Source organism: Eleutherodactylus coqui, chromosome 1, assembly GCF_035609145.1.
Source record: "Eleutherodactylus coqui strain aEleCoq1 chromosome 1, aEleCoq1.hap1, whole genome shotgun sequence".
NCBI classification, from domain to species: Eukaryota; Metazoa; Chordata; class Amphibia; order Anura; family Eleutherodactylidae; genus Eleutherodactylus; species Eleutherodactylus coqui.
Window position 1 is genome coordinate 525,657,737 of NC_089837.1, and position 122,752 is coordinate 525,780,488.

Consider the following 122,752-nt stretch of genomic DNA (forward strand, 5'->3'; position numbering starts at 1 on the left):
TCGGCATTTTGTGCGCCAAAACCAGCGGCGAAATACAAACCCTTCCGCTATACTTTCTCTCCACTCACAAAATACTGCTGATAAATCCGCTCGTCTGAATAAGCCGGACTCTATTCACCGCGTATTATGTGCGCAATATATGTGTGCGGAGAAAATACCGCGGTGTGAATGAGCCCAAATGACAGGATACATTTGTTCTGCAGGTTGGAAGGATTACGACAAAAAACAAATTATATATATATTTTTTTAGGTTTTTACACTTTTGCAAAATAGAAACCCTTTTTTGGAGAATATTTAGTTTTTTGCATTATTGCGTAACTTTTCTTCTTTTTCCCCGGACGGCGCTCTGTGAGGGCTGTATGTGTTTTTGTGATGAGCCGTAGTTTTTTTAGGGTACATACGGCTTTTTTGATCACTTTTAGGGCGAGCACCCACTGGCGTTTTTTTACCTGCGTTTTGCGTTTTGCGTTTTTCCTGCACAGGCATAGAGATAACATGTGTTCCTGTCCACTGGCGGTTTTTTTGCGTTGCGTTTGCGTTTTTAACATAGGAACTGTCAGTTGCATATGTGTCCCTATTTTTCTCCTAATGCACCCATGAATGTCAATGGAAATTAACGGAAAACGCCGCGAAAAACGCGCGGAAAAACGCTGCGTTTTTCCCCCGCGGAGAACGCAAACGCCAGTGGGTGCTCGCCCTAAGGCTAATTTCACACGGCGATCACGATTTTCCCGTGAGAAAATCACGTCTTTGTTTCCGCGATTTTTGGGCGTCAGCAATGCTTTTTTTCAGAATGATGTCACACGGCATCGCGGCCGCCTGCGAGGCTCATCGCAAACGTTAATGGAACTGTCTAATGTTAAAATCGCAGCGCACGTTTATTACATTGCGATGTGATAAAAAGGAGACTCCTTAGGGAAACATGGGAGATCAAAAAAATCGCACATCGCAGTAAGATAGAGCAGCCGCGACATTTTGTTCTCTCAGCATAGCATGAGTGAAAACATCGCAGATGGGAAGGAAACCATTATTGGGCTGGGGTCACACGGGGTGGGATTGCCGCAGTATGTCCGTGCGGACTTTCTGCATGGAAATTCCAGCCGCGTTTTTAATCCCGGGATTAGCCAGCAAAGCGGACGAGATTTGCTAAAATCTTGTCCACACGTTGCGGCCGATCCGTTGCGGCCAAACCGCACGAAAAAAAGACATGCGGCGCGGAACTCAAATCTGCAGCATGTCAATTCTTTCCCCATCTCCGCGGCGGCCTCTCTATGGGGAGAGAGAGCCACAGCGGAATGCCGATGGCGAAGCCGCTCTAAAACCCGCGGCGAACGGCTATGGGTTCTGAAGCTGCATTGCTCCAGTGGAAATCTTGCGGAGTTTCCGCGCGGTCATTCTGCGGGATTTCGGTCCGTGTGACCCCGGCCTTAATCATTGGCTTCATAATGTGATTTTTTTTAATTTATTTTTTTTACTGACCGCGGCCTTATTGTTTTTTGGCTTCGCTTTTTATCCTTTTTTTTTTTTACAGTTTTTGGAACTAAAACTCCCAGCTACAGACAGCTGAGAACCCGAGCGATCTTCCCAAGACTACATTCACGCAGGCGAGCGCAATATGGCGCTTACCAACGTGCGTTTTTTCACACCGATGCAAGGCACTTTTGAAATTGCGCTCCTCAGGTGCGTTTCATGCGCGTCCGAGGATCACAAGCCCTAAGGGTGAGGTTACACGCAAACCACGCTGACATTTGGCTTCTCTACAGGTCGCCCTGATTCTCGCACTGATGGTTAACGGACGCACAAACTGCTGCTCACCTGCAAAACCGCGCAGGCATTAAAAGACATTTTAAAGACGGCTGATTTACGATAAAACTGCTCATCGGCGCAGTTCACAGCCACGCTGCGGTGGTTACACGTGGTTTTTTAATAAGATATGCCACCTCTGGAATCCCCCTCGTCGGGTGAATGGGGGTCCTCCAAAGTTCACCTGCCGTGTCCCCTATGTACGTTCGTGGGAACTGCGCCGCTCACACGTAGACGCCTTTCCATTGATGTGTACGGAGAATGTGGTGGTCGGGAATTTGCGAACGGGGATCAGGTAATATTTACATGTAGCTGTACAGGGGCCCCGGAGTGAGTTTTACTGGAGGGCCCTAGTACCTCAGATCAACACTGACAATAATTCTGCATTACTTTGTATGACCAGTAGGGGGCAGCAGAGAATTTCTTCTATAGAGTTTTGTCAGTAACTCATAAGAGCAGATAACATGTCCTCACTATAATGCTGGTTTATGGGACTGACTGCACAGTGACATCCTGGTGGGCTGGAGATTGGGGGAAGGGGCTCATTACCTGCATAAAAAACAATTCTGTCTATCTGGGTTTTTTTGCATTTTAGTCACTGATGTATTTAGTTGCAGCGCCCAAATGTTGCAATATACTGAATGGGAAGTTTTTATCTTTATTTTTTTTCTGCTACTTTTTTTAAATAATGGACACATAAAAGTGAGGAATAAAAAGAAGAAGCAGCCGGACGGAATTCAATAATCTGTATTTGTATAGCGCCAACATATTCCGCAGCGCTTCCATAGACAGGGGGATACAGAAAGACAAAAGGACAAACATTACAGAACCACGGCTACATAGTAATCAGCTGATGGAAACAATAGGGGTGCGGGTCCTGCTCCAACGAGCTTACATACTACGGCTGGGTTCCCAGGGGGCGGATTCCCGATGGAAATCCCGTGGTTTGGTCGCAGCGAAAAACCGCAAGATTTCCGCCGGGAGAACCGCCGCTGCAAAACCCGCAGCAGCTTTGAAGCGGCCCGGCCGCTTGCTGCTCTGCTGCGGCCGCGCTCTCCTCTATGAAAAAAAAAAAAAAAAAAGAACATGCTGCGCCCAGCAAATCGGCGCCGCAGTAGGATTTCTGAGAAATCTTGTCCACATGGCTGGCTAATCCCGGGATTAGCGGCCGCAGCGAAATTCCGCACAGAATTTCTGCGGCAAATCCGCCTCGTGTGAACCCAGCCTACATGTAATGGGGTGATACAGAATGTAAAAGGGCTGGAGATGTGCACGGTATGGCGGGGGAGAGATGTGCGCGGTATGGCGAGGTGGAGAGCGAGGGATTCTATACACACAGACAATGGTCAGGACATATAGTGGCTAATCTGTATAACTGCAGGGGTGGTTGGTGGCTAGCAGGGATTGCAGTCAGTAGGTCAGGGAGCATGTTATCAGGCGGAGTACAGAGGGGTTTGTTTAGGGAATGCGGTATGCCTCCCTGAAGAGGTGCGTTTTTAGAGCACGCCTGAAGTTCTGCGAGTCCTGGATTGCCCGGGCAGCCTTTGGTAGTGCGTTCCAGAGGACTGGTGCTACTCTGGAGAAGTCTTGGAGGCGGGAATGAGAAGTTCGAATTAGAGGGGTGCACAGTCTAGTTTTATTAGCAGAGCGGAGAGCCCGGGCTGGGTGATGGATTGAGATGAGAGAGGCGATATAGGGGGGCGCTGCGCTGTGGAGGGCTTTGTGGGTGAAGGTAGCGAGTTTAAATTGTATTCTGTATTTAACGGGCAGCCAGTGCAGTGACCGGCACAGGACAGAGGACCCTAGTACCCTGTTGTACTGCCTCTAGCTTGGATACAAGATGTGATACAGGTGGGCATGGAGGGTCTAGTACCCTGTTGTACAGCCTGTAGTTTGGATACAAGATGTGATACGGATGGGCATGGAGGCTCTAGTACCCTGTTGTACCGCCTCTAGCTTGGATACAAGATGTGATACGTGCAGACATGGAGGCATACAGGTATGTATTGTATCCTGCGGTATATCGCTCCATGTTTACTGTAACTGATCCTCTTGTGTAAACCTGTAGGCTGTGAAGTTGGCCCCCCAGATGGTCCCATACATGTTCTACTGGTGATATATCTGGTGACCAGCAGCCACGGACGTGTGACAATGTTGTGGGGGCTTCCTGTGACCCCCTTGTGTGTGGCCGAGCATTATCCTGCTGTAGGCCGCCATGAGAGGAACACATGTGGCTGCAGGACGTCCTGAACATATCGCTGAGCTGTCATTGTCCCTCCTACCACTACTAGGGGGGGGGCGAGTGTTGTATGTGATGTCCCCCAGACCATCACACCAGCAGGGGGCAGTGTGCAACTCCACAGCAAAGGCAGGATTGAGGCGCTCACCCTGAGGTCTCCGGACATGAACACGGCTTTCGTCAGCGCCCAAACTAAACCTGGGTTTATCCTTGAAGACAACTAGGTTCCTCCGTAGCGTCCAGTTTCATTGTTCACGACATCACAGAAAGCGGAGGAGACGGTGGGTGCCAGAGGCCGTACATGTAATGGGGGGACCAGTGGATGGGGGCACACAAGGCAAATGGGCTCATGACGCCCCCTACAGACCACCAGTAGAGAGAAGCGTCTGACCAGACTGTTAGGGGATGTTGGGACCAGTGGATGGGGGCACACAAGGTGACCGGGCTCATGACGCCCCCTACAGACCACCAGTAGAGAGGAGTGTCTGACCAGACTGTTAGAGGGTGTTGGGACCCCAGTGTTACATTTGTATCCAGTCTACACAATCCTCTGTGGACTCCAGACAGCTACACTGATACATTGTAACAAACTGTCAGCACAGCACAGAGGACTGTCTAGGAGGGATACATTGTAGCAAAACCTCAGCGGGGAGAAGTATTTGGCCTCTAAACATTACTAGATGTGAATTGTGCTGATTGAAGGAGAACGTCAGCGACCTTCTTTAATATAATAATTGATAGACTAGTCCTGCAGTTAACCCTTACTAGACCAGATAGGCCCCCAGAGCATGATGGGAAACAATGAGCATTACATCATCCTGCTGTAGTCCTTAATGAACGCTGACATCATCTCAGTAATCACTCATTGCTAACGCTCATCATTACTTCAGTGACCTTGTGAAGGCGCTCAGCGTCCGTCCGCAGAGGGGGATTCCAACGTGTGCGTGATACAACATCTCCACTGGCTGGCATGCTGGGATTTGTAGTTTAGCAATGGCAGGCGTCCCCGAGGCTGGAGCCCACCCGACTCCAATGTATCTTCTATCAGCCTTGTCTACTGCCCTGCATTGCCTGGGAGCCTCCCTGTTTCCGTGCGATCTGTCCGACTGCGATATAGACAGAACTCTCATGGCAAAAGAACGCGTTGATGTCATTGGGCTAATTTACATCATTCAGTCGTACTGATATTGCGAGATCAAAGAATTGCAGCGATTGACCGATCCCACCGCAAGAATCACCTATTAACTCCTATGGGAGTAAAAAAAAAAGGCCCCAAATCGCACTTGTACGGAAATGCAATTTTCCTGCGAGCGCAATGAGTTTTTTTCCTTCTTAGGCCTGTTTTACGCGGGTGACAGCGTTATCACTTCTGTGTTCTGTGCGATATCGCTGCGTTTTCTTGTGGCGATATAACAATTGTGTGACGCTACAAATTTGCGCGACTTTGTAGCACTCTTTTGCACAGATTTTCAGGGGGGGGGGGGGTCTTGAAATATAAGCCATACCCTGAAAATAAGTCCCGACTGCATAAAAAAACAAACAAAAAGCAATGCATTATCCAATAGGCGCTCTCTAATTCTTCTCCGGCAGTTCCGCGACATTTGTTTGTAGTCTTCAGCCAGTTCTTCCAGGTCAGGGGATTCAAAAACCACACCTCCAGGAAGAGCTGGCTCTGATTGGTTCTCGAGCGCCATAGCTCAGCCAATCACTGCAGTGCTTGATGAACCAATCACAGCCATCGCATTGATGAATTCTGTTGAAGAATTGGCCATTATTCCCTACAGAGCAAAAATCACCCGCATCGCGCTCACCTGTAAAGGTGTCACCTGAGTGCGACACGGTTTTCTATTTCTCCATATTTGAACAACATGCATTTACACGTGTGTGGGGAAAAAAATCACATGTGCAGCAAAGCGATACGTTCTTCTTGCAGCAAATATCCCAGGTTTGCCAGTGCGATATCGGGCCGCGTAAATACGCCTCAACTAATGGAATCGCTTGCGATTTTTTCCTCTGATGCATATTGCAAAATTCCTCACACATGCTTTGGAATCAGAGGTAAGCAATTGTGAGATCATTTTCTCGCACCAATATCACACTTGCCTGTGTTAATTCAGCTTGTATTTAGGTCTCCCGCAGCGCCTACCTGCAGCAGCCACTAGGGGGCGCTCACTGCATATTTTTATGGATTATCGTTTATTACAATCGTTTTTTCTGTCCATTTTCTATTGTGACATATTGGACTACCATTTAATGTACGGGCGGCCGCTAGAGCTCACCTCAGGGGTGTAATAGCAAGGACTAGCTCAGGACAGCCCTGGGTTGTCTCTTATAACTGCCAGACTCTAGTAGCCCTCACAACAGTCCCAGATCCAGAGGGACAGTCCAAGATTTCAAGTACTGTCCCTAAGATGACCAGATGTCCCGATTTAAGTGGGACAGTCTTCCTTTGGGACTGTGTCCCGCTGTCCCCAGGGTCACTAAGCGGGACAGCCTTTTGTCCCAATTTTTAGACGCTGGTACCATGAAGGTGATTACCAACCGGGGTACTGCGGCTCCCTGGTTGGTAATTAATCTGCAGTGCTGCTGCGGGATACACACACTGACGGCAGTATGTGCACCCGGGATGATCCGCCCCTGGCCTCTCCTTGTTGGTTCCGCAGGAGGAGAGGAGAAGGCCGGGCACGCACACATCCATCCTCAGCAGCGGTGCTCTGAAAACAAGAAGGGTAAGTAGTGTATATCGGTTTCAGGGGGGGCACTGTGCGGGTCACTATTACTACTGGGGCCGATATAGGGGACCCTATTAATTCAGAGGATTCTATGCATGTGGCGGCGTACCTCGCGTGGCAGCGTACCTGCACATGGCAGTGTACCTGAAGCTGACTTAGGGTATGTTTACACGTGGCAGAAATGCTGCGGAATGTCCACAGCGGAAAATTACGTGGCAAATTCCGCATCCAAAAAAAACATTCCCAATCTGTACCATGACTGGCGATGCCCTGTGTACCCGCAGCTGATTTCATACTATTCGGCACTCCCCTCACCTCCTCCGAAGGCTTCTCGCTGTCAGCGTTCCCCAGCAACCTGATCAGGTGCGGGCACTACAGGCCACTGGGAACTGTAAGTCGGGGAGCGCTGACAGCGGGAAGTCTTCGGAGGGGCGAGGGGGAGCGTCGAATAATATGAGATCAGCTGCGGATACGAGGATTTCAAGAGCACTAAAGGGCATCAATGCTGTGAGAGGGCACAATTATTAAGTGCCACACAGAGAGCGCCATAAAAGTGTGGGGGGCACTAATGGGCTTTATCAATGCAGGGGAGGACACGACAGACTGGGCAGGATTGGGCGGGGGTGGAGACGGGTAGTGGTATACCTTCAGGCCACGCAGAGGTAGTAGTTGCACCCAGGCCCTGGGGGCTGAGAGGGCCTAATGGTCCCATTGCTATGTCAGTAGATAGCTGTACAGATAACGCAGGCATATGGCGGTCCAAAGAGTTATGCGTCTGGAGGCGGGGCTTAACTTGCAGCGCAAGAGTTTTTCCTTTATCCATGCTTTGAATAGGATCTGCCAGGATTAGTCAGTCGCCCCCTGTAGGTGATCAGGCCACCACAAAGAGCAGCGATGGCGTAGGGAGGGATGTGTGCACATCTGTCATACTTCACATTTCCCAAATCTTGGGGTATTTTAGACAACCAATTACAATCCAGCTTTTATTTTTCCAGCAAAAGAACGGCTCTCATTGGTTGTTCGGAGCAACTGCGCCATTTTCTCAATTTTTGGATTGGAAATCTGACATCAGCTGATTCATTGTCCAGAATATTCCGATGATGGCGGCCGTCCTCGCAGCGCAGTCAGCAACCCTTCAGTTTTCAGAGCCCTCTGTTCTCACCCTCTGAGGCCGGCAGCAATCACCACTCTCTGCGTTGTCAGCTCAAGAGGTGCGAACATTAATACCTTCCCTCTTCGTGCCATATAATTCACTTATCGCCTGCGGCAGATGAGCTAACATGACCCAGGAAGTAGGGTGGAATTGTAGCAAAAAAAAATAAAAAAATTCAGGTTTTAAATATTTTTTTTAACCCAGTTTCTGCAGATCTGTTGTTACCGACGGATATTGTGGCTAAGTGATAAACATACCAGAGCGATATATAGATTCCAGACCACAATGACACCTGCTCCCTCACTACAGATTTCAATAAGGTTACATTCACACTAGTGTTAATCTAAACTCCCTTCTGCTCAATGGAGTCCTACAGATGAGCGATGCTGCAAGGTTTAAGAAAAGAAAAAATAAATAACTCGCTACATGTCCTATTTTTTTTCATGTTCTCAATACTGGGAGCAATCACTGCTGCTTCACGAGAGATCAAGACTGGAAGAACCCCGCTCTTCTCCAGGCACAGTAGCAGACGGACAGACTGAGCAGTGCTGATGAGACTTAGGTGTCATTCTACAATAGGAGAGTTCGTCTGTATAGAGGTCGCCTCCGACTCAGTCTCTCTACTCAGGTTCTTATGTACCCTACGTGAGAAGCTCCGCCCCTCATAATGATCATGGTTTTTCAATGACTGCAGACAGTTGGAGACAGTAAGATAAAACCACATGAGGCCGGGAGGATGTATATAATCTGCTGCAGGAACCACAACGCCCAACCTTGGAAGCTTTAATTAAATTCATACTTGCCTAATTTAGAGAAATGTGTAGGACCCAGAACACTCCACCCCTTGGTGATGGGCTATTGTGTGACTGGGATTATCCAGGCAGCGGCTGCCGGATACATTGGGGGTCGGCCGGAATCATTGCTCCAACCTCTGTGTAGAGGCCGACACTCGTAATTGTGAGCGCAGCTGTCTGGACAACCCCTTTAAGGGCCAAGCAATTTTCACAATCACATTCCAAGAGCCCTAACCCACAGACCCAGCCGGGGGTGAGCTGTACTCCCAGTGGCACCACAGATAACGGGTTATATAACTTATTACATGTTTGGGAAGTCGGAGAGGGAAATACTCTAACCTACAATTATTTGGGGGTTTTGTTTTACAATGTTCACCTTTCGGTAAAAGTAACCCGATAACGTTATTATCTGATTGGCGCGATACTAAGATTATAGAGCATTATTATTGTTGGTGTTTTTTTTTTTTAAACTACTTTCACACAATAAACACCTATTTAACAATAACTGACTGCATCACCTCATGCTGAAGGCCCTTTTACACGAGGCGATCATCATTCTGGTTGCTGCGGCTCCTGCCGGCTTTTGGTCGGTAATCATCCCATGTAAAAGCATGCAGAAACTGATTGCCTGGACCGGAATCATCCAATGGTTCAGATTTAAGAAGCATTAACTCCCAAATGACCATCGTTCATCTGCTTACAATGAATGGAGCGGGTCGGGGGGGTAGGGGGGGGGCGAGAACTCCCCTGCAGCCGTCCGACCAGCGATCCTCGCTCCCACGTCACAGCACTGCGGCGAGTATACACGGGGACGAGTGTCTGCCATGGTTTGCCCCTTACTGACCCGTGTAAAAGGGCCCAAATACCCAGAACATCGCTATATTCCGGCTGCGGCGCTCGTGTTTGGTTATTTGCAGGGACAGTTGTAGTTTCATCAGTACTGGCGGCGGGGTGATGGGATTTTTTTTTTTTTGCCCTCTTGAAAATTGCAAAAAAGGAATAATAGCAATTCTGGCCTTAGATTTTACAATTGGTTACGGTGTTCACCGTGCGCAATAATAAGACCGCGTCTGTTCAGTGTCATTAGGAAGGTGCTAATAGTTATTATGGGTTACTTCAAGAAAAAAAATATTGGGATTTTGTGTATTTAAAAGTTTTTGTAGAGAAAAATATATTTCTTTAATTAAACTTGAGACTATTTTTTAGTCCACCAAGACGACTTGAAGATGTGATCATTCGATCGGCAGTAGAACGCACCACAACAGTAATGCAGTGTACTATCCTGAGCCAAGGACTTCAGCCTACAAAGACTGAGCTGGAGCCGACATTAGAGGCGGAGTTACCCGCAGACATGGAGGCTTTTGTAAGGTTTCCAGCTGCCATGGGAACCCATTGGTGCCTTGTAGAGATGAGCAAGTATACTCGCTAAAGGCAATTGCTCGAGCAAGCATTGCCCTTAGCAAGTACCTGCCCGCTCGAGACGAAAGGTTCGGGTGCCAGGGGGGGCAGGGAGCTGCGGGGGAGAGGGGGGGATCTCCCCCTCTCTCCCCCTGCTGACAGCCACTACTCACCGCTCCCCCGCGCCGGCACCCAAACCTTTCATCTCGAGCAGGCAAGTACTCGATAAAGGCAATACTCACTCATTTCTAGTGCCTTGCGATTACATTGTGGGGTACTGATGGGTGACAGAAGGATCCTCCACCCCACCTTCTAGTTACATGCTACAGCTGCTATTGGTTGTGGCATGTAAGGGGTTAAACTAGCAGGATCTAAAGTTTCTCCTCTCCTAGCAGTTAGAGCAGGAGCCTGGCTGTCAGTCAAGCCCCCGCCTTAACAAGATGTAGGTGCAGGTTAAAAGCCCACCAGAGATGACAGTAAAGAGGCCGTATTGTGGTTACTAAGGTGTTAAAAGGAAAACTCAATAAAACTCCCAACTGAAGGGTTATTAATAAAAGTCAAGCATTGTGCAAAATAAGACATGTGGGGGGGAGGAGAACTCCCAGTCACCACCCTCAGGTAAGGAGGATGGACTTCATTCATTACTGCTTCTACATAGCTGAACCAGAGCAGATGATCCCAAGCCTTGATGATGTTCCTCTGTGGTCCAAGCCATTTACCCATCACCATGACTAGAGGGCAGTCTGCACACACCTCTTCAGGACAAAGCTGTTTACAAAAATCAGCAGCCTAAATGGCACCACTAGAGGGCGATGTGCAACGACAAAAAGATAATTGTGAACTACAACATTCTGCAGAGAATCTCATCTATTTAATCAGTGTGCTGTGGCTTGATAATATCGAAGGCACCTCCTCCCCTCCCCTAGCAGGAAAGCCCAGCACCAAATTAAGCACCAATCCAAAAACAGGGAGAAAAGATAGAAAAAAAAAATCTTCAACTTTCTCTCAATCTAAGCAAGTGCATGAGCCGGTCACGTCAGCACTAGCTGCTCGCGCACAAGGCAAATCATCATGAATCACTCGCATCTCATTAACTTCTCGCTCAGCACTTCACATTCTATGATCAATTGATCCCCATACAAGCTTTCCATGCCCATCTCTGTAATATGTGACCCTAAGGCTCCAAACAAACAGAAGTGGGCAATTTGTTCCTGATCCAACTATTTTTAAGAGTAAATGAGTAGCAGCAGTAGTTACCAAAAAGTGTCAATTTCACAAAAGTTAAACTTTGTTACCAATTTGTCACAATTGCCTGCAGTATAAAGCATGGTGGTTTTTAAGTGTGTTTCTTTGGTTTGTGCTGTTATTAAATGTCACTTATGTAATATTATTACATCCATTTGAATGTACACAACTGCTTTAGAAAAAAAAACACCCTGGAACTTCAGTGAAAACCACCATTCTTTACACTGCTGTATGCCTTCAAAGAACTAGAAATAATGAGACTTCTTGCATTAACAACCCTGATAAAGGAAAGTGTAGTTTTCTCTTTGGACTGCTGCCCCTTAGGCTGGGTTCACACAGGGCGGATTTGCCGCTGAAATTCTGTGTGGAATTTCGGCGCGGCAAATACGCATGCGACCGCTAATCCCGGGATTAGCCAGCCATGTGGACGAGATTTCTCAGAAATCTCGACCACACGGGACGGCAAATCCGCTGCGGCTAAGCCGGCAGAAGACGCCACTGCGGCGTGAATTTGCCGACCGCAGCATGTCCATTTTTTTCCCCCGCTGCGGCCGCGCTCTCCTCTATGGGAGCGCTGGCTGCAGCAGAAGAGCGAGCGGCCGGGCCGCTTCAAAGCCGCCGCGGATTTTGCAACAGCGGTTCTCCCGGCGGAAATCTCGGTTTTTCGCTGCGGCCAAACCGCGAGATTTCCGCCGAGAATCCGTGTGAGAACCAAGCCTTAAGGTGCCAATATACTTTCACTGCCTGCCGTTCAGCTATCGCTCCTCAACAGTCACTGAACCAGCAGATGGTGAGATGGGAGGAGAAAGCAGCATAGTAGCTGAAGCTTTAGAGGTGACTAGAGGATAAGACCTGATGTAACTCAAAGCCAATTCAAGAGCAAGATAAAACCTCTGCAGAAGGTGTAAAACTAAAAACCTGCACACAATTTCGACGTGCATGTTCCTTTAAGAGGAGCCACCGTATAACCTGTACATGACATGCACATCTTGCTATCCCCACAGGAAGAGATCGGCACGGACAGGAGTAGATTCCCATGAAAAAAAAACAAACAGACTTTTATTAATACCAAGAGAAATAACAGTAAGTGTCCCACATGACAGACAGAAGACATTGTACTGCGCTAATGTGCGGCCCGCGGCGGCTGGATACTGCTGACCTCACAGCAGCGCCCATAACAGGGGTGTAAACTTCTCCATAAAGCCGTTTACTCAAAGACCAAGACAAATGGAAAGAAGGTGAAACAAGGTTTCTAATACAAATTTTCTTCTATGCTCTGAATGCAGCCTGCAGTGTAAAGAATGGAGGTTTTCACTTTGGTTGCCATAGCTACGCCCATCCACATGTTTACACATGTAATATATAAAGTATATTTACTAGTATATACACACACACACACCATGATGAAAACCTCCATTCTTTACACTGCACCAAAATTAAAAAAAAAAAAAGTTTTCTAATTCCTAACCTCCATTCTTTACACTGCAGGCTGCACTCTGATAAAGCTGTAAAACAAACCCATTTTAGATCCTTATCTTATAATGAAACGGCTTCACTTACGGAATATTTTAGAAAGTTTTAAGACATGTTTACACGCAGGCAATACGGACGAGTGTCCCGGCCCGAGCGCAAGTCGACTGACCCAAACTCAGAGCATCGTAGACTTCTATGGTTACCTAAGCTCGGGTCAGTGGATGCACGGTCAGGCTGGGACAGTCCTCCGTATTACAAGCGCATAGCTGCTCGTGCGAGACTGACCTCCTATAGCTGCAATGCAGGATGGGAAAATACCGCCCACCCAAGGCAGCAAAATCTAGGCAACTTCCTCCCTCCATACAGTAGAAAGTCCCGATAAGACCGCAGTTCATGCGTTTCACCGCCAGGCCCGCACTGTCCGGACGCTTCTGGAACGCGACTCTTTATTGATTCCGCTCGGCGACATTACAAAGTGCATTATTTATACTTTATTTAAAAAAAAACTAAAAAAAAAAGTTAATAAAACGATAATTATTCAAAGCAGCAAGTCACACCTCAGAAGCGGGAACATGCTGCAATATAAAAGAGTGGCGAGTATGACCACACCCCGGTACGCCCCCAACACCCGCGCACAGAGCGTGCGACCCCTTTGTGGGACGGACCACTAGCTCATTAGTGTGCAGTCACCTCACCGAGGCACGGGGGCTGGCGCCGCCTCCTGCCCCGGGGAGAGTCACAGAATTAAATACGCTGGTCAGCCCAGAAAACGGAAGCACCCGCTGTGTGCGGGCCGCGTACACAAGCCGTATCCCACCAACGCGAGTCTTCGTGGCCGGCGTTAATGCCGGGTAAAATATATGGTGTCCCAAAAATACCGCCATTCACCGGAAGGGACGATGTGAAGAAGAACAGGCAGATTGTTTTCTTGATACCATTAGGTTTCATTTAAATAATGAAGACACCGTATAGATTTATATATATCATTAATGATCCTGTGGAGCCGGCGATGGGCAGGTGAGAAGGGTGAGCCCGGAGCCACGCTGCGGTTAATGAAGAGTTAATGTGGGGAGGAGAGGGAAGAGGAAGGAGCGGGATGAGGAGAAGTAGTGAAGGTTCTGATGAAGGAGACATGGAGGAACCGTGAGATTAACAGGAGCAGCCGCCCTCGCTGACCGGAGCTTCTTGAGGCTTTTCCAGTTTGATGTCTATCACTGGAGAGGAAAGGGTTAAAGAAAAAGACGAGTAATACCGGCCTGCGGTGCTTCGTGCGGGCCTTTCACATACGGAACTATACAACATGCGTCCCTAAACGGCTTCTGTCTGCTCTCATATACACTGCTGTCAGCGGCAGATAGGATTATAATCTACAGCGAGAAGACAAACATCACAGACAGCGAAGGATCAACGACCTCCAGATAGCGGCGCCGCACACAACCCGCAGCTCACCCCAATTACTGCCAAATAACGAGCTGCTCTCATCTACAAGACCGCTATCATCAGAGCGGAGAGATCAGTGCCGTCCCCATATCAACCGTCCGCACATGTGACCACCAATATATAAAAGGTCCTTATCTTATGAGCAGTATTATAGTAGTTATATTCTTGTACATAGGGGGCACTATTATAGTAGTTATATTCTTGTACACAGGGGGCAGTATTATAGTAGTTATATTCTTGTACATAGGGGGCACTATTATAGTAGTTATATTCTTGTACACAGGGGGCAGTATTATAGTAGTTATATTCTTGTACATAGGGGACAGTATTATAGTAGTTATAGTCTTGTACATGGGGAGCAGTATTATAGTAGTTCTATTCTTGTACATAGGGGGCAGTATTATAGTAGTTATATTCTTGTACATAGGGGGCAGTATTATAGTAGTTCTATTCTTGTACATAGGAGCAGTATTATAGTAGTTATATTCTTGTATATAGGGGGCAGTATTATAGTAGTTATATTCTTGTACATGGGGGGCAGTATTATAGTAGTTCTATTCTTGTACATAGGGGACAGTATTATAGTAGTTATATTCTTGTACATAGGGGGCAGTATAACTCCATTCAGGCTAATATAAATACCAGGCACATCTCAAAATAGGAATGGAGTGTAATGTGTATGGGGCCGGTTCCTTATCTCCAGCTTCATATCATAAAACTAGGGGTGGCGATTGTAAAATCTAACCTGCTAAAGAGGAAGCAGAACGGAGATGCAGTTTGAGCTCCACTCGTTATTTTAGTATTTCCCTACTGAGCCTAGTATCACGGAGCCCATTAAGCACAGTAACTACTTCGTGCACAATGATCTGTGGTCTCTGCAGGTACATAAAAGGATACTGTCTTCTCTAGTCTTGTCTTGTGAGCTTTCCATACCGGGTAGAGCGGCTGCTACACGTCTGAAGAGCTGGAAGAGACCAGAACAATCACAGGTGAGAACTGCAGAGTTGCTTGTATACTGGATAGAGAAGGGTCGGGTAACGTGAACATAGAACCAGTCAAATCATAAGCATCCCAAAATGAAGTGACACATAAACCGCGGACACACACTCAGTAAGGCCACATCTGTATAGGTAATTGGTGGTCATTATCTCCCGGTACCAACAATAAGACATCAGTTGGACGCATCGCCTCACCTGTTTTACATTGTATCCGGCTTTTGCACTGGTCTCTATAAACATTACATTCAGCTCCTTGGCTTTCCTCTCTCCTTCCTCGATGGACACTTGCCTGACGGGCGAGAACAAGACATTACTGATTACTAGAGACCACCTGCAACCAGACGATCCAGCAGAAGCTGAACTCTACAGCCGATCATTACTGGCGACATCTTCAGAAATGGCCGATGACATCACGGAATCTGAGCATCTTTATAGAACCAGCATACAATTATTGATCACTGAGCCGATTACCTTTTATCAGCAAGGTCCGTTTTATTCCCCACTAGCATGATGATGACGTCACTCCCCCTCTCCGTCCTGACATCATCAATCCATTTTGTTGTTTGTTGGAAAGAGTTCACATCTGATGGGAAATAGCAGGGTTAAATATTAAACGCACAGAATCCGGAGAGATCATGTGACTGTCAGGCGAATCGGCTGTGCCACGGAGTGCTAAGATCAACTGAGGAATCCCAAAAATGCTAAGTAAGATGATCCAGAGTTGCATCCTGTATTATACCCCAGAGCTGCACTCACTATTCTGCTGGTGGAGTCACTGTGTACATACATTACTTATCCTGTACTGCTCCTGAGTTCCATCCTGTATTATACTCCAGAGCTGCACTCACTATTCTGCTGGTGGAGTCACTGTGTACATACATTACTTATCCTGTACTGGTCCGGAGTTACATCCTGTATTATACTCCAGAGCTGCACTCACTATTCTGCTGGTGGAGTCACTGTGTACATACATTAATTATCCTGTACTGATCCTGAGTTACATCCTGTATTATACTCCAGAGCTGCACTCACTATTCTGCTGGTGGGGTCACTGTGTAGATACATTACTTATCCTGTACTGATCCTGAGTTACATCCAGTATTATACTCCAGAGCTGCACTCACTATTCTGCTGGTGGGGTCACTGTGTAGATACATTACTTATCCTGTACTGATCCTGAGTTACGTGCTGTATTATACTCCAGAGCTGCACTCACTATTCTGCTGGTAGAGTCACTGTGTACACACATTGCTTATCCTGTACTAATCCTGAGTTCCATCCTGTATTATACCCCAGAGCTGCACACGCTATTCTGCTGGTGGAGTCACTGTGTACATACATTACTTATCCTGTACTGACCCAGAGTTCCATCCTGTATTATACTCCAGAGCTGCACTCACTATTCTGCTGGTGGAGTCATTGTGTACATACATTACTTATCCTATACTGCTCCTGAGTTACATCCTGTATTATACTGCAGAGCTGCACTCACTATTCTGCTGGTGGAGTCATTGTATACATACATTACTTATCCTATACTGCTCCTGAGTTACATCCTGTATTATACCCCAGAGCTGCACTCACTATTCTGCTGGTGGAGTCACTGTGTACATACATTACTTATCCTGTACTGACCCCGAGTTAGGTCCTGTATTATACCCCAGAGCTGCACTCACTATTCTGCTGGTGGAGTCATTGTGTACATACATTACTTATCCTGTACTGATCCTGAGTTCCATCATGTATTATACTCCAGAGCTGCACTCACTATTCTGCTGGTGGAGTCACTGTGTACATACATTACTTATCCTGTACTGCTCCTGAGTTACATCCTGTATTATACTCCAGAGCTGCACTCACTATTCTGCTGGTGGAGTCATTGTGTACATACATTACTTATCCTGTACTGATCCCGAGTTCCATCATGTATCATCCTCTTTATATAGTATAATACAGGATGGAATAGGGAGTGCAGCTCTGGAGTCCATTCTAAGAATGGAAGTCACCAGGGGAAGATCTATGCAGACACTGAACAAGCAGGAATGCTGGGGGATTGTTTTTTGTTCAGGAAGCCTTTTCACGAACTTCCACCATCTTCTGCTGTCTCCACAACCTACCGCAGCGCGGCTACAACTAGAGGCCTGGATTACATGGATATTTTTCCTACACCGACCTGAGGGAGGCGTCTCCCGCGAGCGTATTTTAATTGCAAAATCCGCGATTGCCATCTGCACGGAAGGGCCGCGGTAAAACGCAAGCACTGAAAGGCCTGTATTTTCGATCACACTCACGGGTACAAATTGCGTATTCCGCGAGTAGAAGAAAAATCGCAGCATGGTCTATTTTAACGCGGATTCCACATGGACGGCCCGCATTGAAGTGAATGGATGCCAGTGTTCCATCACCCATATGACATTAACATTGCATAGGAGCGGTGTAAATGCTCGCAACTTCAAGGAAAAAAGATGGAATGCCAGATGGAGGGGAGAGAGCGATCATTATTCTTCACGGACGATACATTGAGCATAGTGTACATCCGTGTGGGAAAACGCTCACATCCGCCAACTGTCGCAAACACTTTCCATGAATGATTACAGGCCTTCTGACCCGTTCGTGTGAGCCCGGCCCGGCCCTCATGTTGTGGCCCTTTAAATCTAACCATCTGTATGCGCTGCTGATCCCGATCGGGGATCAATGAGCAACGGCAGGACCCGCCACACCTACCGAACGGGACGCTCTACCCGTCTTCCCCAAGGAGTATAATGGCGTCACAGGTTATAGACACATGAGATACAGGACGACACATCGGTTACGGTACACTGAAGGGCGACGCGCTGTGAGCAGAACATGCACAACAGTGGAACGTGCAAGACACAAAAACAAGACATCGCGGCACAGAAAGCAAGCACACGACATGCACGCACCGCACCGCGCGCTCCGCTTATAACGGACCATGGAGGCGGAAGACTAAGGGGGTACTCCAGTAGATGGAGGGGTGGGGCCACAAGTTGAGGGGCGGAGACTACTGCCACATTGGAGATTTGCGGGCAATTAGCCTGCCTGAGAAGACCAGTGTGGTGTTAGGCTCCATCCCGTTCTAGGACTCATCCCTAGCCCCAATCCCATTCTAGGACCCTTTTTTCTCTTTAGAGGCTGAATGGATGGCAGCCAATTTTTTTTTTCCATTCTTTGGAAAACCCATTTTAAGAGTACCAGACGTGGACCATCATCACCATGACACGCCCCTTTAAGGATGTGTCTCACCAGGCAAGGATGACTTTAAATTAGGACACCATGTTCCAACGAAGGTACTAGTTGGCTCGAACCCAGTAAATGACCCAATCAGTGGGGCAGGAGACCTGAGCGCCACTGCATGGACGGCAGCAGTTTTTTTTTTCAATTCCTGGAAACCCCTTTAAAGTGCACCAGACATTACCTACCGTCACTATCAGACGCCCCTTTTAGGGAATCTGTCACCAGATAAGGTTGACTTTAAATAACATCTTTACAATGTCCTATCCTGCGCAGGATGAAGAACTATAGGAGGGCAACTGAGTCCAGTAAATGAGCCAGTAAGTAGAAGAGAATATGTGAGTCCCGCCCTTCAGACTCCTGGGGAGCCATGAGCCCCGCCCTTCAGACTATCGGGGAGCCGCGAGTCCCGCCCTTCAGACACCCATCTGTCTGAGACTGAGCTGTAATACCAGGAGGGGGAATGTGGGTTATCGGAAAACGTCTGCAGAATTGGTGCAAATCCTGATCTCCCTTCTTTGAGGATCTGGTTTTTGGAAGGTGCTTGTTCTGCTCGCAGAGACACAGCTGGTGTAAACATATTACAGGCAATGCTCCCTGGGAAAAGTATGCAAATCAGTTCTCCTTAATGAGGAGGAAAACTGTCTCTCTAGTGTCACCTATAGGCAAGTTTGGAACTGTTTTTTAGAAGTTCGGCACTACGAATCCTAGTGGATCTGGGGGGACTCTAATGGTCTCCCAGGGGTTGGCATTTGACACTGCCAGGCACTAAGAGAGGGCAGAGTCCAACAACCACCCAAAACCCAAGAAGGGACAATTCGACCCCCCTCACAGAGCTTTATGGTGAAGACTGGGTATCCATTACTAGAATCTTCAATCACAGAGGTTGTGGGTTCTGGGTGAAGATCCCAGGATCAGGGATGGTCCGTTATAAACAGATTTGCGCTGCAGCAATGGCCACCAGACGACATAATAGGAAAGGCGAAGACGTTCTCGTCCACACTCACTTGTGATATCATAAACAACAACAGCCACAGTGGAGTCGCGGATGTAGCTAGGGATCAAACTCCTGAAGCGCTCCTGACCTGCTGTGTCCCAGAGCTGCAGCCGGACCTAACAAGTGTGGAGGGGGCGAGCCGCCGGCGCAGCAAAGAGAGGGGAGGGGGGAGAGAAAAAACAAACACCGTCAAACAGGCTGCCAGTTGGTATACCTACTTGTTATATCGTAAACTACTACGGCGGCTGCGGAGTCGCGGATGTAACTGGGGATCAGGCTGCGGAATCGTTCCTGTCCCGCCGTATCCCAGAGCTGCAATCTGATCTGTGGGATGGAAGACAGTCAGCAAGAAGGGCAATCATCAACAAAGAGGCTGGGAGAGGGACGCCATGTACTTAAAGTAAAAAAGTCAGGTTTTAACCCCTTAGTGACGAAGCCTGTTTGCGCCTTAGTGACGGAGCCAAATTTTGGAAATCTGACATGCGTCGTTCAACGTAGCATAACTCCGTAAAGGTTTTGCATATCCAAGTGATTCTGACATTGTTTTTTCGCCACTTGTTGTACTTCATTTTGGTTGTAAAAAGACCAATATAATTTGTGTATATTTATTAAAAGTACCAATATTGGGAAAATTTTGAAAAAAATTGTCATTTTTTTTCACATTTTCAATCGTAATATCTCAAATATGTCCAAACATACTGTACAAATTTTTGATAAGATATATATTTCCATCTGTTTACTTTGTTCTGAATGCAGATTAGAAAAACTTGTGTTTTTTTTTTAACCGTTTAGATGACATACAAATTTAACATTATTTTTCAGCATTTTGAGGAACACTTTGCTTTCCTGCCCCACGCCAAGATTGCAAAGGCTCATGAGTGTCAGAATAATAGATACCCCCCCAAATGACCCCATTTTAAAAACTACACCCCTTAATGTATTCACTGAGGGGGTCAGGAGGATTTTGACCCCACAGTTTTTTTGCAGCAATTAATTCAATTTAGAGAAAAGATAACATTTTATATGTTTGCAAATATGTCATTTTAAAGACATATTTTTTTCTATAGTGAACATGAAAATGAGGATATAAACCCCAAAATGGATTCCCTTGTTTCTCCCGTGTTCAGAAATATACCCATTGTGGCCCTAATCTTCTGTCTGGATGCACAACGGGGCCCAAAATGAAAGGAGTAGTCGGTGGTTTTCAGAACAGAAATTTAGCATGAAGGTGATTTTGGCCCCATTTCCCACTTGTAGAGCTGTTAAGCGGCCAAAACGACAGAGAACCCCAACAAATGACCACATTTTGAAAACTAGACCCTTTAACAAATTCATCTAGGGGTGTACTGCATATTTTTACCCTACAGTTTTTGAGAAAATCTAAGCAAAGCAGAAGGAAAAAATTACAATTTTTATTTTCTTGGCAGTTGTATCAATTTAAAAACTGTTTTTTTTGTACAGCACACATAGGAATGAAGACTTTCACCCCAAAATGGATACCCGTGTTCAGAGCCATACCCCTTGTGGCCCTAATCTACTTACAGGACACATGGCTAGGCCCATAATGGAAGGAGCACCCGTTGGATTTCAGGGTACAACTGAATAAATTCCAGGCCCCTTTGCTCACTTGTACGGAATTAAAAAAAAATTGACCTCAGCGGCAGCGATGGGGTGTAATACGTGGCCCTCTGTGAGGCTTCATAAGCTTGGTGAGGTGCGGCGGTCTTACACAAAAGGCGCTCAACAAGCTGTTCCTGGAACTGCATGAAGGCGAGCGTTCCTGGGGCTTCTTGTAAATTACGTATTACAGGTAGCGGTCTGAATAACGCCGGGCTCACACGGCCGTAGGTGGAATCCGCTTGCGGAGGCCTACAGACGATCCCAGCTGTGAGCCCGGCTGTGACCCTGCGTACGGCCGCGTAATGTACTGCACATAACTGCCTACTCACACAGGCGGTCTTGCGCAGTACGCGTTTTTTTTGTTTGTATTTCCCCCGCCGTCGCTTAGCGATGACACGGGTACCCGCAGCCCGTACACAATGTAGTTGCGTATGGGCTGCGGGTATATCCGCGACCATGGAGCACAATGGGCTCTATGCTGCTGATAGCCGCGGTAAAATAGAACCTGCTGCGTTCTCTTTTCTGCGAGTGGATTACACAATTCCAACCCACTAATGTGAGCGGAATTGTGTAATCCAATGCGCTTCATCTGCGTATTACCGCGGATCAGACGCATGCGGAATCCGTAATTCCTATCCAGTCATGCGAGACCGACCTAAGGTAGATCGCTACCTTTTTATCACGTGACCTGTGACCGCTCAACGAGGCCACCCGTCACTGCTTCATGCTCTCGGCGACCGTGCAGGATCTGGGAGCAAGGAGATTTTAAGTTTGCTGGGCTCCCCGACTCCTGCGCATGTGTCTGGTGTTTTTCTGGTGGTCACATGTGCAGAATCCGGGTAAGTTCACGGAGGAAGATCGCGCCGAGGTGCAAATATGGAGGCCTCCGGTAAAAAGTTTCATCTCCTCTCACCGAGCGCATCGGTGAGGGGAGATGAACGTTCACCTTTTTTTTTTTAACTTTTACGTGATCGACATTATCCATTGGATAACGGCGAACACGTGATCAGGAACCGCTCACCGCGGCTCTCCGTGAAATCTCCAGGCTCTCGGCTAAGTTTTGTAGCCTGGAGCAGGGAGATTTTTAAATCACCCTGGCAACCCACGGCTTTTGCGCATGCGCCTGCCATTTTGGCGACGGGCGTGTGTGCAGAAGCTGGGGTAAGGTACGCGGATAAATCCGTGGGCCTTAGGTACGTTATTTCATCCTCCCTCACGGATATGATCCGTGGGGGGGGGGGGGGGGGGGGGGAGGGAGATGAAACGTACGCTTTAACTTTTACTTTTTAAAACTTTTTTCTTCCCCTACGTTTTATACTTTTTTTTTTTACATTAAATGATCATGAACTGCTGGCAGCCCGGGATGGCAGCTCCATGCTGTGGGCTACCTGCGGGCACCAACAGCATAGAGCTGTCATGTCCTCACTTAAAAGGGCATTAATCCCAAGAGGACACATATTTCTACGTCCTCTAGGATTAAAGCCCACTTAGTGAGGACGTAGAATCCCGCTGTGACCGTCACTAAGGGGTCCAATGACTGCGCATACAAGCGTTACTGCAGATCACTGTACACTGAGCGGCCCCTTTATCAGCCCCATCTAGTAGCGTTGGCCTCCTTTAGGCCTTTTATTTATAAAACCCGTGTGCCGCCCGCACGGGAGATCCGTGTGTCTTGCTGCCCATAGGGATGCATTAACATCCGTAGGGCAGCTTAACGCATGCGGATGGGATTTCTTCCTGGCATACGGGTCACAGGCACGGGAATAAATTGCACTATGCTCCATTTTCCTGTGGGTCTCCCATACGGACGGCTCCCATTCAAGCCTATGGAAGCCGTCCTTATCCGCTGCACAGCCGCATCTGTTTTTGTGCTGTGCCAGGGATATGCGGGAGAGCAGGATAAAAAGCTGTGCACGGCCTATGCACGCGGCACGCGCACATCCGCCGGCCGAAAGAATAAGATCCGGCCTGCACAGAGGAGAGCCCTGCAGTGTCCGGAAAGGCAAGAATAATGTGTTTTCCCTCTCTACGGCCACGCACGGATACCACTGCGGGATTCAGCAGTGGACATGAGGTTGAGTCTCCAGAACTGCAGCCGTTCATCGTGGTGTAGATTCCACTCAGTGATGAAATAATTCTGCAGGAATCTCGGCCCCTGCGGACAGGAAGCTTCTTGTAGATTAGATGGAGGCGCTGACATGTTCTGACCGGCTGACAGGAAGGGGTCAGCGATTCATGCTGCTTGTGCCAAATTCTGACCTCCCGTCAGCAACAGAAATGTGCATCCATCCAACCAGATGTTTTCCTGCTGCTCAGTGATACAAGTTTTGCGCTCTTTTACCCGCTGGAGTCATCCGTTTCCCCTAAGACACAATGGCGCTGGAACTGGTCGTCTGCTGTTATAGCCCATCTGTGCAGAGGAACAGCGAGTTGTGCGTTCGGATACGTTAGTTGGAGCTCCAGCGTTGTATTCAGCTGACTGTGCAGCCTGTTGGTCAGAACGATTCCTGACATCCTCCTCCGACCCCTTTCAGTGATGAGTTGTTTCCGTCCACAGGATCCTCTTTCACTGATGTTTTCCTCGATCGCGCCATTCTCTGTATACTCCCCACAGCGTTACACGAGAAATCCCCCGCGGTTGGCAGTGAGGCCCTGGCTAGTCCAGCACAGATGACCGGCCTCGTTGGAAGTCGCTCCGATCGCTGGATATACCCATCTAATATGGATTTATACTGAAATTAATCCACGGAAAACTTGTCACGTGATTTTATGCTCCTGATTCAGGGAAGCGACAATCATGAGAGGGCCAGGGCTCTAATAAAGGAACTGCTCAATGTATATACACTCCAACATGGGGCTATACGAAGAGAAGTAAAGGGGTCATTGGAGCTCTAATAAGCCCATTAAAAATACAATCTCCGTTAGAGGCGGTATGTGCCACCATCACAGATTCCTTTAAATTAGGGTGCCTGGTATTAAACGGCCCCATGAAGCTTTGCTGCCCAACGCTGTCATATACCAGTAGAGCTCAGCGGCTCTCCAGCACAAGTCATGAGGACCTTACAAGACTCCTTCGTGTTGGTCATTGGCGTCTGAGCAGCCGAGACCTCAACAACGGGCAGGAGCGACTGAGCTGCAGATACTATATAGCAGATGGTGGTCCCCGGGGGCGGAGTCCTGCTGGGTCCTAGTCACACCTACATGGGTCTCTGGCTGTGGGGGTACTTACTGTTCGGTCCTCCAGATACATTGTCTTTGATAAGAAGTCAATACCAATAGTTGCCTATAAAGAGATAAAACACAGGAGGGGCGGTCATGGCGGGACACAACATACAACACGCACATATATGCTACAAGCGCAGCAGGGCCAAACATTTATTGTTTCAGCCCACCCAACACCGTCCTATGGTGACAAAATACAACTGCGGACCGCATCCCACCAGCGGATAACATGTATACTCCTATAAAGGGAATGGTCAAGAGCGATGTATCTAATGCCCCGCTCCCCGCGCCCGGAAACACTAGAACACCCCAGACTCGCCGGCTCCCTACAGCCGCAGCTCTGCAACGAGGTGCGTGCCGACAGGCTGCAGCAGGACACTTCATGGGGATGTGGCAGCTGCTGCAGCCAATCACAGGTCCCGGCATTGGAACAATGTGGTCAGTGATTGGCTGCAGCAGCCTGCGGCGTCTCCATATACAAGCTGACTGCAGCCTGTCATACAGCATCATGGGGGAGACTGCAGCAGCGCTGGAACCGCAGGGAGAGGATAGGAGCCATTGTTTTTAGGCACGGGGAGTGAAAATTAACTCTGAGAACCCCTTAAGAGCAAACAACGTACAACCATACAACCATACTGTACCCACATAATACTCCTGTACCATACAAACATAATACCATACCCACATTATACCGCCATACCATACCCACATTATACCGCCATACCATACCCACATTATACCACCATACCATACCCACACACTACTGCAACTCATTTCCCAAACGCTAGTGTAATTGACAGTCGGTTTGCTCCCTGGGTTCCGTCTATCTATGATCCACCTGGTGTCTCTCCCCCAGTCAGGACAGGCTACTTATACTGTTCCAATGGTGCCAAACAAAGGGGAGCAAGTCATCCGCAAAGAACCAGCCGAGTAGCCCATCATGGCACCGTACGGGGGGCTCGTACTATTGTCCTCACTGGGTCAGGGTCATTGGCCAGCTATATAATGCAGGGTGGTCACCAAGGACCCAGTGAGTGCCGCCATACTCTGTGTATACTGAAAGCTCCCCATCAGGTGTATTTCCTCGCAGTATTACCTGGTAAGTGTTGTCGAAGCTGTCGTACATGAACCTTGTGATTAACGAAGTCTTTCCAACTGAAAAAAAAAACACCAAAACAGACGTTATATAATTATAGGAGTTATATACAGCAAAGAACCGCCATACAGTGTACATATATACCAGGTGCTACCAGTCACCGGCATTACAGACATCGCATTAGAACCATCACAAGTTCACGGAGGAGACGCAGAACACAGAAGACGCTTCACGAGAGCTGAAGAACTTACAATCTGGGTGGCACCCTGGCCTGCAACAGAGCGGAGAGACCCCGGGCACTGCCACGGAGAGCGGCGCAGAGATGTCAGACTAGTCCAAGGAGTATATTTACTGCCACGTGTGAAGGGAGGATGAAAGGAACCACAATACAGCAGCACTAAGTCATACGAGGAGAAGTCCAGGAGCTCAACTAAGTCAGCAGAGCTGTAGTACTATCCTCGTACATAGGGGGCAGTATTATAGTAGTTATATCCTTGTCTATAGGAGGCAGTATTGTAGTAGTTATATTCTTGTACATAGGAGGCAGTATTATAGTAGTTATATTCTTGTACATAGGGGGCAGTATTATAGTAGTTATATTCTTGTACATAGGGGGCAGTATTATAGTAGTTATATTCTTGTACATAGGGGGCAGTATTATAGTAGTTATATTCTTGTACATAGTGGGCAGTATTATAGTAGTTATATTCTTGTACATAGGGAGCAGTATTATAGTAGTTATATTCTTGTACATAGGGGGCAGTATTATAGTAGTTATATTCTTGTACATAGCAGGCAGTATTATAGTAGTTATAGTCTTATACATAGGGAGCAGTATTATAGTAGTTATATTCTTGTACATAGGGGGCAGTATTATAGTAGTTATATTCTTGTACATAGGGGGCACTATTATTGTAGTTATATTCTTGTACATAGGGACCAGTATTATAGTAGTTCTATTCTTGTACATAGGGACCAGTATTATAGTAGTTCTATTCTTGTACATAGGAGGCAGTATCATAGTAGTTATATTGTACATAGAGGGCAGTATTATAGTAGTTTTATTCCTGCACATAGGGAGCAGTATTATAGTAGTTTTATTCCTGCACATAGGGAGCAGTATTATAGCAGTTATATTCTTGTACATAGGAGGCAGTATTATAGTAGTTATATTCCTGCACATAGGGGGCAGTATTATAGTAGTTATATTCTTGTACATAGGAGGCAGTATTATAGTAGTTATATTCTTGTACATAGGAGGCAGTATTATAGTAGTTATATTCTTGTACATAGGAGGCAGTATTATAGTAGTTATATTCTTGTACATAGGAGGCAGTATTATAGTAGTTATATTCTTGTACATAGGAGGCAGTATTATAGTAGTTATATTCTTGTACATAGGAGGCAGTATTATAGTAGTTATATTCTTGTACATAGGAGGCAGTATTATAGTAGTTATATTCTTGTACATAGGAGGCAGTATTATAGTAGTTATATTCTTGTACATAGGGGGCAGTATTATAGTAGTTATATTCTTGTACATAGGGGGCAGTATTATAGTAGTTATATTCTTGTACATAGGAGGCAGTATTATAGTAGTTATATTCTTGTACATAGGGGGCAGTATTATAGTAGTTATATTCTTGTACATAGGAGGCAGTATTATAGTAGTTATATTCTTGTACATAGGAGGCAGTATTATAGTAGTTATATTCTTGTACATAGGAGGCAGTATTATAGTAGTTATATTCTTGTACATAGGAGGCAGTATTATAGTAGTTATATTCTTGTACATAGGAGGCAGTATTATAGTAGTTATATTCTTGTACATAGGGGGCAGTATTATAGTAGTTATATTCTTGTACATAGGGGGCAGTATTATAGCAGTTATATTCTTGTACATAGGGGGCAGTATTATAGCAGTTATATTCTTGTACATAGGAGGCAGTATTATAGTAGTTATATTCTTGTACATAGGGGGCACTATTATTGTAGTTATATTCTTGTACATAGGGACCAGTATTATAGTAGTTCTATTCTTGTACATAGGAGGCAGTATTATAGTAGGTATATTCTTGTACATAAGGGGCAGTATTATAGTAGTTCTATTCTTGTACATAGGAGGCAGTATCATCGTAGTTATATTGTACATAGAGGGCAGTATTATAGTATTTATATTCTTGTACATAGCGTTCAGTATTATAGTAGTTATATTCTTGTACATAGGAGGCAGTATTACAGTAGTTATATTCTTGTACATAGGAGCAGTATTATAGTAGTTATATTCCTGCACATAGGGGGCAGTATTATAGTAGTTATATTCTTGTACATAGGAGCAGTATTATAGTAGTTATATTCTTGTACATAGGGGGCAGTATTATAGTATTATATTCTTGTACATAGGGGAGCAGTATTATAGCAGTTATATTCTTGTACATAGGAGGCAGTATTATAGTAGTTATATTCTTGTACATAGGGGGCAGTATTATAGTAGTTCTATTCTTGTACATAGGGGGCAGTATTATAGTAGTTATATTCTTGTACATAGGGGGCAGTATTGTAGTAGTTATATTCTTGTACATTGGAGCAGTATTATAGTAGTTATATTCTTGTACATAGGGGAGCAGTATTATAATAGTTATATTCTTGTACATAGGGGGCAGTATTATAGTAGTTATATTCTCGTACATACTTGCGGTATTACAGCGATTACATTCTTGTACAGTGAACAGTATTACACAGCTAAGTATTTGACTAATAATAAACCCGCTCAGTATATTGTGGTGTTCGGCTTTAGTACATAACCGTAGGTTCCATATAACAGCTGACTTTATATTGGGAACAATATATAATTACTCTGGGCGGTCGCCGGCGGGCTGCTGCGGCAGCTCATTGTGCATTAGCTTTCAGTTCAGTCGTGGGGGATAGAGGTTTCCTCTGCATATAATCCTGTACAATCAGCGGCCGCTGCAGTTACGGTCTATAAAAATAAGAGAAGACCAATAATGTCTTCAGCCTCTGCATATAATATGTAGGGGGACGAGAGGTTTATTTATCTGTCAAGCCTTGCCGGACCCCAAACACCCAACAGCCCCCTGAAGGTCACTACATGACTAATGCACTATGTGGCTTTTATGAGATTCATGGAAACTTCATAAACCTGATAATGGACCCGTGTGCAGAAGTCTTTACCCCCTCTGGGTTCAGTATGTGACCCGTCATCACACAGCCCTGAACTTGCCCAATGCAGCCGACCCCCATAAAACCAATCCGGGTCGCAGGAAAAGCCAATTAAATTGCAGGCAAAGCAAATAAATTGTGTTTTGCAGCGGAGGCCGTGTATACAGGGTGTATACAGGAGGCATCCGTATCTGCTTACTGAGCGCCCAGGTCCAGAAGTGAATGCATGAAAACATGGCTAACTGCGCCGGTCTAGACACAAGCCTATCACTGGGCTCATCGGCATTACTCCTAATAGCCATCAACGGATTATCCGGATGTCCGTGCCGCCGGGAGGGAGTAGTACCAGGACCGGTATATGCTCACCAGCATGTTGAAGTGAATAAATAGGAAGAGTAAGCAAAGGCGGTCCTGTGGACAGAAACAGCTAGTCACTGAAAGGGGTCGGTGGAGGATGTCAGGAATCGACTCCATGTAGAATCTGGAGAAGGAGCCAGAGGAGCCACAGAGAAGGAGCCAGAGGAGCCACAGAGAAGGAGCCAGAGGAGCCACAGAGAAGGAGCCAGAGGAGCCACAGAGAAGGAGCCAGAGGAGCCACAGAGAAGGAGCCAGAGGAGCCACAGAGAAGGAGCCAGAGGAGCCACAGAGAAGGAGCCAGAGGAAGAGGAGTCAGAGAGGGGAGGAAATAAACGGGAAGAGCCACATAGGGGAAACAAGAGGAGGGACCACAGAGATAAAAAGAAGGACTGTGCATTCTGAGAAGCCTGGGTCAGAACCGCTTAAAATGCCCAATTTCATCAAAATTACACACTGAGTATGAAAGCTATTGTCCCAGTTATCAGCCTTCTATAAATACCGTACAACCTACTACAATCATGTCCCATCAGCCGGGGAGACGGGGGCGTCCGTATCACCCATTTACACGCAACGATTATTGCTCAAAAGTCAAACGAATTTTAGCGATAATAATCATTTAGTGTGAATGCAGGAAAAAAAACAAAACAAAACCTTTCACCTTTCCTTTCAGGTCGGCCTAAAAACCATCGCTGATCGCAGGTGTGAACATCCCCGCAGGAGGTGAAGCGCTGAGTGAGAAGCCTGCGATCCGGTCTGCACGAGCGCCAACGACCTTAGCGGTGACCTCAGCGCTCTTGCGGTCGTCTACCTGACTGTCGGCCGTGCAAAAGGGACATTATCAGAAAGCATCAGTTAAGGCCAACAATGGGGGGATCACAGTAGATCATAATGAGCAAAGAGATCCAAAGGGAGATCTACTCCTTGACACAAGAAACATGGCTGCAAAACGGAGGGGTGAGCAGGCACTGATCCTTCAGCCGATGTGCTAGAAAACCAGAGGCTCCAGCTGTGGCCACAGAGCAACCGGCTGCACGTTCCCCATCATCTATCCCTGCTAATGGGGCTGCAGTTTAGTGCAATGTCCTAGTTTCTGCTTCGTGGCAGACCTCATTCATCCGAGCGCTGCAGACCTACAGCTGTACAACAGTAACAGGTTGGTTTAGATGCGGCCGCGCTCCTCTGGATTGATGGGAGAAGCGGCTTATAGTTTTGCAGACAACCCCATGTAAACGACAGCTGCAGCACACATGCAGACCGAACGCTCCGGCACACTGTAACAAACCCAGCTGCGGCCAGCAAACATTACTGGATTGTAAATGGCTACTAAAACGAATTTCAGAATGCACCAACCAGCGCACCATCTTATGGGGCACGAGTATGAGATTTGGGTGCAGTACCGCTAACGGCCTGAGTGTGGCAGTGTTATACTTGCTCCATGCGTTTACTGGGCCAAAACAAGTTCTAAGACAGACAGTAAGACGTGGCATGGATTTATGGAGTAAACAGGATCTGGGTAAGGCCATATAGGATATGTCGGACTGGTTGGGGCCGACGGATAACACGGAAGCTTCAGCCGATTCTTATGACACCCGGTCTGAACTTGTTCCCAAGCTCCAGGTTTTAGAAGTCACTGCGCCCAGTATAGAACTGCGGTACGCTGGTCGTTACAAGGCGATGGGATCTTCCGCCTGTGCCCGTAGATGGCAGCGGGGCTCGTCCCCATGAAGTTGCCGCATTCGTACAAACCGATTTACTGTCCCATTGACCGTGTATTGCACGTGGAGCTAATACACCCGTGAATGAGCGCTTTGGCGATGGGCGAAGTTTATACCCTCCGCAGCGGATGATCTGCATCACAGCGTGCGGATTACGGCACAGACTCCGACCCCACACGCTGGTGCAGGGAATGAAAGTCCGTTGGCTTTCACCGACTCCATGCATGCGTCATCCACGGTCGCGGACATGAGCCCTTATTAGATCTGCTGCATTACCAGTAACGTGGGCTGCGGACGTGGGCTGCGGACGGTCGCTGCGACAAAGCCGCTTCTTCCATCTATCATCCTTGGAGGTAAAAGCTGCAGATTTTCCGTAGACAATTCTGCTTCAGAAAGGCCATAACATTCGTGAACCGGCCCCGAGGGTGCGGACGCACAGGGCGGATCTGACGCGGATTTTCAGTGTGGACTGTCCGTAGGGAAAATCTGCCCAACGTCCACGAGGATTCCTGATTTGCGGAATCCGTGCAGAAGATGCGCAAATCAAGCCGCTCACAGGGAAGTGATGGCGTCCGCACGTGGATTAAAGCACGTGGATTTATTTTGCTGTCTGGAACACAAATCGCAGGATGCTCATCTCAGTGCGGACGGCATCCACTGAAATCAATGTAAGCAGTCCGATCCACGGGGAAAAAATAACAATAAAATAACTGAAGACGCGGGCAGGTACGCGGCGGGCAGGTACGCGGCGGGCAGGTACGCGGCGGGCAGGTACGCGGCGGGCAGGTACGCGGCGGGCAGGTACGCGGCGGGCAGGTACGCGGCGGGCAGGTACGCGGCGGGCAGGTACGCGGCGGGCAGGTACGCGGCGGGCAGGTACGCGGCGGGCAGGTACGCGGCGGGCAGGTACGCGGCGGGCAGGTACGCGGCGGGCAGGTACGCGGCGGGCAGGTACGCGGCGGGCAGGTACGCGGCGGGCAGGTACGCGGCGGGCAGGTACGCGGCGGGCAGGTACGGATTCCGCTGCGGGCTCATCCTTTCACCCGTAGACATGAGGCAGGCTGCACATGAACGATCCGGATTCCGCATGCGGGTCCCTGCAGCTGTGACCCCGGCCGGCGACCTGTAAACCTGCAGGCTCCATGTCATTTGCTGCGGATCCTCCGTGCGGACGCCGACTGCGGATTCTGCAGTAGGAATCAGTTTGTGTAAAGCCGGCCTCACAGTAGCAGCAAAGTCAATATTTTTTTTTTTTTTAACGCCGTTTACACGCTACGGAAAAAAACCTGTGCAGCGTGAATCGACCTGCGGAGTGCATTTCGGCGCCGACTCCACCTCTTCATAACAGGGTGAATTCTGCACCACGATCCACATCAGGGGTGTGGATTTTGTCTGCAGCACGTTCCACCCCGCCTGGGCGTAGACTAAAGGCGAGAACGCACGGAGGAGCAGAATGTCGCAATACCTTTCATTTGAAGCGCAATTATACTCCTTTAACTAAGAGTTTGAAGTTGCGCCAATTGTTACCACGACTTTGAACTAAAGCTTCTCGCCAAAGTTAGCCGACATTTAATGCACCTCCACAGAAGGGTAGCTTTCTTCACGTCGTTCCGATCGTCGCACGCTCTCATACCGGCTGACGGCGAGCTGGTTGGTGGGTGGGGGCAGGAAAGCATTCCGATCCGTCACATCGCGCCCCGGAGCCGCCGACTTCTGCTTTCCAGGATCTGAGCGTTAATATAAAATGAGATAATCGCAGAGAAGCTTCTAAAATAAGAATCATTTGGAAGTAATTAGTCTTCACAGATGAACGTTCAGCTAATTAGCTCTCAGGACCCCGCGAGCCGCCGGAAGCAACGGCCGGGGTGCAGGAGGATGACTTCATTTACAGCAGAATTAATGAGAACCTTAAAGAGATCTACAAATCATATAGTAGGGAGGCGGCGCCCCTGGTGGCGGGCCGAGAGAACCAGGAGCGGGTCCGCTAGTGGGGTCTCCCACCCAACAAAGGAGGAAGCAGGGAAAGGACCCACTGCTTTACATTTTGGGGTGAGTGAACACTTGATAATCCGGCTTGTTAGGAAGTACTATGGAGGGGGGTGAATGCGGAAGAGGAGGGGGGTGGGGGCAACAAGGTGGATGGAGACCCTCAGAAATATTATGGAGAGACCTGAAGACCCAAAGACAAGACGCTCTGGAGAAGCGGACAAGAAACCAGATGCTGATAGTCCGTCCTGTACATATATCTACTGAGGATATTGGGTTATACTGGAAGAAAGTACGCAGACTACTTTTTCAGGCAGTGCTCCATGGGAAAAAAGTATGCAAATTAGCTCTCCCCCAGAAGGAAGAAAAACACAAGAAAAGAATGAGTGTGCTGGTTGAGCGATGAACATCCAGATTCCCACTAGACGCCCCGTGTAAAAGGGCCCTTAGTGTCCCCCGACGCTCCAATCACTGCTGGAGGTCTCCGATTGGTTTATACATAAAGGCTCTACGGCCAGCTTATCTCCGATGCCGGACCCTGAAGTGTCGTCATTGTGAGAGTCCAGCCCGAGCGGCAATCTAATCCCTATAATAACCCCCATCACGGCTGACCCCATCTATAATGCAGCAGATCCCGTCGCGGAGGCGCAGACCGGCTAATGTTGCTGCTGTTAATTATTCATCAAGCCCTGCTCTATTTGCTTACATGTAAACAAGGGATCCTGACAGCGCCGGCAGCCGCCTCCGAGCGTCACATTGGCCGTAACATTCATTTACTAACAGTGTCTGGCCCTTTAAGACAACCCGCTCATGCAGTGGTTGATATCCGGCTGGCTCCATCGCCTAAAGCTGCGGCATTAATTGGTTTGAACTCTCTGGTTCAGCGTGCCCGAGGGGGGTCAGTACACAGAGGAAGCGAAACGCGCTGCGCTCCTAACACAACCCCCCGTCCATCACTGGCCGGCAGCCCGCACTTAGGAGCGGACAATGCAAACACCTATTGGGGTTTAGCGGGAGCAGATCCTTACTGCACGCCTCATGGGGGTCCGACTATTGGGACCCCGGCGATGACTGCAATAAGCCGCAGCAGAGGGATGAGCGCTCGTCTGGTAGCGGTATTGCTTTTTCTGGATGTCCATGATAGCCCAAAGCCATTCAGAGCCGACGCAGATGAAGCCGCTCAGCGCCATCGCAGCGACTGGCAGGGGCCACAGCTGGCAAATCCTGTTGGGAATGTACCTTTATAGGAATCCCAATCTCGGACCATCATGGCCAAAGTGACGTTACTCCCCTGTATGCCGAGCCATGCCGTTACCGTATTCCCCAGCACCGCCGGTCAGAGAAGATCACTTAGGATAGATTCGGGACTGCATCCAGCAGACTTCTATGGCATAAAGTCCGAGTCAGGAGTGCCCCTTTAAGGCTTCATTCACATTGGGGTCCGTGTCCCATTGGTTCGAATGGGAAGCCACGCCATTGTGTCCATGGTGCAAATGTTTGTGTGCGGCTCGTCCGCGAGAGGCGACCGCGGGAACGCCAGTTTACATTACCTGCAGATAGACCCACGGATGTAGCCGCGTGAACAAGGCTCAAGGCGCTTTTACACAGGACGACCTGTTGGGGGCAGATGACTGGCAGCGGGGAGCTGCGGATCATTCCAGCCGCCTCCATCCACAGTAACCAGGCAGCCGCTCGTTTACTGCCTGTTCACACGGCCGATCCGTCATTCAGTTTTCATGCATGCGAAAAGTGAATGATGAGTGGGAAGTGAATGACTTCTCGTTGGTGGCTGAGCGGCGGCGCTTACACTGAGCGCTAATCATCCAGATCCCCGCTGAACGATTTATCGCCTTCATCTACTCACAGCTGAGGTTTTGTTACAACTGAATCCAATCTGGTGAGTCCAGACGGATACATTGTACCAAACCCCCAGAAGAGAGGTGTGCCGTTATACGCGGGTCTCCAAGTCTGGACACAATTGTAACAAACCCTCCACTGTGAGAAGTACTATGTTACCAGATATCGGGGACCGCCGACATATACAGGGGGTCTCAAAAGTGACGACAGCTTCATGCGACCTCTAAGGCCCCAGGTCCGTACCCCCAGACTGTTCTCTTTCGTATATGGGTCTTTCCACACGGGACGAAATCGGCCGCACAACGCACCGTAAGCCGCGGTAACCTCCGCACCGCCACCCACAGCGACCCACGGATGTAGATGCCGATACTGAAGAGAACGCCAAGGTCTCCCAGGACGGGAGCCCCGGCGTCACCAACATACAAGTCATGTGATGAGTCTGCCCGCACACATCCCGGCTGTCAGAACACGTATGACCCGGCTCGCTGCACTCGCAGCCAAACACGTCTTTCCAGTATAAGAAGTCGCTCGAGGACACTCCCGCACCCGGCGCTCCGCGGCAGACCCCGGAGCCAGGCGTAGTACAAGGCGGCCATCGTGTCACAAGATATATAACCCCCTTGTGTACATCCCAGCCTACAGCACAGGGGACAGATGGGGGGTGGGGGGGGCGTCTATAGACCTGTACTGGGGAGGGGGCGTCTATACACCTGTACTATTTACTGCCCTCAAGTCACTCTGCCTGTGTCAGTCCTTACTGCACTTCTGGCATTCCATTCATTAACCCCTTAGTGACAGGCCCAATTTTGTACAAAACATTGTTGAATAAACAAAACAAAAAAAAACCCCAAACATCTGTCTGCATCGCTGCGTCCGAAGCCCAAGAACGTTATTTCCGGCGGCGGGGCGCTGGGGGTGTGAGTGCGGAGGGTGTTCTTATTGGCACAGGTTGTGACGCTGCGTACCTCCATTAACTGTATTGCGGATGACCGCAGAGGCTCGCCGGTCAGGAACAGTACCCTTTTTTCCGTTTGTATGTCCCGCACCGTCGCTCAGCGATAACGAGGATACCTGCCGCCGTACATAGTGTTAATTGCAGTGATCATTCAATCACTAGGATAATGCACTGCATTACTAATGTACTGCGCTCTACTATGCCCATGACAGCAGCCGGGTGTCCACACTTGTCTTCTGCATCCAGCTGTTCTCTGCTCGGAGCGCCCGGCTATTATACAGCTGGACCGCTCTGTTCTTCACACCCCGCCTGTGATCAGGGAGCGGGATGATACAATAGTATCAGCTGTATCCCGCTGGGAATCCCTGATAAGGCTCATGGTCAGCGACGGGGTAACGAAAACTGCAGGATGTCAGCGCAGCTACACAACGATTAGCGCTCAAAAGACGGCTTATGAGCAAAAAGTGTTGTGTCTAAATGGGCCTTAATTGTAGTAAATAATGGATGAAGCTCCCTAAAAAGAAGAAAAAGAAGAAAAAAAGAAAAACTACAGATCTTTGCTGTGGAATCCAGAGCGGGGGTCCGCCTCCGGGGGCCGCAGCAATATCCCTCCATTGTACACTGGGTTTTTTCCGCTTGCGGCTGCAGAAAAAAAACCAACCCCCTCAGCCCGCTCCATCTTACTGCCGATTCCGCGGGAAGAGCAGATATATATAATAAATCAGTACTGCACCGGCCGGCGCCTCCGCAGTACAGAACCTCAGGACACGGACAGGTACGCAGGGTCGCCGGCGGACATGAGGCCTAACACATCCGTGCGGGTTATATCTGTGGGCCATGACGTTACCTGACCGGTGGGATCCAAGGAGGGGGTCCGGGCTGTCCAGGAACGAGCGGAGTGTCAGCACAAATATGTACAACTCCTCCATTCACTCCCCCGGGACCACCAAATAGAGCCGCTGAAATGAATGGAGCCGCAGCGCACCCATGTGACCACCACTCCGGCCATTCCTGGGATCCGGACAGTTGGACCCCACTGATCAGGATAGGGGATGGCCATCTTCATGGGACAACCCCCTTTAGACGGGATGACAGTCGCCCCATCGATCATGGCTCAGTGAATGGCGGCGCAGCGCCGGAGGTCTCTTCTGGCCGCCTCCATTCACAGTAGACAGGCAGCTCCTGGATTAACGACTGCCTGTTCACACTGGCCGAATTTCGTTTGATTGCAGCTCTGGAGTAAACTTGTCCCGCAGAACACACTGCCACCCGAGGCATTTCGAGCATATCACAGGAAATGTGCGCTGCTGTCCGCGAAGCGCGGGGGGGGGGGGGGGGGGGGGGGAGGGTTCATTAACTTTTCAGGAGCAGCTTGTCTGAACAAATGTTTAATCCGCCACCGATGAATGACTGAAGGGTCCGCGGCAGCGGGATGATGGTAACGCAGCGCTCGCCGCTGTCTGCAGGGGGGGCAGTTACTGGAGCACTACATTAAGGAGGGGGGGTGTAATGAACCCGCCCGGCCCCTGAACACGGATATATCGGAGCGCCGGACAGAAGAATTATCGATCGCTTCGCAAGCTCCTGCCAAGAAATTCAATTTCCTGCCCGGAGAGCCCTGTTGGGCCGCGAGTCACAGAGTAATGGCTATAGAGAGCAGCTAATGCACCCCTCACATAGCAGGGCCGCCGCTGCCAGGAGGGGAGGAGACATCCTCTTCCTCTGGGGTTCCTGGAAGTCTCCGTCCACGAGTCGGCCTCTGGTGTCATGTTTAGATTTGCTTCTAGGAATGCTGGGCGACAACCAAAACCGCCACGGTTCCCGCACCAGGCGGGGTTGTCACGCAGTTCGTGGAAGAGGAAGGCTGGGAAAGCTGGGTGATGGCCTCTGCGAGAGCGGAGCTGTGGCTGTAGATACAGGATGACAAGGGGCAGATTCCCTAAACCAGACATCCCCAATCTGTTACAAAACTACAATTCCCAGCATGCCCTGCAGTCAGGATCGGCCCCTCTGAAAGAGGCTGTAGAACGTGTTCCCGTAAAAGGAGTTCTAGAATTTCTAATATACTCGGCTGGCAGCGAAAAGCAGCAAGTTCTCACGTATGCCATGTTTACGCAAAACGTGACCCCTAAAGATGGCGGGTGAGGAGCCCTGCGCAGCAACAGACTAACAGATAACAGTAGTTATGGTGCAAATCTACTCCTTGTGTTCTGTGTGCGGAAGGGCCACACAGCATCATAACCTCGCCAGTGAGCGGAGACGGAGCCGCCGGGGATCAGAGCCACCCAGGATCATAACTTCACCAGTGAGCGGAGACGGAGCCGCCGGGGATCAGAGCCACACAGGATCATAACTTCACCAGTGAGCGGAGACGGAGCCGCCGGGGATCAGAGCCACACAGGATCACAACCTCGCTAGTGAGCGGAGACGGAGCCGCTGGGGATCAGGGCCACACAGGATCACAACCTCGCTAGTGAGCGGAGACGGAGCCGCCGGGGATCAGAGCCACACAGGATCATAACTTCACCAGTGAGCGGAGACGGAGCCGCCGGGGATCAGAGCCACACAGGATCATAACCTCGCTAGTGAGCGGAGACGGAGCCGCCGGGGATCAGAGCCACACAGGATCACAACCTCACTAGTGAGCGGAGACGGAGCCGCCGGGGATCAGGGCCACCCAGGATCACAACCTCGCTAGTGAGCGGAGACGGAGCCGCCGGGGATCAGAGCCACCCAGGATCACAACCTCGCTAGTGAGCGGAGACGGAGCCGCCGGGGATCAGAGCCACCCAGGATCACAACCTCGCTAGTGAGCGGAGACGGAGCCGCCGGGGATCAGGGCCACACAGGATCATAACTTCACCAGTGAGCGGAGACGGAGCCGCCAGGGATCAGAGCCACACAGGATCACAACCTCACTAGTGAGCGGAGACGGAGCCGCCGGGGATCAGGGCCACCCAGGATCACAACCTCGCTAGTGAGCGGAGACGGAGCCGCCGGGGATCAGAGCCACGAAGGATCACAACCTCGCTAGTGAGTGGAGACGGAGCCGCCGGGGATCAGAGCCACACAGGATCATAACTTCACCAGTGAGCGGAGACGGAGCCGCCGGGGATCAGAGCCACCCAGGATCATAACTTCACCAGTGAGCGGAGACGGAGACGCCGGGGATCAGAGCCACCCAGGATCACAACCTCGCTAGTGAGCGGAGACGGAGCCGCCGGGGAGCAGAGCCACACAGGATCATAACCTCGCTAGTGAGCGGAGACGGAGCCGCCGGGGATCAGAGCCACACAGGATCATAACCTCGCTAGTGAGCGGAGACGGAGCCGCTGGGGATCAGGGCCACACAGGATCACAACCTCGCTAGTAAGCGGAGACGGAGCCGCCGGGGATCAGAGCCACACAGGATCATAACTTCACCAGTGAGCGGAGACGGAGCCGCCGGGGATCAGAGCCACACAGGATCATAACCTCGCTAGTGAGCGGAGACGGAGCCGCCGGGGATCAGAGCCACACAGGATCACAACCTCACTAGTGAGCGGAGACGGAGCCGCCGGGGATCAGGGCCACCCAGGATCACAACCTCGCTAGTGAGCGGAGACAGAGCCGCCGGGGATCAGAGCCACGAAGGATCACAACCTCGCTAGTGAGTGGAGACGGAGCCGCCGGGGATCAGAGCCACACAGGATCATAACCTCGCTAGTGAGCGGAGACGGAGCCGCCGGGGATCAGGGCCACACAGGATCATAACTTCACCAGTGAGCGGAGACGGAGCCGCCGGGGAGCAGAGCCACACAGGATCATAACCTCGCTAGTGAGCGGAGACGGAGCCGCCAGGGAGCAGAGCCACACAGGATCATAACCTCGCTAGTGAGCGGAGACGGAGCCGCCAGGGAGCAGAGCCACACAGGATCATAACCTCGCTAGTGAGCGGAGACGGAGCCGCCGGGGATCAGGGCCACACAGGATCACAACCTTGCTAGTGAGCGGAGACGGAGCCGCCGGGGATCAGAGCCACACAGGATCATAACCCCACCAGTGAGCGGAGACAGAGCCGCCGGGGATCAGAGCCACCCAGGATCACAACCTCGCTAGTGAGCGGAGACGGAGCCGCCGGGGATCAGAGCCACCCAGGATCATAACCTCACTAGTGAGCGGAGACAGAGCCGCCAGGGATCAGAGCCACACAGGATCACAACCTCGCTAGTGAGCGGAGACGGAGCCGCCGGGGATCAGAGCCACCCAGGATCATAACCTCGCTAGTGAGTGGAGACAAAGCCGCCAGAGATCAGAGCCACCCAGGATCATAACCCCGCCAGTGAGCGGAGACAGAGCCGCCGGGGATCAGAGCCACACAGGATCATAACCTCGCTAGTGAGCGGAGACGGAGCCGCCGGGGATCAGAGCGGCCACCCATCTCCAACCCCAGTGAGCAGGCCGACGCTCACAGATGCACAATTGCCCGGTTACACAATTCTCCTTCGTCGTTGAGTCGGACGGCATTTACACAGAGGGATCGCCGTTCAGATTTCCTCGGCTCGTGTAAAAGGACCCTTAGACCGCGAGAAACTCGTAGATTTTAGACAGCGCCAATGTCTAACGTTTCTCAGAGAGAAATCACCCCGCGGCACAAGCAGATCTGTATGTAAAAATGATTGCATGTTTCAATAGGAATAGGCGAGCGATGTGATTTGTAACTCGCTATAGCAAGGAACGGGCGATCACTGAAAACCAGGTTTTCTGCGAGAGGTAAAAAAACACCTTTGTGTAAATTCACCTGTGGGGAAACAAAGGGTTAATATATTGCAGGAGTTCAGTGCGTTACACAAATACGCGGAGCTCTTGCGATGTCTTCGCCCCTGTGAACACGCCCTCGGGCCGTCCTCACATGCGATCAAATAAACGCCGCTCAAAACTGCGGCGTTTTACTGCGATTCTGAGCTGCGCATTTGATTGGAAGTCACAGCGCTTTGTAACGCACCCCATCGTGCACCAAAAATCAGACTCTTGTGTGAATGAGACCTCATTGAACACCCCCTCCCTTCGTGGTTACATTCTTCATCCTTTTCAAGATCTCTACTTGCTGTCAGTGAATGGGAACTTGTCTGAACATCCATCCTGGTAGAGGGTCTCCTAGACTGATACATTGTAACAAGAGACTGGTGCAGACTTGATACAATGTACTAAACCCTCGGCTGGGAGCAATACACGGTGAGGCAAAAGTCTGGACACACCAATGTAACTGGTGTATTTAGGAGAAGATTGCCATCCAATATCAGAAAGGTAAGCTGCATTGTTTTGGCGGCCATTTTTAAATCCACCGTATTGCATTCAGCCCAGATTTATCTCATGTGACGCATCCGTCTTGGCGAGAACCGACTCACGAACACGCTGGAAGTGGTAGTTTTGCGCGCTTTTTACTTGTTTAGGAGGTAAGTGTAACGAAGTGTCACAAAGACGAAGCGCAAAGTATGAGAAACGGCAGGAACGTTTACAGTACGAAATCCAAACCGCTTGAACAGCGATGGGGCGATGGCGTGCGAGCGGCTGCGCATCCGGGGTGGAGATACAAGGTCCAGCACTGTATTCTGCTGCAGACTTTCTGAAAAGACGTACAGCGTATTTATCTGCAGCAAGTCCGGGCCACGCGAACACAGCGCGCAGGCCTGAACCAGGTCATTAGAGTGGGCAGAATGCTCGCTGACCGCACGGCTGCCCGTGTGCCCAGGTAGATGTGCAGCCGACCGATGGCGAGGACAGTTCGTCCCCGTCTGCTGCGTGCTAACGGCAGTAACAAAAACTGACATAGGTTGTTGATTGGCGCCCATTTAAAGCCCCCCCCCCCCCACATCATGTGACCAGTACAGAATTCATGCCTAGGCGCCACATCCATATCAGCCACTAGGGGGCACTCCCAACAGCGATTACAGCAACAGGTCACCAAGGGTTAAAGCATGGAATGAACAGCAATGAGCTCTAAGTGATAGTAACCAGCGAATAACACAAGTGCGGCATCTGAGCGGTCAGCGGGCGAGTGGTGGGGCGGCTCTGGTGCCCGCTGTCAGATCCCCGAGGCTCACATTCCTGCAGAAGAACAGCAGCTGCATTCACAGGAAGGAACGCTATCTGCGGCTCGGCTACCAGGAATGCCAAGTGTCATCTCACAGCGCCAGGCTGCAGGTGGCATCACCCCACATACCAGTGCCAGACGACCAGTAATAACTCCTCACTGCCGGGAATGTATAGGACTCCACCAGCAGAATAGTGAGTGCAGCTCTGCAGTATAATACAGGATGTAACTCGGGGTCAGTACAGGATAAGTAATGTATGTACACAGTGACTCCACCAGCAGAATAGTGAGTGCAGCTCTGGGGTATAATACATGATGTAACTCAGGATCAGTACAGGATAAGTAATGTATGTACACAGTGACTCCACCAGCAGAATAGTGAGTGCAGCTCTGGAGTATAATACAGGATGTAACTCAGGATCAGTACAGGATAAGTAATGTATGTACACAGTGACTCCACCAGCAGAATAGTGAGTGCAGCTCTGGAGTATAATACAGGATGTAACTCAGGGTCAGTATAGGATAAGTAATGTATGTATACAGTGACCCCAGCAGCAGCAGAATGAGTGCAGCTCTGGGGTATAATACTGGATGTAACTCAGGAGCAGTACAGGATAAGTAATGTATGTACACAGTGACTCCACAAGCAGAATAGTGAGTGCAGCTCTGAAGTAGAATACAGGATGTAACTCAGGATCAGTACAAGATAAGTAATGTATGTACACAGTGACTCCACCAGCAGAATAGTGAGTGCAGCTCTGGAGTATAATACAGGATGTAACTCAGGAGCAGTACAGGATAAGTAATGTATATACACAGTGACTCCACCAGCAGAATAGTGAGTGCAGCTCTGGAGTATAATACAGGATGTAACTCAGGATCAGTACAGGATAAGTAATGTATGTACACAGTGACTCCACCAGCAGAATAGTGAGTGCAGCTCTGGAGTATAATACAGGATGTAACTCAGGAGCAGTACAGGATAAGTAATGTATGTACACAGTGACTCCACCAGCAGAATAGTGAGTACAGCTCTGGAGTATAATACAGGATGTAACTCAGGATCAGTACAGGATAAGTAATGTATGTACACAGTGACTCCACCAGCAGAATAGTGAGTACAGCTCTGGGGTATAATACTGGATGTAACTCAGGGTCAGTATAGGATAAGTAATGTATGTACACAGTGACTCCACCAGCAGAATAGTGAGTGCAGCTCTGGGGTATAATACAGATGTAACTCTGGATCAGTACAGGATAAGTAATGTATGTACACAGTGACTCCACCAGCAGAGTAGTGAGTGCAGCTCTGGGGTATAATACAGGATGTAACTCAGGATCAGTACAGGATAAGTAATGTATGTACACAGTGACTCCACCAGCAGAATAGTGAGTGCAGCTCTGGAGTATAATACAGGATGTAACTCAGGATCAGTACAGGATAAGTAATGTATGTACACAGTGACTCCACCAGCAGAATAGTGAGTGCAGCTCTGGGGTATAATACAGATGTAACTCTGGATCAGTACAGGATAAGTAATGTATGTACACAGTGACTCCACCAGCAGAGTAGTGAGTGCAGCTCTGGGGTATAATACAGGATGTAACTCAGGATCAGTACAGGATAAGTAATGTATGTACACAGTGACTCCACCAGCAGAATAGTGAGTGCAGCTCTGGAGTATAATACAGGATGTAACTCAGGAGCAGTACAGGATAAGTAATGTATTTCCGAAGTTCTGGGTCAGAGACTGCAGATGTCAGTAACTTTATATAGTATCAACTGAATGCCACCACCTCCACCAGAGGGCGCCACACTACACCCCAGACAGACCCAACCATAAAAACTCCCAAATCCAAAAAGCTCCCTCAGACCTCACCCCTAAATATCAGACAATCTTCGTCTTCTATGTGGTAACAATCAGACTGCCTCCTGGCACACAATGCCCACCGCTGGTATATGACGGCAGCGGGCGCAGCTGGCAGTGACGGATCACTATTTACACGCAGCTGATTGTAGCAGTAAATGGGTATTGATCAGAGAGATGTAACCAACGGCAGGAATGATGAATCCTGGAAGTGGCGCCGGCGCTGCAGACTCATTGCATCTGGAGCTGCAGCGCCCCCCTCACTGGTGGCAGGACCAGGTCATCACAGGACGGGTCCTACAGGTATGATGCCCAGCTGGTCACGGCCTGCAGGGATGGCAGCGAGCGCAGACCGACCCACACCATGTACATCACAAGCAAGGCGCGAGGCATAATACTGGACACAGTGGTGACAGCACCCGACAACATGAGCACAAAACAAGGGGTCAGTATGACATGGGGAGGAGTCAATAACACCTGAGGGGGGAGGGGCTGGAGGTGGGCAGAACACGGAGAAGGTGGTCAGCAGATAACTGCGGGGGAGGGGTGAAATGGGGCAAGAGGGCCACCAAATAGGATTATGGGACTCTGGAGGGCTAACACTAATGGGGGGAGGGATCTGAGAAACTGGGGTAACAGCAAAAGAATAGGCGTGGGGGTGACAGGAGGAGCGTCAGGGAGGGGAAGTCGTGGGGGTGACAGGAGGAGCGTCAGGGAGGGGAAGTCGTGGGGGTGACAGGAGGAGCGTCAGGGGGATCAAACATTGAAATTGAAGTGGAGATGATATGAGGAGCGCCGGGGGCATTACAGGGGGGACGGTAGGGGCGACAGCAGAAGGATCGCCGGTGAGGGTAACAGGTGGAGGATGGGGTAATTCTGCTTCTGATGATCTTCCTGTCACCCCCAGATGGGGCAGTGACAGGAAGACTGTTAGGGGAAAATGTGTCAGGTGACAGGAAGAGCATCAGCAGTAGATTAGGGGCAAGACTGGGGGCACCATGAGGACTGGTGGGCAATAAAAGAAGGGCTGGGGGGCTGGCAGGAGGAGCGGGCATTGGACTAGAGGTGAGGAGATCGTCAGGGGTATTTCTGGGGGCGACAGGAGGAGCGTCAGAAGGGGATTATGGGTAGTAATGGGGAGGACTGGATGGAGGACGGAGGGGTGACAGATGGAGGATGGGGGTAGTTCCAGGATGATGGCTGGAGGATTATGTGGTGACAGGAGGAGCATCAGGGGGATTAGGGACAGGACTGGGGGCTCTATGAGGGGGATCAGGTGGAGGATGGGGGTAGTTGTGGGGTGACAGGAGGAGGTGAAGAGGTTTAGGCGTGCGGGTATTATGTGGGGTGACAGGAGGAGGGTGCGGGGGACTACAGTGCACCACTGGGGTGTTTGGGGTGACAAGGAGAAGACGGGGCAGGGGGGGGGGGCGACCTGCAGACGGGAATACAGCGCAGTACTGGGGTGTTCGGGGCGGGTGAGGTGACCCGCGGCCCCCGGTAACTCACCACTCTGCTCTCCCAGGAAGACCAGCTTGAATTTCCTCAGCGGGTTCCCGAAGTCTCCTCCGGAGGACATGATGGCGGCGGCTGCCGGTGAGCGCGGAGGAGCGGACGGTGCGGGGGAGGGGGGAGCTGAGAGAAGAGCCGCTGCTTCCCGTGACCTCTCACACACACCTGACACACAGGCCCCGCCCCTACAGATAGCGCACAGCCCAACCCTGCAGCGCTCTAGCTACCAGCCCCTGTCTCCACGGCAACCAAAGTCATCAGCCAATAGGAAAGGCTGTAGGTCTGCCAATCCCGTGGGAGGAGGAGGTGCTGTGCGTCCAGTGCGGGCCGCCATTGAAGGTGTGGCATGTCCTATCCCACCTCACACATCTGGGAGATGTTACAAAGGAGCCAATGAAGAAAATACAAGAATGTGTCAAATAATAAGCAATAAACATTATCTTGTAAAGTATGAGGCGACTCGCTGCGCCGTTCTCACCGCACAGCCGCCATGAGCCAACATTTGATACAAATCTTGTTGCGCCACTTTTGGTAGCCCGATTAGTACCTGAACATGTGACACTGAACGATCCGCGGACCTCGGGGCCGGACAAAAGTCACCTCGAAAAAATGCTGGGTCGGCGCAGAAAATTTTCAGTATATGGCGATTTACGATGAAAGCGCAGCGGCGGTTTATGATGTCGCAGCGCTTACCGCCATTGAAACTGTGCTAGAATTTAAAGGCACGTTCCACTTTATACATCCGCTTTTGTTAGGAGCGCCCCCAACAGTAAGCCAATTGCAGGTGTCCCATCTATGGGGGAACCCAAATCCCCAGCAGCGCCTCCGCAGGCCAGTGCGATAATTGTATATGTGTCTTCCCAAAGGCGAACTATGAGCATCAGCACAGGTGGCCATATTAGTTTGGGGTGCAGTGGTTGACATTATTATGGGGGCTGTCTGGTCGTCACTGTTATGGGGCACCACAGCTGGTGCTCTTAAAGAGCGTCTAGCTGGCACTGGGCACTGTGTGGCTATACGGTTGGAAATGCTCCGGAGCCATGTGACTGCCTTGTTATGGCGGTGGGCTGGATGCTACTATTAAAGGGGTTGCCCAGGGTTAGAAAAACATGGCTGCTTTCTTCCAGCGCCACTCTAGTCCATAAGGCTCTGTGTGGTACTGCAGCTCAGCTCCATTGAAGTGAATGGGAGATGAGCTACAATACCACACACAGCCCTGAGGACAAGAGTGGCGCAGTGTCTGGAAGAAAGCAGCCATGTTTTTCTAACCCTGGACAACCCCTTAACCCATTAAGGACCAAGCGCCGTAAATAGTGCCTGGTGATTGGCGGCATGCAGCAAGTACGCAATGTCATTGTGTACTTACAGCGCGCTGCGCGACTGTCTCATGCGGGCGGCACTCAGCGAATTACGCTCGTGTAACGCCTCCCTCAGGCCGTCTTCAGATTCTGGCGTAAGATTTGTGTAGCGGGACGCACAAATCGCGGCACGAATATAAACCCCATTCTTTTGAATGAGGTCAAACACGTGATGCGGGAAACAAATGGCGGCACGTTCTATCTTTGGGCGTTCCCTGACATCGCCTACTGTCTCCAATGTGGCCGGCGGCAGCATCACCCCACCTGCCAGGTACACGATGTGATGTGAGGTCTCCCCACTGAAAACAATGGCAGACACTCGCGATCCTCTGTAGCGGCGGTCAGACGCGGCGGACGATCGCTAATTCCCCTAAGTGATGCCAGGCGGTTTTGAATCGCATGTTGACCGTCCAATCCACCTGTTCTGAGTCCCGTTTCCAGTTTCCAAGATGGCTGCCGCAACCATCTGACTGTCTGATCCCCCTCAGTGTATTGGTAATGTTAAACCGGATTCTCACGGACGTATTTTCGCACAGGAAATTTTTGCGCAGAATACGCAGAGAATAGATTTTAATAAGTGCAGGCGCGGGGTTTTTTTGCACATTCCGGTCATGCAAAAAAACCGACCCACAGCGCACTTTGTACACTAAAAGTCCCCATAGGTGTCAATGGGTTCGGGCGGAATAGACTAGGAGATGCGTGAAACACTGCGGAATTGCGCAGGAAAAAGAAAACATCTAGAACTCATGAGACTTCCTAAATATTTCAGTCGCTGGGTATTTTTCTGCGGCGCACAAACGCACATGCGCAGAAAAAGCACAGAAAAACATGCTGATCTCGTGCAAAAAAAAAAACATAGATCATGACCTAAATACGCCGCACTCATGCGTGAGCAAATAGTCATACGCCCATTTGAAGCCGGACTTAGACGTAAGACTACATATGCACTACATTTACTCTATGATTGGGCAGTGTAGATCATGTGATCAGTGCCGGCCAATCAGAGAGCAGAGCACAGTTATCCTGGACGAATGAAAACGGGGCCTGATGGATCGGGGGATAACGGCACGGGGGACCAGCGGCAGGCAATATCATCTGGTCCCAGGGCAAAACAGAACCACTGATTTCGATGGTTCGGTTTTCTCTATCGGGATTCGCACTCGTGAATAGTACCACGAGAAAATTCCGGCAGGACCCGTATTCCTGCAGTTCTTTTCCTTTGCTCAGGCACAAAGTTTGAACGGCGGGAAAAGGGAAAAAAATGTCTTCATTTGCAACTATGCTCCGTGGCGGCGAATGTAGTTGCGCATACGGTCGGGTGAAGCCGCCATCAGGGTCCGTTTACGCCAAAGATTTATCATTTGAACGAAAAAACAATGTCAGCGTTCGCTCGGCGGCCGGTTTATAACGGCAGATAGATTGTTGCCTCGATCGACGTTCAGTCGTTCACATTCGCTGGGATCTTTCACAAGGGCGTTGCAATTTTCGGACGGCTGAAAATCGCATGACCAAGAAAAAAACTCGACCAAGTCGAGGCTAAACCTCCCGTTTTCCCACCCAGGTGCCCAAAATTTTGTGGACCGTGGGGAGAGACCTTAGCGCTGCTAAAGTCACTCCCCCTCCCCTTGCTGACGGATCGTGGCAATAGAAGCTCCCATATGGGAGCCTATGGGAGCTGCTGGTAAAGGGAGGGGGAGGGACTTCAGCAACGCGAGCCGCTGCTAAACTCCCTTACCTTTTCTGACGGCTCTCATAGGAGTCTATGGGAACCGCCTGCGTATTCTGGCTAAAAGATGGGACAAGACCTATCTTTCCTGGCTGCGCATAAAAACGACCGACCGGAATCCGCAGCGCGTGCTAGCTTTTCAGCGGGATGATTTTGCACGCCAGAAAATCTGAATGAATGCATTGGAAACCAATAAATAATTGCGCGAAAACGCTTGTGTGAATACGACCTATAGTGAGAACGGCCGAACGGACCAAGCGATTAGTGAACGAGCCGACGAGGATTTGGCCTGCGTGTAATGAACAACGAACAAAAAAAAAAAACGGTTTATTTTCAGTCATTCCATCTTTGGGGATTAAAGGGGTCTTCCGTGGAGAATACTACTGGTGAGCCGTCCTCAGGATAGGTCCTCAATAGTTGATCGTCTGGGGTCTGTCACTCGGGACCCCGACCGATCAGCTGAGCGGGCGCATGTTGTCAGCGCCGAAAATACACAGAGGTCGGAGCGGCGCAGCGGAAGTTGGAGCAGCGTAGTGGAAGTCTCTGTGCCGACCTCCGTGTAGTGGCCGGCGCTTGTAACTGCAGGCATGGCTCGCGTTGACTTCAATGGGAGCCGTGCCTACAGTTACAAGCACCGGCCATAACATTGGAGGTTGGCGGGGAAACGTCCGCTCCAACGTCTGTGTATTTGTGGCGCTGACAGCATGCGCCTGCATAGCTGATCGGCGGCGGTTTTTTCATCATCGCTATTTATTCTTTGGATGTTATTTTGCCGCCATTCTGTCGCTGCATGCGTTCGCACGGGAGCGCGGGAATTTAAACGATTCTGAATGGTAATCGCCCCGTGTAAATGGGCCCTATGTGATGACGATGGAGAGTCCTGTCTGGCTGCATGCAAAATGTTCCTTGTTTAGAAGCTTCCTTGGAGGGTCTGGGAGTCCCACAGATAGGAGGGGGAACAATGGCTTGGAAGGAGGCCATAAAGACTACAACCAGCTGATAAGGAGGCCGCCATGTCATTCCTCCTTTGTATGGAGGGGGAAAGTCCAGTCTAATCATGAAGGTGAGACGGAGCGTCTCCAGGGAGGAGGGGGGATGGGTGGGGGACGCAGACAGGAATGCCGAAGGAGACTATCAGGCTTTGATGTAGTTCCTATGGCGTCTGTCATAACCTTCGATGATTCAACCGCCAATGGTAGAGCGTTTCGTAGGCGTCTTAAAAACTCGCTTTTGTGTTCCAGACAGCTGATCGCGGAGCTTTTTGTGTGCATCACACTGCGCCCGACAAACAACCCCCCCCCCCCCACCACCACCTCGAGTCGTTTGAACGACTTGTCTAAACCAAATGATAGTTTTTAGTCCTGCCTGAATGGCGAGTGAGAAGCGAACCCTTCTCGTTAGTCGCGGCTCGCGTTTAGGTGGACCAATTATCGTTCACTTTTGTTTGTTTGAACAAGTTTTCGTTGGCGATAATCGTTCCGTGTGAACAGCCCACCTCGGGCCCTTTAACGGGGGGCAATAAACTGGATGGATCGGCCGGACAGGCAGTATCACTGATGAACGACGGCCTGTTTACTGTGGATGGAGGCGGTGGGCCAGAAGGATCCCGCTGCGTCTCTGTTCACTGAGTAACGATGGCTCCTGTGTAAAAGATGGGTACGGTTATCGCTGGGACGACCAAACAGGTCCTCAAGGTATCGAGCGATTATGGGCGACTGAAGACCCCCGTACACACGGACGCTGACGGCACCGCGCAAGAAGTCACTCGGAGGTTGGGAGTCGTTCGTTTCCACACCCCCCCCCCCGCGCTTTAAAAAGCTATTTAGCCTGATGATGTCCAGATGTTTTGGTTTTTTTTTCACAGAATTGCGCAGCGCATTGTGCAGGCCTTTGTGCACCTTCTAAAGACTTCTATCGGATCCACTGGGGCGCAAATGCACACAAAAATAGGGCAAGAACAGTAAATGCGAATGAACCCATGAAATGAGTGTGTTCTGTTCTCTACATATTGTGTCCTCCCTAAGGCTGGCGTCACACGGGCGGAAATCTCACGGAATGTCTGCAGCGGGTCTGTACGGAAACTCTGTGAGATTTCCGCAGGGGAAAGGCTGCTTCAAAACCCACGCCATTTGACGCAGGCATTGAAGTGGCTTTTCGGCTTGTATTCCGCTGCGGTAATCTCTCCCCATAGAGAGAAGAGGGTCCGCAGCGGAAACGGCATGAATATCGACATGGCGCGGATTTGAATTTCACGCTGCACGTCAGCTTCCGCGCGGTTTGTCCGCAGAGGACTGTTGGCAGCGTGTGAAGGAGATTTTTGCAAATGTCATCCACTTTGCTGCTTAGTCTAAGTTTTAAAAATCCAGCAGAATGTCCGTGTAGAGGGTCCGCATGGAAAATCCGCCCCATGTGAACCCCGCCTAATGGTACCTTAAAGCCAAGTTCAAAAGGGTCCCTTTAAAATGAACTATTTACAAAGTGCCCCCCCCCCCCCCCCCCCTGCTGGGTCCACCAGCAATCTGCTTAATCCACAGAGAAATCTGGTAGCAAGTGTTCCATCTCCCCACAGCGTCCCCACAGGAGAAATTAAGTATTACACAGTACCCATTCGTGTCAACGGGTTCTCTATGTTAGACCGGCTGCACACGACCAGGTCAGATTCCGCAGCAGGGTCAGACCCAGTGCCCAGCCTGCGTCCACGCGTACTTCTCATTTAGCGGATGGACATCGTCTAGCGATGATGCGGAATCCGCAACCTTTCTGCAATGTCAATTTCGGAAGGGCCGCGGGTCGGACGACGGTCTTTTAAACGATAATCGCTGTGACTAGCTGCGCTGACATCGGGTAGTTTTCGTTAAGCCGTCGCTCATCGTTGTCTTTCAGCGTGCTGACGATGAGCCCTATCAGGAGTTCACAGCGGAATACAGCTGATACTATTGTTTCAGCTGCATCCCGCTCCCTGAAGACAGGCGGGGTATGAAGAATGCAGCTGTCCAGCAGTGTTCTGCTTTCCCGCTCGGAGCGCTCAGCTGTATAACAGCCGGGCGCTCCGAGCAGAAAACTGCTGGATGCAGAAGGCAAGCGCTCCGATAATCGTGTGTAAACCCGGCTTCATACAGGACACATCCCCCGAGATGCTCTTTGTAACCTTACACTGTAGAAAACATGATTACAGTAAAAATAGCGCAGTACCGTGTTCGCAAGAAAAATCAACGTGATGTTAAAAAGATTCTCCGGAAGCCACAGAATAGGTCATCAGTAGGTGATTGGTTGCGGTCGGCCACTCAGGATCCCCGCTTATCAGCTAATCCTTGCGCTGGCTGGCAGCAGATAGCGCTGTCTGTACTGCAGTGGCCCCAATTGGTACTGCAGGCACATCTGTCATTGAAATGTAGTGTCGGCTTCATTTCCCCAATGTAAGTTCTATCAGGGCACCTTGTACTTTGTATCATGTACACCACAATGGAGGTGTACATGCTCTGGAGGTTTTATGGGACCACTAGGGGCGCCCTACTGTTCTCATCTCATCAGCGGGTTGTATGTGACCACTGGGGGCGCCCTGCTGTTCTCATCTCGTCAGGGGGTTGTATGTGACCACTGGGGCGCGCTGCTGTTCTCATCTCATCAGGGGATTGTATGACACCACTGGGGACGCCCTGCTGTTCTCATCTCATCAGGGGATTGTATGGGACCACTAGGGGCACCCTGCTGTTCTCATCTCATCAGGGGGTTGTATGTGACCACTGGGGGGTGCTCTGCTGTTCTCATCTCATCACGGGATTGTATGTGACCACTGGGGGCGCCCTGCTGTTCTCATCTCATCAGGGGATTGTATGGGACCGCTAGGGGTGTTCTGGATTATGGTTTCTCCAGGCTTCAGGGTATTTTGTCGCTTCCGAATTGTATCGTGTGCACACATCGTCGCGCAGAATCAGACACAAATGCTGGTCTAAAACTGGGAGAGTCTCTACAATGTATAGAGGCTCAAGCCTTTTATTATAACACATGACAACCGCCCTTCAATGGGCGTGCAACAGATTACATCAGTAACATATAAGATTCTCATTTGCCGGATCATATAGAATCTCCCACCCTCCCTCACGTCCGCCATAGTATGGACTTTGTCTTCTTTAGCATGCAGACAACCTTAAGCAGTTTCTGTGTATGTGGCAACCCATTGTTTAACTAGCTTGTGTGAGGAGTGGAAGGGGGCTAGGTAAACACTCAGTGTTTAACACAGATATACACAACACTATGGCCCTTTAACTCTTAGAGGCTGGTTGTGCAACTTGTGTAATTCTTATGTACTTAGCTAACATTAACATTATACATCCATTGTCTAGCAAATACCATGATTAGATTGTGTGTGTCCTTTCAACTCCTCAGAGCTAAAAGTCATTACAACAGCAAAATACATTTACGTTATACAAATCGAAAGACATTTTATACCAAATAATCATCATGTCTATCACAGGGGTGCCCTGCTGTTCTCTTCTGAGGGTTATATGCAACCACTAGGGGCGCCCAGCTGTTCTCATCTCATCAGGGGGTTGTATGTGACCACTGGGGGCGCCCTGCTGTTCTCATCTCATCATGGGGTTGTATGTGACTGTAGTAGACATCATGATTAATATAAAATGTCTATCGATTTGTATAACGTAAATGTATTTTGCTGTTGTAATGACTTTTAGCTCTGGAGTTTGATCGACACACAATCTAATCATAGTATTTAGTAGACAATGGGATGGTGAAGGATGTCTGATCTAATGTTAAGCTAAGTACATAGAAATTGCACAAGAGACCTCTAAGAGTTAAGGGCTATAGTGTTATGTGTATATCCTGTGTTCAATACTGTGTGTTTACCTAGGCCCCCTTCCACTCGTCAAACACAAGCTAGTTAAACAATGATTTGTCAACTACACAGAATTCCTTAAGGCTGTCTGCATGCTAAAGAAGGCAAAGTCCATACTATGGCAGACGTGAGGAAGGGTGGGTAGGGAGGCGGGAGACTCTGTATAATCTAGCGAATAAGAATATATATATGTTAGTGATGTAATCTGTTAAACGCCCATAAAGGGCAGGTGTTATCCTTTTCAATAAAAAGGCCTGTCTGGACGTCTCTGCCAGAAGAGCCATTTTTAACATGAGATTCATACCTTGTGTTTGACTTGGTCAGTGTGCGCATACTGCTTCCACACAATTAGGAAAGCTGCAGAATACCCTGAAGCCTGCTGGAGAAAACCCTATTCCAGCTCATGACCACTGCAGGCGCCCTGCTGTTCTCATCTCATCAGGGGGCTGTATGGGACCACAAGGGGTGCCCTGCTGTTATCTTCTGAGGGTTATATGTAACCACTAGGGGCGCCCAGCTGTTCCTATCTCATCAGGGGGTTGTATGTGACCACTAGGGGCGCCCTGCTGTTCTCCTCTCGTCAGGGGGTTGTATGTGACCACTGGGGCGCGCTGCTGTTCTCATCTCATTAGGGGATTGTATGAGACCACTGGGGGCGCCCTGCTGTTCTCATCTCATCAGGGGGTTGTATGTGACCACTAGGGGCGCCCTGCTGTTCTCATTTCATCAGGGGATTGTATGTGACCACTGGGGGCGCCCTGCTGTTCTCATCTCATCAGGGGGTTGTATGTGACCACTGGGGGCGCGCTGCTGTTCTCTTCTGAGGGTTATATGTAACTACTAGGGGTGCCCTGCTGTTGTCATTTCATCAGGGGATTGTATGTGACCACTAGGGGTGCCCTGCTGTTCTCTTCTGAGGGTTATATGTAACTACTAGGGGTGCCCTGCTGTTCTCTTCTTATCAGGGGGTCCATTGTGTACTGTTGCAACAATTCTGTGATTTTCCATTCTGCTCCATCAATGAAAACGGAAGATGCTCGCCAATCATACTGTGCGTCCCCTTGCTTCCGAAACTGCCTGCTACTTATGGGGTTCAACCATTTACTCAAGTACCACCCGAATCAGCGGGCACTCTTGGAGGCATGGTATAATTATTTCAGGGGGGCGCCACTTTGTAATCGGTAATTTGGGGCGCTATACAAATAAAGATTATTATTATTAATTTTAGCCGCACATATATCCCCTACATATCACCACCTTACATATATCACCTACATATCACCAGCTTACATACATCACCTACATATCACCACCTTACATATATCACCTACATATCACCACCTTATATATATCACCTACATATCACCACCTTACATATATCACCTACATATCACCACCTTACATATATCACCTACATATCACCAGCTTACATACATCACCTACATATCACCACCTTACATATATCACCTACATATCACCACCTTATATATATCACCTACATATCACCACCTTACATATATCACCTACATATCACCACCTTACATATATCCCCTACATTTCACCACCTTACATATATCACCTACATATTACCACCTTACATATATCACCTACATATCACCACCTTACATATATCACCTACATATCACCACCTTACATATATCACCTACATATTACCACCTTACATATATCACCTACATATCACCACCTTACATATATCACCTACATATCACCACCTTACATATATCACCTACATTTCACCACCTTACATATATCACCTACATATCACCACCTTACATATATCACCTACATTTCACCACCTTACATATATCCCCTACATATCACCACCTTACATATATCACCTACATTTCACCACCTTACATATATCACCTACATTTCACCAGCTTACATATATCACCTACATATCACCACCTTATATATATCACCTACATATCACCACCTTTACACTTCTGTACGGACTTTATCTGCTAGAATATCTAATAATAAACTCCTCTGGATGTAAATTATAAATTGACTAGAAGGGTGGGAAGATAAAAAGATGCTGAGAAACGCAAAATGCCTCAACCAACATGGCGTCGGGGCACGGCTAATCCTGGCTTAGTGACGTCATGCCTAGCAGTGATAGGTGAAACTACAGGACGCCTGTGATTGGTTAGTCGGCACTCCTTTTCGGTAGCAGGGTAGGGCGTGGTCCATTGTGTAAGAGGGCGGGGTATGGGAGACGGTTAGGTTGCAGCGCACAGTTCAGACGCCACGTTACTGGCTGTCACTTCCGGATGATATCATCGGAGATCTTTGCTCCTTGGAGTGCCTTCATCAGCAGTGGGAGGGACTGGAATAAGGGCGGGGTCAGGTCACGTGATATATGTGTTGTTGTGGAAGGTTCGGTTGTGCAATTACACGGGTGCGCACTGCATGCTGGGACTTGTAGTTCCACGGTGCGGGGATTTTTATGTCGTATATTGTTACAACTGTCTGCTGTTTAATGAATAAATGTACTCATTGTTCTAAAGTGGTTGGTGCTAAAATCTGTTCATAATGACCCAAAATGCCTGATGACGCACTGTTAGGGGTTGGTGGCGGGGGATCAGAGGGAGCCATGCTGTTGCGGAGAAAATGTGCGGCGGACGCTCTGTCGTGGGGGAAATGTGCAGTGGACGCTCCGTGGCGGAGCAAATGTGCGGCGGACGCTCCGTCACGGGGGGGAATGTGCGGCGGACGCTCTGTCGTGAGGGAAATGTGCGGCGGACGCTCTGTTGCGGAGGAAATGTGCGGCGGACGCTCAGTCGCGGGGGGAAATGTACGGCGGACGCTCTGTCGCAGGGAAAATGTGCAGCGGACGCTCCGTCGCGGGGGGAAACGTGCAGCGGACGCTCCGTCACGGGGAACGGGGAGTGTGCAGCGGACGCTCTGTCACGGGGGAATGTGCGGCGGACGCTCCGTTGTGGGGGAAATGTGCGGCGGTCGCTCTGTTGCGGAGGAAATGTGAGGCGAACGCTCCGTGACGGGGGAATGTGCGACGGACGCTCCGTCGTGGGGGGATGCGCCGCGGACGCTCCGTCACGGGTGGGAGAATAAGCGGTGGACGCTCCGTCGTAGGGGGGGGATGTGCGGTGGACGCTCCGTCACGGGTGGGAGAATGAGCGGTGGATGCTCTGTCGTGGGGGGGGGGGGGAGGTGCGGCGGACGCTCCATCACGGGTGAGAGAATGAGCGGTGGACGCTCTGTCGTAGGGGGGGGGGGGATGTGCGGTGGATGCTCCGTCACGGGTGGGAGAATGAGCGGTGGACGCTCCGTAGTGGGGGGATGTGTGGCGGACGCTCGCCACCGCTCCATCCAGACGACGGACACAGGACACCCTAACCATGCGATCGTGGGGGTCCCGCTGTTTGGATCACAGCGTGGCTTTCGAGGGGTTAATGGCAGGCTTTATGAGTAGGATGACCATTATTAGGCGTATTTGCGGAAGCTTGTTGCGTTTTTGCGTGCGTCAGTGTTGTTTACTGTACTTTTTGCGCGCACAGAAGCCGCCGCCCCCGTAAGTCACTGCTGGATTTGATTACATTTGGAAATTCAAATAAATAAACATTTTTAACCCCCCCCCCCCCCCCGACGCCCGCTGAAAGGAGCGATTACTTTAATGAGTTCCAGACACGTTCTCTCCCAGCGCAAAGGTTTTTTATTGGGGGGCGAGACAATTGCGCACACAAAATACATGCTCGTGCACCGTCCCATTAGAATCAGTGGGTCCTATTTGCGTATGGAGCGTAAATACGTTGCTGTGACGCAGACCCGCACAACTCCAACTCCTACTGTGCCGCAGTCAGGGCATGCTGGGAGTTGTAGTTGTGCAGCAGTGACTGAAGCTTCGGTGGGGACCAGCCGCTGCTCGGACATGGCAGCGAAGAGTTAACTGACCCCCGCAGGAGGACTTCTTGACGCCTTCCTTACAGTGGAACCTTTTTTTGCCTTCTGCGGGGAAGGTTTTCAGTGCTGCACACATCCTGTGTTCTGCCAGTACTGCCCCCCATGTGGTGAGAAGGTGACTGTGAGTATAGCAGGGGAGGATTGGGGTGTCTGCTGATGTTGGGGGGCTGCAAGGTCTGATCTCTCTTTGTCTCCCCCTCCAGATGCTGCCGGTCAGAGGGGCGCCGCTGCTCCGAGGTGCTGCAGCTCTCTGCAGGTAAGAGCCCCTCCATCATGTCTCCTCTGTTGTGGGACTACAAGTTGCAGCATGCCCCGCAGCAGGTGACACCTCCTCCCCTTTTCCCCGGTTCACCCGTCGCAGCTCGTTGCTGTTTTCCACCGCAGTTCCTCGCGTTTCATGCCACATTTTGCAGTTTCCGTTGTCTGAGGGACCAATGGCCACGAGTCGGCGGCGGCGGATCTCGTGAGGTCATAGTCTAGTGCGCACGATGTAATTATCCCAAGGAAACTGCGTCTTGGTTTGCTGGGACTTGTAGTGCCACGGGCATAGAGCACCACAGTTAGGGCTCATTCACACAGGCGTGTTTTCAGTCCGTATTACGAGCGCGATACAAACAGCATGAAACGCGCCCGCTTGCATCGGGGTTTATAAATGTGCATTTTACTTGCGCGTAAAAAAATGGCAGGATGTCCTAAGCCCATTCAAGACTATGGTGTGCGCAAAATGCGCAGTGAATACGTGTTACATGTGAATGCACTGCGTGTTTTGTGCGTGTCGCTAAGAAACAGCGTGGAAAAAAATAAGAATTTGGCCTTGTATCATTTTACGGATGCGACGTGCGCGCCAAAAACGCATGCAGTGAAAACATGCTGAAAGTGCGCTTAGACCAGGGGCGGCAAACTCATGTTTACATCAGCATTATGCCTGCCTTGAAAGGGTCGTTTATAAGGGCTCATTTACACGGGCGTATTTGTGCGCCATATTATGTGCGTCATACAGACAGCCGCCATTGATTTGCATTGGAGGATTCTGTCATCATAAGTAGTTTGTCTGTTTTGCTGCATTTTCCGCACAATTAAAGCCAACAGGATTGCATAAATACGCACGATTCCGGTCGGTGAAAATGCTTCGTATTTCACAGACTGAAACTACATCTGCCGTTGTGAGGGAGCCCTAAATGTAACTACCCCATAACATGGCTATGGGGCTCTCTGCACTATGATGGGGTTCCTCCCTTCTACCCCTTTGGCACCGAGTGTCCTACTGGAGGAGGGCTGTGGTGCCCAGGGGGGGGGGGGGGGGTCAGAGCTGTGCCCTGTAGCTGGGAATGGGGAATCAATTTGGGTAATATCAAAGGGGCCTTTGTACTCTGACTCCCACCTGGTTACACTACCAATAAAGTAATGGTGGTTGTAGTGGTTCTTGTTCGTGACGCCAGTTTTCTGCAGCACCCTGGCAGGTGTCATTAGGTGACTGAGGCGTTGAGCGCAGGACAGACCGGTTCGAGGCCGTGAACTTGTGGAAACAGAAACTAGAAATCAACATTTACTTTCACTTGTTTGAACAATAATTGTTTTGTCTGATAGCATCCAAGATGGCATCCACCCCCCCGCTGGTGCTGCCCCCTCTGCCAAGGGTTGACTGCGTCCTCCAGTAGAGAGTCAGTTCTTCTGCATCTGGACCTCGTTTAGGGCCAGATTCGGCCTGTGGGCCTTGAGTCTGACATGTGGGCCTTGGGCCGCCGTCACACGGGTGTATTTGCGCAGCAATATGCGGAGAATAGAATGAATTGATTTCCAGGGCTTCGCTCACATGTGCGATTTTTGCACACGCATTTTGGTCGCACACAAAAAGCACATTGTATTTTTCTACGTTTTTCTGCATCAAAGATCCACATAGAAGTCAATGGGGGGGGGGGGGGGCAACTGCGTGAAACGCTGCGTAATTGAACGATTCTGGAACTCCTTAGGCTAATTAGCCCGTTCAGTCGGTGGGATTTTGTTGCCACACACTAATGCTCCGCCCCTGCGTATAAAAAGTACAGTAAAATACGCTGATGCCCACACAAAAAGCATTATTAACCTCGCAAATACGCTGTGCTGATACAATGCCAGCCTTAAGGGCTCCTTCGCACGGGCGCTGCGAATTTCAGCTGCATCTCCCATTTTAATGCCCATTGAGATGGCCAGGTGTAGCATATATATACACGCTCTGCTAAACTCCCTTCCCCTTCCCTCCCCCTTTCCGCCTCTTAACGGCTGCGGGCAAAGGGAGGAGGCGGGAGCTTAGCAGAGCTAGTGCGCTAATCTCTTGCCCCGTCCCGTGCCCTCTCTTTGCCAGCAAGGGGCGGAGAGGGAATTTAGCAGAGCAGCTTCTAAACTCCCTCCCCTTTCCGGCAGCTCACATAGGCTCCCGTAGGAGTCTATGGACCGGCCGCTGTATTCTGGCAAAAGATAGCCCTATCTTTTCCAGCTGGCCGATTTTTACACGCCAGAAAATCGCTCAGCTGAACAAATGCGCTGGAATCCAATGCATCCGATGGGCGCGATTTTCGGCCAGCGTTTGAACGCCCGTGTAAATAAAGCCGTAGACTAAGGTCAGGTGACGACTCGGACTGCATGTAGAGCAGTACAGAGCTGTGCACGGATTTCATGGTCTGCATCGCTTCTGCCATCTTCAGACTAGAGCTACACGGCAACGTTGGCCACAACGCATGTCGCCTCGCCAAAGATGGCAGTGTTGATGGGTGACATCGCCTCCTAATGTATGTCGCTGCAACTACAACCCAGAAACGCAAGAAATCTAAACTTGACGCCGTCGGCGGATCGCTGCAATGAATTTTGGATGTCTTGTGGTTTTGGGTTGTAGCCGCAACTTGTGGCTCCCAACACAACCCCATGTACTTACATTATACGCGAGGAAGTCAGCGTGACGCTGTGATCGTTGGCCACATGACGTGTATCATGGCCAGAGTCGCCATGTAGCCCCAGCCTGTAGGGGTTGAGCAGCATTGGAAAAACATGGCTCCTTTAAAGAAAAAAAAAAAAAAGCACAAAAAAACAGCCCCACCTCTGCCCTCAGGCTGTATGCGGTATTGCAGCTCAGTTATATAGGCTTCAATGAAGCTGAGCCGTAATATCGGACACGACAAGTGGACAGGACTGACAGCGGTCGTGTGCTGCTCATTGTTCATGTCCTACGTGTGCGGCATGAGACCACCGCGGCCAGTGATTGGCTGCAGCAGTCACAACCGCCAGGAAATAGTAGAATGACATGGCGTCCATTGAACTACCAGTTAACCCCTTGTTTTCTATGACTCTCTCCGCAGCAGAATTACAGGACACAACGGGCTCCTGAGCGGCGAGAACGGTGAGTAGAGGTTATCCGTAAATTTGCCCTAAGAAAGGGACCGGAGGGGTTATGTTACCCGCTGTCGTCTTTTTTCCTCGGTCCGCATACTTTTGGGTCCCCACTTTCTCTGCCAACATGGCTGCACCTCAATTTCCGCTCCCGGGTTTTGTGCAAATTTTTTCCGCAGCTTGTGGACAAGATTTTCACAGTCTCCTGCACTTCGCTGCTGCTGTAAATGCTGCGGGTCCAGACAGAAAATCTGCGGCAAATCCGCACCCTGTGAACATGGTCATAGGTCGGGCTCACACGGGATTTGAATTGCGGATTCCGCGGACAATACGCGAGCATTGCAAGGCATGAACTTTCACAGATTTGCTCAAACGTGTCGGTAGGAATTGCGGATTGCGTGAGCGGAAGAAAAATCCCAGCATGCTCCATTTTAGCATCGATTCTGCGCAGACGGTCTCCATTGGAGTCAATGGATGCGAGTGTTCTGGCGCCCATACGGAATGTTAGTTGCGTATGAGCGTCGGAAACGCTCGTAACTTCATAGCAAAATGGATAGAAAAGCCGGCTGGATATGAGAGAGAGAGATCTTCCGCGCGGACGATTGTCTGTGCATGTGCGGACATCCGCGTGGAAAAGCACTTGCATCCGCGATCTTCCACGACCATTCGCGATTACTTTCTGCAAATGGTTGCAGGTCTTCCTGCGGAAATCTGCACGCGGAATCTGACCCGTTCGTGTGAGCCGGCCTTAGACTACCTGGTGCACGCTAAGTCCGTGTGTACTGCGAGTTGCGGCACATTTCGTGTCCCGTTGTCATGCGATACTTGCACGAAAATAGGTCATTGGTAAAAGGCAATCGTACAAACGCCCCCGAGTCGCTCTGTGCTTGCTTGTTACTCGCTGTCTTTTACTTTATCTTTACACGTAAACCCAGCGTAAGACATCACATGCTGCTCTGATTGGCCAGCTCTGATCACATGCACAGTACTGGCCAATCTGAACGCGGCATTGAGTTGTCTGACTACGGCTGCACAGTTCGCATCGAGTAGTGACCGCAGTGCTGATGAAGAGGCGCCCCGTAATAAGTGGAATGGCGACAGGACAGCAGCGACTACTATAACCCCTCCCTCAGGTCGGACCGGAGGGTTGCTTTAATTCATTGAATTTGGTGTTAATTCTAGCAATCCAGGATGTATTGGAGGAGGCCGGCTGCTGTTAGATGCACACGGCGCCTCGCTGGCTTTGTTGCAGCCTTTCGCATGGTCGGATTACCGCGCCGTTGGTTGCGTTGGGTTTGTCTCCCGGCAGCCGGAAGATGTTTCTACCACTCACCGTCTATGGAGGACATCAGGTTCACAGTGCTGATCTGGATTATGATTTCTCCAGCAGGCTTTGGGGTATTTTGCCGCTTCCGAATTATATCGTGTGCACACATCGTCGACCAGAATCAGACACAAATGCTGGTCTAAAACCAGGAGAGTCTCTACAATGTGTAGAGGCTCAAGCCTTTTATTATAACACATGACAACCGCCCTTCAATGGGCGTGCAACAGATTACATCAGTAACATATAAGATTCTCATTTGTCGGATCATATAGAATCCCCCACCTCTCTGCCCACCCTCTTCCAAGTGCTCAGGTAGTATGGACTTTTGTCCTAGCTGAAGTCAGCTCCGTGTAGTGATGAATCATTGTTTAACTAGCTTCAGGATGGGAGTGGAAGGGGGCCTAGGTAAACACTCAGTATTGAACACAGGATATACACATAACACTATAGCCCTTAACTCTTAGAGGTCTCTTGTGCAATCCCTATGTACTTAGCTAACATTAGATCAGACATCCATTGTCTAGCAAATACCATGATTAGATTGTGTGTGTGTCCTTTAAACTCCTGAGCTAAAAGTCATTACAACAGCAAAATACATTTGGGTTATATTAATCGATAGACATTTTATAATAGCAATCATCATGTCTATCACAATCCCCCCTTAAAATGTCTATCCTCTAATTCTCTATCTAATTTTCACAGTTTTCTGCGCATGAGCCTATAACTGGAGCTCGTTGAAGGTTCGTTTTAGGGTCTTCAAGGGGGTGTAGGATTTGTCCACTCCTTCTGGGGATGCATCCAGCAAACTCATGGTGGGAGCGGCTTTTCCAGCATCAGTTTCACAGGTCTCTCTGACACAGGGAATAACACAGCAGACTAGAACAGAAAAGGTAACCATCAGTTCACATACAACAGCGACGCCCGTCTGTGCCAGGATCCTTTACCACCCGCTCATCCATGGCGAGTGCTGATCCCAAAAGTTAGCTCTTTTTAGTTAGTGCGGTCAGCTTCTTAATGGCAACTGCGTCTTTACCCGCGGGTCACGTGTCGTCTAGGATGTAGGTACGACAAGTCTCCCCTATCATCTTACAGATACTCCCCTTTTTAGCTAAAGTCATATCTAAGGTCATTCTATTTTTAAAAAAGTCATAGTCGAAGTAGGTCCTATTGGTCGACTCGTCCCTATAAGGCGTCTCTAGTATAATTTATAAACCACTGCTAACTATAAAAAACATAATTAATCCAATCAACGTTTATTTACCATAATGACCAGGAAAATGGACTCGAATCTAGTTTTAACTTGGTCTCTAATTTTTAAAACTTGTCAGGTACCCCCCTTGGCTATCCTATGACGTCAATGTACACGTGTAGATCAAAACTACCACCAGGGGTCTCTCTTCTCGCTCTAGCATAATGTTACAATGCTAGTAGCGTGCACAGGTACGCACGGCGTGGGACTCCCTAATCTTCACCCACACCAATGTCCCTCCTGGAGATAGTCCTAATGGTGAACACGTCCAAGTCGCCTCACCCTTGCGTCAGGGTTTTCCCACTGCCCGTAAGTCCCTACTCCTAGGAGGGGGGGGATCCCTACCTCACCTCAGAGGGAGGCCATGGATTCCATGGGCTCATTTCCGGGCATCCATACCCTCTATCTGTACAAGTTAACACCCCACAGGGTGTGCCCTCGCCGGAACCTAAGGTCTTCTAGACTATCCCTTGGCAAATGGGAATTCCACTGACAATCCATCTTAGGAGATCGGGGCAGGCACAGTACTAGTACATTTCTCCTTTTCTTTGGTAGCGTATGTGGTTGGCATTATCGGAACTGGCTCTTCATCTTTTTTAAACAAGAGAAATATTGCTGAGTTCCCCAAAAATCTCCCTCCACCCTGCCTAATTGTTTGGCAGGTGTAGTTTCCAGGGTAGTCAGTAATACTCTCTCCGGTGCAAAACACTTAAGTAGTTATAGAGTATTCCTTCTTCCATTTCTCACGGACAGTGTAATTAGCGGAAATGTTCGTGAAGAGACTAATAAACCACTCTTCAGCATCTACAGGGAGATTTAGGGGGACCATCCCCGAGTGTAGTCGGGCACTACCGCACACGCAACAGTTAGACTTGTTGCTCCTGTTAGCATTGTACCTCATCAACTCCAACCAGAGATTCTGGTCAGAGTAGCCAGTCGCTACTGTCAAGGTGTCCTCAAAGGTAGGGTCGGCTATGATCATCATGTTCGTCAAGGTCTTTATCTTACGGCGGAGGGGGTTAATTATGGGCACGGGACTAAGTGAAGGCTTCCATTCGGCTGCATCTACCATACCCCTTATTTTAAACTTCCCTAAGGGATCTGTCCTCCCGTACCGGTATGTCCCCAGACTATAAGTCTCCCCGTCCCCCGGGCTTGGATCTCCCATGGTTAATGTAAAAACCGCATTAAAACCAAGCAACATACTAAGTTCAGCCTTCCAATACCTGCTGTCCTTATTATTCTCAAGGAGGGTTATACGACTAATTAGGGATTTCCCGCTCTTATCTTTCTTATTTAAGGCACTTCGCGGTTTATAGGACTAGTCTGTTCCTGCGTTCCATCCCACTAATCCCCAATAACGGCAGTCTTCTCCCCAGACGTTATCAGTGGCGCGAACATATTGTATTCCCCGGGTATATAAGTCATATAACCAGCTGGACTGAGTTAAATCTGGCCTGCGGTGGGATCTTGCGCCTAGACACGGGACCACAGTACAATAGTCGAAGGAATATGCGGCTACTTGAGCATTGGACGAGTTATACTAGAAGGTAACCATACCCTCATATTCTTCCGACTAAGGATTCCAGTTGCCACCCTCCTCTCTCACTAGCCCTAACCAGAGTAATGTCTTTGGCACAACTAAGATTGGTCTCCCGGATCTGAAGCTTTCTTACAGTATGAAGCATGGATCCATGTAAGTCTTTCGGCTAGTTTCACAGCTGTGGCAGTAGTCAGAAGCACCTGGTAGGGGCCATCAAATCGGGGCTCAGGAGGGTGCTTCCTGAGGAACTTCTTGACGCACACCCAATCCCCAGGCTGCAAGATATGTGTCCCAGTGTCTGCCTCTGAGTCTGGAAGAGAACACCTGTGCATAGGCTTTGGTTAGTTCTTTAACAACGGAAATCACATACTTAGTCAACACATCAGATTGTAATTGTAACTACTGAGGATAGTAACGACCTAGCCTTGGGGCTAGCCCAAACAATCTCGTAGGGAGATAATGTATAATCCCCCCTGGGTTCATATCTTACACTGAATAGGGCTATTGGATGACAGTCTTTCCAAAGTGGCGTCATTTTTAAGTATCTTACTTTTAGCGTGCCACTACGTCTCTCCACCTTGCCACTACTCTAAAGGTGGTACAGTATGTAAAAGGCCCGGGATACACCCAGAGCAGACATGACCTGTTACATTCACCTGCGAAGTTTATACCTCTGTCTGACTCTGAATCACTTCTGGTACCCCATATTCACAGTTTACCTCGTTCATGAGCTTCTTTGCGGTTACCTACTTGTTTACCTTGGTAACAGGGTCGGCCTCCAATCTGCAAAGACATCAACAACAACAAGCACGTATTCATACTTCCCAACAAGTGGGAGCTGAACGTAGTCAATTTGCAATCCCTGAAATGGGTAGAGTGGTCCCGGCAAGTGTGATGTGGCAAATTTACTTCTGCCCTGACTCACCTATGGCATAGATCATGCTAAACTGGACAAATGATGCAGCAGCTACAGAGAACCTAGAAGTCGCCCAACCTCTTTCAAGCGTCGTCGTCATTACTGCTTTACTAGGTGGGTCTTTCCGTCCATCAGCTGGGCCATCATGGGATACAGGAACTGTGGTGGGCAAGTGCTGTTGACTGTTCACCACACGCTGTCCTGTTTCTGCTGCTCCCATATTAGTCCATTTATTCTTTTCTTCCTTGCTGGCTTGTAACTGTAAAAGTCTTTTAGCATATCAAAGTCCAAATTTTTGTCAATGTCCAAAGTTTTTTACCACTGACTCATGCTGTCAGTATCTTTCTTCTTTCTTCCACGGCTTGAGGGCCGCTGCCTTTGCTGCGCTGTCAGCAAGGGTGTCGTCTCTCGCCTCTCCAGTGTAGGAATCGGTGCAAACTCTCAACTTTGTCAGGTAGAAGTAGGGCCTCCATGCGACTCTGTACCGCTGCACCATTCTCAATTGGTTGTCCTGCTAAGGTAAAAAAACTGTCTGGCCTTCCATATTGGGCCGTAATCATGAGCTGTGCCAAATGCATACCAGGAGTCAGTGTAAAGGGTTGCCGGTCTTACCTCTCGCCACTCTACTCGCCTCAGTGAGGGCCTTCAATTCCGCTTCTTGTACTGTGACATGCGGAGGCAGAGCTTCTGCTTCTAGGACATCTTGTTGTGTAACCACTGCATATCCGATGTGGAGTCATCAATCCTCACCCTGGTACCATCTGCAAAAAGCTCAACATATGCATTATCAACAGAGGTTCTGATAACTGTTTGCATACCTGCAGTTTCTTACCGAATTAGTACTAAATAATCGTGTTGATGTTCTATTTCACATGGCTCAGAATCTTGTTATCTTATTCCATTTATTTATTTTTTTTCAAACCCAATAGCTGATCTACAACACCTAGATCATCTATGGCCCAGATCACCTCTGCCTCCCCCCTTTTGAAGAGGAATACTCAATGGAAAAAGAGTAATTGCGTTCAAACTAGTAAACCAAGAGGCACAAAAACAAGCACCTTGTAGGTCAAGGTGACATTATATGCAGCGAAGTCTGAGCGAAAATATCCTTTAGATTTTTTTTTTTTTTCAGGTTGCAGTTAGCCTTTTTTAACACAAGGGGGCGCCACACAATTCAAATTTTACGTCACCCAGTGTAATAGTATTTCAGGGTATGGCCAGCGTTTAGCTTTTACTCTCCTGTCGGAATATAATTATAGCTTCAGTGTAGACTGACACTAGAATATACCAAAGACTTAAAGAAAAACTAAAGAATACGGATGAATTAACATCCTACTCTGGGCAATTCAGTCCCTCTTTCTTCACATAAAAAGTAAAATTACTTCACCAAATTGCATGAAAAAGTTTGCTGGGTGACTATAGGGAAATTATTTCATCTGTAGGAGCCTTCCATAACATCATCTGTCTGAGCATCCATTGGAGAAGCGGGCAGTGGAAAACAGAGCCCCTGGGAACATGAGAGAGCGTCCCCTGTCATGTATTCCTGGTCTCTGCCCCCCATGCATCAACTCCAATCTTCCATGCACTATAAACCAGCTTAGTCATCTACTATGTCCTAAGCTGCATCTCCACAAAGGTTTGTTTCCCTGAACTTATCACACATCCAAAGTGGCCACATCTTGGAGCGTAACAAAGTCTGGTCAAACAAAACCTTACTTCGGACAATCATGATGTTAGCACTGGATACAGTGGCATTGGGGAATATAGGCCTCCCAAGTGCAGCAAAATGGCCGCCAGAGGCAGAAAGGGGCGGGGCTACAGATCTCCCAGGTGAGGCAAAATGGCTGCCGGAGGAACGGGCGGGGCCAGGGGCAGCAGCACTTCCAGGTGAGGCAAAATGGCCGCTGGAGGAGGAAGGGGCGGGGCCAGGTCCTGTCCCGGATGGGGAGGGACCGGAAGTAACATCACACACCCTGAAAGTGAGCACATGGGGGGAAGTAACTTCAGGGTGGGGGCAGGCCTCACTACATTTACTGCAGAGTCACACTATGTTGGATTGTAAACATTGCAAGCACGGCCGCCATTACAGGGAGGGGCTGTAGTCAACACAAAGGCATTACATTGTTCATTAGCAATACACATACCCCCCTACATGCTTTCCCCTCTTGAATCTCTTAACTACATTATACCTCCTCCTAGCAATCTAAAAACACCTTTCTTTCTGCTAGGCTTCCTGCTCATCTTCTGAAAACTTTCTACAGTCTATCTTATCTGTCCATGACCTGACATTTCTTTCTGCAACTTTTCCTGGTCCTTTCCCATCAGCAACCAAATCACAAGCTCTATGACCTTTGTCCTTGCTCACTTTCCTCAACTCTATGCTACCTGCTTATTTTAGCCTATTCGAAGTTTCTGGACACAATAGTGTTCCTCTTGTAAAATCTGCTTTCTCCAAATCCTTCCAATATAACCTCTCTTTCCCACTCAGATTACAATGCACATTAATTCTACAAAACACAGGGAACGACAAAGTAAACAGAAAGGGTTAATTGGAAAAAGCTTTCAGTTCACTCTTATCAGCAGCCCTCCCCCCAACAATAAACACTGCACATTCTTTCTATAGTACCAAACAGACGGGATTACTGGAGAATACCCACAACGGCTCAAGGTATATATCTCATCTACCTTTATAACAGCCCACCGTATACTAGTAATCCCCAAGAGCACTCCTTGTACACGATCTAGACAGGACATTTAGCTATACACAGAGACTGACGATTATTTTCAATGACCAAGAGTTTCTGGAGCCAGCCGTCACAAAGCACGGCTGTACCTTTCCACATATGAGAACATAACACGCTCAATCATAAAGGTAAGTATACGTATCATAAATCTTCCTAACCTCACACTAGTTTTACCTAGGAGCACGTGTCACTGGCGTGTTCCCTCAGACTTAAACAGCCGAGTCCGCCCTCCTGACACATTAACCCTCACAGAATTTATCTCTTGGTCTTGTATACACAGTGTTTAACCGTCTCAGACACAACAGCATATAAAATACCCCTAGACAGGTAACATGGTGATTTTTCCGAGTGGACAGAACTAGAGTTATTACCTGTCTTTCAGTGAAGGTCCAGTCTGGATCAGGAACAGGCAGAAAAGCAGTCAGAACCCAGCTCACATCGGTAGATTTACATAAAGCAATCTTACCGTGTTCTGTAGATTTTCGGGCCCCTGAGTTCTGCGTGCCATCTGCCGATCTCTGTACGTTCCAGGCTGTGACCTCACAGATCCACTCGCTCACCCAGGGACTCCACTGATCTGGATTATGATTTCTCCAGCAGGCTTTGGGGTATTTTGCCGCTTCCGAATTATATCGTGTGCACACATCGTCGACCAGAATCAGACACAAATGCTGGTCTAAAACCAGGAGAGTCTCTACAATGTGTAGAGGCTCAAGCCTTTTATTATAACACATGACAACCGCCCTTCAATGGGCGTGCAACAGATTACATCAGTAACATATAAGATTCTCATTTGTCGGATCATATAGAATCCCCCACCTCTCTGCCCACCCTCTTCCAAGTGCTGAGGTAGTATGGACTTTTGTCCTAGCTGAAGTCAGCTCCGTGTAGTGATGAATCATTGTTTAACTAGCTTCAGGATGGGAGTGGAAGGGGGCCTAGGTAAACACTCAGTATTGAACACAGGATATACACATAACACTATAGCCCTTAACTCTTAGAGGTCTCTTGTGCAATCCCTATGTACTTAGCTAACATTAGATCAGACATCCATTGTCTAGCAAATACCATGATTAGATTGTGTGTGTCCTTTAAACTCCTGAGCTAAAAGTCATTACAACAGCAAAATACATTTGGGTTATATTAATCGATAGACATTTTATAATAGCAATCATCATGTCTATCACACTGCCAGGAGCCAAATCTATGGCCTGCCGTAGCTATATATGAACTGGGCAGGGTGCCAGCTACCAGCTTGTAGGGGAAGGGGGGGGGCGCAGGCAAATGTAGGCTGGGGGTGACTGCTCCCTTTAGGTCTGCCCAAGTAGACGATCGTCCTCCATGCGTCTGGAGCTACATGGATCCTCCTCCTCCCCTCTGAGGCTCCGCTGTCAGTCCATCGCTGCCCTACAACTGCTTAGTTCTGCTACTGTTATTATATTATGAGCTTGGTTCTGGTGTTGTATTGATGTACCGATATGTGTATATATTATATTATATGAGGATAGTTCTGGTGTAGTATTTGTGTTAGGAGCTTGATTCTGGGGCTGTATTTATATATGCCCCAGGAAAAAAATTCCGCACAGGGTGCCATTTAAGGGAGGGCTGCAGTAGCTGAGTCTAATTGGTCTTCGCAAAGGGAAATTGGGGAATGCGGAGAGTAAACAAAAGAGAGGCTGCGATGGAGTCAGCGGTGCCGCGGTTACAAAGCTCCGTATCCATCGCTGAGCCCTCTGCCAGACAGTAAGTACATTAATTAAGAACGGAGCTGGGGGTCATTTTCCTGTCCCGCTGATCACTCTTCTCTTGCAGGTTTCCGGATAGAGGACAGGCGGTCCTACAAGTCGCAGCCGACTCACGGCATCGGCCGCTACAGGTTCCTGTTACCGCCAGAAATGGTGAGGATGTGTGATAGACGGATGTAGTAACCTGCAGATGGGATTGTGGCACCCGACGGCCTCTCCGTCCGTATGAGGATCAGGTGTCTCGCAGTGATGTCTCAGAAAAGATGTTTACATGGCGCCAAGTGGAGCGAAGAGACCAATTATGTAAAGCAGGGACTCTTGTGGCTCTTTGTAGTCTTTGCAGCAATTTCCTGTTGTGGCTAATGGGGAAAGGCGGTCCCAGTTAGGGAACCTCCCACTGATAACTCCACCTGCAGTGTCCTTAAAGGGGTTGTCTACCTGTCAGAAGGGTTGTCCATATATAAACTACTGATGGCCTATTCAAGTGATTAGCACAAAAGGACCATTTATTCTGGAGAACTGACCCCTTGTCGGGAGTCTCTAGCACCCTGTTGTACCACCTCTAGCTTGGATACAAGATGTGATACGGGCAGGCATGGAGGCTCTAGTACCCTGTTGTACCGCCTCTAGCTTGGATACAAGATGTGATACGGGCGGGCATGGAGGCTCTAGTACCCTGTTGTACCACCTCTAGCTTGGATACAAGATGTGATACGGGCAGGCATGGAGGCTCTAGTACCCTGTTGTACCGCCTCTAGCTTGGATACAAGATGTTTTACAGGCGGGCATGGAGGCTCTAGTACCCTGTTGTACCACCTCTAGTTTGGATACAAGATGTGATACGGGAGGCATAGAGGCTCTAGTACCCTGTTGTACCACCTCTAGCTTGGATATAAGATGTGATACAGGCGGGCATGCAGGCTCTAGTACCCTATTGTAGCACCTCTAGCTTGGATACAAGATGTGATACGGGTGGGTATGGAGGCTGTAGTACCCTGTTGTACCACCTCTAGCTTGGATACAAAATGTAATACGGGTGGGCATGGCGTCTCTGGTACCCTGTTGTACCACCTCTAGCTTGGATATAAGATGTGATACAGGCGGGCATGCAGGCTCTAGTACCCTGTTGTACCACCTCTAGCTTGGATACAAAATGTAATACGGGTGGGCATGGCGTCTCTGGTACCCTGTTGTACCACCTTTAGCTTGGATATAAGATGTGATACAGGTGGGCATGGAGGCTCTAGTACCCTGTTGTACCACCTCTAGCTTGGATACAAGATGTGATACGGATGGGTATGGAGGCAGACAGGTTCTGTATTGTATCCTGCTGTATATTGCTCAGCATTTGCTGTAACTGAGCCTCTAGATCATGTATACTTGTAGGCTGTTGGCGTTCCAGTTGGTCCTATACATGTTATACTGATGATAAATCTGGTGACTGGCAGCCACGGAAGTGTGACAATGTTAGGGGGCTTCCTGGGACCCCAGGTACATTGTTCATGACATCAATGCAAATAGAGGCAACGGTGGGGGTCAGAGGCCGTACCAGTAATGGGGGCTGTGAGACCAAATGTCCTTCAGCCAAAAGCTTGGAAATCATTCCGACAGACACGGGTGTAACAATGGCGCCCCCAGTCTCTGGATGGTGGACAACGAAACATTTGGAGCTGCTGGTGCTTGTTGGGTGATCAGACGCTCCTCTACCGGTGGTCTATAGGGGGCGTCCTGAGCCGGGTCACCGTGTGTGTCCCCATCCACTGGTCCCAACACCTCCTAACAGTCTGGTCAGAATGGCCGGTGGGGGGACAATTCATCGATACGACCATCCAGCTTCTCACATCCCAATAATGCCCCCCCCCTCTGGTAACAGGGTGAAATCTTTTCTCTGCTTCGTAGAGGCGTCTAGTGGCCAACAAGCTTTATAAGTGGAAGAAGAGGTCACTACACACAAGGGGCCTCCGAGAGCCTCTTATAGGCCAAGGGGGGAACCACTGTTAGGGCCTCCGCTGACAAGACCATCCATCTAATCACCACAACTCCCATCATTACAGATCTGCCTGAGGGGGGCCTTCACACGGCTGGGAAAATCGTGCGAGATTTGTGCGTTGCGATACTATGCGGGAAACAAATCGCAGCATGTCCTAACGTTCTGCAATATCGCCCATTGTTTTCAATGGGGCTGTGAGCAATGGAAGAACTCCGAGATCCTCCGCCGTAGGCTGTGATATCGCCTGTGTGAAACTGACCTGAGATGGAACTGCATGCCGAGATTTGCAGCAACATTACTTCTTTTAGGGGCGGGACTGTGTTGTTTGTTTTTACAGATAGGAGCTGTAAACTACCGATGGCCTGTTCTTGGGACCGGCTGCTAATATACTGACCGCTCTGTTCACACTGCAGCAGCCTGGAACATCGGCCCTTCAGGACCAGAGATTTTTATTTTTATTCACCCCCCCTTTACCTCCCAAGAGCCATAACTTTATGTTTCCACTGACAGCCTTATGGGGGCTTGTTGTTTGTATGTAATGCGCTGCAAAACCTCTAAAAAATCTTAAAGGGGTTGTCCCACGAAAGCAAGTGGGTCTATACACTTCTGTATGGCCATATTAATGCACTTTGTAATATACATCATGCATTAATTATGAGCCATACAGAAGTTATTCACTTACCTGCTCCGTTGCTGGCGTCCTCGTCTCCATGGTGCCGTCTAATTTCAGCATCTAATCGCCCGATTAGACGCACTTGCGCAGTCCGGTCTTCTCCCTGGTGAATGGGGCCGCTCGTGCTGGAGAGCTGCTCCTCGTAGCTCCGCCCCATCACGTGTGCCGATTCCAGCCAATCAGGAGGCTGGAATCGGCAATGGACCACACAGAGCCCACGGTGCACCATGGGAGAAGACCCGCGGTGCATCGTGGGTGAAGATCCCGGCGGCCATCTTGCTAAGGTAAGGAAGAAGTCGCCGCAGAGCGGGGATTCGGGTAAGTACTAAACTGTTTTGTTTTTTTTTAACCCATCCCTTGGGTTTGTCTCGCGCCAAACGGGGGGCCTATTGAATAAATGAAAAAAAACCGTTTCGGCGCGGGACAACCCCTTTAAGTTGGGAGAATAAAAAAGAAAAAATGCAATTACACCATTTTGGGGGAGTTTTTATAGCAATCAGTGCAGTAAAAATGACATAAATATTCTGTGGCTCCGTACAATTATGTTCAGACCAAAGATATACAATTTTTAATTTTTAATTTTATTAAAAAGTAAATTCTTTTCTTAAACAAACGTTTGCCTTCCGTCGCCGCATTCTAAGACTTGTAACGTTATTGTCTCCTCAGTTGGGCTGTCTGAGGGCTTGTTTTTTTGTAGGATGAGCTGACTTCTGCTCTTAGGAGCTCGGATACATCAGCCCAGTGAACCGGAGGGTGAGTGCCCTCTTTATTAAATGTTTGGGTTTTTTTTACTATTTAGGACGACAAAATGATGAAAAAAGCAAAGTTGCAGAAAAAGGAAATCAAAGAAGGCACAGAGTATGAATACGGGATGCTTAACTTCCAAGTGTCAGGGCACAACATGCTTTACGTGGAGCACTTCACTGCGTACATGCATAATTTCTTCAACCAGATGTCCGTTACAGTGGAGGAAAGGTGAGATCTGTCATGTTCTGTACAAACGGTGGAGTCACTGTATACATACATTACTGACCCTGAGTTACATCCTGTATTATACTCCAGAGCGGCACTCACTATTCTGCTGGTGGAGTCACTGTGTACATACATTACTTATCCTGTACTGCTCCTGAGTTACATCCTGTATTATACTCCAGAGCTGCACTCACTATTCTGCTGGTGGAGTCACTGTGTACATACATTACTTATCCTGTACTGCTCCTGAGTTACATCCTGTATTATACTGCAGAGCTGCACTCACTATTCTGCTGGTGGAGTCACTGTGTACATACATTACCTATCCTGTACTGATCCTGAGTTACATCCTGTATTATACTCCAGAGCTGCACTCACTATTCTGCTGGTGGAGTCACTGTGTACATACATTACTTATCCTGTACTGCTCCTGAGTTACATCCTGTATTATACTGCAGAGCTGCACTCACTATTCTGCTGGTGGAATCACTGTGTACATACATTACTTATCCTGTACTGATCCTGAGTTACATCCTGTATTATACCCCAGAGCTGCACTCACTATTCTGCTGGTGGAATCACTGTGTACATACATTACTGACCCTGAGTTACATCCTGTATTATACTCCAGAGCTGCACTCACTATTCTGCTGGTGGAATCACTGTGTACATACATTACTTATCCTGTACTGATCCTGAGTTACATCCTGTATTATACTCCAGAGCTGCACTCACTATTCTGCTGGTGGAGTCACTGTGTACATACATTACTTATCCTGTACTGATCCTGAGTTACATCCTGTATTATACCCCAGAGCTGCACTCACTATTCTGCTGGTGGAATCACTGTGTACATACATTACTGACCCTGAGTTACATCCTGTATTATACTCCAGAGCTGCGCTCACTATTCTGCTGGTGGAGTCACTGTGTACATACATTACTGACCCTGAGTTACATCCTGTATTTTACTCCAGAGCTGCACTCACTAGTCTGCTGGTGGGGTCACTGTGTACATACATTACTTATCCTGTACTGATCCTGAGTTACATCCTGTATTATACCCCAGAGCTGCACTCACTATTCTGCTGGTGGAGTCACTGTGTACATACATTGCTTATCTTGTAGTGATCCTGAGTTGCATCCTGTATTAGGGTCCATTTTGACTGGACGAATGTTGGACAAACAAAGCCTGACACTCGTCCCTGTGTGCCCTCGCTCCCATGCTATTGCACGGGAGCTAGTAGTCCTGGCTCGCTTACAGAGCGACCAGAAGGCGGGCGGGTGGCTGCAGGAGATTTCTCTCCTTGCTCTCCCCCCGCCCCTCTCCATTGACATAATATAGCAGCCATTCAATACTGAACGGCTGCTATTTACACTGAATGATCTGCTCATCGACCATTGTTTATGCAGCATATGGCGCTGGACGATGATTGTTCAGTGTAAACAGCAGCCGTTCAGTATTGAACGGCCGCTATGTTAAGGCAATGGAGAAGGGCGGGGGAGCGAGGAGAGAAATCTCCTGCAGCCGCCCCGCTGTGAGATACTCGCTCCTGTGCAGCAGCATGAGAGCGAGTATGTTCCTGTAAACATTGTGCCTCTGTCTTTACAGCTACGCTAAACCAACCAAGACCATACAAGTGGATCTGATGGCGGACGTGGGCAACAAGATGTTTGTGGACTCGGTGCTGACCGTCCATGAGAGGGTCGTCCAGGTCAGCGGTCTGAGCGCCACTTTGGCTCAGATTATCATAGAAGTGTTCACCATGAACCAGCCTGAAGGGGTCACCCTACTAATTAAGGAGGTAAGCACATGACTGCGCAGCACTACGGCACATAGGCGCGATATAACTTCCTAACGTGTAATTCGCTGTCTCTTCTCTCCGCAGCACACGGAGGCCGACTATCTGGACAGGTTTAAGGCTCGGCCGGATCTGGATAACCTGAAAGCGATAAACGCCGCTCCGCATTAAGCTGTGATAATGGACTATATGTTCTCTACGTGTCACTGTAACAGCGGCCATCTGAAGTCATGTGACACCCCCCCCCCCCTTCCCTAGCTGGGCGCACTAGAATAATGGAAACAACAAAAAGTGTATAAATAAAAACTGTCTTTTTATGATTTCTGTCCCAGCAAAATGTTTAATGACCGAACCCTGAGGCCGGATCCACACGGGTGAGCGCGGTATCACAATTGCCAACCTGCGTTTTTTATTTAAAAATGCTTTCCGTTGCTTCTGTGAAATTGCGATCCTCCGGCGCGTTTACATCGGGGCGGCAGCATAGCCGTTATATTGTGGGTGAAATGTTTGAGGGGTTTCTAAGAGCTGCTATCCTGGAGGACCTCAAGAATATGGCTGTATAACTCCATATTAGCATGAGGTCATTCCTGTCAAACCAACCTGATCAGCTTCTACGAGGAGGTAAGTTCTAGACTGGACCGAGGAGTCACTGGATCTTGTATATCTGGACTTCTCCAAAGCGTCCCATCCTGTACCACATAAAAGGTTGGTATATAAGATGAGATGTTTGGTCTCGTGAGAATGTGGGTAAGTGGGTAAGTAACTGGACAGGGATAGGAAGCAGAGGGGGGGGGGGGGTATAAATGGTACATACTCTTGTTGGGTCACCGTTACTAGTGGAGTACCACAAGGGGCAGTATTGGAAGGGTCACCGTTACTAGTGGGGTACCACAAGGGGCAGTATTGGGTCACCGTTACTAGTGGGGTTACAAGGGGCAGTATTGGAGGGGTCACCATTTCTAGTGGCGTGCCACAAGGGGCAGTAGTGGAGGGGTTCACCGTTTCTAGGGCCGTGCCACAATGGGCAGTAGTGGAGGGGGTCACCATTTCTAGTGAGGTACCACAAGGGGCAGTGGAGGGGGTCACCATTTCTAGTGGTGTGCCACAAGGGGCAGTATTGGAGTGGCAGCATTACAATTTTTTTAGGCCAGTCCTTGACCCAAATAAAAGAGCGACTACAAGATCGTTGCCCAAAATAAATCTCCCGGAAGATGCCACTATTAACCTTTTCCAATCCACTGTCTGACCTCTGAAGGCATTATGATTTAAGGCTGTACAGCTCCGATGTTGTAAGACATCCGTCCGGGTTCTCTTACTGTATATTGCCAGCCTCTCTGCCGTCGGAGCCTATCCAATGTGTCACCTCATGCAGTACTGGCTTTAGCCAGCATATAGCGCCGTTGTATAACAGCAGAAAAAGAGTAAGGTCCCTAGGAAAACCAGGATACAAATTGTATGGGAAAGGGTTAATGTTAGCTCTTATGCTGTTGATAATAAACATGCAGAACTCCTGGGAGCTGAAAACTGGGACTGTATGCAACCCCCTATCTTCTTGCTATGGTCCAGATAAAACTGAGAATGGACATCTAGCCAAATTAGGGACTGAACTGCATGTCGGAAATTCCACCACCACCACCCCCCTCATATCTCGTGTTCCTAAGGATAAATCTACTAAGGCCTCATGTCCACGGGGAAAATCGGGCCCGCTACGGATTCTCCATGTAGAATCTGCAGCGGGTCCCTCCTGCCCCGCGGACATGAGCGCTGAAAATAAGAATAAATGAGAATAAACTCACCTCCCATCCGCTCCGTTTCTTCTCTGCGTCGCGGCCGGATCTTCTTTCTTCGGCCGGCGGATGAATTCGTCACGCCGGCGGCACGTCGTCGACGTGCCGCGCGCATGCGCCGGGCACATCCGCCGAGCCGAAGCTAGGGAGATGCGGCCGTAAGGAAGAGAAGACCTTCCCGGCCCGCTGCGGGTGACTAAATGCTTTTAAATTCCTATTTTAGGTCTCCCGCGGATCCGGACGGCTTCCATAGGCTTCAATAGAAGCCCGCGGGGGGAGACCCGCATGAAAATGGAGCATGGTCCAGATTTTTTCATGCTCCATTTTTTTTAAAATCACTTTTATTGACGATCCGCGGGTATTTATCTACCCGCGGGTGGTCAATGCATCCCTATGGGGTGCGGATCCGCGCGCGGGAGAAGAGTTAAAATCCGCTGCGGATTTTAATTCTTATTTTCCCCGTGGACATGAGCCCTAAGGCTTATCCTGTGGACCCACACCGGCATGTTCTCATTTTGACTGAGTAAAGAATATTAATCTCTTCTCCCAAAAATGGGCCGTACATAAATCTCATCCGATAGAAAAGGCTCCCTCCATCGCTCAGGACCATGGGGTTTGTACAGCTATGATTGTTGAGCTACTCTGAGAAGGAAGTAGGTGTTGCTGATAAAGCTCCGTTTACCTACTTCCATCCACGAGCCTAAAGTATTCTCCCCCTTTCCTAATATAACAATATGGACACTTTTGTCAAAATGGTCACTAATGAAATTATGAAAATTCGACCTGAAAAGAAAATGGTTCCCTCTAATTGGATGAGCAGCGAGCCCTAGGGAAGGTTACAGACAACAAGGATATTACCATCAAGCCATCCGACAAAGTGATGGTTGAGACTTCCTATGGACGCAGAGGTCCATGACATCTAATCGGGGATCCTACATCTGTATACCTCACACAACTTTGTTGCATCCTTTTAGATGTGATGGAGCAAGAACGTTTAAGCCTGAATTAACTACAACCTCATATTCATCCAACTCCTACTATAGCTGCAATGTATGCTTTGGCCAAAATTCATAAGATCACCCACATACCAGGTAGACCGATTGTCATTACTCAAGACTATCTGACATAGGGTATTGGCCTATACAGTGATAAGACTCTCAGGCCATTTGTCATGACTCTACTCTCATACCATCCAAATAATCCATGTTCTCATTGTCCCATCTGATTCTATACTTGCCACCATAGATGTGGAGAGCTTATACACCAACATTGATCACAACCTCGGCATCCAGGCTACAAGGCAATTTCTGTCCTCGAGAGGTAGTCCTTTTTTCTGCCCATAATGAATTCGTCATCCATTTGCTTGAACACCTCCTCTCACATAATTACTTTATATTTGACAACCCCTTTTATTTACAACGTGGTACTGCTATGGGGGCGATCTGTGCCCCAACCTATGCAAATCTCTCTTTAGGTTGATGGAAGGCTACGCAGATCTCTTCAGAAGATATGGAAGAAACTGACAAACCCATTATTTTGGGGTGGTTGGTACATTGACGATATCCTTTTAATTTGGGAGGGTGAATTTACCGATCTAATTTCCTTTTTGGAGGGATTGAAAAATAACTAAATCAGCATTAGGTTCAGCTACAAGACTGGGGATCGTCGTGCTAATTATCCTGACCTTACTATCAGACTTATAGATGACGGTGTATTCACACTAACTTCTATCGCAAACTGACATCAACGAATAGTATTTTGGCACGGCAGAGCCACCACCCTCCCGCTTTGAAGAAACGAATACCGGTTGGCCAATATATGAGAGCTAGGAGAAACTGCTCAGATATGGTCTCTTTTCAAGCTGAAGGCATTTCTTTATAGGCTAGATTTGAAACTAGAGGATATCCTACCCACGTGCCGAAAGCATAGATGCGTGTCAGCTCAGATGACAGATTATTGGGACATATTACAAATACACAAATGGAATCCAAACAAATCAGATGTATTGGTACATTTGATAGATACGCCATGCAAATTACCAAAATCCTCTGTAAATATTGGCCTATACTACTTGCTGATCCCTACTTGTAGGGCATATCACCTGAACATCCTAGCATTACATTCAAAAGTCGCGCAAGTCTTCGCGACTTCTAAGTGAAGAGACACTTTGTGTCGGAACATTCTGACATCAGTGACCTACAATGTAACGCCCAGACTGGATGTTCGCCTTCTGCAAAGTGCATCTTTGTGAACCCTACTGATGGCAAGAGATACCATATGAAGCAGCCCATAAACTGTCGATGCGCGGGCATCATCTATACTGCCAGAAAATATACATTGGAAAAACTATCCAAGAAATGAGGATAAGAACGTCTGGACATCTTTGCACTATCCGGACTACAAAAGCTACATCAGTGGCTCGCCATATTAGTAGAATCCATGGTGGTGACTGAGATTCAAAGGCCTCATTCTTGAAAAAGGCCATAAGGCCGAAACGTGGCACCTGGATGGAATGAAATAAACGTCTGTTTACTCTACACCATTCATGCTGCCGCTATTTTCTATTTACTTGAGATTCAAAGGCTTCAGTCAGATTCGATTGGGACCTCGTGGTAATTTGGATCTCGGGTTGAGACGTGAGGAATCTAAATGAATATTTAGGTTGAAACCCATGAGTGCTGCTGGTCTTAATGAAGATTTTCCATTGTCTCCATTTCTATAATCCTTCTGGCTGATGTGACTTTCCTATATATGGGTTAAGCTGATATATTCTGATTAAATAAACTATTATTAGACTTCCCGGTGTCTAACTTCCCGTACAAACATGAAACTTGCCACGAGCATTCTTTCGGTCCTAAATAGGAAAAGTAAAGGGGTCGCAACTTCAATATTCAATATACAGTAAGAAAAACTGAAAATACATAATACATGACATAGTTCTTTTCTCAGAAACCATAAAGTCTAGGGAAATTATTTTTATATAGAGAAGAATCCTACGTCACCTCTATGTGTGTATATACTGAGGAGAATCTACCTCACCTCTGTGTGTATATACTGAGGAGAATCCACCTCACCCCTATGTGTATATACTGAGGAGAATCTACCTCCCCTCTACGTGTATATACAGAGGAGAATCTACCACCCCTCTATGTGTATATACAGAGGAGAATCTACCACCCCTCTATGTGTATATACTGAGGAGAATCTACCTCACCTCTATGTGTATATACTGAGGAGAATCTACCTCACCTCTATGTGTATATACTGAGGAGAATCTACCTCCCCTCTATGTGTATATACTGAGGAGAATCTACCTCACCTCTATGTGTATATACTGAGGAGAATCTACCTCACCTCTATGTGTATATACTGAGGAGAATCTACCTCACCTCTATGTGTATATACTGAGGAGAATCTACCTCCCCTCTATGCGTATATACTGAGGAGAATCTACCTCCCCTCTATGCGTATATACTGAGGAGAATCTACCTCACCTCTATGTGTATATACTGAGGAGAATCTACCTCACCTCTGTGTATATACAGAGAAGAATCTACCTCACCTCTATGTGTATATACTGAGGAGAATCTACCTCCCCTCTATGTGTATATACTGAGGAGAATCTACCTCACCTCTCTGTGTATATACAGAGGAGAATCTACCTCACCTCTACGTGTATATACAGAGGAGAATCTACCTCACCTCCATGTGTGTATATACTGAGGAGAATCTACCTCACCTCTCTGTGTATATACTGAGGAGAATCTACCTCCCCTCTATGTGTATATACTGAGGAGACTCTACCTCACCCCTATGTGTATATACTGAGGAGACTCTACCTCACCTCTATGTGGATATATGGAGGAGAATCTACCTCACCTCTATGTGTATATACTGAGGAAAATCTATCTCACCTATCTGTGTATATACTGAGGAGAATCTACCTCACCTCCATGTGTGTATATACTGAGGAGAATCTACCTCACCTCTCTGTGTATATACTGAGGAGAATCTACCTCACCTCTCTGTGTATATACTGAGGAGAATCTACCTCACCTCTATGTGTATATACTGAGGAAAATCTATCTCACCTATCTGTGTATATACTGATGAGAATCTACCTCACCTCTATGTGTATATACTGAGGAGAATCTACCTCACCTCTATGTGTATATACTGAGGAGAATCTACCTCACCTCTATGTGTATATACTGAGGAGAATCTACCTCACCTCTCTGTGTATATACTGAGGAGAATCTACCTCACCTCTCTGTGTATATACTGAGGAGAATCTACCTCACCTCTCTGTGTATATACTGAGGAGAATCTACCTCACCTCTATGTGTATATACTGAGGAAAATCTATCTCACCTATCTGTGTATATACTGAGGAGAATCTACCTCACCTCTCTGTGTATATACTGAGGAGAATCTACCTCACCTCTCTGTGTATATACTGAGGAGAATCTACACCTCTATGTGTATATACTGAAGAGAATCTACCTCACCTCTATGTGTATATACTGAGGAGAATCTACCTCACCTCTATGTGTATATACTGATGAGAATCTCCCTCACCTCTATGTATATATACTGATGAGAATCTCCTTCACCTCTATGTGTATATACTGAGGAGAATGTACCTCACGTCTATGTGTATATACTGAGGAGAATCTACCTCATCTCTATGTGTATATACTGAGGAGAATCTACCTCACCTCTCTGTGTATATACTGAGGAGAATCTACCTCACCTCTATGTGTATATACTGAGGAAAATCTATCTCACCTATCTGTGTATATACTGATGAGTATCTACCTCACCTCCATGTGTGTATATACTGAGGAGAATCTACCTCACCTCTCTGTGTATATACTGAGGAGAATCTACCTCACCTCTATGAGTGTATATACTGAGGAGAATCTACCTCACCTCTCTGTGTATATACTGAGGAGAATCTACCTCACCTCTCTGTGTATATACTGAGGAGAATCTACACCTCTATGTATATATACTGAAGAGAATCTACCTCACCTCTATGTGTATATACTGAGGACAATCTACCTCACATCTATGTGTATATACTGAGGAGAATCTACCTCACCTCTATGTGTATATACTGAGGAGAATCTACCTCACCTCTATGTGTATATACTGAGGAGAATCTACCTCACCTCTATGTGTATATACTGATGAGAATCTCCCTCACCTCTATGTATATATACTGATGAGAATCTCCCTCACCTCTATGTGTGTATACTGAGGAGAATCTACCTCACCTCTATGTGTATATACTGAGGAGAATCAGTACAGGATAAGTAATGTATGTACACAGTGACGCCACCAGCAGAATAGTGAGTGCAGCTCTGGAGTATAATACAGGATGTAACTGAGGGTCAGTTCAGGATAAGTAATGTATGTACACAGTGACTCCACCAGCAGAATAGTGAGTGCAGCTCTGGAGTATAATACAGGATGTAACTCAGGGTCAGTTCAGGATAAGTAATGTATGTACACGAGCCTAAAGTATTCTCCCCCTTTCCTAATATAACAATATGGACACTTTTGTCAAAATGGTCACTAATGAAATTATGAAAATTCGACCTCAAAAGAAAATGGTTCCCTCTAATTGGATGAGCAGCGAGCCCTAGGGAACGTTACAGACAACAAGGATATTACCATCAAGCCATCCGACAAAGTGATGGTTGAGACTTCCTATGGACGCAGAGGTCCATGACATCTAATCGGGGATCCTACATCTGTATACCTCACACAACTTTGTTGCATCGTTTTAGATGTGATGGAGCAAGAACGTTTAAGCCTGGATTAACTACAACCTCATATTCATCCAACTCCTACTATAGCTGCAATGTATGCTTTGGCCAAAATTCATAAAATCACCCACATACCAGGTAGACCGATTGTCATTACTCAAGACTATCTGACATAGGGTATTGGCCTATACAGTGATAAGACTCTCAGGCCATTTGTCATGACTCTACTCTCATACCATCCAAATAATCCATGTTCTCATTGTCCCATCTGATTCTATACTTGTCACCATAGATGTGGAGAGCTTATACACCAACATTGATCACAACCTCGGCATCCAGGCTACAAGGTAATTTCTGTCCTCGAGAGGTAATCCTTTTTTCTGCCCATAATGAATTCGTCATCCATTTGCTTAAACACCTCCTCTCACATAATTACTTTATATTTGACAACCCCTTTTATTTACAATACGTGGTACTGCTATGGGGACGATCTGTGCCCCAACCTATGCAAATCTCTCTTTAGGTTGATGGGAGGCTACGCAGATCTCTTCAGAAGATATGGAGGAAACTGACAAACCCATTATTTTGGGGGGGTTGGTACATTGACGATATCCTTTTAATTTGGGAGGGTGAATTTACCGATCTAATTTCCTTTTTGGAGGGATTAAAGAATAACTAGATCAGCATTAGGTTCAGCTACAAGACTGGGGATCGTCGTGTTAATTATCCTGACCTTACTATCAGACTTATAGATGACGGTGTATTCACACTAACTTCTATCGCAAACTGACATCAAGAATAGTATTTTGGCACGGCAGAGCCACCACCCTCCCGCTTTGAAGAAACGAATACCGGTTGGCCAATATATGAGAGCTAGGAGAAACTGCTCAGATATGGTCTCTTTTCAAGCTGAAGGCATTTCTTTATAGGCTAGATTTGAAACTAGAGGATATCCTACCCACGTGCCGAAAGCATAGATGCGTGTCAGCTCAGATGACAGATTATTGGGACATATTACAAATACACAAATGGAATCCAAACAAATCAGATGTATTGGTACATTTGATAGATACGCCATGCAAATTACCAAAATTCTCTGTAAATATTGGCCTATACTACTTGCTGATCCCTACTTGTAGGGCATATTACCTGAACATCCTAGCATTACATTCAAAGGGGGCGCGAGTCTTCGCGACTTCTAAGTGAAGAGACACTTTGTGTGGAGTATTCTGATATCAATGACATACAATGTAACGCCCAGACTGGATGTTTGCCTTCTGGAAAGTGCATCTTTGTGAAACCTACTGATGGCAAGAGATACCATATGAAGCAGCCCATAAACTGTCGATGCGCGGGCATCATCTATACTGCCAGAAAATATACATTGGAAAAACTATCCAAGAAATGAGGATAAGAACGTCTGGACATCTTAGTACTATCCGGACTACAAATGATACATCAGTGGCTCGCCATATTAGTAGAATCCATGGTGGTGACTGAGATTCAAAGGCCTCATGCTTGAAAAAGGCCATAAGGCCGAAACGTGGCACCTGGATGGAATGAAATAAACTTCTGTTTACTCTACACCATTCATGCTGCCGCTATTTTCTATTTACTTGAGATTCAAAGGCTTCAGTCAGATTCGATTGGGACCTCGTGGTAATTTGGATCTCGGGTTGAGACGTGAGGAATCTAAATGAATATTTAGGTTGAAACCCATGAGTGCTGCTGGTCCTAATGAAGATTTTCCATTGTCTCCATTTCTATAATCCTTCTGGCTGATGTGACTTTCCTATATATGGGTTAAGCTGATATATTCTGATTAAATAAACTATTATTAGACTTCCCGGTGTCTAACTTCCCGTACAAACATGAAACTTGCCACGACCATTCTTTCGGTCCTAAATAGGAAAAGTAAAGGGGTCGCAACTTCAATATTCAATATACAGTAAGAAAAACTGAAAATACATAATACATGACATAGTTCTTTTCTCAGAAACCATAAAGCCTAGGGAAATTATTTTTATATAGAGAAGAATCCTACCTCACCTCTATGTGTATATACTGAGGAGAATCTACCTCACCTCTATGTGTATATACTGAGGAGAATCTACCTCACCTCTATGTGTATATACTGAGGAGAATCTACCTCCCCTCTCTGTGTATATACTGAGGAGAATCTACCTCCCCTCTCTGTGTATATACTGAGGAGAATCTACCTTCCCTCTATGTGTATATACTGGAAAGAATCAACCTCCGCTGTTTGTGTATATACTGAGGATAATCTACCTCCGCTCTCTGTGTATATACTGAGGAGAATCTACCTCACCTCTCTGTGTATATACTGAGGAGAATCTACCTCACCTCTATGTGTATATACTGAGGAGAATCTACCTCACCTTTATGTGTATATACTGAGGAGAATCTACCTCACCTCTATGTGTATATACTGAGGAGAATCTACCTCACCTCTGGGTGTATATACTGAGGAGAATCTACCTCACCTCTCTGTGTATATACTGAGGAGAATCTACCTCACCTCTCTGTGTATATACTGAGGAGAATCTACCTCACCTCTCTGTGTATATACTGAGGAGAATCTACCTCACCTCTATGTGTATATACTGAGGAGAATTTACCTCACCTCTATGTGTATATACTGAGGAGAATCTACCTCACCTCTATGTGTATATATTGAGGAGAATCTACCTCACCTCTATGTGTATATACTGAGGAGAAGCTACCTCACCCCTATGTGTATATACTGAGGAGAATCTACCTCACCTCTCTGTGTATATACTGAGGAGAATCTACCTCCCCTCTAGGTGTATATACTGAGGAGAATCTACCTCCCCTCTAGGTGTATATACTGAGGAGAATCTACCTCCGCTCTAGATGTATATACTGAGGAGAATCTACCTCACCTCTCTGTGTATATACTGAGGAGAATCTACCTCACCTCTCTGTATATATACTGAGTAGAATCTACCTCACCTCTCTGTGTATATACTGAGTAGAATCTACCTCACCTCTCTGTGTATATACTGAGTAGAATCTACCTCCCCTCTAGGTGTATATACTGAGGAGAATCTACCTCCCCTCTAGGTGTATATACTGAGGAGATTCTACCTCCGCTCTAGATGTATATACTGAGGAGAATCTACCTCACCCCTATGTGTATATACCGAGGAGACTCTGCCTCACCTCTACGTGTATATAGAGGAGAATCTACCTCAACTCTATGTGTATATACAGAGGAGAATCTACCTCACCTCTCTGTGTATATACTGAGGAGAATCTACGTCCCCTCTATGTGTATATACTGAGGAGACTCTACCTCACCTCTACGTGTATATACAGAGGAGAATCTACCTCCCCTCTATGTGTATATACTGAGGAGAATCTACCTCACCTCTATGTGTATATACTGAGGAGAATCTACCTCACCTCTATGTGTATATACTGAGGAGAATCTACCTCACCCCTATGTGTATATACTGAGGAGACTCTACCTCACCTCTACATGTATATACAGAGGAGAATCTACCTCCCCTCTATGTGTATATACTGAGGAAATTCTACCTCACATCTATGTGTATATACTGAAAAGAATCCTACTAAACCTCTCTGTGTATATACTGAGAATCCTACTAAACCTCTTTGTGTATATACTGAGGAGAATCTACCTCACCTCTGTGTATATACTGAGAAGAATCCAACCTCACCTCTCTGTGTATATACTGAGGAGAATCTACCTCACCTCTCTGTGTATATACTGAGGAGAATCTACCTCCCCTCTATGTGTATATACTGAAAAGAATCAACCTCCGCTCTCTGTGTATATACTGAGGAGAATCTACCTCACCTCTCTGTGTATATACTGAGAAGAATCCAACCTCACCTCTGTGTGTATATACTGAGAAGAATCCAACCTCACCTTTGTGTGTATATACTGAGAAGAATCCAACCTCACCTCTCTGTGTATATACTGAGGAGAATCTACCTCACCTCTATGTGTATATACTGAGGTGAATCTACCTCACCTCTATGTGTATATACTGAGGAGAATCCAACCTCACCTCTGTGTGTATATACTGAGAAGAATCCAACCTCACCTCTGTGTGTATATACTGAGAAGAATCCAACCTCACCTCTGTGTGTATATACTGAGGAGAATCTACCTCACCTCTATGTGTATATACTGAGGAGAATCTACCTCACCTCTATGTGTATATACTGAGAAGAATCTACCTCACCTCTATGTGTATATACTGAGAAGAATCTACCTCCCCTCTATGTGTATATACTGAGGAAAATCTACCTCACCTCTATGTGTATATACTGAGGAGAATCTACCTCACCTCTATGTGTATATACTGAGAAGAATCTACCTCACCTCTATGTGTATATACTGAGGAGAATCTACCTCACCTCTCTGTATATATACTGAGTAGAATCTACCTCACCTCTCTGTGTATATACTGAGTAGAATCTACCTCACCTCTCTGTGTATATACTGAGTAGAATCTACCTCCCCTCTAGGTGTATATACTGAGGAGAATCTACCTCCCCTCTAGGTGTATATACTAAGGAGATTCTACCTCCGCTCTAGATGTATATACTGAGGAGAATCTACCTCACCCCTATGCGTATATACCGAGGAGACTCTGCCTCACCTCTACGTGTATATAGAGGAGAATCTACCTCAACTCTATGTGTATATACAGAGGAGAATCTACCTCACCTCTCTGTGTATATACTGAGGAGAATCTACGTCCCCTCTATGTGTATATACTGAGGAGACTCTACCTCACCTCTACGTGTATATACAGAGGAGAATCTACCTCCCCTCTATGTGTATATACTGAGGAGAATCTACCTCACCTCTATGTGTATATACTGAGGAGAATCTACCTCACCTCTATGTGTATATACTGAGGAGAATCTACCTCACCCCTATGTGTATATACTGAGGAGACTCTACCTCACCTCTACATGTATATACAGAGGAGAATCTACCTCCCTTCTATGTGTATATACTGAGGAAATTCTACCTCACATCTATGTGTATATACTGAAAAGAATCCTACTAAACCTCTCTGTGTATATACTGAGAATCCTACTAAACCTCTCTGTGTATATACTGAGGAGAATCTACCTCACCTCTGTGTATATACTGAGAAGAATCCAACCTCACCTCTCTGTGTATATACTGAGGAGAATCTACCTCCCCTCTATGTGTATATACTGAAAAGAATCAACCTCCGCTCTCTGTGTATATACTGAGGAGAATCTACCTCACCTCTCTGTGTATATACTGAGAAGAATCCAACCTCACCTCTGTGTGTATATACTGAGAAGAATCCAACCTCACCTCTGTGTGTATATACTGAGAAGAATCCAACCTCACCTCTCTGTGTATATACTGAGAAGAATCCAACCTCACCTCTGTGTGTATATACTGAGAAGAATCCAACCTCACCTCTGTGTGTATATACTGAGGAGAATCTACCTCACCTCTATGTGTATATACTGAAGAGAATCTACCTCACCTCTATGTGTATATACTGAGAAGAATCTACCTCACCTCTATGTGTATATACTGAGAAGAATCTACCTCACCTCTATGTGTATATACTTAGGAGAATCTACCTCCCCTCTATGTGTATATACTGAGGAAAATCTACCGCACGTCTATGTGTATATACTGAGGAGAATCCTACTAAACCTCTCTGTGTATATACTGAGGAGTATCCTACTAAACCCCTTTGTGTATATACTGAGGAGAATCTACTCACCTCTGTGTATATACTGAGAAGAATCAAACCTAACCTCTCTGTGTATATACTTAGGAGAATCTATCTCCCCTCTATGTGTATATACTGAGGAGAATCTACCTCCCCTCTCTGTGTATATACTGAGGAGAATCTACCTCCCCTCTCTGTGTATATACTGAGGAGAATCTACCTTCCCTCTATGTGTATATACTGGAAAGAATCTACCTCCGCTCTCTGTGTATATACTGAGGAGAATCCACCTCACCTCTGTGTGTATATACTGAGGAGAATCTACCTCACCTCTCTGTGTATATACTGAGGAGAATCTACCTCCCCTCTCTGTGTATATACTGAGGAGAATCTACCTCCCCTCTCTGTGTATATACTGAGGAGAATCTACCTTCCCTCTGTGTGTATATACTGGAAAGAATCAACCTCCGCTGTTTGTGTATATACTGAGGATAATCTACCTCCGCTCTCTGTGTATATACTGAGGAGAATCTACCTCACCTCTCTGTGTATATACTGAGGAGAATCTACCTCACCTCTATGTGTATATACTGAGGAGAATCTACCTCACCTCTATGTGTATATACTGAGGAGAATCTACCTCACCTCTATGTGTATATACTGAGGAGAATCTACCTCAACTCTATGTGTATATACTGAGGAGAATCCTACCTCACCTCTATGTGTATATACTGAGGAGAATCTACCTCACCTCTATGTGTATATACTGAGGAGAATCTACCTCCCCTCCATGTGTATATACTGAGGAGAATCTACCTCACCTCTATGTGTATATACTGAGGAGAATCTACCTCACCTCTATGTGTATATACTGAGAAGAATCTACCTCACCTCTGTGTATATACTGAGGACAATCTACCTCACCTCTCTGTGTATATACTGAGGAGAATACACCGCACCTGTCTGTGTATATACTGAGGAGAATCTTACCTCACCTCTCTGTTTATATACTGAGAAGAATCCTACCGCACCTCTCTGTGTACAGTGGGGGGGGGGGGGGGGGAGTATTTAGTCATACCAATTGTACAAGTTCTCCCACTTAAAAAGATGAGAGAGGCCTGTAATTGACATCATATGTAGACCTCAACTATGAGAGACAACATAAGAAAACACATCCAGGAAATCACATTGTCTGATTTTTAACAAATTTATTTGCAAATTATGGTGGAAAATAAGTATTTGGTCAGCTACAAACAAGCAAGATTTCTGGGTCTCACAGACCTGTAACTTCTTCGTTAAGAGGCTCCTCTGTCCTCCACTCATTACCTGTAGTAATGGCACCTGTTTGAATGACACCTGTCCACAAACTCCACTATGGTGCAGACCAAGGAGCTGTCAAAGGACACCAGAAATACAATTGTATCCGGCACCAGACTGGGAAGACTGAATCTGCAATAGGCAAGCAGCTTGGTGTGAAGGAATCAACTGTGGGAGCAATAATTAGAGAATGGAAGAGATAGAAGACCACTGATAATCTCCCTCGATCTGGGGCTCCACGCAAGATCTCAGCGCATGGGGTCAAAGTGATCACAAGAACGGTGAGCAAAAATCCCAGAACCACATGGGGGAACCTAGTGAATGACCTGCAGAGAGCTGGGACCAACGTAACGAAGGCTACCATCAGTAACACACTACGCCGCCAGGGACTCAGATCCTGCAGTGCCAGACGTGTCCCCCTGCTTAAGCCGGTACATGTCCGAGGCCGACTGAAGTTTGGATGATCCAGAAGAGTATTCGGAGAATGTCATATGGTCAGATGAAACCGAAGTAGAACTCTTTGGCAGAAACACAACTCGTTGGAGGAGAAAGAATGCTGAGTTGCATCCAAAGAGCACCATACCTACTGTGAAGCATGGGGGTGGCAACATCATGCTTTGGGGCTGTTACTAGGACAACTGATCCGTATACATGAAAGAATGAATGGGGCCATGTATCGTGAGATTTTGAGTGCAACCCTCCTTCCATCAGCAAGGGCACTGAAGATGAAACGTGGCTGGATCTTTCAGCATGACAATGATCCTAAGCACACCGCCAGGGCAACGAAGGAGTGGCTTCATAAGAAGCATTTCAAGGTCCTGGAGTGGCCTAGCCAGTCTCCATATCTCAACCCTACAGAAAACCTTTGGCGGGAGTTGAAAGTCCATGTTGCCCAGCGACAGCCCCAAAACATCACTGCTCTTGAGGAGATCTGCATGGAGGAACGGGCCAACATACCTGCAACAGTGTGTGCCAACCTTGTGAGGACTTACAGAAAACGTCTGACCCCTGTCATTGCCAATAAAGGATATATAACAAAGTATTGAGATGAACTTTTGTTATTGACCAAATACTTAAAGGGGTTGTCCCGCGGCAGCAAGTGGGTCTATACACTTCTGTATGGCCATAATAATGCACTTTGTAATGTACATTGTGCATTAATTATGAGCCATACAGAAGTTATAAAAAGTTTTATACTTACCTGCTCCGTTGCTGGCGTCCTCGTCTCCATGGTGCCGACTAATTTTCGCCCTCCGATGGCCAAATTAGCCGCGCTTGCGCAGTCCAGGTCTTCTCCTGTTCTCTATGGGGCTCCGTGTAGCTCCGCCCCGTCACGTGCCGATTCCAGCCAATCAGGAGGCTGGAATCGGCAATGGACCGCACAGAAGAGCTGCGGACCACGGAGGGAGAAGATCCCGGCGGCCATCTTCACCGGTAAGTATAGAAGTCACCGGAGCGCGGGGATTAAGGTAAGCGCTCCGGTAAGCTTTCTTTAGGTCCCTGCATCGGGGTTGTCTCGCGCCGAACGGGGGGGGGGGGGGGGGGGGGGTTGAAAAAAAAAAAAACCCGTTTCGGCGCGGGACAACCCCTTTAATTTTCCACCATAATTTGCAAATAAATGCGTTAAAAATCAGACAATGTGATTTCCTGGATGTGTTTTCTCATGTTGTCTCTCATAGTTGAGGTCTACCTATGATGTCAATTACAGGAGAACTTGTACAATTGGGATCTGACTAAATACTGTTTTCCCCCACCGTACATACTGAGGAGAATCCTACCGCACCTCTATTATAGTAGTTATATTCTTGTACATTGGGGGCAGTATTATAGTAGTTATATTCTTGTACATAGGGGACAGTATTATAGTAGTTATATTCTTATACATAGGAGGCAGTATTATAGTAGTTATATTCTTGTACATAGGGGGCAGTATTATAGTAGTTATATTCTTGTACATGGGGGACAGTATTATAGTAGTTATATTCTTGTACATAGGGGGCAGTATTATAGTAGTTATATTCTTGTACATAGGGGGCAGTATTATAGTAGTTATATTCTTGTACATAGGGGGCAGTATTATAGTAGTTATATTCTTGTACATAGGGGGCAGTATTATAGTAGTTATATTCTTGTACATAGGGGGCAGTATTATAGTAGTTATATTCTTGTACATAGGAGCAGTATTATAGTAGTTATATTCTTGTACATGGGGAGGAGTATTATAGTAGTTATAGTCTTGTACATAGGAGGTAGTATTATAGTAGGTATATTCTTGTACATAGGAGGCAGTATTATAGTAGTTGTATTCTTGTACATAGTGGGCAGTATTTTAGTAGTTATATTCTTGTACATATAGGGCAGTATTATAGTAGTTATATTCTTGTACATAGGTGGTAGTATTATAGTAGTTATATTCTTGTACATAGGGGCAGTATTATAGTAGTTATATTCTTGTTCATAGGGGGCAGTATTATAGTAGTTATATTCTTGTACATAGCAGTATTATAGTAGTTATATTCTTGTACATAGGGGGCAGTATTATAGTAGTTATATTCTTGTACATAGGGGGCAGTATTATAGTAGTTATATTCTTGTACATAGGGGGCAGTATTATAGTAGTTATATATTGTATATAGGGAGCAGCATTATAGTAGTTATAGTCTTGTACATAGGAGCAGTATTATAGTAGTTATATACTTGTACATAGGAGGCAGTATTATAGTAGTTATATTCTTGTACATAGGGGGCAGTATTATAGTAGGTATATTCTTGTACATAGGAGCAGTATTATAGTAGTTATATTCTTGTACATAGGGGGCAGTATTATAGTAGTTATATTCTTGTACATGGGGGACAGTATTATTGTAGTTATATTCTTGTACATAGGGAGCAGTATTATAGTAATTATATTCTTGTACATGGGGAGGAGTATTATAGTAGTTATAGTCTTGTACATAGCAGTATTATAGTAGTTATATTCTTGTACATAGGAGGCAGTATTATAGTAGTTATATTCTTGTACATAGGGGGCAGTATTATAGTTGTTATATTCTTGTATATACGGAGCAGTATTATAGTAGTTATATTCTTGTACATAGGGGGCAGTATTATAGTAGTTATATTCTTGTACATAGGGGGCCGTATTATAGTAGTTATATTCTTGTACATAGGGGGCAGTATTATAGTAGTTATATTCTTGTACATAGGGGCAGTATTATAGTAGTTATATTCTGGTACATAGGAGGCAGTATTATAGTAGTTATATTCTTGTACATAGGGGGCAGTATTATAGTAGTTATATTCTGGTACATAGGGGCAGTATTATAGTAGTTATATTCTGGTACATAGGGGGCAGTATTATAGTAGTTATATTCTTGTACATAGGAGGCAGTATTATAGTAGTTATATTCTTGCACATAGGAGACAGTATTATAGTAGTTATATTCTTGTACATAGGGGGCAGTATTATAGTAGGTATAGCCGGCTTAGTACTGTAGTGTATTGAATTGAATGAGAGCTGCGCTGCAATGTGTATTGAGCTGTCAGTGTCCAGCTCTCTCCAAAATAATGTGACCTGAAAACAGACCATTACCAGGGGTTCTGAGCGGAAAAGCCCCACCGATCGCCTACTGATAACCTAAGGCCAAGAAAACCCCTGTAATGTTTTATGCGGTTACATCTCAGTTACTTGTGTACATAGGTCACATCCACTAATCTGCTGCCGATGTGTCGGTCTAACTGCGGTTCTTGGATTGTATTCATGAACCAGGCAGCTTAGGCTGGCTAGCTTCTAAATACCCCAGAGACATGTTGCAGCACCCATTAAGTTATATATAATTATTGCTTTGGCTCGCCATGCCCCCTGCTGGGTGACATCAGAATTAAACCAGTTGTGTTATAAATAATGTACAGCCGCCCTGAGCGCCAAGGTGGATAAAAAGATCGTCATCACCCTCCAGAGATAACGAACAGGAGATTTAATGAAAATAAAAAAGTCAGCAAACTCTGCAAGGATGGGTCTTATATGCAGGACTTCGTCAAACAGCGGTGGCCTGCGGTTCCCGTGTCATGTGACCACATTTCCTGTCTGATGGACGCACACACAGTGCAGGCGTAAGAGGCGGAGCCAGGAGTGCGGTGCTAGGAGTTGTTTTCTGGCCTGTGGCCCATCTTCTTCCTCAGCTCCTCCATCCTCCGCGTCTGATAGTCCTGCATGCAGTTCTTGAAGTCCCGCACTTGGTCCTGGCAGCGCCTCCAGTCCTGGTGCTCCACCATGCACTCCTGTACCGCATAGTGAAACGCCGTGCAGCCGGTGCGGGAGATCATTTGATCCACTGGATCCTCCTCCTCCTCGTCTTGCTTGCGACTGCGGTTGTGAGGTTGAGGCGCTGGAGCAGACATGTTTACTGCGAAACAACAGTGAAATGAATGAATGGAGGGCGACTTGCTAATGGTGCATTCACGCGGGCGAGTGCGAGAAACTCAGCCCAATATCGCACGGGCACAGTAGATTGGCAGGACCCGTTGCTGACCCATGAATAGGGCATGCCATGAGTGTTTTTACGTGGATTTTCTGTATGAAAAACTATCTATGTGTATGGCCTCATAGGCTATACTGCGGCCGTGCGCTGTCCGTGGAACTAACATGGGTGCTCACGGCCCCAAATATGCGCCCGTGCCGGAGAGCTAATACTGTAGGGGACCGGAAAACTAAGACCTATACTGGAGGTGGAGCGGATGACACGACGCGTCTCTTATGGGTCCTGAAGAAAGCAAACTTTAGAAATAAGGGTTTAAGATTTCCAAAGCTGCATGCTAACGCGTGCCGACTGGTCCGGGCCGTCTCTGCTGGCCGGAGGTTGTACCGTAGACCCATCTCTGTTTGCCTCTGATGGGAATGGCGTAGGAGTCATCCACAGGGCGACTGCAGTCTCGTGCGCGTCAGGGGATCACGGACCGGCGTATGAGAAGATCATTTGGCACTTTTGCGGACAGATACAGCGCACCCATCTGCGCTTTTGGCGGTCCATGAACTCCTGGAGCACGAGTGACATGGGGACTACTCATCATATGATCAGAAATGCTGACTGGTTCCCTTTAAAGGGAAATACACTCTCATATTGAAAGTAATGGGCCCCTGAGCAAGAATCAGTAGGGGTATGTATCTCCATATGGTAAGTCTTAGTGGGGCTCCTTTGGCCTAATGACATCGGGTACTGTCTACTAACATCTGATACATTTCAGCTGGTATTTCCCTCCATTCATCCTGCAAATGTCTGGCGGGTTCACTCAAAGAAGATGCTGTTCAAGTTTCCTGACCTGATGTAGCAGTTTGTCCCACGGATGTTCAGTAGGTTCCGGTCGGCGCAGGCTCATCCAACTGTGGAACATCCATAACCTCAAACCAACCTAAGCGGCTCCACTCCCCACCGCTGCACCTGTGCGACCGGCGGCTCCGCTCCCATCCGCTGCACCTGTGCGACCGGCGGCTCCGCTCCCCACCGCTGCACCTGTGCGACCGGCGGCTCCGCTCCCCTGCTGCACCTGTGCGACCGGCGGCTCCGCTCCCCTGCTGCACCTGTGCGACCGGCGGCTCCGCTCCCCACCGGCTGCACCTGTACGACCGGCGGCTCCGCTCCCCACCGCTGCACCTGTGCGACCGGCGGCTCCGCTCCCCACCGCTGCACCTGTGCGACCGGCGGCTCCGCTCCCCACCGCTGCACCTGTGCGACCGGCGGCTCCGCTCCCCACCGCTGCACCTGTGCGACCGGCGGCTCCGCTCCCCACCGCTGCACCTGTGCGACCGGCGGCTCCGCTCCCCACCGCTGCACCTGTGCGACCGGCGGCTCCGCTCCCCACCGCTGCACCTGTGCGACCGGCGGCACCGCTGCCCACCGCTGCACCTGTGCGACCGGCGGCTCCGCTCCCCACCGGCTGCACCTGTACGACCGGCGGCTCCGCTCCCCACCGGCTGCACCTGTACGACCGGCGGCTCCGCTCCCCACCGCTGTCCGTGTGCGACCGGCGGCTCCGCTCCCCACCGCTGCACCTGTGCGACCGGCGGCTCCGCTCCCCACCGCTGCACCTGTGCGACCGGCGGCTCCGCTCCCCACCGCTGCACCTGTGCGACCGGCGGCTCCGCTCCCCACCGCTGCACCTGTGCGACCGGCGGCTCCGCTCCCCACCGCTGCCCCTGTGCGACCGGCGGCTCCGTTCCCCACCGCTGCCCCTGTGCGACCGGCGGCTCCGTTCCCCACCGCTGCCCCTGTGCGACCGGCGGCTCCGTTCCCCACCGCTGCCCCTGTGCGACCGGCGGCTCCGTTCCCCACCGCTGCCCCTGTGCGACCGGCGGCTCCGTTCCCCACCGCTGCCCCTGTGCGACCGGCGGCTCCGTTCCCCACCGCTGCCCCTGTGCGACCGGTGGCTCCGCTCCCCACCGGCTGCACCTGTACGACCGGCGGCTCCGCTCCCCACCGCTGCACCTGTATGACCGGCGGCTCCGCTCCCCACCGCTGCACCTGTGCGACCGGCGGCTCCGCTCCCCACCGCTGCACCTGTGCGACCGGCGGCTCCGCTCCCCACCGCTGCACCTGTGCGACCGGCGGCTCCGCTCCCCACCGCTGCACCTGTGCGACCGGCGGCTCCGCTCCCCACCGCTGCACCTGTGCGACCGGCGGCTCCGCTCCCCACCGCTGCACCTGTGCGACCGGCGGCTCCGCTCCCCACCGCTGCACCTGTGCGACCGGCGGCTCCGCTCCCCACCGCTGCACCTGTGCGACCGGCGGCTCCGCTCCCCACCGCTGCACCTGTACGACCGGCGGCTCCGCTCCCCACCGGCTGCACCTGTACGACCGGCGGCTCCTATCCCCACCGCTGCCCCTGTGCAACCGGCGGCTCCGTTCCCTACTACACTGCAGGAATGGGAGAAAGGATCTTCAAATGTGAACTAGAGGGGCCACAGGTTCCCATTCTCAGTATCTTTAGGGGCCACACCTGTCGGACCCCACCAACATATTAGTTTTTACCCATCCAGTGGATAAGTGAAAACTTAAAAATGCCCCATCGCCGGAATACCCACTGAACTGTTGGCACAACACCCTCGGGCAGAAAGCTTCCCCACGCCCAGATACTTCCAGCTAGTCTGAAGATGGAGGAGTGGGATTCATCACTCCTTGCACCGCTCACATCTTCTGTGAGAGAACTCGCCAGATGTTTGCAGGATGAGTGGAGGGAAATACCAGCTGAAGTGCATCAGATGTTAATAGAAAGTATGCCATGGGGAGTATCTGATGATATTAGGGCCAAAGGAGCCGCAGTGACACACGCAGGAAAAAATCACGGCACGCTGTATCTGGCGCATATTACACGCATGCACGCCACAATAGTGTATGGGGAGGGGCGGCACGCAGCAAGGACACAGGTCACTGCTCACGTGCTGCCGTTGTGTGCGCCCGACCTTATATAGATATTTCCCATTCACTGACAGCAAGCAGAGATGTTGCAAAAGTTGAGAAACTAAATTGTAGAACTTCTCATTAGGATTATGAAGCTTCAGGTGTATAAAAAGTAAACTCCACTTGTAAAGGTCCTTCAGACAGAGAAGCCTTACATGACTGATGGTGTCCTTCATGCTGGGACTTCTGGTTCTACAAGACCTACAGCTACACGGTGACCTAGAGGGACCAAACTCACCACCTGCGTCCTCTCCCTCCAGTCCTCCCGACTCTATAACGCATCATGTCCCAGTTGTCCCTCGGTCCTCCTGTCTCCGGCGCTGGTGGCCGCCATGTTGTCGTAGTCCAGGTGTCGTTACATTCCGTACTGCATCGGCAGCTCTGGGAGGAGACGCTGACTGCGGACACTGCGGCCTCTAGTGGTGAGAGAACTCTACTTCCTGTCAGTCGGCGGATGCTGAGCCGGGACTTCCGGCCAGGCTCCACCAACATGTCCGCCAGGATTTATGTACAGAGTGACTGGGCGCGCAGCCTGAGGTGGGAGGCGGATACTCTGGGCTGTCGCCGCTGTATATCAGTATGTGCTGCTGCGGGGTCCCCAGCCGTGGGCTGACGGCATGCTGGGCCTTGTAGTCTCACAGTATCTGACTAGTGGAGCGCTCGTTCTCTGTGCGCGTCCCATAAATGTCGCTGCTGTGAGGACACGAGCCGTCGTCGCAGCGACTTGCACACCTTTCCTTGCGCAATGCCCGTAAGACCTCTGGGGGTCATTCTCGGGGTCCTCGGCTGTGACTAACGGCCGAGGACCCCACCTGCTTCTGCTGGGTTGCAGGAGCTTTGGTCCCACGCTGCGCCTTAAGGGGTTAATAAGATTGGTGTTTTTGGGACTGATGATGGACTCGCTCTCGCTGACTGCGGGGTCCCCGCCGGGAGGAGGCGGGCACTGGAGAAGGGTTTATGGGGTTCACACATTTACCTGTAGCAGGTGCAGCCAACCCAGATACCGTCTCAGCCTGCAGGGGGGACGTGTGTACAGCTCAACCAATAGGAAGCTAAAACAAAAATGGGTATCGGTGCAATCTATTAGGATAGGCCAGAACACGGAGCACATGGGCTCAGCTTCTCTGCGTTAGGCCTCGGCACACGGGCGTAATTACATGTCGGAATCCGGAGCGGGCGTCCGCCTCTTGTGCCGCCAATACTGCCCATAGACAAGCTATAGAAAACACTTTTCCGTGTCAACGAGCGGAAATCAAATGCGTTTATCTGCTCGCAGAGGGAAAATCGCAGCGAGATCTATTTCAGCGCAGGTTTCCTGCAGATGACTTTCATCCGATCCGCTGCTGTCATTGCGGGCGGGCCGCAGAATCTGCGTCATCGCCTAGCGCTGGCGCGGCATTATCTGTACTGCAGCACGGCACATCCGCATACAGATAAGGAATACAGACGGGTGCGCCGGGGGCACGGGGTTGGATTCCGCTGCGGGATCTGACCCGGCCGTGTGCATTTGGCCCTACTACAATCTAGCAGAAAGACACGTTTCGGGGCCGGGCGCCCCTTCCTCAGTATTTGCTCATCCCAGCTGGGGATGTCCCCAGCAGATACTGAGGAAGTGGCGTCACGACCCCAAAACGCGTCTCCTTTCACTGGATCATAGTAAAGCAGAGAAGTTGGGATGAGCGCTGCGTGTTTGTGCTTCCCCTACAAGGGGGGCCCGACGCCCATTGTCTACAGTACAGAATAGAAGGTAATCGGCCTGTAAGGCCCGCCGGCGTCGCCGTGTGTTAAGGGTTTATTTTCGTTCCCTCCAATGACTGAATCCCATGCTGACCGCACGCTTCTCCGGGCGGAGGGATCATTGCCTCGGATATACCGCACGCCTCCTGTATATATCCAGCCTTGTAGCTCAGGTGTCATGACGATGTTTCTGTTTTGTCTTCCAGGAAAGCGGAAGGAGAAGCGTGGGTGTCTTGTAAGATCCCAGGTAAGACGTCGTATCGAGAACACGGCGGCCGACTGCTGAGGTCTGCAGGTTGTCTCACCCTCTGCACGTTATTTGCTATGGGACTTTAAAAAACAGCCCCACTGCGCCCACATATAACTACTAGAGTCACATACTATGCAAATTATTTTAACTATAGGAACAAGATGCCATTTCTTTTTCCTGTGTGTGTAAATCGCATCGCACCCGCTGAAAAATTGCATCGCCTTTGTGAATCCAGCCTTACAGATGGTCAATGTGGTGACCACTTCCCAAACCCCCGGACATCAGATGTGATTGCCAAGCTGCTCTTCTACATATTTGTTCTTCAGCGCTCTCTAGTGGGGAAATGTAGTATAACACGGCGGCCATACAAATGAGTGACTGGATGGGTATTACACGGAGGGGTCTGCAGATAATTATCTGGGGCCGTGAGAAATCTCCATCTTGCTTCCACTTAGTTACATCCGTACCTGGGAAAGCTGTGTGACAAACATTATGGCTTCCCCTTCAGGTCTCTCGGGGATTGTTGTCCACATTTTCCAGACCCTTGAATTACAAACCTGCCTGATTATGCAGCCGTACGTGTTACTCTGGTGCACAGGGTGAATGGGTACGTTGCACTGCAGATTTGGCTTTTAACCCCTTCACATCCCAGGATGTATATTTACATCTCGGGCTTACAGGGTTTGTATGGAGCGGGATCAGGTGCCAGTCCTGCTCCATACAAGGTCTGTGCTGGCTGTTTTTGAGTTAAAGCACGCATCTTATCTCCAGCTATCCCACTGCAATGAATAGGGCAGCAGCAGAAGGGTGCATGTGCAACTATCATGGGATTGCTGGGGATCCCAACAGTTGGACCTCCTCTGATTTGCAAGTTACTTCCTATACTATGCCTAGGTGTAACGAGTTGCCTCTGAGGGTCTGGGCAAGCAGCGTGGCGATAAGGGGAAGATGAAATACTGACCTTGTGCACTCTAATTATACACCAATAACCCCCAGGATAGATGGGGGTGGGGGGGGGGGTGTAGGTCTCATTTCTACAACTTCTGAGTGTCTTTCCCAGAATCCTGAGTGACAAATGTGCTTAGTTATGCTATTTAGGATGATGTCTCATTATCTATGGAGCTGTCAATCTCACCTAAGATCAGGTTGTTACTAGGCCCCTCCACCATACTTTACCTTGCAACTTTGCTTTTTCAGATTGGCTGCTGAATATAACTTCAGAACGGCATCATGTACCATTTTAACACTGCTAATAGCAAATCTTTTATGCAGTAACCCAGGAAAGCTGAGTGATGACCAGTATGTCCAATATCCTCACTAACACTAGTCTGTCTTACAGGGAAGCCCACAGTCTACGGGACCCTAAAGTGTGAAGGAATCGGTCCAGATGGGATCCCTGAAATTACTTCTTCAGAGGAGTTCACTGTTCTTGAAGTCACTAAGGTATAATGTCCTATAAGATGCTGTGATATCACTACCTCTGCAGTACTCATAGTTTACCAATGATCAACTTTTGTGTTCTACAGAAGAGTCTACTCATCTCCTGCCTTGCTGAGAACGTCTCCAGTAAATTTTTGGCTCCTTACACCAGTTTCCCAAGAGTCCATCAGAAAAGTGTAAGGTAGTTTTTTGCTTTCCCTGTCTGACAACATGATACTGGTTAATAATTTCCCCATATACACGAATATAACTACTACAATACTGCCCCCTATGTACAAGACTATAACTACTATAATACTGCCTCCTATGTACAATACTATAACTACTACAATACTGCCCCCTGTGTACAAGACTATAACTACTATAATACTGCCTCCTATGTACAATACTATAACTACTATAATACTGCCCCCTATGTACAAGACTATAACTACTATAATACTGCCCCTATGTACAAGAATATAACTACTATAATACTGCTCCCCTATGTACAAGAATATAACTACTATAATACTGCCCCTATGTACAAGAATATAACTACTATAATACTGCTCCCTATGTACAAGAATATAACTACTATAATACTGCCCCCTATGTACAAGAATATAACTACTATAATACTGCCCCCTATGTACAAGAATATAACTACTATAATACTGCTCCCTATGTACAAGAATATAACTAGTATAATACAGCTCCTATGTACAAGAATATAACTACTATAATACTGCCCCCTATGTACAAGAATATAACTACTATAATACTGCCCCCTATGTACAAGAATATAACCACTATAATACTGCCCCCTATGTACAAGAATATAACTACTATAATATTGCCTCCTATGTACAAGAATATAACTACTATAATATTGCCTCCTATGTACAAGAATATAACTACTATAATACTGCCTCCTATGTACAAGAATATAACTACTATAATACTGCCCCCTATGTACAAGAATATAACTACTATAATACTGTCCCATATGTACAAGAGTATAACTACTATAATACTGCCCCTATGTACAAGAATATAACTACTATAATACTGCCTCCTATGTACCAGAATATAACTACTATAATACTGCCCCCTATGTACAAGAATATAACTACTATAATACTGCTCCCCATGTACAAGAATATAACTACTATAATACTGCCCCCTATGTACAAGAATATAACTACTATAATACTGCTTCTAAGTACAAGAATATAACTACTATAATACTGCCTCCTATGTACAAGAATATAACTACTATAATACTGCCTTCTATGTACAAGAATAGAACTACTATAATACTGCCCCCTATGTACAAGAATATAACTACTATAATACTGCCTCCTATGTACCAGAATATAACTACTATAATACTGCCCCCTATGTACAAGAATATAACTACTATAATACTGCCCCCCTATGTACAAGAATATAACTACTATAATACTGCCTCCTATGTACCAGAATATAACTACTATAATACTGCCCCCTATGTACAAGAATATAACTACTATAATACTGCCCCCTATGTACAAGAATATAACTACTATAATACTGCCCCCTATGTACAAGAATATAACTACTATAATACTGCCCCCCTATGTACAAGAATATAACTACTATAATACTGCCCCCTATGTACAAGAATATAACTACTATAATACTGCCCCCTATGTACAAGAATATAACTACTATAATACTGCCCCCCTATGTACAAGAATATAACTACTATAATACTGCCTCCTATGTACAAGAATATAACTACTATAATACTGCCCCCTATGTACAAGAATAGAACTACTATAATACTGCTCCCTATGTACAAGAATAGAACTACTATAATACTGCTCCCTATGTACAAGAATAGAACTACTATAATACTGCTCCCTATGTACAAGAATAGAACTACTATAATACTGCTCCCTATGTACAAGAATAGAACTACTATAATACTGCTCCCTATGTACAAGAATAGAACTACTATAATACTGCTCCCTATGTACAAGAATAGAACTAGTATAATACAGCTCCTATGTACAAGAATATAACTACTATAATACTGCTCCCTATATACAAGAATATAACTACTATAATATTGCCTCCTATGTACAAGAATATAACTACTATAATACTGCCTCCTATGTACAAGAATATAACTACTATAATACTGCCTCCTATGTACAAGAATATAACTACTATAATACTGCCCCCTATGTACAAGAATATAACTACTATTATACTGCCCCCTATATACAAGAATATAACTACTATTATACTGCCCCCTATGTACAAGAATATAACTACTATAATACTGCCCCCTATGTACAAGAATATAACTACTATAATACTGCCCCCCCCTATGTACAAGAATATAACTACTATAATACTGCCCCCCCTATGTACAAGAATATAACTACTATAATACTGCCCCCCCTATGTACAAGAATATAACTACTATAATACTGCCCTCCTATGTACAAGAATATAACTACTATAATACTGCCCCCTATGTACAAGGATATAACTACTATAATACTGCCCCCTATGTACAAGGATATAACTACTATAATACTGCCCCCTATGTACAAGAATATAACTACTATAATACTGTCCCCATGTACAAGAATATAACTACTATAATACTGCTCCTATGTACAAGAATATAACTACTATAATACTGCTCCCTATGTACAAGAATATAACTACTATAATACTGCTCCCTATGTACAAGAATATAACTACTATAATACTGCTCCCTATGTACAAGAATATAACTACTATAATACTGCCCCCTATGTACAGGAATATAACTACTATAATACTGCCCCCTATGTACAAGAATATAACTATTATAATACTGCCCCCCTATGTGCAAGAATATAACTACTATAATACTGCCCCCCTATGTACAAGAATATAACTACTATAATACTGCCCCCCTATGTACAAGAATATAACTACTATAATACTGCCCCCCTATGTACAAGAATATAACTACTATAATACTGCCCCCCTATGTACAAGAATATAACTACTATAATACTGCCCCCTATGTACAAGAATATAACTACTATAATACTGCTCCCTATGTACAAGAATATAACTACTATAATACTGCCCCCTATGTACAAGAATATAACTACTATAATACTGCTCCCTATGTACAAGAATATAACTACTATAATACTGCTCCCTGTGTACAAGAATATAACTACTATAATACTGCCCCCTATGTACAAGAATATAACTACTATAATACTGCCCCCTATGTACAGGAATATAACTGTTATAATACTGCCTCCTATGTACAAGAATATAACTACTATAATACTGCTCTCCATGTACAAGAATATAACTACTATAATACTGCCTCCTATGTACAAGAATATAACTACTATAATACTGCCCCCTATGTACATGTATATAACTGCAGTAATGCTTTGTATTCCCATTACTATTTCCGCCGTTACACTCCGTATCTTCGCAGGTCACATGTCTTGATGTTTCCAGTGGGGGGGGACTTGGGGTCTCCACCAGTGCGGATGGATCGATGAAGATCTGGCAGACCAATAATGGAGAGATACGAGTAAGATTTGCCCTTTGATGTGTTTTCTGTATATTGAATCCTGAATGAATAAGTTGTAAAGCATGACTCCTTATCGGAGGGCTGGACTGATTTTTGTTGTTCTTGTCCCCCCAGAGAGTCCTGGAAGGTCACATCTATGATGTTAACTGCTGCACATTCTTCCCTTCTGGTATGGTGGTCCTAAGTGGCGGCATGGATGCACAAGTGAAGATCTGGTCTGTGGAAGACGCCAGCTGCCCGGTCACCTTCAGAGGACATAAAGCAGGTGGGTCACCGCTATACGTACCACCGCCCCACCGTTCCATGCGTCTGTGGTCTATAGGAGTCTCCTGTATTCACCCTCCAGGTATCCTGGATTTGGCTGTGGTCGACAGGGGGAGAAACGTTGTGTCCTCTTCAAGGGACGGTACAGCTAGATTATGGGACTGTGGAAAATCTGCGTGCCTGGCGGTAGTGGCAGACTGCGGTGCCCCCATTAACGGGATCTCTTTAGGAGTCGCTGATAACGCCATCAACCTTGGAACCCCAGAAACGCCTCCCAGTAAGTGCAAGGGGTAGAGGGAACGAGTAGCAGCAGGTTCAGGCTACACTCTGTAACCATGGAAACATACAGTTTGCATAGCTGCTGTATACACAAGATGAAGGGAGGTTTTTAACCCCGTCCTGATGTACTTTGGGCATCACGTTGGGCATCGGTGTATGAAGCGGGATTGAGAGCCGAGCCCGCTGCTTACAGGGGGTTGACAAAACTATTGAAATACCGTCTGAAATGCATGAGATTACGGGGGGGGATTATAAATCATATTTTCCAATACTACCAGTAAACTTTAACTATATCAGTACAACATGTAGAGAGCGACTATAGGTGGAGGCAACATGACGCAGCTGCTGCTGGGCAGAAGGGAACATGTGCCAGAGCAACAAGGTTCCATTGGTCGGGGGTTTCCATATTTTTGTCTACCCCCTGTACATCAGGTTGTCGGCCATCTTTGACAGCTGGCAACTGCCACTTTCAGCGTTCATGCTGATTGGGGCTGTTAACCCTTTTAATATTTTCTTTCAGTTCTAACAGTGGCATTTAAATGTCTCAATTAGACCTTTGGGGTCTCAAACAGCCCCCTCCCCCCCCCCCTGCAGTGCCAATGTGGGGTGGTGTCACTTGGTTGCCTTAGCAGCCTTCTGAAAACCCCACGGGTTGCCATGATAGACTCCCTGTTGGAATGTGGTATAATGTAATGCTATGCTATGGTATTACGTTATATTGTATGAGCAATCAAACATTTGTAAGTTCAGGACTCCTATGGGGACTAAAAAATAAATAAAAATACAATTATTTAATCTTAAAAATAATAAACAAAAATGGAAAGTAAAAAAAGAACATTTTCCCAGTCCTTTCATTAAAAATACAAATTTGGTAACTCTCTCCATCCAAAAAAGTGTATTTAAATATCACATTAGTAATCGCAGGTAGTGAACACCATCAGAAAAAACATACAGTGCCGGAATTGCGCTTTTTTTTTTCTTTCGCCGCCCCATATCCAAGAAAGCAATTTGAATAAAAAGCTGTGCAGAAGCCACCTGAGCTCCGGAATGGTATTTAAAAACTACAGGTCTCCATGCAGAATATGAGCCCTCAGTCTACCCCATCAAAAAAATGGGAGTCAGAAGATGGCAAGAAAAAGCATTGTTTAAAATGATATTTTAATTTTTGAAGTCCTACATTAAAGTAAACCCTGCGTAACTTAATCACCGCCATCGTGCTCGCCTACAGAATAGAGATCACCCGTCATTTATTTTTTTTAAACTGGTTTTATTGAAGTGCGTACGTCCGACATACAGGCAAAGCACAACAAAGCATACATTTAGTACATGAAGCACAATAATGTGGTGTACAGAAAGGGCAAGGGAGGGGAGAGAACGGAGCCCCCTCAGCAATTACCACCATTGAGCAACCAGAATTGACCTGGCCAACATATACCCAGAGGATCAGGAGCCTCATCTGGATGTAGACCAGCTCTGGGAAGCCCCTCTGCAGCACTGATATTGATGGAGAGAGCAAGCATGGAGGATAACAAGTGAGGGGTGCTGCACCACTGACCCCATACTTTCTCAAACTTTTCAGGACATTTACGTCCTTTATAGACCAAGTAGTTAAATGGCACAACTGAATTTCCCAGTTTCCTCCACCTAGACAATGAGGGATTTTTCCGGTCCATCCATCGTAAAGCGATCGTTTTATCACCCGTCATTTTTACTGCATCATGAACGACGTAAAATCAGAGATTGTAAAGCTGCATGTTTTTTATTTGTTTGTTCGTTTTTTGAATCCTCCCCAAATTAAAAACTTGTAATGGTTTTCCGGTACATTATACAATACGTTAAGTGGTGCAATTGAAAAACACAGCTTATCCTGTAAAACCCTGACCCTCCTGTAGCGATGGAACCGGGGAAATAAGAGTTATGATGTGGTGAAAGGGAGGAGGAATAAAAAAGATGAAGGGCTGCAAGGGGTTAATCTTTCTTCTGGCTGCAGGTGACCGGGAAATAGCGACGGAAGGAAAGCTACTTCTGCTGGCGAGAGAGGATAAGAAGCTGGAGGGCGTGAGTCTGCAGAGCCGGCAGTCTGTAAGTTGCTACTTGGAGGTCTGAGCTCCTTATATGCATTGCGATATGGCACAACGGGACGGGTGCCTACAAAGGACATGTCAAAATGCCCACCAACCCCCTTATGCCTGCATTACATCACACATTTTTGCTCAGGTGAAAAATCTGTTTGTTTGCAGCCACCACTAGGGGGAGCTCCTTGTAGGCAGATCTATTCCTTTCATTGCATGAAGCTCCGTCTTGTGGTGAAAGAAAGAACTTCAGCCTTTTGATTGAACTGAAGGAAATGTCCCACTGGTGCACCACTTGCACGGTCCACCTTTACCTTTTCTCCTGTCTTTCTGTTGCAGGTCTTCACCTTTGACGGCGCGGATGCATTTAATTGTTGCACTTTCCTCTCCAGCGTGAACGTCATAGGAGGGGGTCAGGACGGTAACATCTACCTGCTGGACCTCAGAAACACTAAGTAAGTGAACCCTCTGATGCTTGCATCCATCTATAGTTCTATGGTCTCCACCCTGCGGCTCTCCCACTGTTGCGAAACCACAACTACCAGTATATGTAGGCAGACAGTGGTTATCGGTGCATGATGGGAGTTGTAGTTTCACCACAGCTGGAGACCGCTGCTGTAATTTGCGCACCGGTTCACTTATATTATCTTTTACCTTCTTAGAGTCCCTGTCCAGACTGTATCCAAGTCGGGAGCTCCGGTGTTGTCACTGGCGCCATTCAGGGAGGGTTTCATCGCCACTCACGGTACAATCAGAACGCAATTCTGCATAATAATTCTCAGAGCGCCATTGTTGCAACTTTGATAAACATCAGTAATAACCTGAACGCCATTTTCCTTTTAGCGCTGTTTCCGTCGGGAGTAATTCTAGATTTTCCTACTTTGCAGGGGACGGGACGTGCTTCGTCATCCAGCAGGATCTAGATCATGTTCTAGAGCTCACTGAACCGGACTGCGATCCGGTCTATAAGGTAAGAGACGCCACACTCCTAATAATCTATGGTGTAGAATATGGGACCCCAAAAGTAACCCTGCAGCTAGTAACACAGGCCCAGGGATTGCAAGGGAGTAATCCTCCTCAGGATATTGGATGGATGAAGTATTGGCCCGCAGCAGCACAGAGTATTTCAGGAGAGCAGGGGTGCTGATTTTATGGGAGGTCGCAACATGATGTCACTTATATAGTGGAAGGAGCCGGGTCCTCCAGCTGCACAGAGGATTGCAGCAGAGCGTTTGTGACCTGTTCCTCGTTACTTTACTCATGATCTGGAGTTTTGATGTGGGGAGGAGAATGGAAACTGGTGCAGGGGTCACAAACTTAGTGATAGGCCCCCTGCACACCGGCGGAAATTCTGCGGCAGGATTTCCCACAGAGTTTCTGCCCATGCCCGCCTGCATAGGATTGAATTACAAAACCCAATCCTAAGCAGACGGTCGCGATTTGTCCGCATGAAAATACACGCAGAAAACCGCGGCATGTTCTATTTCTGTGCGGGGCTCGCAGAGGCCCGCACAGAAATGTCACTCCTGGCGCGCTGGCACCGCTCTGCGCATGTGCCGGCTGGGAGGCACGGGAGCAGGTGAGAGCCGCACTGGTCCCTGCAGGTACGCGGGTCGGATTCCTCTGCGAGATTTCTCGCAGGGGATCTGACCCAGCCGTCCGCAGGCGGCCATACATAATAGAAGGGGCGGATTCTCCAGCAGAACAGAGTATTTCAGGAATGAGGTGTAGCCTAATAGGAGGTAAAACAGCATTATATAGAGGAAGTATCAGCATTCAGCAGCACAGAGTATTTCAGGATGCGAGTTGCCCTATCTAGTAGGTGGTCACATATATTAGGCTGGGCTCACACAAACTTAGCCTCCATTAAAGTCAAGAATATAAGTGTTCCATCGCCCATCCGCAATGAACATCGCCTCTGAGCGATGGAAACGCTCGCAACGTCCTAGGAAAATAGATAGGAATGCCGACTGGAGGGGAGAGGGGTCTTCTGCACGGACGATATGCGGATAATGCATTCATGGTTTTCTGCCATCATTTCTTGAAAGTCACTGAATGATCGCAGGTCTTCTTCTGCGGAATCTGACCCGCTCATGTGCGCCCGGCCCTACATAGTGGAAGGAGCGGGTCCCACAGTGACAGAGCTTTAGTGCGCTGATCTTACTGGGAGGTTACAAATTGATAGATTGTTATATAGTGGATGGACCCGCGTCCCTCGCAGCACAGAGTGTTTCAGGAATGGAGTATGCTTATTACGTAGGAGGTCATAAGAGGTTGCACAGTGGAAGTAGAGCATCAGAGCAGCACAGAGTATTTCAGGAAATCGGTATCTAGTAGCTCAGAGCGTTGTGTAATGTAAGAGGCCAAACTTGTGGAGCAGCTCTGAGTATGTCAGGAGTCGGTGTACTTGGCATTTGGGTCATAGAGAATTATAGTGCTAGAAGCAGACAACCACTGCAGCACCAAGTATTTAAGGAACGCAGTAAGATTTTATGTGGGGAGTGACACTTATGTGATGATAGTCATGACCGATGTCTTCATATGGGGAGGGGGAACAGTGCAAGACATAATGGAGGAAACAAGTTTCCCAGCAGCACAGAGGATGTCAGGAATGGAGTGTGCCTCTGTAGAAGGAGGTCACAAAGTGTTACATAATGGAACCACCAGCAGCACAGAGTGTTTCAGGAGGTCCGTCTGCTGGACCGATATGACTTACGAAATGTCGGGGAGGGTGGCTTGTACATTTATCTCATGTTTCTCTCCGCAGGTTGCCGTCTTTGAGAAGTGCGCGTACACGTGCTGCTGGGACGGGATGATCCGCAAGTATCAGCTGACTGACCTCTGAGAGCGCTGGGAGGGGGACCTACCTGCCTGCGGACACTGGACATTAATGGTGGATACTGCTGGATTGTGCCAGGACTGGCGGTGTACAGGGTGCAGCTGGAGGCGCCACCATATAGCATCATAGGGGGCTGCACATGTGTCCACCTGTAGGTCATCTATAGATCGGAGCTTCTAGCATTTGGCCAGTGCCCCCCGGACTGCTGCCACCTTAAAGAGTAACCCCCTCTTAAAGTGACGGTATATCGCTGGGATGCGCCATTACTTTATGACCCAGCAATCCTGATAACGAAGAAGTTGCTGCACAGGAAGAGCTCTGTGTGTCCTTTATTATATTCCCCGCAGCACAGCCGCGTTTTAGGTTCCAGAATTTAGGGAGTATTTTCTATTGTTGTGTAAATATAGTGCAAATTGTGGAACGGAACGTTCTGGAAACTTCTAATACACTTTTGGGGACATTTACTAATTAGGCCAAAATACTGCTGTAGAAAAGCTGCAAGTGGTTGCACCACTTTTCTGAAGCTGGGTGCACTTGTCGGGGGGGCGTGGCCACTCCAGAGCCACAGATTTATGTAAGATTTACGCCACAAACTGGTGTAAATAACGCCAGAAATGTTTGCTTGCTCAGGACGTGGCGTACATTTCAGTGAAGGCGCATGGCGGTGCAGGAAGACCCTGCGTCCAGCGGGAGGCGTGCAGCTCTGCATTGATTTGGCGCAGGAAATGTTGAGCTTTGTAAATTTCTCAGTTTTTCAATTCTGGAACATTCATTCTATTTCTGCTTGCTGTCAGTGAATACAAGCATTGCTATTTATGTACAGAGGCAGCAAACCCATTGCTTAAAGCTGGCTGCAGACACGGCACATAAGTTGTCACCATTTTGATTATAACCATGTATCTGCGGTTTTAGTTGTGGATCGGTGCGGCTTTCACCCTGTCTTGTAGAAGGTGAAATCTGTGACAATCTGTGCATCCCCAGCAGAGTAGATCTATCCGCAGCACATCTGCTGTGACTGGATCAGGGCTAATACTTCTTACAGCTGAGGGTTTGTTACAGTTGTACCCAGTGTAGACAATCCTCTGAGGGAGACACAGCAGCACAGATCTCTGTCCTCATAGGTTGTAACATATATCAGTTCGGGGTAACATTGTATCCGTCTGGAGTCCACAGAAGATTACGCTGGAGACAGTGCAACAAACCCCCAGCTGTGAGAAGTATTGGGTCTGTACAGACCTTTCAACCTGTGGATGTAAACAGGAATGTTTCCTGTAAGCAGGAATCTGCTGATCCGCACGCAGGTTTGACCCGTGTGAAAGGGCAATGTCTAATGCAGATCCGTGATAACGGACGGGATTAGTGCGCGCGGGAGTGGTTGCGCCAATGTTATTCCTGGGGGGCTGAACGCCGCACCTGTTACTTCAGAACCGCAAGAGAGGAAAAGCTTTCTGATGCGAGATTGTTACAGCTTTCTATTGACTGGGGGGGGGGGATGGACTTTTGCTATTAAAGTCTGCATGAAAAAATGCAAGAAATTCCTTGATCTTCTGCAAAACGCATAACACACGTAAAAATGCAACTAATTAACAAGATTTGCATCTGCTTATGAAGTGACAAGTTCCAATTTTTTTGTTTCTGTGACGTGGAAAAATCTGCTGTAGCAGCAGCTCGGCGCCCACTAGAGGCCGCCGGGCCGCACTGTCAGGTGAGTGCTGGATCTGCTGGAATCGGTTGCGAACGCCAGGGGTGCGGATTCTGACTCTGTTTTTGGATGCAGAATTTGCCGTGGTATCTGTTGCCGCAGACTCACCACCTCCACCCCCATGTGACCAGGACGGCTGCGCTGGAACCGAGAATTACGATTTATCAAGGGCGCTAATGCCAGAATTCACAATTGTTGTTTTTATATGTATTTCAACAAGTAAAATGAATGATTTCACCGCCTTCAGTAACTTTCTTCTTTTTCTTCCGTCGTGTCGCTGTTTCTGCTTTAAGTGGAACAATCGGATCATTTCCCTTCCTCTATCAAACCACTTGGGGTCTGGATCGCTAGAGACTGCAGCATGTGAGGGGTTAAACACTTATACCATTACAGTAGGCTGTCAGTTGTACGGCCCCAGAAGCTGTGACGTTACCAAGATATACTAGCGATCTACCACTATTTTTAATGTTGCTGCTTGCTGTCAGTGTATGGAAACAGTGTTTACATTCAGAGAACCTGTACAGGCACCTCTCAGAGTTTGTTACAATGTATCAGTCAGTACAGTATCACCTGTAGGTGCGGGGCCAGGAGCGAGATGTGTTGCTGATGTGTTTAGCTCCTAGAGGGGGATCTGCATTGACACATTATAGCGAAACCTTCACCTGTATGAAGAGGACAAGCTCTACAGTCGTACGCAATGATCGCCATTCTGGGTGCGACCGTCACTGGAGAAGCAAGAGCTATCTGTTACTACTAACCAGGGATGATTGCTGCTGGCTGGTATAAGAGCCCCACCCCCTGCCCATGTTGAGGCAGGTTGCCCACCACTTGATTGCCCGCATTCTCCACCCTAAGGGCATATTTACAGAAACGCATTTACGTATGCAGTATGCAGTGAATGGAACCAAATTATCTCAATGGGCTTGGTTATATGTGCGGTTTTTTTTCGCAACTTGTGTTGCAAAAAAAAAATAATCACAGCCCTATTTTGGAGCGTACAACGGACCAATTAGCCCATATTAAACGTAACTAGTTAAAGGAAGCGTGTGGGTGTGTTTTTTTTACGCACACATGCGCAGGGTATGAGTGTGCAAAAATTACAGAAACGCACGGCCCATCACGCATCAATACACGCATCACTACACTGCTGCCCGTGTGAAGCCGCCATAATACAACCGCTACGGAGGACGGGTCCTTTTACATAGAATGACAGTCGTCCCAGCGATGATCCATCCGGCGCCTTCAGATAGGAGTGATGATCGCTCAGGGAATGGATTGGGAATCGCTCATAGAGGAGGGACTGCTTGTTTACGGGGCGGTCATCATTCAGTTTTATGTGCGCCTAGACCGAATGACGAACAAGAGAACAAATATCGTTCATTCAGTCGCTGCCGCTATTTTCACTGAAGGTAATCACTCCGATTCCCACGATTCAGCAGAATCTGAACGCTTGTTGATGCCTGAAGAGGGGCTCCAAGTCTTCACTCTGTGTACTTGATTCACCATGGCTGGCCTGAAATCAGTCGTCACATCCCCTAGTAGCATGCAGAAAGTCAGACTGCAATATGAGGGAGCAGCCACTCACCAACCCAAGATTAGGGGAGGGATGACTGCAGGCAACATAGTCTGCACATATGAACGGATACTAAGGATGTCGGCCATAGATAAGTGTGACACACCATACGGGAATACAGCCGTTACTGGCAAAGCAGGGGATTGCCCTGTATGACCACAATGCACCACAGTGGCAGGGCATCATGGCTCTCCCAGCATCTATAGCACACTACATGCAACCCCCACTCCCCCCTCCTCCAAAGAAAAAAACCACTGATAAACGTGGGTGTTTGCATTTTGGCAAAAACACGGGAGCCGCGTCAAGGCCACCACACATCCGTCAGGACGTCTCACGCTAAATAAAATCAGTGGTGAGAGAAAAGAATTTACAAATACATAACCCTTAGAAAAAGAAGTCAAATATGCATCAGCTGATAAACTGTAGGGCGTCTCTATCACCATATACCTTAGTAATGTAGGTTCTGACATATTCTTGGTGGCCTTGCCGTGGCCCATTAGCTTACGTGTTTTGGCTTCTGTACTGCTATGCATTATCACTTACAATATCAATCACAGGCCATGGTAGGTTCAGACGCATCAGCCCTCTTCGATTACACAATGGAGGGCCAATGACATCATAGTGGGAGTGCACATGGCGGGAGTCTATAATACGACTGATCCCAGATTGAAGATCTCCATCCACTTTGACCAGGACAGGGGCGTAGATACCAGCTCTACACAGGTATTTGGCAGACCATATTAGTTGTCACAGTATCATTAGATCCAGTGATCACAAGCGATGTATTCTCTGACTGGTATAGTACAGTTCCCATTTTCTTCTGTATCCAGCCCAGACCACTATGTCGACTTCTTCCAGCTACAACTTGTTTCTGTGGCATTCGACACACACATCTTTGGCTCCTTGCTTCTTCAACACCCCCTCTACATTATCTGCGCCTTTACACAATACCCTTTGCTATAGTTTTAAAGACAGTAATAATGCAATCAGTGGTACCTCACATAGTAGTACTGTTCCCCCTGTAGGCCCGCATGGTACCTGCTGCTTACAGTGACCCTCACACAGTAAAAGTGCCTTCACTTAGCAATAAGCCCTCTGTATGTCCCACTCAGTAATACTGCCTCTTTCAGAAATAATGCCTGTTTGCCTAATTAAGACATATTGCCCCCAACATAGTCAGTCGGCCCCCGACAATCACGATTGCTGCGGCCATTCTCTGGCATCACTAACGCCGAGGCTGGGAATTGGCTAGAGCAGTGTTCCCCAACTCCAGTCCTCAGGGACCACCAACACGTCATGTTTTCAGGATTTCCTCAGTATAGCACAGGTGATGTAATTATTGTCGGTCCTCAGACATTGCCACAGGTGTTCCTACCATAGGATATCCTGAAAACATGACCTGTTGGTGGTCCCTGAGGACTGGAGTTGGGGACCCCTGGGCTAGAGCGATCAAATGTAACATAGTATGTTAGGCTGAAAAAAGACAAATGCCCATCCAGTTCAGCCTCCTGAAATGGCTGTGCAGATTGGCTGAGGGCTCAGCCAATAGCAGCTACTGCTTAGCTATTGGCTGAGCGCTCAGCCAATGGCAGATAACTCTAAGCTATTCATTCATGAATAGCAATATCTTAGCTATTCATGAATGAATAGCTAAGAGCTATCTGTCATTGGCTGAGCGCTCAGCCAATAGCTAAGCAGTAGCTGCTATTGGCTGAGCCCTGAGCCAATCTGCACAGCCCTTTCAGGAGGCGGGGATTTTTAAATCCCCGTCTGCTGAAAGTGCTCAGTAGCAGTGCCGGGGAGCCAGCAAGAGGACGCGGCTGACAGCAGGAGAGGTGAGTAACTTTTTTCTTATTTTTCTAACCACTTTTTTATGATTATCGGGGAAGGGCTTATATTTCAAGCCCTTCTCCGATAATCATTCTGCAGGGCTTGTCAGAAACCACTGCTTTCAATGGGATCGGCAGCAGTGCCGATCCCATTGAAAGCAATGGGATAGCATGCCGCAGACTTCTGCCACAGCTGTGACAGAGGGTTCCTTCATCCCCACGGTCACCGCGGGGATGAAGGAAACTCCTGCCACAGCTGTGGCAGAAGTCAGCGGCATTCTCCATATCTTTTCAGTGGGGCTAGCGCTGCTGCCGCCGCTGGCCCCGTTGAAAAGACTGGCAATGTCATAGCGATATCCCAGCGATTTTGGGATATCTGCCTGCGGTTTTCTCGCACTGCGATGCGAGACTTTAACTTTAGAATCGCATCGCAGTGGAGAAAAAAACGCCAGTGGGTGGGAGCCCTGAAGAACCCTTTTCTGTGTTGGTGGTGAAACCTACTTTCCTCTAATCGTAGCGGATGCCCTCTCGTTACCGTCGCAGTCCTGGGTATAAACAGATGATGGGAGAGATCCTTGTATCGTCCCCTCATGTACTTATACATGGTTATTTGGTCGCCCCTTAGTCGTCTTTTTTCCGGGGTGAATAATCCCAGTTTTGGTGCCTCTCTGGGTATTCCAGTCCCGTCATTCCATGTATTAGTTTAGTCGCTCTTCTTTGAACCCCCTCCAGCACTGTAACATCCTTCCTGAGCACCGGTGTCCAGAACAGTGTGCAGTATTCCATGTGAGTCCTGACTAGTGCCTTATATAGTGGGAGGATAATGTTCTCGCCCCTCGCCCCTATACCTCTTTTAATGCTCCCCAAGACTTTATTAGCCTTTGCAGCAGCTGACTGGCATTGGTTGCTCCAGTTTAGTCTACAATCCACTAGTACCCCCAGGTCTTTTTCCATCTCACTTTTCCCTAGCAGTACCCCATTTAGTGTATATTGGTGACATCCGTTTCTCCTGCCCATGTGCAGAACCTTACATTTATCAACATTGACCTTCATTTCCCATTCCCCCCCCCCCCCCCCCAAGCCCCCGGCTTATCTCGGTCCGTTTGTAGCCGCACATTGTCCTCCGTTGTATTAATTATATTGTATAATTTTGTGTCATCTGCAAATATTGATATATTACTGTGCAGCCCCTCTATCAGGTCATTGGTAAATATATTGAACAGAATGGGGCCTAAGACAGAATGCACACGGCGGGGTCAGACCCCGCAGCTAAATGTGACCCAGTGCCCGGCCGGTGCCCCCTGTGTACCTGTCCGCAGTGTTCTTTCAGCACACATGCGCGGTACAGATGACTGTGCTGTCGCTAGGTGATGATGCAGATTCCACAGCCCGTCTACAGTGGCGAAATACAGCATGCTGCGGTTTTCCCTCCGCAAGTGGAAAATCACTGTTGATTTCCGCTCATGCGCAGGGAAAAGCAATTTTCAGTAGCATTCTATGGGCGGTATGTGGTGTGAAAGCCCGAGGCGGATGCCCACTCCGGATTCTGCAATGCAAATACGCTCATCTGCATTGGGCCTAATACTGAACCCTGTGGCAGTGTATTTGCGTGCGTCACATAATCGCACAATGCGGGAGCCAACAGTGCACTGCGGCGCTATTACAGCTGCCGGGGGGCGATACAGGAGGCGAGGGACGGGTTTGTTTTAAATGAAACACACTGCAAATTAAAATCAAGGAGCTGCCTGCTGTGCCTGACCCAACACCCCGGACCCCTGTGACCAAACCCTGGTCAGCAAGTGGAGGGGGCCCCTCGTCTCAGTGGGCCCTGGCATGTGCCTGGCTTTGCCAGATCTGAGTGGACCCCTAAGTGGTCTGACCACACCGATCAGATAGAGGAGAGCCGCTAAGTTGGGACAAAAACTGTAAAGCTCCACTTAGACAGGCCGAGTGTCGGGCAAACAACTCGCTGCATTGCTGCTGCACAGGAGCTTGCATCGTTGGCTCACAGCGGGGTGGCTGCAGATTTCTCTCCTCGCTCTCCCCCGCCTCTCTCAATTGACATAACATAGCAGCCGTTCATTACTGAACAGCCGCTATTTACACTGAACAATCAGCTTTCAGGATTTTATTAAAGGGGTTGTCCCGCGGCAGCAAGTGGGGGTATACACTTCTGTATGGCCATATTAATGCACTTTGTAATGTACATCGTGCATTAAATATGAGCCATACAGAAGTTATTCACTTACCTGCTCCGTCGCCATGGATCCATCTAATTCTGATGTCTTCTTGCTTTTTTAGACGCGCTTGCACTGTGTGGTCTTCTTCCTGGTGAATGGGGCAGCTCGTGCCGGAGAGCTGGTCCTCGTAGCTCCGCCCCGTCACGTGTGCCGATTCCAGCCAATCAGGAGGCTGGAATCGGCAATGGACTGCACAGAGCCCACGGTGCACCATGGGAGAAGACCCGCGGTGCATCGTGGGTGAAGATCCCAGCGGCCATCTTGGTGAAGGAAGAAGAAGGAAGACGTCGCAGAGCGGGGATTCGGGTAAGTAATAAAATTTTTTTTTTAACACATCCTTTGGGGTTGTCCTGCACCGAACGGGGGGGCCTATGGAAAAAAAACAAAAACATTTCAGCGCGAGACAACCCCTTTAAGCTGAATCGGTGGTTAATGAGCTGAACGCTAATTGTTCAGGATAAATAGCAGCCGTTCAGTATTGAATGGCCACTATATTAAGTCAATGGAGAGGGGCGGGGGAGAGCGAAGAGAGAAATCTCCAGCCGCCCCGCTGTTAGCCAGCGATACTAGCTCCCAAGCAACAGCACAAGAGATGAGTGTCGGGCATCGTTTGCCCAACAGTCGTCCCGTCTACATAGGCCTTAAGATACTACATGTCTGCATTCAATCTTCAAGTAAACCTGCAGATGTTCCCAGTTATAAACTCCTTGCCAAAAACATCCGGCCCTCAGAAGACGTCACTTTGTTGCAGACCCCGTCCTGCGGCTCTATCTCAGGCAGATCTGTAACTGATGAGAGTTGTGGTGATTAGATGGACGGTCTTGTCACCGGAGGCCCTAAAAGTGGTTCCCCCCTTGGCCTATAAGAGGCTCTCGGAGGCTCCTTGTGTGTAGTGACCTCTTCTTCCGCTTGTAGAGCTTGTTGGCCACTAGACGCCTCTACGACGCAGAGAAGAGATTTCACCCCGTTACCAGAGGGGGGCGCATTATTGGGATGTGAGAAGCTGGATGGTCGTATCCATGAATTGTCCCCCACCGGGCCGTTATGACCAGACTGTTGGGGGGGGGGGGAGGGGGTTGGGACCAGTGCATAGGGGACACAAGGCAACCGGGCTCAGGACGCCCCCTACAGACCATCAGTAGAGAGGAGCGTCTGACCAGACTGTTAAGTGGTGTTGGGAGCGGTGAATGTGTGAGGGCACACAAGGTGACCGGGCTCAGGACGCCCCCTACAGACCAATAGTAGAGAGGACCGTCTGACCAGACTGTTAGGGGTGTTGGGACCAGTGGATGGGTGAGGGCACACAAGGTGACCAGGCTCAGGACGCCCCCTACAGACCAATAGTAGAGAGGACCGTCTGACCAGACTGTTAGGGGTGTTGGGACCAGTGGATGGGTGAGGGCACACAAGGTGATCGGGCTCAGGGCGCCCCCTACAGACCACCAGTAGAGAGGAGCATCTGACCAGACTGTTAGGAGGTGTTAGGACCAGTGGATGGGGGCATACAAGGTGATCGGGCTCAGGACGCCCCCTACAGACCACCAGTAGAGATTGTTTTCAGCCATGAACACAGGTTTAGTTTGGGGGGTGGCAACAGCCGTGTTCGTGTCTGGGGAACATGGGGTGAGCACCCAAATCCTGCCTTTGCTGTGGAGCGGCACACTGCCCCCTGCTGGTGTGATGGTCTGGGGGACATCGCATACAACAGTCGGTCCCTCCTAGTAGAGGTACGATGGACAATGACGGTTCAGCGATATGTTCAGGACATCCTGCAGCCACATGTGTTCCTCTCATGGCGGCTTCCAGCAGGATAATGCTCGGCCGCACACACAAGGGGGTCACAGCAGCCCCCATAACATTCATTGTCACATGTCCGTGGCTGCCCGGTCACCAGATGAACCACCAATTGATTCTAGGTGATTTTTTTTCTACGTTTATTTAAAAAATGTGACTTATGAACACGACAATTGCGCCATCTTGTGGACAAAATCCTACAACAGATCAGTACAAGCTCTCTCATATGCGTTTCCAGTAACAACCACTAGGCGGCGATCAATCTGCGCCCACAGAAATCCCCCCGCACTTCATAGAGCGTCATGTGACACGTACTGGGCGTGGTCACTAGTAACAGGTAGGGCCGAAGTGCTGATGAAGATGTTAATATGCGCCCTTTAACCCCCACAGGGTGCTGCTAGGGGCTCTAAAGGTACGGCACCTACAAGGACGGGTCTATGAGGCCCCAAAGACGGCCGAGGATTCACTAGTATTCCTCCTTATCATCTTGTACTCCGAAAACATGGCTGCCTGGTGGTAGTTCGGCCTCTAGAGTCAGGGGTGAAGGGTGTCTGACGTCATCATCCTGCGACTGTCAGCATGTAATGTGAAAGTCCTGTATGCGGCTCGGTGGTCTGTGAGCAGGGTGGTCTGCGGTGAGATGCACGACCTGTCTGCTAGTCTCGGGGGGTTCAGCACATGGGGGGGATGGGGAGCATCACTAGGGGGAGGCCCTCATCTCACCTCTCTGCCTTTGACCTTAGAGGAGTCATTGAAGTCCTATGTGAGATATTAGGGTCAAGAAGCTGCTGCCACCCTAAGAATGTGCTTTGTGGTGTAAAGGAGCGACTGCTCTGCAGCAGTGATAGTCTGCTGCACTTAAAGGGGTTGTCCAGTCATCCGTCAGCTCTGGCATCGGGGGTGGAATGACGCCACTGCGGTCGGTGGATCGGCTGCCAAGACTACATACGACTCCCAAGGAGTATCGTACGCAGGACCTGTGCTGATGAATGCACTGTGGGGTCATGTGTTTCACAAGCTCTGCTTGCTGTCAGTGAACAGGAACATCCTATTTATAGCCATCCCCCCCCCCCTTTTATGTTTTTATTGCAGTGATAACATGGCGGCGCCGTCTGCGCAGGAGAGAAAAGCATGCTGGGATGCCAGGGACCACTACTGGCAGTGCCTGGAGGTCAATAAGGAGGAGGCCGCCAAGTGCCAGCAGTTCAGACGCCCCTTTGAAGACCTCTGTCCACGGCAGTGGGTACGCCCCATGATCACGGGGAATCTCCAGTTGTTATGTACTTTGGCGCAATGATCCGGCTCGTCCGTGGCTATTTCTAGTTTTTAGGAGGCAGAGCCATACCTGTGATTTCACCTCTTAAGGACGTGACATTTCTTTTTTTTTTTTTTTTTCATTTTCGTTTTTTCCTCCCCACTTTGAAAAAATAATTCTTCTATTCATCCATCGATGGCGCTGTGCGCGGGTCGTTCTTCACGGGACGTCCAGTAGCTTCTCTTGGTACCATTTTGGAGTACACACAGCTTTTTGATCGCTTTTTATGGCATTTTTTGGGTAATGGTAATCAATCGCTGAATTTAAATGCTGCTGTCTGAAATGCCGGTGGCAATTAAAGGGTTAATAGCTACGATCAGCGCTCGCTCAGATGACGGCTGCATGGCATGGAGTAGGAACCCCCCTATACAAACCCTGCAACTGTCCATCATGGAGAGCCAACTGTCATCAGCGGCAATGGCGGCTGGAGAGGTCACGTGTGCCACCTACAACATGCCTCCGCCACACTGAGGACGGCGCATGTGCGTGACATCATTCCTGCCCGAGAGGGAGCCGCAGTACATGTGCCGTCTTCAGGGCGGCGCAGGCGTGTTGTAGGTGGAACACGTGACCTCAACAGCCGCCGTTGCTGAAGAAGCCAAGCAGTGAAGAAAGGTGGGGGGTTTGGTTGAAAAGGCAGAGACGGAGCCCGGAGCACCCATCGGACTGTCCATCGTTAATTAGCATAGGGTGCTGGAAGACCTGGGGCGACATCTCAAGGTGGGAGCTGGAGTTAAGATCCCGCTGGATTTCTCATGGAGTCGCTCATGTCGGTATGCTGCCTTGATAGGCCGGTAATAAGCCGACAGAGAATTGTAACGATTGTGCAGGATGCAGCTTTGGATGTAACTAGAGGATAAGACCTGATTATTCCATATTTTGTAGTGCTGACTCTGATTCCTTCTTCCTCCGACAGATTAAGTACTTTGATAAGAGGCGCGGTTACCTGAAATACAAAGAGGAGCTGGAGACCAAAGGATTTGAACCTGCAAAACCCAAAGAGAACACGTAGCGGCGCTCGGCCCGGATGGGATAGCGATATTTTAATTATTTTATCGGAACCTTGCCCACTCTACAGTAGCCGGGTCCTGCTCGCCACAGCTCGCCGCCGGATTCACCATTTTTGATATTCTGAAATCATAAGTGACGATTTTCCTGGTTCTCGCGGTTTTGTATACAGTCAGTGAATAAATACAACGTGCTGATCTTGAGTCTCGTCGTGTCTTTTACTCCAGTGGCATCCAGAGCTGCGTGCTTTATTTGGCAGCTGTCATGGTGGACAATCGTTCATCTGTTCCAAAGCAGAGGGAGCTGTAGCCATAAGTCAATAGACAAGGGGGAGGTCTGAGAGCAGAAAGCCAGGACCGCTCCAAGCCGACAAGTACGCTCAGCGGATGGAGGGAACACGGATCCCCACTTTTAACCCCTTGCATGCCGCAATCAATCTTGATTTTAGCATGTCAAGCGTTCAAAGGGTGGGTGCTCCCTCTGTGATGTCATCGGCCCCCTATGATGTAACTGCGGAGTGCTAATGGGTTGCTTTTGGTAACTGGACACCAGACCCTGGTGCCGGCGTCTGACATGGTCTATGATCCATAATACATTGCACTACAGCAATACTGCAGTGTATTGGCATAGCTTCACAGGGTGAGGACCCCTACAGGCACATAAAAAAAGGAAAGGAAAAGTAGTGTTTGAAGCAAAATGCCTCTTAAAAAATGCAATAATAGTGATCAAAAAAGCTGTATGTACCCCAAAATGGTAGCAATATAAACGACAGCTCGTCACGCAAAAAAACAAGCCCTCACAGAGGTCCGTGCAGGAAAGATAAAAACCGTACGGGACTTGTACGCAGCGAAGAAAAAGGAGTTTTATTGTGGTAAAACCTAAAAAAATATATATATATATAATTTTGGTATTGTCGTAATCGTACCAATGCGCAAAAACCACAGCAAGACCGCGATCACATAAAATCACGTGAAAACGCAGAATTATGAAACGCCGGCTTTTCAATGGTTTCCGTCATATTTGTGATGTTTTCTCTTGTGCCATGTTGTCACAGCTTGTCCCGTCTTTGATATCGCCCTTCTTTCCCTACAGAGCCTTCGTTTTAGCGCATCGCACAAACTTGCGATGCGTTTTTAACTCTAGAAGCGCCTTTTGTCTTTGCGTGAGAAAATCTCAAGCGGCAGCGGTGAGAAAAAGCAGCGCTGCCGCTCGGACATCTCATGAGCAAAATTGCGATATTGCAGCAATTTCCGCGCCGATATCACGATCGCTCGTGTGAAACGACCCTGAAATAGAACAGTTATAATTATTCCCTTAACCATCATGAGATAAAATGGCGACCTCATCCCAGCGATTCGCCGCGCTCCAGTATCTTTTCTCGCTGTTCTCTGGGCGGAACTGGAGTACGGTACAAACTATAGGATATCGCTCTAGACAAGCACCGTCACCAGTGATCTACGTCGGGGCGAGGCGCCATTGTGCCAGTTAGGTTGAAAAGAAACCAATTACAGCGCAGCTTTCATTTCTTATACTGCTGAGGTAAAGTGAAAGCTGCACAGTGATTGGTTGCTATGGCCA

The 122,752-nt window shown here is 48.1% G+C and overlaps 5 protein-coding genes across 8 annotated transcripts; 3 read left to right on the forward strand and 2 right to left on the reverse strand.

Annotated features, from left to right (window-relative positions):
* Positions 1-12,391: 12,391 nt before the first annotated feature.
* RAB6A (RAB6A, member RAS oncogene family) lies at positions 12,392-45,152 on the reverse strand. Of its 2 annotated transcripts, none has more exons than XM_066588334.1 (8): positions 44,963-45,152; positions 25,463-25,521; positions 24,374-24,427; positions 19,535-19,640; positions 15,747-15,858; positions 15,471-15,564; positions 15,175-15,241; positions 12,392-14,051 (listed from the first exon to the last, which is right to left on the reverse strand). In XM_066588334.1, exons 1-8 carry the CDS (start codon positions 45,030-45,032, stop codon positions 13,987-13,989), a joined length of 627 nt encoding a protein of 208 aa, XP_066444431.1. In that variant the 5' UTR covers positions 45,033-45,152; the 3' UTR covers positions 12,392-13,986. The 2 variants fall into 2 exon arrangements, with proteins under 2 accessions (XP_066444431.1, XP_066444430.1); XM_066588333.1 differs by lacking the exon at positions 19,535-19,640 and adding an exon at positions 19,743-19,848 and having other exon boundaries at positions 44,963-45,151.
* An 11,790-nt stretch (positions 45,153-56,942) lies between these two features.
* Positions 56,943-75,487, forward strand: MRPL48 (mitochondrial ribosomal protein L48). Its single transcript, XM_066588343.1, has 7 exons — positions 56,943-56,961; positions 57,050-57,102; positions 60,176-60,216; positions 69,798-69,883; positions 73,193-73,368; positions 74,978-75,170; positions 75,255-75,487. Exons 2-7 carry the CDS (start codon positions 57,050-57,052, stop codon positions 75,336-75,338), a joined length of 633 nt encoding a protein of 210 aa, XP_066444440.1. The 5' UTR covers positions 56,943-56,961; the 3' UTR covers positions 75,339-75,487.
* Positions 75,488-93,754: 18,267 nt separating this feature from the next.
* On the reverse strand, positions 93,755-97,641 carry COA4 (cytochrome c oxidase assembly factor 4 homolog). 2 transcript variants are annotated; one of them, XM_066594148.1, is made up of 2 exons: positions 97,485-97,641; positions 93,755-94,198 (listed from the first exon to the last, which is right to left on the reverse strand). In XM_066594148.1, exon 2 carries the CDS (start codon positions 94,191-94,193, stop codon positions 93,933-93,935), a length of 261 nt encoding a protein of 86 aa, XP_066450245.1. In that variant the 5' UTR covers positions 94,194-94,198; positions 97,485-97,641; the 3' UTR covers positions 93,755-93,932. The 2 variants fall into 2 exon arrangements, with proteins under 2 accessions (XP_066450245.1, XP_066450244.1); XM_066594147.1 differs by having other exon boundaries at positions 97,402-97,626.
* Positions 97,642-97,704: 63 nt separating this feature from the next.
* On the forward strand, positions 97,705-111,661 carry PAAF1 (proteasomal ATPase associated factor 1). Of its 2 annotated transcripts, XM_066588335.1 has the most exons (12): positions 97,705-97,783; positions 99,190-99,230; positions 100,573-100,676; positions 100,760-100,849; positions 104,161-104,259; positions 104,374-104,524; positions 104,606-104,800; positions 106,793-106,884; positions 107,214-107,329; positions 107,537-107,619; positions 107,762-107,844; positions 109,642-111,661. In XM_066588335.1, the coding sequence occupies exons 1-12, from the start codon at positions 97,737-97,739 to the stop codon at positions 109,717-109,719; spliced, it is 1,179 nt and encodes a 392-aa protein (XP_066444432.1). In that variant the 5' UTR covers positions 97,705-97,736; the 3' UTR covers positions 109,720-111,661. The 2 variants fall into 2 exon arrangements, with proteins under 2 accessions (XP_066444432.1, XP_066444433.1); XM_066588336.1 differs by lacking the exons at positions 97,705-97,783; positions 99,190-99,230; positions 100,573-100,676 and having other exon boundaries at positions 100,768-100,854.
* A 7,687-nt stretch (positions 111,662-119,348) lies between these two features.
* COA6 (cytochrome c oxidase assembly factor 6) lies at positions 119,349-121,377 on the forward strand. The gene is made up of 3 exons (XM_066588337.1): positions 119,349-119,486; positions 119,944-120,094; positions 121,083-121,377. Exons 2-3 carry the CDS (start codon positions 119,951-119,953, stop codon positions 121,176-121,178), a joined length of 240 nt encoding a protein of 79 aa, XP_066444434.1. The 5' UTR covers positions 119,349-119,486; positions 119,944-119,950; the 3' UTR covers positions 121,179-121,377.
* The last annotated feature ends 1,375 nt before the right edge of the window (positions 121,378-122,752 follow it).

Coding starts and splice junctions, on each gene's coding strand:
- RAB6A (XM_066588334.1), bottom strand. CDS start 45,032: ATGTCCTCCGGAGGAGACTTCGGGAACCCGCTGAGGAAATTCAAGCTG. Junction 25,522..44,962: donor CTTCCTGGGAGAGCAGAGTG/GTGAGTTACCGG, acceptor TTTTTTTTTCAG/TTGGAAAGACTTCGTTAATC. Junction 19,641..24,373: donor TGTATCTGGAGGACCGAACA/GTAAGTACCCCC, acceptor CACACTTGTTAG/GTCCGGCTGCAGCTCTGGGA.
- MRPL48 (XM_066588343.1), top strand. CDS start 57,050: ATGCTGCCGGTCAGAGGGGCGCCGCTGCTCCGAGGTGCTGCAGCTCTC. Junction 57,103..60,175: donor GGTGCTGCAGCTCTCTGCAG/GTAAGAGCCCCT, acceptor CTCTCTCCGCAG/CAGAATTACAGGACACAACG. Junction 69,884..73,192: donor TCCTGTTACCGCCAGAAATG/GTGAGGATGTGT, acceptor TTTACTATTTAG/GACGACAAAATGATGAAAAA.
- COA4 (XM_066594148.1), bottom strand. CDS start 94,193: ATGTCTGCTCCAGCGCCTCAACCTCACAACCGCAGTCGCAAGCAAGAC.
- PAAF1 (XM_066588335.1), top strand. CDS start 97,737: ATGTCCGCCAGGATTTATGTACAGAGTGACTGGGCGCGCAGCCTGAG. Junction 104,801..106,792: donor AACCCCAGAAACGCCTCCCA/GTAAGTGCAAGG, acceptor TTCTGGCTGCAG/GTGACCGGGAAATAGCGACG. Junction 107,620..107,761: donor GGGTTTCATCGCCACTCACG/GTACAATCAGAA, acceptor CCTACTTTGCAG/GGGACGGGACGTGCTTCGTC.
- COA6 (XM_066588337.1), top strand. CDS start 119,951: ATGGCGGCGCCGTCTGCGCAGGAGAGAAAAGCATGCTGGGATGCCAGG. Junction 120,095..121,082: donor ACCTCTGTCCACGGCAGTGG/GTACGCCCCATG, acceptor TTCCTCCGACAG/ATTAAGTACTTTGATAAGAG.